At 41.4% G+C, this 117,386-nt stretch overlaps 3 protein-coding genes and 1 long non-coding RNA gene across 4 annotated transcripts; all 4 read right to left on the minus strand.

The window, feature by feature from the left end:
* Positions 1–1,283: 1,283 nt before the first annotated feature.
* Positions 1,284–27,164, minus strand: LOC136051481 (ankyrin repeat domain-containing protein 26-like). Its single transcript, XM_065740921.1, has 24 exons — positions 26,959–27,164; positions 25,142–25,256; positions 24,728–24,901; positions 24,506–24,612; positions 23,952–24,089; positions 23,059–23,195; positions 20,636–20,669; positions 20,483–20,552; positions 15,607–15,709; positions 14,785–14,870; positions 12,382–13,136; positions 11,867–11,876; positions 11,473–11,707; positions 10,623–10,758; positions 9,971–10,004; positions 9,626–9,764; positions 8,509–8,722; positions 6,342–6,525; positions 5,112–5,258; positions 4,446–4,512; positions 3,865–3,869; positions 3,025–3,177; positions 2,163–2,444; positions 1,284–1,520 (listed from the first exon to the last, which is right to left on the minus strand). The coding sequence occupies exons 1-24, from the start codon at positions 27,162–27,164 to the stop codon at positions 1,284–1,286; spliced, it is 3,768 nt and encodes a 1,255-aa protein (XP_065596993.1).
* On the minus strand, positions 16,764–18,737 carry LOC136051861 (uncharacterized). Its single transcript, XR_010622504.1, has 3 exons — positions 18,708–18,737; positions 18,075–18,198; positions 16,764–16,813 (listed from the first exon to the last, which is right to left on the minus strand). It is a non-coding gene; the product is annotated as an uncharacterized LOC136051861 (long non-coding RNA).
* A 13,821-nt stretch (positions 27,165–40,985) lies between the features above and the next one.
* Positions 40,986–66,883, minus strand: LOC136051482 (ankyrin repeat domain-containing protein 26-like). Its single transcript, XM_065740922.1, has 26 exons — positions 66,678–66,883; positions 64,861–64,975; positions 64,447–64,620; positions 64,225–64,331; positions 63,674–63,811; positions 62,781–62,917; positions 60,361–60,394; positions 60,208–60,277; positions 57,778–57,901; positions 56,455–56,516; positions 55,310–55,412; positions 54,487–54,572; positions 52,084–52,838; positions 51,569–51,578; positions 51,175–51,409; positions 50,325–50,460; positions 49,673–49,706; positions 49,328–49,466; positions 48,212–48,425; positions 46,043–46,226; positions 44,813–44,959; positions 44,147–44,213; positions 43,566–43,570; positions 42,726–42,878; positions 41,865–42,146; positions 40,986–41,222 (listed from the first exon to the last, which is right to left on the minus strand). The coding sequence occupies exons 1-26, from the start codon at positions 66,881–66,883 to the stop codon at positions 40,986–40,988; spliced, it is 3,954 nt and encodes a 1,317-aa protein (XP_065596994.1).
* Positions 66,884–86,520: 19,637 nt separating this feature from the next.
* Positions 86,521–114,918, minus strand: LOC136051483 (ankyrin repeat domain-containing protein 26-like). Its single transcript, XM_065740923.1, is given in 29 exon segments — positions 86,521–86,757; positions 87,400–87,681; positions 88,262–88,414; positions 89,102–89,106; positions 89,680–89,746; positions 90,346–90,492; positions 91,579–91,762; positions 93,749–93,962; positions 94,865–95,003; positions 95,210–95,243; positions 95,862–95,997; positions 96,712–96,946; positions 97,106–97,115; positions 97,621–98,375; positions 100,025–100,110; positions 100,847–100,949; positions 101,992–102,053; positions 103,315–103,439; positions 103,937–104,102; positions 104,456–104,516; positions 105,745–105,817; positions 105,898–105,931; positions 108,303–108,353; positions 110,795–110,949; positions 111,706–111,843; positions 112,260–112,366; positions 112,482–112,655; positions 112,896–113,010; positions 114,713–114,918. Coding segments are annotated over 29 exon segments (4,254 nt in total).
* Positions 114,919–117,386: the final 2,468 nt, after the last annotated feature.

Consider the following 117,386-nt stretch of genomic DNA (forward strand, 5'->3'; position numbering starts at 1 on the left):
CAGCTTAAACGTCGGTAAAACTTTATCACTTAATCAGCACAAATATTCACATGATCAGAACTGAAACAGCTGGCAGAAAGCCAAACAATAACCTCCTGTGCATTAAAATAACACTAGAAACATTAACGCAAACAGTGAAAGGATTTAAACAGAGAAAAGGGAATGCTTTTGTTAAAACAAGGAACACAAGTGGAACAAAATAACACATCTATTGTAATCAAAAGCACTTAAGACAGTTCTCTCAAGTTCAAGAACCAACATTACTCAATCTGATAGTAAGAGAAAATAGATATGGTTCTTATCCTGAGAGCAAAACATATCAGCTGTACCTCAGTAATCAACAGGGAAGTGCAGAGTGCTATTTTTTAGTACATTCATAGGTTCATAGGTTCATAAGGTTGGAAAGGACCTACAAGATCATCTAGTCCAACCATCCTCCTATCACTATCCCTACCCAACTACTAAATCAAATCCCTTAGCACCTCATCTAAATGCTTCTTGAACAGCGCTAGGGACTGTGCCTCAACCACCTCCCTAGGCAGGCCATTCCAGTGCCTGACCACTCTTTCAGAAAAAAAAATGTTTCCTCAGGTCTAATCTAAATAGTAGTAGTTGGGTAGAGATAGTGATAGGAGGATGGTTGGACTAGATGATCTTATAGGTCCTTTCCAACCTTATGAACTTATGAACTTATGAACTAAATCTTCCCCGGCGCAACTTGTGGCCATTCCCTCTCGTCCTGTCATTATTTATCAGGGAGAAGAGGCCCACCCCCTCCTCACCACAACCCCCCTTCAGGAAGTGGTAGAGTGCAATAAGGTCTCCTCTGAGTCTCCTCTTCTCCAGACTAAACAATCCAAGCTCCCTCAGCCCCTCCTCATAAGACTTGTGCTCCAGACCCCTCACCAGTTTTGTTGCCCTTCTCTGAACACGCTCCAGGGCCTCAATGTCCTTCTTGTAGTGAGGGGCCCAAAACTGAACACAGTACTCGAGGTGCGGCCGTACCAGAGCTGAGTACAGGGGGATGATCACCTCCCTGCTCCTGCTGGCTACACTATTTCTAATACAGGCCAGGATGCTGTTGGCCTTCTGGGCCACCTGGGCACATTGCCGGATCATGTTAAGCCGAGCATCAACCAACACCCCCAGGTCCTTTTCCTCTCTACATTCTTCAAGCCATTCTGCCCCAAGCCTACAGCATTGCATGGGGTTATTGTGGCCAAAGTGCAGGACCCGGCACTTGGTCTTATTGAGAACTTATACTCAAAATGCAATAAAGATGTTTATTTCAGCTTATTTCCTAGGCATTTTCTAGCTTTCATTTCTTCCAGGTACTTTTCTTTGTATCTTCCTGCTTCTGCCTTTGTGGATTCTTGTTGAAAAACATTGTCTTGTTGAGTGTTCTTTATTCTGTCCAACTCATATTCGAGGCTTTCAATTCTGTGCTTTAGTTGGTTTGTCAGTGAGGCACGATGACTAGCTCTAATTTGTTCTAAATGGTCCTGGAAGGCTGCCTGGACCTGAAGCAGATAACACAATTTCAAGCACTGCAAAGAAAAAGTGAACTATCTTTCCCCCCCAGGGCACAGTTTTACACAGCTGAGGCAACTGTACCTACTCACTATCATCAGGAAATCAAGGCAGAAGCCCAGAACCAACACATTACATAACTGTTTTCATCTAAACAGAGATCTGCTCTTAGCAATATTACTTAGCCTTCTTTTAGAAGCTGCTCTGATATCTCTGTAGGACGAGGCACACAAAAAGGATTCTACAAAGAAATGATGAGAATTGCCCTCCCCTCTCTTCCTGCCCCATGGCAACTTCAGTGACTCATTCCCTGAGCATTTTATCCTGTACAGTGACCTGTATCTATGGCCAAACCATCTCTAGGTTGCAATATTCCCGTGCTGATGAGCAGCAATATCAAGATCACCAGTCTGCAATACCCTTTAAGAACTGCAAAACAGACGTCTGTCACAGGAATGCTATTATGTTGGAAACCTACAGGCACACTGCACACACAAAAGCACGTTCACCCAACAATTTTTCATTCTCCTGTACAGGAAAGACACACGCACAGCACTAAGCATCAAATAAAAAAATGAAAAAAATATATATGCATAATAAAAATGACAGACAGACTCAAGAAATTCATTTACCTGCAAAAAAACATTGACTTCTTGTAGTTTTTGTCTGACTTCTTGTGCGGCTCGTTCATCTATCTCTTTCTTATACTGTTCTATTTGGATGAGATTCACCGTATTAGTCTCCAAATGATGTCTGAGTTTTGCCACTTCTTCCTTAAGCTGGCGTTTGTTCTTCTCCAGTTTTTCATGGCTCTCATGCAGAGTATACAGCGCTTCTTTCAAACCCTGGTTTTGTGCTTCCAGATGGATGCATTTTTTAGACTCTAACTCCAGCTTCTGAGAAAGTTCAGTAACCTACAGACAGTAATAAAATGAACTCAGAGGGGTGTAAAATTATTCTTTAAAAATTCATAAAGGGGAATACCATCAGGACTGGAACTGTCATCTGCTGACTCAGTACCAAAGCCAAAGGAAAGTCAAGCTCATCTTTTAAAGGAAGAACAGCTTTTAAACTGTTGCCAATAGGATTCCTCGAGTTCCAGCCTTCCTCAGCTCTTCTGCAGCAAGTATTCCATATTCTGCACCAAATTCCAAATACAAATACCAAACTAGCAGAATTTAACTTGTGGGAATAGGCTGAAAGGTGCTAGGGCTGCTCTTCTGCTCAATGGAAATCAATGTCCCCTACTTGCAAAAGAAAATAGTTGTTTGTTTGGGTTTTTTTTTCATGATTCCAGTAACTCTTTTCTTGCACTACAAAGGAAGGAGGCCAGCTGGCAAAGATTTCAATGGCTTCATGAATTATGACGGGGTATCACTGCTAACCTTTTAACCTCTCTGCTACTCACATTCAGAACATAATTTTTCTCTTCTACACCAGAAACGGGGAAAAACACCCTCAGATTTATAGGTATGAGTTACAGTTTATCTGTACCTTGTTTTTCACCCTGTCCAATCCCTTTTGCAAGCGCAAATTGTCTTCCTCAAGATCACTGCGGTACCGTGTAGTAACTTCAAGTGATGCTTCTGACATAGACTGCTTCTTAAGAGCTTCAGCAAGCTCCTGCTGCAGCTGTCTGACCGTACACTGAAGAAACAGAAGAACATGAGGAAATGCATGACATATCACTTTACTTCTTTAAACTGTCTAGATTATATAATTCAGTCTTCAGAGTGAATTGAAAGGTAAGAAATTTTGTCTCCACCAGCAGGCACTTGCACACAGTAACCTTTATCACACAAGCACACTGCCATCACGTATTTTTTTTCCCCTAAGAAAACACAAAGAACTCTGCTGCAATGTTTGACTGCAGATGTAACTCCAATGATCAAAGGTGTGACCTTATATTAGACCATTCATTGTGCTTTTCTTTCACTATGCAGGCATAATTAAATCCACATGTGTTCCTGAATCTCCTCTGAAGCTTTAAGAAGATGCTGAATCACATCCTCTTAGAGCCTTCTTACTGAGTTCACTGTGGATTAATACATTCTTTATCTAGGAACTTCAAAAGGAGGGAGGAAGAATATAAAGCAATTCACAAGTTAAGACAACTGACAACTCTCTAAGAGTTATTTCCCTATGTTACCTTTAAAAATAAACAAAAATAAGGCGTCTATCTGACAGAAGAGTAATTTCAGCTCACTACTCAAATCGTTGGGGGACACAAACTTTATTATCAAGGTATCTAAAAACTGAATGTGATCATTTCCTATTCTCTAGAAAGGAAAGAAAGATTAACCAAAATGGTTAAGCCAACTTCTTAATCATTACCCTACCTGGAATCGAGAATACTTTACTTCTAAGAACATTCATAACGTATTCTCCCATTACCTACAGCTGTATAACTGCTCACAATCACAGAATTGCAGGCATTGGAAGGGACAATAAGAGATCATCTGAGTCCAACCCCTTTGCTGAAGAAGGTACAAGGAATTCCTTGCTCCTACCATCCCTGTTATGTTCCAGTCTTTCTCATTTTCTGTAATCTACATGCAGATATGGGAGCCATACTTGTTTCTTGCACATTCAAGACACCAAGTATGCTAGTAATCTGCATGGCAGCACATTTCATATTCATGCACTCTATCAGTTTTCGGGAGGAGATTTACTTAGTTCCTAATTAGTCTTTCTTCTGTCTGGCTAAACAGATTTCTGCAGAATCATAAAGAATGAACACATTTACATAAGCCTACACATCAGAAAATACGTAAGACTTCGATCAGTGTCTGAAATCAACATCTTGGAGGATTGGCACATGCCTCAGAACTCCTAAAACGCACACATAAATTAATAACGGCATAACACTAACACTTCAATTTTCTATCATCTTAAGAAGAAGTGGTTTTTTGTACAACAAAAATGATTTTTAAACTGATTTTTGTACAACAGATCCTTTTCTCTTTCACTAGTGTCAGATTCCTGAGTGATAAAGGACATGAATAAATAGTCACTTGGGAAATTGTGGTTTAACCTGGCAGGCAGCCAGGCACCACACAGTCATTTGCTCACTCCTCACCACTAAGTGGGATGAGGGAGAGATCTGGAAACAAAATTGAACTCATGGGTTGAGATAAAAATAATCAATACAGGCAAATGATGAAAAAAAATGGAAACAAAAATGTGGTGGTAGTATAATAATAAATTCAAAACCCAAGCAATGGGATCACAAACAGCCTCAACCAAGTTCTTTCCTAGTTAATCCCAAAATATCTGGGTGTTTCACAACTAAAAACCTTAAAAATGATGGTAACAACTACACAATGAGGAACAGCAGATAGCTTAAGAAACTGGGTAAACAGCATCTTATTTTCCAGTGGCTTCCTACTTCCACATGCAATTCAGGTATATATGGGATTGATGCTGCTATCCAGAGTTTTTTAAAGAAAGCAGTAACAAAACCAGGTCATAGTGATAAACTGTAGATAATCCACCAACAGGCACAAAGAGTTATTTTTCTTATGACTTTAGAATGAGCACAGTGAAATATAATCACATGCATTAGAAATGGAACTGCTTACCTCTGAATTTTTTTCCATAGTCTTCCTTGACTGTACTTCCAGATCCTTCTGCCTCTGCAGGTGGCTGTTCAAAATTCCTTCTTGTAGGGCTCTAGCACTCTTTTCCTGAGTGAGCTGCATCTGTATTTCATCACGCTCTTCTTCAGTCTACAGCAATATAATGAAACTTGTGAATCCTGAGCAAAATCACAATTAGCAATACCTTCCTGTTTCATTCTTTGCATTCTTACGTTCTATTAATTCTAATAAGAGCTGTTTATCATAAAATCATAGAACGGCCTGAACATCAATCTTCCATGTTTGCAAATAAACATGTTTAAGCACTGCATGTTAACTGGTTAAGCACTGGAATAGGCTCCTCCGGGAGGTGGTTGAGTCACCATCCCGGAATGTGTTTAAAACCCATCTGGATGTGGTGCTCAGGGACATGATTTAGCAGTGGGTTGTTAGAGCTAGGGTAGTATGGTTTGGTTGCTGTTGGACTTGATGATCTTGGAGGTCTTTTCCAACCTGTTGCAAAAAATTAGCGCTCTAAAGTTTTATACTTAACGAATCACTCTCTATAACAAAAGAAAAAGGTAAAACTACCTTTCTTGGAAATGTACAGAGTTTAAGCAGAAACCCAAGTTATCTTTCTAACGTACTATATATACACACTGAAAATAGAGATGTACACTTATATGCTTACAGGCAAAGACCTGCCTGTAAGAACAGCATAAAGTCAACAAGTAACATTTCCAAAAGCACGCTAATTCCATTAACTATATGCTACTGCAAGGACTTAAGCCTACATCTGTAACTCAGTGCTAACATTTAGAAATGCATCAGAACATGTCATTATATTTTCAGTTTACCAAAAGCTAGCAATACTGCTGTACAAATTGAGCTGTACGAGATTCACGAAGACTACTAATGAGGTGAGACCCAGAAGAGGACTGACCAACTGAACAAACAGACCAGGAGGCAAACTAATGCAAACCACACTGCCATTACATTCAGGCAAACTGAAAGAGGTGATGCTAACTATTTATTGCTCCTGCCAGAACAGTGTGGCCACTGAAGATCCCTAAGGACCATTTTCATGTGCTCTTACTATGTTTGTAATATGTCCTCAAAATGTACCAAGATAATTACCTAATGCCTGTTGCACAAACAAGGTACATTTTCAGTGGACATCCCAGAATACAGTATCAATTAAAAAGAAACAGAAAAACTGAATGTTTAATATACCTGCTTCAAGAGTTTTCTCAGCGATATTAACTCTGTTTCTAAATTCCTTGCATGCAATTCAAGTTGTTGTTTCTTCTCTGTCTCTCTATAATACTGATCTTCTTTCTTCCTCAGTTGTTCTTTCATTGTTTCATTTTGCATTTCAGCTTTAAGCCTCCTTTCCTCTTCTTGTTTCAAAGAAAATCTGGGATTTTAAAGAGAATATTTGAGGAATTAAAGCACGGACAAAAAATAAATATGCCACATTATGAGCTCGCAGAAACAAACTGTAAAAATGCCACATCTTTTAAATGCAATATTTTTGCTGTAATTCTAAACTTTTAAAATCCAATTTCAACCTATAAGTGGTGGAAGACATCTTGTACGTGAGCTGTACAAGACTGACAAATAAGCCATTAAGTGACGTATAAAATTCATCATGTGTTTTCCAGTTTATGTAGGCAGATATGAAGAATGTACACTTCTAAAATTTCTAAAAAAAAACCCCAAAACTTCACATTACAGGTGCACACTTCATTCAAAATTAGCTCACTGTCTCACCAGATCAAAATACCATAAACTTTTAGTATCAAAATAAACTGCTCTTAATGTAGTGATCATCATCTACATAGTGAGAACTCATGGAGACTGCAAGTAGTGCTAACAAAAGAGCACATCACTTAACCTAAGACAGATCCAAAAACTTTTAAGCAAGCCTCCTCTAAGACTACAACAACTGTTCACCACGTGTAGAGTAACCTTTTTATTTTTATTCTGAAAGAGTAAGGACAGTATTCCAAAAACAGATTTAGAAATGTTAAGCTCAGAATGATTGAAAAGCACAGTTCTAAAAGTCATTGGATCTACATGTAGGAGGAATATCAGCAACTTGATTTTCAATCTGATAAAAAAAGCCTTGGAGAATGTGAGGCTTTATTTTTTTTAATAACTGAAACCATCAGCAGTTTGATTGGTTAAAACTGTTCACTGATGTGGTTAAAACTGTTCACTGCGTGTCCACAGTAAGTAAACAAGAAAGTATGTTCGTATTTGGTAGTTATTTTGAATATTTTTCCAATATCTTTGTCAACAAATAAGAAAGCAACTATGAACATAAAGAGGTGCCCCAAAAAATCCGCTTTACTAAGTCTGGAAAATGAATCTGCTTCATTAGTAGTGACCACTAATAAATAGCTCAAAAGATTGGCTGTAACATTAGGATTTAAATGGCTTATAATTATTGCTTTAATTTCTCAAAAAGTACAGCTTTTACAAATGTATAGCTAATAGTTTTGAGATTTCATATAGAAAAAAAATTAATTCCTTGCAATTTATAGATGTTTGGGAATTTTGAAAAACATTCAGAATCAAATCCAGGCCAAATTAGGAACTGCTCTGTCTTACTCATAATCCCCTTCCAGACACTGGGAGACTTCTGACACACCTCCTCGACTTCTTCTCACAGAGAGAAGTGCTCCATGCTCTGTGATCGGCCTAGAATGCCTCCGCTGCACTCACACGTGCTGATTATGATCTCATGTATGGAGAGTCCAAAAGTTGGACTCGGTGCAGCAAAAAAGACCAACAAGAGCTATCACTCCCCTCAGCTTCTTGACGCTCTGCTCCTCTTAACAGAAGCCAGGATACTCTCGGCCTACAGGGCTGTGAGATCATTCTGCTTTTGTGGCACTTAAATCTGCCAAAGCCCCCAGGGCCTTCTCAGCAAAGCAGTTCACAAACCCGAGCATTTCCCTGGCTATCCTCACAAGGGATCCCTCCATCCCATGTGCACGGCTTGGAATTCGTTCTTGATGTATTTTGTATAATGCCTGCTGGCCACTCCCCTGAAATAGTGTAAACAGTAATTATAAACCATCTGCATCTAGCAGATGAGGACAAGGGAATGATCTCAAATTTGACCTTCAGTCAAACACACCCACTAAACTGCTTCAATTGGCAGTCTGTGGAGTTGCCACAGTTCCTAATTTTATTTAAAAACGGAAGGTACAAAGACAAAATCTGTGAAGCGCGACTCTTAAAAATACTTGTACTTCCCTATCCATAGAGGTACTTCAGAGATACATGGATGTAGCACTAGGGGACATGGCACGTTGTTGGTGGCTAGACCGTCAGCATCTTCTAAAACGTGATCAGGATAACACACATGATCAAATACAAGATTGCATACTTAAGGCTTTGGATGTCACTTTTGAATTCAACTTCTTGGTGAGCCAACATGGATTTCAAATCTTTAGTCTCTTCTGCTATTAATTGCAACTCCTCTTTTTCATTTTCCAATTTCCAGGCTTTGCTCTGGACAGCTGTATGGTGGTTTTTTTCACGACCTATCATCTGTTCATATTCAAGGAGTATGTTTTGAATTTTCAGCGGCACAGCAGAACCTATATGGAGGAAAAAAATACACGAGATTGCACGTACAATCTATTTAATTCATTGCTGTACTGGGGCTAGGTGACAAGGTTTTCAGGAAGTCTCTGTAAGACAGACAGAGAAGACCGTGCCAAATACAGACGAGTCCAACAGACCCACTGCAGGACACAGTTTAGCCTATCAGCCAAGCTCATGGTACCTCCCAGAAAGCATGTATTGGAAAGGGCAAAAAATACCACATAGACAGAGAAGGAGGAAAAAAAAAAGCGTAAATAATAGCAGTGGTAACGTAAAGGTAAGATGAAGGAGAGAGAGGAAGGAGGATGCACTCCAGGTGTGGAAGCAGATTCCTAATCAACCTGTGGAGAGGACCATAATGGAGCAGGTGTTTTCCTGCAGCCCGCACTACAGCCTGTAGAGGGACTTATGCTAGAGCAGGGGAAAAGCATGAAGAGGCTGAAGGAGCAAAATTAAGTGTGTGAAAGTGGTGGGTGGAAGGTGTTTCATTTATTTCTTTTTATCGTTCCCACTACCAAATTTAATTGGCAAACAATGAAATCAATTTTCCCCAAGTGGAGCCTGTTTTGCCCATGACAGCAATTAGTGATGGCCCTGCCTTTATGTCAGTTCTTGAACTTTTTAAATTCTATTTTCACCTCCTGTCCTGCTGAAGAATAGAAGTGAGAGGGCAGGTAATCCATATGTGCATTTTGAATTATTAGAAAAGATTAAGAAAATTAGTGCTGCTTATATTTATATCAAGCTATGTGTATACATGCAAGCATATTTGATTATATATATTTTTTTTTTGGCAAAGATATTTTGGGGAGCAATTTGTCATGACTTACTAAGAGGTACCAGCAGGAAAAAAGAGAGGAACTTGTAACAGAAAACAAAGTGATTTAGAAGTTTACCTGCATAAACCGCACTAAGCTGTTCTAACAGCAACATAGCTTTTTTGCAGTTTGAAGTTGTCCACTCAGCATCCCATGTAGTTGTGTCAGAGGACTGTGTTAAATCAAGGTCATCAGTAACAGCCACCTGTGTGCTGACCTACGGACAATACAGTGTGGTAAGTATACAACACTATATTATTGCAGATCATTATAAATGCAAGAACATTCATCCTCTCACTCAGAGATTTGGCTAAAACAGTACAAAGTTGCATACTAGCAGAAATCGTTTGCATCTTGAACTTGATGTAAAAGCTATTACCCTTTAAGTGATTAAAAGCTGATAAAAACGTAATTTTACAGTACCTTTTTCTTCTTGCTCCCTGTTCTTGTTGCACGTCTGGAAAACAGAAAGACACTTCAGTACTGGAATGCTTATACTGCATTACAAACAATAACTGAAATTGCTCTGAAAACTTAGTTTCAGAAGAAAATTAAACTACAGTTTAATAACAAAACTTTTTTACATGTAGTCGAAGGCAAAAAAAAAAAAAGAAACAACAAAAACACCTCTTTATGTGTACTGAATGGCTATGTTTTCTGCATGGTATTAGGAATTATAGAACAGTTCAGGTTGAAAGGGACCTTAAAGGGTCATTAGGCCCACGTGGGGAAAGGGAGCCTAAAGGAGACTATCTTGCACCCAGTCCAACTGTGTCCTGAAGATCTCCAATCACAGGAAATTCTATCATGTCACTGGGAAGACTGTTCCAGGAATTGACTGTTCTCCTTCAAAAACATCTTTTATACCAAGATGATACTTCTCCCAGTGCAGCCTGTACCCACTGTACCTTGTTTTCTCCACATGGCTGACATCCAGCTCGCCAACCACCTGTACCCCCAGGTCTTGTTTGGCATAGAACAATCCCTATGCATTCAGTTTATAAATCTTACCTTTCGTTTTCAGGCCAATTTTTGTAATTATTAAATTATTTATAATATTCCTTATATTTAGTACCTTTCTTCATCTTGAGATGTTTCACTGACAGTGCTATCATCCATTAATCCTTGAATCTTCTGCTTAGCCTTCTTCTTTGAAGACTGCCTTTTCTTCTTCTTTTTCTTCTTCCTTTTTGCATTCAGAACAGATTTACAGCATTGAACAGAAAGAAAAAAAATCACCAATTGCGTACATTATATAAAAAAAGAAACACTCTAGGAAAAAAAACAACACAACAAAAACAAGACCAAAGATGTCTGCGATAAAACACAGACTTGATTCCCAAGATCTTGGAAAACATTCAAGCTGTAACGCTTCTCTGTCCCAATCAGGGGATGCACATAGAGCACAGATTTTCCTCAAGAAGACACAGATAAAAAAATCCTGCCTAGAGTTATGCAAAAGCATCTGTGTCTTCTTCAAACTTTTTAGACCTGTTTGGTAATATTATCTTTCCCTTTTTCCTGACAAAGGGGATCTGAGTTTAATGAAAACAAGTACACGAGGAACACTAGCATCTCCTAGAAAAGGGAGAAAATAAATTAAGTTTCTGCTTTTCTGTTCTGAGTGGCTATTTATTAGGAAAATAGCTTCTTCTCAATCTCCAGCTAAGATTCTGAAGACCCCATTAGTGTCCGTTTTAAGGAAGAAATTCACAAGATCTCTATCTCCTCCAGTGAAATAAAATTGAACGTCCAATGTGCACTCAGTTCTTAGAAAAACATATTTTTAAAAGCTTGAGAATCATGGGACAACTCGGCATAGCTTTCACTGAGGAAAGTGCTTCAAACACAAGACCAGAAAAACCCTGAAGCTAAAACCCCTAAATATTACAAATAAAAATTACAGATTATTTTATTAGTTTACCTTTTTAGTGGCATTTCTGTTAATTTTAATCTCTCTTCAGATGAAGAATTCTCTGTGTGCATTTCTTCTTCTATCGTTCTTTCACTCTCAGTTTTTTCTTCATTCTTCCTTAGAGCAAACTTTTCTTTCACTGGTTGACTGGTAATATCGCCTGCTGGTGTACTGAATTTATCAAGATCTTGTTTCTCCATTGTTTGCTTTTTGAAATGTTTCTGCTTCCCTTCTTCCTTCTCAACCTACGAAGAGAAAGTTAAGCTTCATGTATTTTTTTGTTCCTAAAGGCGATAAAAACTGTATGTAAGACCAAAGAATCTAAGGCTGACTTCTGAAATAATGAAAAATAAAAGAAAAAACAAAAAATTGCTCCACAAAATGTATGAAGTCATTGAAAATACTCTGATTTCACTCATGATTTAAAGTATCACAAAAAAACACAGCCCTTAGGACAGAAACAATAAGTCATGACTGATGGATAAGGAATTAGATGGACTACACACCATTACTTGTAGAAACACAAAATAAAGAGCGCATGTATGACGGAGCACTTCCTTAATGACGAGGAAAAAGAAACCCCAAACTCACAAGCAGAAAGTTTCACAGCAATCAGGAGTTTTAGTGAAAGGCAATGAAGGCACACCATGCACAAATCACAGCAAACGAAGAGATTAGTCAAGACCCTGTTCAGAAGCTATTTTCATTCCTTGACTGAGAATCAAAATTGGTGTACTTGTATGCATTTCTTTTTACAGCAATGAGGTGATCACTACTTACACTGGAACTGACTGCCACCTATTGTTAAACTGAAACACTACATTTTGTTTTCCCCACAACGTAATTAGAAGGTTTTGAGAAAAGTACCACTCTAGTCTCTAGTTTTTTATTTCCATTCCTCCCATTTCCTTGATTTCACTAAGGCAGTCTCTGGAAATCCTTGTCAAATTTCCTCTCTCTTATCAAACCAAGTGTACTTTCATCATTTGTGGAAATCCGTCTTATTTTAGGGGGAATATTAGAAATGCCATCCAAAATATTTGTTTCTAGACAATGTCTCGGGGAATATTCAGGACTTACCTCTACATTCCTACTAATCCCATTCTCATTCTCTTCCATTTCCTCTCCTTTTGCTAGAGGTACTTCTGTATTATCTGTGCACTTAGCACAGTCTTCTTCGTCTGCACTCCAGATATTGTCCATGTTTGCATTTAAATTACTGTGATCAGGAAGGACGGCACAATTTGAAATGACAATTTCCAATTTGGGTTCTTCTAGGTCTGCGTTAAGTTTTGTATCTCCAAATTCACCTTTACTTCCTAACTTATTACTTGATTCTGTCACCCAAGATGAAACACAAAAATTCTCCAGTTCTTCCTTAAAGTCATCTTCTGCCACTTCTGCCGCAAGGGACGTAGATTTTTCAGATTCGTCAATTTCACCAAAACGCTGCTTCAGCTCTGCTGTAACCTTTTTAAAAATTGCTTTCAATTCCATTTTCTCATTTTCAACCCACATTCTTTCATATCTTTCTTCCCACGATTTTAGCTTGTCAGCACTGTGGGATTCCTTGTTTTTTGCTAGGGCTTCCTGAGGAGAAATTTCTGCTCTGTCAGTCTGCTTTTCATGTGCTGTCCTTTCTACCAAGTTGGTAGTTTCTAAAATGCATTTAACCTTAAATAAGCAGATAGAGACAGACAAATTACCAAGAAAAAGGAAATTACGGTTAAGCTAAGTGATGATGTTGCAGACTTATGCGATCATGCAACAAAAATAAAAACACTACCTTATTTATTTATTTATTTTAAGAAGGAAATAGAAGGATGTAGTTTAGAAACAATGGTTTTTCTTCGTTTAGATTTCTCTGATCACAAGGTTTGCTTTTACCAGTTATAGAGAGAAGGCAGGCTAAAAGGACTTTATGTTTTAGTACACTACTTAAGAAAACAAAACAACAACAACAAAAAAACCCGACCAAACAGAAACCAACAAAACTATCAACAACAATGTAGAACACAACTGCCTTAAATTCCCCATCCTCCATCACTTTCTACTATCTGGCACTCTACAACACCCTGCGAGCTGTGTTAACACAGTGTGAGTGATTAACAAGCTTTTTACTACCCACCACAAGGAGAACTGGCTACATTACAATCATTTGTGCTCCCCGGAGTCAGAATTATTAAATTCCATTCCAAGCTTCCAAGAAAAATATTTACTAGGAAAACCTGTTGGTTCCTGCCCTCAGCCCAAAAATCAAAAAGCAAAACATCTACCAAAGCTGTACCACGCCTCAAACCCACCAACTGCATCCTCTCTGCAGTCTCCTCGTAGCTCTGACTTCACACTCTATTCCTCAATGGTGCTGACTGCTCATATCACGTGTCACAGTCCCTGCAACATGCTCCTTGGTTTGTGTTCCCTTCAGAATTAGGCCTGCAGCCTTGGTGTCCCAAGGGGCCAAGACCATTGATCTTCTCACACTGGTTATACAGGCCCTTTTCTCCCTCCACATCCTAACTCTGCAAAAATCTTTCACAATGGAGAGGAGCATCTCAGTCAGCCAACGCTTGTACCAGCCATTCTGCTCCCAGGCTCCACTCTTTTTGCACGTCTACTACCTTCTTTCAGTACTTAAGTTCTGTTCTCTACCTCTTGAAATTCACATCCCTCTTCCACGGTGCCTGGGCATGTGGTTGAAAATACTTGCTCCACTGTCCCTTGAGGTATTACAGAAGACTCTAGACACTCACTGGAGATCCCTACCCCGTCCTGTCCTGTATGCCCAATACAAACGGAATGCCTGCTTTATATTCCTCCATAATGGCCTCCAAAAATTATTTTCAAACACTTTTTAACTTGATCACACAAGGCTACCTTTTGCAGAAGCAGAGAAAGCATTGACAGATCATCATATTTCAGGTTTTTGCTTGATCTTTCTCTTACAAAGAGGAAAATATGGCATATTTTATCAAAGAAACAATCAGATAATAGAAAAATCTTGCTCCCAATTGAATACATATTTTGGATAGGAAAAAAAAAATCACAACTGCACTGTTTCTCAGCTCTGCACACAAAGAAAAACACTGCAGTGTTTAAGCAAACCAGCTGGAAACATATCAGGACGATGTCAAGTATCCATCGCAGCAGCAAGCATTTTACACAACTCTAAGAAGATAGTATCTAACTTCAGATGATAAAATCCTCATGTACAAGACTCTCTTTTCAGAACTATTTACTGAGAGGTAAGCTTTCTTTTACCTAAATGCATAACACAGTTCACTAATTCAGACTATAACTCATAATATCTGTTTTCACATACCTGCTCCCCACAGCTTTCAATGGCATCCTTGACAATCTCTTCTTCAGATGATGATGGCGCATGAAAGACAGAATCGGAGCACTCATCTACAGTGAAGAAATCACATTTTTGTAATGAACATGACTTATTACAACTTACTACAACAACAAAAAAACATCAAGATTTGATTTTAGTTCACTTGGTGGTCAAGTAACACAGATGTACCATAGAAAGATCACCATAATCACCTCTTCCCCCTTTCCATACTGATTTCAAACTTAACTTAGCTGAATCATATGAAGCAGACTTTCAAGACAATTGAAAAGCTGATTTAGAGCTCCCAGAAGCTTGCAAAGATCTGGTTCCAGCCTACTAAGCTAAAATTGGATTAGCCTTTTCAGTTATGTCGTTGTACCCATATTATAAGCTGGACTGCCAAATCATTTTTAAAAAGAGACAAGTTTTATTCCGATAACAAAACTTTCCTGCTCTCTCATGCTCAATCAGGATGGTCATAAGGTAAATGCCACAAGCTGCAGGCAGAAACCCTCAGCAACAAAACCTGAATTTATCCTCAAGTTTAACTCAACCAGACACCACTCTTACCACGTTGAGCAGCAAATTAAAGCAAAAAAAAAACATACATGTCCAGACAACACACACAACACACGCGAGAACTTCCAGGCCAGCAAGAGCAGTGTTAACTGGTGTTAATTAACAAGAGCCCAGCATTTCTTCACTGCTAAAGCACACACCCAGAACACAACAGGGCTCCTATGGAAAACACTAGAAAAAGTTCACTTGTCTATAAACACAGACAAATCCAATCTATGAGAAAGTTACCATTGTTGTGCTCCCCTGAATTATTCAGCAAGCACGCTCCATGTTCATCTGCAGCTGGGAGCAACACACCAGGTGATACTTTTCTCAGGCTTTCGGAATCCGACTGTACAATGTAAAACACATGCATGAGAATTGGTACAAACTTGTTTTTTCTGTAATGTAATTTAATCTTCAATCTTTAATTTAACCTTTGTATCAAAGGTTTTTATATCTCTAATAAAAGGGAAAAAACATCCTCACGTCTCATCTGAACTATTCTCTCATGTTGATCAAGCTTGGCAAACCAGACAGCCACAAAAGAAATTAACATGGGAAATCAAGATGTTGATAATAAACAAGGAGCTTATGCTCGAGGGGCTTGTACCCCACAGTGGTGAGAGAATGCACCAATCACTCCATTGCAAAAAGAAAACAAGTGTGATTTGTGTTGATTAAAGGCTATTAAAGGCTAACAAGGCAAAGCTAACAGAGATTAAGGCTACCTTGAAAATCTTAGTCTTGTATTTTTAAGAAAGGGGTAGGGGATGAGTTTGTTTTTCCTCACAAAAAAGCAAAAACAACAACAAGAAAAGAACAACCAAGAGGAGGGCTAGCTACAGACCCTGCTCACTTTTGTCTTGTTACTTATCTCAGACAGAACGGATAAAAACAGCCAACACACTCGGTATTTGTTGAACACTTTTGAAAAATGGATTAAGTGTATCTACAAAAGATAGAAGTTCTATACAGAAAAATCTAAATGTCTGTGCTGCTCACTCGGGAGACAACCATTTAATTCCAACTGCATTGGCAGAATAGAGCTGGACAGTGAGAAAAACAATCCTCACACAAGCTCCCCTGAGCAGCTAACAAGTTTTTATGTGCAGTAAACCATGTTGTATCAACATCATGCTAGAAAACCAACTCCAAAGCCAGTAGCTAGGAGGCCCACGTAAGCAGTTTGACCTAACTTTGTCCCACCACTAACTGAACGCACAATCTACCGTGTAAGAACTTCAAAGACCCCCAGTTACAGACATAGAGCAGCAACAACACGAGGTAAACAAGCCTCATCAGGGGCAGGGCTCAATTCAAAGGGAAGCTCTCAAGTAGCTCTCATCTGACTCTCCCCTACACTGAGGAGATACACATTTCACAGGAAGTACCTCAGAATCCAAGGGAGACTCAGACTCTTGCTCTTTTTCTGCTCCTACTGCTGGCAGGGCACCTACAAAGGATGGACAAAGAGAGACATTGAGAGTTCACTGCACCCCACTTTTATCACCCATCAGTCAAACCCAGGATCTGAAAGAAGAGTAACGGTTCTACAGCAGAGGACAAACCAACCAAGAAATGAGTTATATTCATGGGTATCTTCACACGCAGTCACATCACAGTGTTCCTCTACTCCTCTTATCTCTTTTCCAACAAAAGATGCCTGAGGATGACAGCTGATATGGCCATATTCCTCACATTTGGATAATGTTCAGGAAAACACTCCAGCATGCTGCAGTCTCAGCATACACAGAGCTCGAGTCATCTTCCCTCTAGCCTACCTCCAGCATTTGGCATTTATGATCACTTCCCGGTGTACAGGACATGCCATACAAGCATCATGCAAAAAACTGTCACACTAAGAGGAAGCTGCCACCACACACAGCTCCTTGTTAAATGCTATCAAGCAAGTCCTCCCCTGACTAAGATTCCAAGAAGGTAGATACTTAAGGACTGCCATTTAAAAATGGAGTAGGAGCTCACCGTTCCAGTACTTAGCCCACACAACTGCAAGCATTTTTCAGTTTAGCAATTACCAGTCTAGTCTCTTCTCTGCCAGCAGAGCATAATGTTGAGTGTCACTACCAAACTCCTGGCCAGAACAGACCACCTTCATTTCTCTGTTTTAAGCTACATCTTTATGTTAAATAAACTCAGGATTCATTCACACAGAAATGCATGGAACATTTGCAGGAAAGAGGCAGAGAGTAGTGATGGTCTCCACTCTGGGAAACTATAATTGTTAATTCCAGCCCGGGTGCTGACTACTTATCGTTTGCCAAATGCTTGCTTAGGGGAAAATGCACAAAGACAGAAGAGCACGTACCTCGAGTGCTTCTGCCAGACCCTCTGTGCAGCATCTGACCAATAGATAGCTACACATGCTCTGAAAACATATACTGCTGCCGCAAGCTCTGCTCTGGAGACAGACTATGGAAACGGTATCTTCCCCTGCTCTGAGACCCTGAGGGGAGTACCAAAGTACCCATACTCTCAGCTGCTCAAGCACACAGAGGAGTAGCACTGGAGGGACCTTCTACATCTTAAAACTGAACAAGATGAAGCACCTCTTCAAATCACCTCTACCCCTGCTGGCTAGGGTTCACTGGTAACAGCAGCATTTATCATCTTTGAGGATAATGACCATTTTAATTCCTTAATGGAGCAACTATACTTATAGAGGAATAATCGGGATCAGTATTTAATTAACTCACTTCTCACATGAGCAGCATCTTGGACTTGACGGGTATTACTACAAACAGAGTTTTCCACACCCATAAGAACTGCAGTAAGCAGCTCTTCACCAGTGTCTTCCTTCTCCTGTTTTGACTTTTCTTCCTGAAAGAGATTGACCAAAACAGTTGGAAAGGACAGAAACAAATATGTTCTTCACCATTCATCAACAACTTGGAAAACACTTTTCACGAGTAAGACTAAAATGAAGCAAAGCTCAACTAAGTTTCTAAAGGCCTTCAATTACATGAATCTGTATGATTAAACAGCAATGCCTCATGCTGTAAACTTCATCCCTGGTTAGGCAAAGCCCTGAAGCACTTCCTTGTGGCAGCCTAATTCCAGCTTCACTTATATTACTCAGGACCACAGTTTCCAGAAAAAATGAACTTCTTCATCTTTGTCCTTGTAATCGCATATTAAAAATATTGAAAATGATGTCTGATACTATTCTTATGAATAAGAAATGTCTTTGGCTACGAGTAAGATATTTTTAGTATCAAAATAGGAAAGTATGCATACATGGCAAAGTATTAACAGGAACACTGTTTACTGTTGCTTATCTGTATTGCCCTTAATAAACCCTTGCACTTGAATCATCGCAGTACACTTACTTTTGTGCTCGAGGTAAATGCTGCCCTTGGATTTAGACACAAGTTTTCACTTCCTTGTTTCAGCACTTCATGGAATTTATTATCTACTTGTTTACACTGCTCTTCTTCAGCATCTTCATCATCCATGACAGGAAAAAGGAGTATGAATCAAATGAGTTATACAAATAGCAACAGGCATTTTACCCATTTAAAACACAGGAGAGGACTCCTCTGGGACAGTATGGACAAGAAGCCAGGTAAGGGCAGGGTGGGGGAAATACTTATCACAGACAAAAGATTAGGAGGGGACTCAGTATCTTCATTTTCATTATCTGACTTATTTTACCCTGAAATGACTATTTGTTCTGTTCTCATAATACTACCTTCTTCGTTTACTATAGCCAAGTGGAAAAAAAACCCAACAAAAACAACCACACAAAATGAAATTACTTAGCAAGCTTTCATTTGTATGTCATTCTATCATGAAGTCTTTTCCAAATAACTTACTATTATTCTGGAACTTTGGGGAAACATTCATTAACACTGCCAAGTTTGGCTTCTGTGGCTTCTGCAAATGAAAATACATTTTAAAATAATTATTTGATCTATTTTTTATTAGCTTGTTTGTTTTTAAACAAATCTTTTACCTACATCAAATCTTGAACAGTAAATAAAAGGCTGACTCCTTTTGAAAGTACTTATATGCTTTCTAGATCCTTCAATTTTAATTACACAAACATTCTTCATGTATACAAGTCAGTGACTATTTTACTTCAAAACTATCTGTAGGTGCATAACAATCCCAAGAAAAATGTTTTGTTTTTTTTTTTACACATAAGTAAAATACATCTACACTTGGGATTGCAGTCTGGTTGCTTACTTGTATGTGAACACAACTCACGTAACTTAAGTGTTCCTTAAGCTTGAAGCATAAATAGGTTATATTTAAACTCCACTCAGTGACAGATCTGTAAATTTCAAAACAACGCTTGAAATATGCATCACTTCAATTTAAATCAATGTAAGCAAACGGAATGATGTTTAAAGTACACATGCTTCCATCTCCAGCATTGCAGAGTGTGTTGAACTACCAAATCCTAATCATTGCAGAATCCCAGTGCAACTGACTACATACTCCAGACATCACAGAAAAAAACGTCAATCCTTCAGAACATCAATAAGAACAGTAGGAGTGAGCAGATGTAGCTTATAAAAAGAGTAAAATCAAAGTATCCAAAACCAAAGAAAATAATGCAGCGTGAGATTATGTACAAGCACGGAATGTCATCCCACAGAGAAAGGAAAAAAGAAAAAGATCCTTATTTGAGCAGCTCAAGCATTAAGCACTCAAGGAACCTAGTGAGAAAGAAAAGAGAACCAGGTGATGAACAGTTTGACTAGATTTTGATAAATAAATATTCTTTTTGATTATCAGTTAGCATTCTACCATGTAAACTAGGGGAAACCATAGCAAAGTTTGAAAGAGAACAAAATAGGTTATTAACTTACCAACCCCTAAAGTCTGCAAATCTGACTCAATGAACAGCTACAAAAATCTGTTTTTTTATCTTGGTATCTACTGCGTTTTTGCCCCAGACCATAAATCTACTGCATGTTCTGCCAAAGGTACATCTCTTTTTGGAAAAACTCAGAGCTGAAGAAAGTTTGACAGACCAGAGACTCCTTTTAAGGAGAAAAAATTGAATTGTCTGGAAAAGCAGTTTACTGCAATCTAATAGAGAACTGCCTTAAAATAACTTACTTGACATAGCCATTTTCCTACAAAGGCACTGTACCTTGGGGGTAAAATCCAGTTCTTCTTCGTCAGAAGTATGCCGACGGTCATTATCGTCCTCTTTTTCAGAACTTCTTAGAAAACAAAGCAAAATAAATACTGGTTCTCTCAAATCATTTCTCAAGTAAGTGTTTGGTATTTTTAGAAGTCTCACCTTATTGAACCTCCTCCGGAAATGTCATCTATTGCTGTTCAGATATAAATGGAAAAGTGGAAATTAGATTTTGCATAGTAAAAATTAATCAGTACCAACACTGAACATGGAAAAACGGTTCATAATAGTATGGAAGCTGGAGTGGCCAATTCAATAAAAACACCACGAAGGAAAGCATCTACAAAACAGTGCTTTTTCAAACTATATTGTAAAAATAAAATGATAAAAACAGAGATAAAATGAGAGATATTTGCATTTTATTTGCTGCTCTTCCAAGCTATGGATTATTCTGAAAAACGTAAAGAAAATCAAAAAGCATACTTGAGAGCTAAAGGCTGTCCTTAGATAGAAGAATCACCAGCAGTTCTCCACAGTGAATCATCAAAGGATATACAAGAGACAAAAGGAGCATTACCCGGGCATGCTATACTACACTGCAAGTTTTCATCAGTCCAGTGGAGGTAGTAATTCACACCTAAGATCATACGGTAAGTCGCGTCAGAAGGGATCTCCAGAAGTCTATCAGCCAACTACTTAAAGCCAGCTCAGCTTTCAGGTCAGGAAAAGTTGGTTAGGGCTTTATTCAGTGTAGTCTTGAACACTTCCAAGAAGAGAAACGGTCCAACCTCTCTCTTTTGCCATCCTTATCATGGCAACACTTTTCATTTCCAGTTAGAAACTTTCTTGCTACCATTTCCACGTGGCTCTTGCACTTCCACCTCCTGCCAGGTATCACAGGGAAGCACCCGGCTTTGTCTTTTGATCCGCATTAGAAGCCACTGTTAGGACCTTTCAAAGCTCCCTCTTCTTCAGGCTGAGTAAGCCCATTTTCTCAGCCCCCTCTCACGGGGCAAATACTCCTTCACAAAAATGATGGCTCCCTAGAGAATTAGCTCACTGCTGAACCATCAACCTCTGGGGCATTCAAGGTTCAAGGCATCCACAGCCTCACTGGGCAACCTGGACCAGCGTCTCACCACCCTCACAGTAAACAATTCCATCCTAATATTTAGTCTACCTTCTACTCAGAATAAGAATCCTTCATATTTTAAAGTGATCCAGGCCTGTCAGCCCTTACTGTGGAGAAAAAGAGAAACTATCTACATGCACAGAAGGTAGCAACTGAGTGGGTTTGGGATGAAAACAGGATTTTGATGATTAAACCAACTGTATCAAGCCCCACCGAAGAGCAAGCAAACAAATCTGCAAAACCAACCTACGAGAAACTTTTCCAACCAATGTCGATTTCAAAGCAACTGCTCCTAAGTCAAAGACAACATCACTTGGGTCTAAAATCTATTATATCTGTGAAGAGTCTGGGAAGAAAAAATATGCCGTGTATTCTTTGTTTATACTTCCCAACGCCTTACAATAATAATAATAATAAATTTTGAGCAAGTGTAATAGATAATGAATTGTGTTTGACATAATTCTGACACAAAGCCCTTAAAATAAGGAATAAATAAAATCTCCTATGTTAGGGGGGCCTGAAATGTAAATGGCAAGGTAAACATTTCCTTTATACTAAAACAGTGGTTTTCTAAGATTCCTTTGGGGCAATATGAGCATATAAACGCTGCCTGGATTTTAAAGGAGTTCCCTTCCTTTAATTACAAAGCAACGAGGCAAAGCTATAGTATTTCTGGATCACAAAGTCCTGTGGTCTTCCTTAAATAAAACCGATTGGAGCTGAAGAAAAGCATCACTTTTATCATAAACCAAACCATGTCCAAAAAGATGCAGTATACACAAACACTGTACCATTGTTGCTGATGAAGTTAACTGTCCAAGACAATTTTTGTTAATGTCTCCACAGCACAAAAACAACTGTAATTGAAGGTGAGAAGTTATGTGACTTTCTACAAGGAGCTTAGTACGGGTGAAACTATCACAATTAATATAATAATTAAAACAAAGTGACAGAAATCCTGTGGAACTCAACAAAACATGCATCTTCTTGCAAGTCATCTGCTGCTTCACTGCTACAAAAGATAAAACAATTCAGGACAAAACTACAGCTGTTGCAATCTGATCTTCTGAGCAAGGATCTGAAAGAGCATCTCTAAGAAAAACTGCACACCTGAATAAACAAGGTCACTCTAACCTAGTTTGTTCCCCGTCTTCCCTTCTCCTCCTTGCCAAAAGGAAAACTCAAATAAAGGAGCAACTTGATGGGTGCTGAAGGTGACAACTGTATGAGTGGATAGATGTAATGAACACAAATCACAACTGTCCTCACAATCTGTTGAGATGCATTTCAAAGTAGCCGCAAGCAAGCACATTCATAAAACTTCTTGCAACAGTCGAACTGATGCTTCCACCAAAATCAATACTAAGCGCCGTAAACTAAAAAGATACAAACCAACCTAAGGAAGAAACCATCATGATTTTCTCATTAGCTCTACCACAGTTAAAAATCCTACCTCGGTCCATAGCAGGTGCACCCAAGGTAAAGCCAGTAGCACTAGACTTGTCAGGAGTCATAGGTACTGCGATGTCTTGGCTATCACGTGCAGAAGCTTCCCCTGTGTTCTCCCCGTCTGCCAGTTGTTTACTAAAACTATAGAAAGAGAGGAAATGCATTTGAGAAAAATAATCCCATACCTGCACACAACACTTAATGGAATAGTAAGAGCCTCCTACTATCCACTCTAGACACATCCATAGCCAAAATGATTGATATATTCAGTCAGGGTAACATAGTCTACTTATTGCCTGACTGTAACATGCTAAAGTATTCCAGACATGACCATTCTATACATGCACATCCATATCTATGAAGTTATTTACTTCTGCTTGGCACATTTTTGCAGTCCAGTTTTTACAAATACAACCACACTCTTAGGAACGAATGCCATGGGTTAAACGCTCACGCATAAGAGTAAGTAAAACTGCTCAGTAATTTAACAAAAGAAATAACAGCTAGATCTTTTCTGAAACAGAAGGTAGATGGTTACTGAGCAGGGGAAGTGAAGACGGTAATAGCAATGGTCCTGTTTGTAAACTCTTCTCAAAACATTTCAGTTTTTCAAGTTCCATCTCAATAACTGTGGGCTACAGACACTTTAATAAAGAGTGAATACTAGGCAGATATGAGCTTAGCAACAAACACATGAAATCTTCTAGAGAATTTTGAGCAGAAGCCCTCTTCAACTTTCAAATCAACACCAGACACATGAACAGTACATGTCAGAAGATGTCCCTGAATACATCTTCAAGAGGGGTCTCAACACACAATTAAACCTTGGTCCTGTTATTACATAGGTCCAAATCCAACACCGATAACTGAAAACTTAGCAATAAATTTAAAGCTTACCTAGAATGTCCGTGAATAATAGCATAATCCTCAGCTGTCCATCCATTAGTGTCTTTATGGGAAAGATCAGCACCATAGCAAAGAAGAAGTTTTATCAACTTAAGCTCCCCACCAGCCGCAGCAGTCATAAGAGGGGTTCTGAAGCATCAAAAAGACAAAATATATAACTTTACTCAGACATTGTAATTATTTTAATCCCCATTTGCTCACTTTCAAAGAAAAATAAAATCACTTTATGAACAGAAGAGCTTCTACATTGACAACGCTTGAGTACAAGCTATGTGACAATCTGAAAAACCCTCTAGGGCATAAATGCAATGCTGCTGGCACGACAGCACTTTCCTGCCACAGAGGCTACTGCAACTTTTCTTGCAGTTCTCAATGCAGAAAACATGCAGTAATGCATGACACCAGCTTTCAGACCTGCTTTCACCAATCACTCAGGGAACTTCTTCTCTGTGTGCCTTTCTGCTTCAACACTCAATCCCATACTTCTCATCAGTCCAACTTGAAGACAATTTAGGTGACCCACAGAGTTTAGATCACCTCCTCACCTTTCACCTTTATCTCGAGCGTGAACATCAGCTCCTTTTTTAAGGAGGAGCTCTACCATCTCTTCATGATGTTCAGAGACAGCGAGAATAAGGGGAGTACATCCCTCCTGAGAGGACAGAAATAACTCAAGTTAAAAATCAAAAGAAACAAACGAAGAAGCTTCAATAAAAATCCTGATGCAACTTTTTGGAAGATCTTCCCTACCGAATCTCAAAATGTACCTTATTCTTAGCATCAATATGGGCACTGTGCTCAATTAACATCCTTGCTAGAGATGTGTTAGGAGCTACAGCAGCCATGTGAAGGGCAGTGTTGCCGCTAGCATCGGCCAGGTTTGGATCAGCACCGTGCTCCAGCAGGACTGTCGCACATTTTTCTTGCTGGCACTGTACTGCCTGGAAACAACACACACAAAAAAAGGCAAAATTTCCAGCAGTCATATTTCACCGTGTCACGACTACTACAACTTCTCAATCCTGGAATATAAAATCATTTTCCAAGATGAGCTAGCCCACGCCAATTACAGCTTGCATGTTTCTAAACAGACTTACATAAAGAATCTGGTAAGACATCCATCTTTTAAAACACAATCAATAATTCCTACTTGCATACGGAGCATAACATGTTCTACCTACCTTCATCAGCGGTGATCTGTTATCTGTGTCAGGAAGATTGAGCTTACAGTTGTTTTCTACTAGAAACGTAACGACATCCGCATGTCCATTTGCACAAGCAAGATGCAGTGCTGTCCTGAAAATTAAATGTGTAAATTGAAACTGGTAGCTAAATAAATCATTTCAGTCTGTGGTACACAAATAGGGCAAATTTAATTTCTCCATCCCAATCACCTCCCAAAATGTTAAACACAATAAAATTAAAAATCCCAAGCTCGTTCCATTACGAGTAACAGAAGTTGTACACCCAAAGCCTGAGGAGGGCTAGGAACAACCTTCCATAGCATCTGCTGAATGAGACAACATTTTCTCCACTGGAAAACTGAACTTTCACAAAGATTCCTGTGTCAAGGCACTGGCTGCTGCCTTTGACAGAAAGTTGCTTGTGGTACAGTAAGGGAGACTAAAGCTTGGGAATCTGAGAGCTGTGGTGGCATGTAAAATTCTAGGTTCTCCCAGGATCATTCACGCAGCAGACTCATATCATAGATGCAGGAGATGGGTTTTATAGGAAAAATATTCATGCACTAGCTTGGTTATTACTGCAACCAGTTTGGTGCAAAAGTGTTCTACATCTGACAACGTCTGGCAGAGCAGATGGCAGAACACTGGTATTCTGACTAAAACAAATAATACCTGACCTTCCTGGTGCTTACAGCTATGATATAAACGCGTTATCACAGAGGAAGTCCCCTTCTGAGAGGGAAAGCTGTGTTTCCAATACGCATGAGAAAATTAAACTTCTTTTCTTCAGGTTAAAGACAGAAAGAAAGGGGCTTTTTCAAACTGCTAAGGGTCTGACGACAACTACTCAGTGTGCTTGTATCCAAAGCTGCAGTCATCCGAACAGTACCTGCAGGAGTTTCACCGAATCACAGAACTGTAGGGGCTGGAAGAGACCTCTTTGAGTCCAACCCCCTGCCAAAGCAGCTCCCTAGCCTAGGTTGCACACGTGGGTGTCCAGGTGGGTTTTGAACGTCTCTAGAGAAGGAGACTCCACCGCCTCTCTGTGCAGCCTGTGCCAGTGCTCCGGCACTGCACTGCGAAGAATATCCCACACACATTTGCGCAGAACTTCCTATGCTTCAGTTTGTGGCCATTACCCCTATTCCTATCACCACACACTGCAGAGAAGAGTACAGCCTCATCCCTTTGCCTCCCATTCCTTAGATACTTATAGACATGGCTCAGATCCCCCCTGAATCTTCTTTTATGAAGGCTGAACAGATGCATTTTCCCCCCTAAAAACACAGGGCAAGGCAGCACAAACAGAAGGCACAGTTCCTCCTGCATGGGACACCTGCTCCAGCAGAGCAGCAGATGAGCAAGAAAGCAGTCAGCATCTTTCTCCCTCCAAGGTCACGTGAAATCCTGCAACTCGTCAAGAATTTATAGGGAGTGTTTTTCTTTTTCACACAATCATTAAAGGTTGGAAAAGGCCTCCAAGATATCCAGTCCACCTGTCCACCTATCACCAACGCTGCGCACTAAACCGTGTCCCTTAGTATCACTCCTACACATTTCTTAGGGACGGTGACTTCACCGCCCCCCTGGTCAGCACGTGCCAGTGCACAACCGCTTTTTTGAACAAAAAGTTGACTTCAACATCCAACCTGAACCTCCCCTGGCACAATCTGAGGCCGTTCCCTCCCGCCCTAGCAGATCCCATCACAGGCAGGCTGATGAGCCTCCTCCACAAGATCAGTTCCTCCAAGGCAGATCACCCAAAAGCTCCTTGCTACAGCCGCGCCCGTCCCATCCCGTCCCGCCGCCCTCACCGCTGCTCCTTGTCGCGTCCATCGATGCTGTACTTCTTCAGTGCCTGCCGCACCTGGACCAGCACTCCTGCAGCGGCTGCTCGGTGCAGCTTGCTCAGCTCCTTCGGCCGGAGCTCGTACGCACCGGTGGGGCACGGAGAAGTGGCACTGCAGGACGGCGGCGACTCCCGTTTCTTCTTCTTTCTAAAGGTGAATATCTTCTTCATGTCGTCTCAGGAGGCTACCGGGACGAGGAGCCCAGAGCACAACGCGAAACCCTGGTGCACGAACATCAACCCGCAGCCAAATGAGCGGTTGGGCGTCCGGGCGACCCTTGATCCCCATGGCAACGCTGCGAGCACAAAATAGAGGCGGGAGGCGGAGCTACGCGGTTCCAGTGGGCACGCGCCCACAGATAGCAGGAGAGTATGCGCATGCGCAGACTCAGTCGCGTCAGGAGCTGAGTGGACGTTTCTGTCCTGGTTTTGCTGCTTGGTTTTAAGATGCAACACCCCTACTATAGGTAGGGTTGCCACCCACCAGATCAGGTTTCCCAGGGTCCCATCAACCTGACCTGTAATGCCTCCAGGGGTGGGGCATCCTCAGCTTCTCCGGGCAGCCTGTTCCAGTACCTCACCACCCTCTGAGCAAAGAATTTCCACCTAACATCTAACCTATATCTACCCTCTTTTAGTTTACAACCATTCCCCCTTGTTCAATCTCTACCGGAACACATAAAATGTCATTCATTCTTTGGCTTGTAAGCTCCCTTCAAGTACTTGAAGGATACAATGAGGTATAAAATTTTTCTTCTCCAGGCTGAACAAGCCCAGCTCCCTCAGCCTTTCTTCAGAGGAGAGATGTTCCGGACCTCTGATCAATTTTATGTCCCTCCTCTAGACCCAGTCCAACTGCTCTGGTATTTCCAGTGTTTTGGGCCCAAGGCTTGATGCCGTGTTCCACCTGGGGCCTCATGAGAGCAGTGTAGAGAATGATCTCTTTCCTCTCCCTGTTGGTCACTCCTCTTTTGAAGCAGCGTAAGTTGGACTTTTGGGCTGCAAGCACACAATTCTTGCTCATGGCCAGCTTTTTTGTCCATCAACATCCTCAAGTCCTTCTCTACAGGGCTGTTCCCAATGATTTCTTCTCCCTGTCTGCATACACATACCTCAGATTGCCCCATCCCGAATGCAGAACTAAGCACTTGACCTTGCTGAATGTCATTAGGTTCTTGTGGGCCCACTTTTCAAATGCATCCAGGTCCCTCTGGATTTCATCCCTTCCTTCTGTTGTGTCAACTACACCACTCTGCTTGGTGCCACCACTTGTTGAGGGAACACTCAATCCCACTGTCGATGTCATTGGTAAAGATCTTGAAGACCAGTCCCAAGACAGACCCCTGAAAGACAGCCCTCAGTACTGTATTCCACCTGGACATATAACTATGGACCACAATCCTCTGGATGTGACCATTTGTTTTAGTCCTTTTGTTTATAACTAATTAAAGTTTTTAATCACGCTTTATCATATTTTTCTACATTATAGATGCAATGACAGTAGTGAAGTTTTCCGTGTACAGTGAGATTTGGACTTTGAAAAGAACAATGTTTGTTCTATACTAAATTTTATTTAAATACTTAATGTGGTATTTGTAAAGTCTTCGGATTTCTCAATATAGCAGTCAGGTTTTCAGCCTACAGACCCACCCCCAGTATAAGACCAGTACAGAAGGAATTTGCTCTTAGCTCCATAGGCAGAGCCTGGTAAGCTAACGTTTACCAGCTAAGGGAGTTTTGCCTTGATGCCTCCATAGTCGGCAAATAAGGCTGGATCCTTTCAGGAAAAGTTTCAGGGCAGGTGTCTATCATAAATGTTCTGAGACATCTTGCAAAATTCATCTCTTGTCATTTACTGTAGATGGAACCCAGGGAAAGACTGAATAAAAATAGAGATGTTTAACTTGCTAATATGCAGTTTCCTATTTATTATGTCATTTCAGAAAAACTGGGGGCAGTTGAAGACAAGGCTGGTTTTACCCTGCTGTAATGAGCTAATCAGGCCCTTTTGGGGAGAGACTGTTTGCTTGGTTGGTAAGGCAGCAAAGGTCAGGTTTACAGATTGCCCTTGTTAGTTAAGGAAAGAAATGATGTAGTCCATTCAAGTAGACAAAAAAGATTGACTGACTAGGGAAGTTACTGAAAGCTACCAATTAGAAAGCCAGTCTGGAAGAAAACTCACATCCTTGTAGCTGTAGCAGGCAGGAAATACTTTTCCAGAAGGTATGTGTTTTCTCGTGGTGGTTGTTTGATCATAACTTTAGAGACTGTTGAAATAGTCTTTGTGAGTTTTGCATTATGAAGGAGGTTTAAATTTTATTCTTTAAAAACCAGCCCAGCTGGATAACTATTAATGACATCTTGGCACCTATCTATCTACCTATCATCTATCTATCTATCTTTTTTTTTTTTCCTGGAAACCAAAGATTTGGAGGCATCAAGTGCTTGCTAATTATTTAATTGTTTACTTACATACTTATTTACTTCATGAATTCAACTTGCTTTCATACAAATAGGTTCTCTTGCATGGTTACTCACTTTATATGACTGCTTATAGTTTCAAATTTGGCTAATACTTTCCTGAGGTACACGTTTCTGTTTCCTTTTTATTTTTTTAACTTGTATTCTGTGTCCTAGAGGAAACAGCAAAACCTGGAATTCACATGTAAGCTTTACATCTTTTTAATTAAGTGTTCCTACGAAGTTTGATAATGTTTCTTTAAATTTGCATTCTCTTGCCCAAATTACAGTTCTCATCCGATATTTTGGTCTTCCCCATTCTTCTAGGCAAAGAATGAAGTTGAAAAACTATTGACTACGCTATACAGTAAATCCTGACGTATTTAGCAAAAGGTAGCAGAAACTAATCAATAGAGAGTAGAAAAGAAAATATGTTTTGGGGGGCTAGTAAGCTATTGTTCGTGAATTAACAATGAATGGTGAATTTAGAAAGCCGAGATTTTTTTCTTGCCCTATACATCCTTATGAGCAAATGAGAGTTCTGACTGCTCAGGCATTTATTTATTAAAGGATAATGTACTCTGTATGTACTTTGATCCTGGAACTGTTCTTGTTAAAGAAAATCTATGCACTATTAAGCTTCCGATTATTTTAAATGAGTTTAATACTTCTAATACTATATAGAAAACAAACATAATTGAAATTCCAAAAAATAAATATTTTATTATATTAAATATAATAAATGCATATTATTTTGGAAAGTTTTTTAGTCTTTTTAGCGTGTTCCTGTTGCTACCATACCATAAGACCTAGGATTTAGAGGAGAAAAAAATAAATAAGGTTTTAAATTATTGTATAATCACATGTGCCTGCTAAATCTGACAGATTTAGTTTGTTCCCCTAGAGTTAGCTCTTCTAAGTTTATGGCTCATATCAGCTACCGGGGCCAATGCAAACATGAGAAGAACGTTGTAGTTTCATGACTCAGGAAGGTTTCCAATTAAAATGACTTAAGTATGACAAAAGCTTCCATTGTCTATGCCATCCACATACCAAGAGACCAGAGGATGTAAAATTTGAGATTAAGGTAATTTGTTTACGGAAATAAGTTAATAGTTTCACATGGTGAGTTTGTGAGCAGGCTTCATAAGAGACACTATTAAATGGTACAACTCTATTATAAAATCTCAGCCATAAAGTACAGAGCGAAAATAGTGCTGGATAAAAAACTGGCTGGATGGTTAGTCCCAAATGGTCACTGCTATTGGATATAAATCCAGTTGATGACTGGTTACAAGAGATGTTTCCCAGAAGTCTCTTTCTTGCTGGAGGGAAAAGTCCTCAGCAAAGAAGAACAATTCCCTTCTCAGGCTTGAAGGTGCTCTCAGTGAGTACTGAGTGCTGGTCTTAGAGTGTCACGTGGTTCCTCAGGGTACGTTGAGAGCCCTACCGAAATACAAAGGTGTCAGTTCACGGTGTTCTTGAAAGCTGGCTTTTCCTGCCAAGAGCTGAAATCAGAATGATAAATACCAAGTACTTGAGTAAAAATCAGTGTGTCCTTGCAGATTAGCAAACTGATTTTACAAAAATGAGCAGGGCAGAGAAAGGTGATGCTGAGGATAAAAGGAAGTAACACTGAATTGGAGGTAATTGTCATAATCCGTTAGGTTTCCTGCGTTGCCTGACGTTGGTCACTTCCTCCTTTTGTTTATTTAAAAGACATCTTGGAGTTAAAGGACAAATCTGGGAAAGGATGTCTCCCATGAAGTGACTGAGCTGGCTTATAAAAAGGTGTGTTGAATTCATTTGGTGTGTATGGAGCAAAACAGTAGCTGTCTTTGTGGTCAAGGAGCACCTTCCCTACTTGCAATCCGTGTGTGGTGCCTCCATGTCCACGTACCTGCAACATTCTTCAAACATTCCATGGTGTATTGGCAGATTCCTGGGTTCAAAGAGCATGGATTCTGTTTTGAGGCCTCACTGCTGAGGGAGGCTTTCTGTCCAGCTCCTCGCTATCAACTATGGCCCGTTATCCTTAGGCCTTGGACTTTGTGCGTTCTGTAAATAAAGTAACTAAGACGTGTATCAGACACACTGAGCTAGATCTGGAGATAGGACGGGTTGTGTGATGTACCTGGTACAATTCCATCAGCGTGCTGCTTTCCCAGTGAACATACCAGTTCTGTAGGTGTGAAAAGCCTCTGCTGGGTGAAGCTGTGCTCCACTGAGAGCTTTACTTTGCATGTTCACGTGGAAATGATCCTAAATACCCGGTGGGCATTCTCAGTGCCTTGCAGAAAGAGGGCTTAGGCAATTGCACAGCTGACAGTTGGTGTTTGTCGTGTTCCTTTAGGAATTAAATGGCAGTGACCGTGAAGGTGCTTCTCAGCACGGGAAAAGCCTTTCAGAAGAGACTGGGAAACTCCAGATATGAGTAATGCCTATTCCTGGAAACATTTGCCTGTTGTGCATCGTTCAGGCTGTGGGTTTAAGGAGCCACAGTGCCAACCAAAGGAAGCGTGAGCCGAGGAGCCACACAGCAGTAGCTCTGCCTCCGTGTCAGACAGCAGTGTGTGCAACCTGTTTGCATCGTTTTCATTCCTGCTTTCCAGTTGTGTGCATACAACCATGGGAAAATAAAAATGCATGAGCTTATTTTGAGTGGAAGAGGGTTCCTCAGTTTCAGTTGCTGTCACATCCATCAGCCTCAGCTGTCCCTTGCTTAAAGGCACACTTTGTGTACTGGGTATTCACAGGCAAAGCATCCATGAGAGCTGTATGTGTCAGAAGGCGGTATCTGTACGGACCAAGAGCTGAGGTAGGGGGAACTTACACCGGGTTTAGTTTAACTCCATGTGTCAGGAGGCAGTAGTAAGTCAGGTGTTTGCCTTGAAAATCCCGTACCTGCATGAGATACAATTTTTTTTCAGTAATTTTTAAAGTAATGACAAAAATTAAAGGCCAACAGCATCCTGGCCTGTATTAGAAATAGTGTAGCCAGCAGGAGCAGGGAGGTGATCATCCCCCGGTACTCAGCTCTGGTACGGCCGCACCTCAAGTACTGTGTTCAGTTTTGGGCCCCTCACTACAAGAAGGACATTGAGGCCCTGGAGCGTGTTCAGAGAAGGGCAACAAAACTGGTGAGGGGTCTGGAGCACAAGTCTTATGAGGAGCGGCTGAGGGAGCTGGGATTGTTTAGTCTGGAGAAGAGGAGGCTCAGAGGAGACCTTATTGCACTCTACCACTTCCTGAAGGGAGGTTGTGGTGAGGAGGGGGTGGGCCTCTTCTCCCTGATAAATAATGACAGGACGAGAGGGAATGGCCACAAGTTGCGCCGGGGAAGATTTAGATTAGACCTGAGGAAACATTTTTTTTCTGAAAGAGTGGTCAGGCACTGGAATGGCCTGCCTAGGGAGGTGGTTGAGGCACCGTCCCTAGCGCTGTTCAAGAAGCGTTTAGATGAGGTGCTAAGGGATTTGATTTCGTAGTAGTTGGGTAGGGATAGTGATAGGAGGATGGTTGCACTAGATGATCTTGTAGGTCCTTTCCAACCTTATGAACCTATGAACCTATAAATGGTGATATTCCTTCCAGTAGTAGCATCTTCCCTGAAGAAAATCAAAGCTCCGTTGACGAAGGTAGTGAGCAAAGGTGAAAACAATAGCATTCAGACTTCTGCCAACAGCCACTTGCCTGCACTGCAAGCCTGACCTTATCCAGGCGGTGATATCTTCCTTCCTGGAGCTCGCAGCACGTTCCAGGAACTCGGGGACTTGTGCTGAACAACGTGTGGCTGCTGTTACTCTGACATCAGTAATGCTGCTCCTGAATGGCTGCCAAGAAGTGTCACTCCACACTGAACTCCTCGCCCGACGCTTGCACTTTGACATAAACCCTGTTTGTTACTTCCCCCACCTCCTCCTCATTGTCATTTTGTTTTCTACTCTTGATTTATCTTTTCCTGACATCAGTGTACATTTTGCCAGTAGTGATGATTGCAGTCCATGACGTGGAAACTGCAATGGAAATTGTACAGGTGGGAAAAACAGAAACAGAAGTTCTGTATAATTTCAAACTTCAGCTCAGCTTATGATGCGGATAGAAACGTGCATGCAGATAAACACTGCAACGTTTCTGCTAACAAACCAACCAGAGATTCTGCGGGGTTATGGTGAGCTTCTGCACTGATGCAACGTGTGGATGACGTAATGTCCTCAGCAACAGGTGCCCAGAATTGCTTTAAAAGCAATATGAGGGCGAAAGACCAGCAAAAACGCGCACCTACATGTAGTTCCCATTTCTGTTTCTTGTAATTAAAATCTCTTCTAACCCACTGCAACACAAACACCATTTTATCTATCCTGCTGCTCTGACACACAGCCCATGGGAGCACTGTTCTGCAGCCAGGCACACTGCGGCGCTGAGCAGAAGCCAAGGAGGAAGTGATTATGGCTGAGGAGCTGATGCTGATTGAAAACGTGTGATGCTACGGAGGAAATGTCGCACGATGGAACCTCATTTAGTTTGGAACTGGATTTCAAATACACGGGCACACAAAGATATGAACAGTCAATAGGAGCGGGTCCTGCCTTGCTGCAAACAATCAGCTCATTAGTGCCAAAAGCACAGCGAATGATTCCCATGATTAAACCGCAAGTGCTAAGCATGCACTCATCAAATACACAGAAACTGCCTTCTTGCTTCTCACCATGTTTCTTCTACAGCTTGTTCCTTCTCATCCTGCATGCATGTCAGGTACACATGCACTCTTCACTTTTCACTTCACTCTTGTAATTAGTGATAGGATGAGAGGGAATGGCCTCAAGTTGCTCCAGGGGAAATTCAGACTGGATGTCAGGAAATACTTCTCTGAAAGAATGGTTTGGCACTGGAATGGGCACTCGGTGAGGTGGTGGAGTCACCTACCCTGGAGGTATTTAAAGAACATGTAGACATTGTGTTGAGGAACATGGTTTAGTGAGAACTATCGGTGATAGGTGGACGGTTGGACTAGATGATCTTGTAGGTCTTTTCCAACCTTGGTGATTCTATGATTCCATGATTAAGCTCAGGAGCTGGAAATGCTCAAGGGCTTTGAAAAGGCAGCTATATGATTCTTTCGATTCAAATTGTTAGGATGAGAGTGGAAACAGTCTTTCATGTGAAATGAAATAAAATGGTTGAAGGAGTCCACTACTGTTATGATTTAAGTGTTGTTTGTCATGTGGGTACAGGGGACAGCTTCCTGTTTTGTCCAGAGACTGTTTAACATCCCACATAGTTCACAACATTGGTCAAGTCATTTGAATTTTATGCTCCAACTTCCAACATTTATAAAAGTTTCTGTTGCGTTCTGCCATGGGCCTCCTGACCTTTAGTAACTGAGGAAGCCAGGAAGTTCTAAGATGACTCTTCTGCAGTACCAAGAAAGACTTGTTCAGTGAAGATAATCTGGGCATAAAGTACAGAAAAGGTGCAAGAGCCAATCGCAGCACTACAGGATTTGGAAGGGACCTCAAGAGATCCCTGAGTCCAAGCCCATTGCTAAAGCGGGTACCCTACAATGGATCACATGGGTAGGTGTACTTAGGGTCTTGAATGCTTCCATAGAAGGAGATTCTACAACCTCTCTGGGCAACCTGTTCCAGGACTCTTGTCACCCTTACCACAAAGATCTTCCACATGTTTTTACGGAGCTTTCTGTGTTCAAGTTTTAGACCATTGCTCTTTGTCTACAATCTCCTCACTGCACACAAAAGGGTGAGCCTGGCCTCATCCGTTTGCCTTCCATCTCCCTTTAGATATTTATAAACATTAATCTGATTCCTCCTCAGTCCTCTTTTCCCAAGGCTGAACAGACTTCGGTTACTCAGCCTTTTCTCACACTGGAGATGCTCCAGGCCCTTTATCATCTTCATGGCCCTCCGCTGGACTCCTAGGAGATCCCTGTCTTTTTTGAACTGGGAAGCCCAGAACTGGACACAGAATTCTAAACGTGGCCACAGCAGAGCAGAGGAGAGGGGGCATCCCAAGGTGCCACTGGCCTTCTTGTCTACCAGGGCACACTGCTGGTTCATGGCCAGCCTGTTGTCTTCCAGAACCTCCTTTTCCTTCTCTGCAGAGCTCCTTTCCAGCAGGTCATCCCCCAGCCTGTACTGGTGCATGTGGTTATTCCTCTCCAGTTGCAAGACACTACACTTGGAAGCAAAGAAGGCATTCAGTATCTCCACCTTCTCAGCATCCCTGTTACCAGAATGCCCATCTCATTTAGTAGGGGACCCACATTTTCCTGATTCTTTCTTTTACTGTTGACATACCTAAAAAAACCTTTCTTGTTATCCTCTCCCTCCCTTGCAAGTTCCAGAGGGTTTTAGCATTCTCTGTTGCATCGTCACAGACCTTGACAACATTCCTGTATTCTTCCCAAGCGGACAGGCCATTTTCCACATTTCATGGACCTTCTCCTTTCCTTTTTAATCATCTACGAGGTCCTTGCTCAGCCTCACAGGCCTCCTGCCAACTTTCCCAGATTTCTTACTCTTAGGGGTGCACCGACCTTGAGCTCAGAAGTGGCCCAGCTCTCATGGGCCCCCCTACCTTCTAACACTCTTAGCCCATGAGTTGCCTTCAAGTAAGTCTTTGAAGAGGTCAAAGCTGGTTCTTGTGAAGGCCAGGGTAGCAGTCCTACTTTTCTTCTTCCGCACAAGATCTGGAACTCCACCAACTCAAGATCACTGCATCTCAAACTGCCTCCAACCTTCACATCCCCAAGCAGCCCTTCCTTGTTAGTAAGAACAAGGTGAAATAGCACACCTCTCCGCATTGTCTCCTCCACCACCTGGGTCAGAAACCTGTCTTGAATGTGTTGCAGGAACCTCCTGGACCACGTGTGCCTGGCTGTGTTGCTTATCCAACAAATATCAGAATGATTGAAGTCCCCCATAAAACCAGGACTGCGCATTGCGGGACTACTTCCAGCTGTTTGTGGAAGGCCTCATCAGCTTCCTCCTCCTCATCAGGTCTGTAGAGTGCGCACACACAGCAGTGTCACCTATCTTGTGGTCTGCCCCTTTGTTCCTACCCACAGGCTCTCTGCTTGTTCAGCACTCACCACTGGTAGAGCTCCGGGCAGACCTCAGTGCAGCCTGTCAGTAGTGGAGAAGAGCTTGTAAACAGGAGGGGGACCAACTTTTTACAGTTTGATAGTGGTAGGACAAGGGAGAATGGCTTTAAAGTACACAAGGGGGAATTTAGTTCATCTGGAAGAAATTCTTTACTCACAAGGTAGTGAGGCCCTGGCACAATCTGCCCAGAGAAGCCGTGCACGCCCGGGCCCTGGGGGTGCTCAAGGCCAGGCTGGATGGGGCCTGGGCAGCCTGAGCTGGTGAAAGGTGACCCTGCCCGAGGCAGGGGGTTGGAACAGCATGGGATTTAAGGTGCATTCCAACCCAAGCCCTTCTATGATTCATTCTATGAGTGAGGAAGGTGCTCACCAAGCCCATCTCCATGGGCAGGGGTGGAGAGGGAAGCACACAAGCCTGCTCCCTGATGCCAATGCAGTGGCTGGAACTGCTGAAAGCTGCCAGAGGAAGGACCCAGGGGCTTTGGCCCACTGATGAACCCCAAGGTTGCCCCTCTCAATGAGGTCTGAGTGTCCTCCAGGTACAGTGAACTCCATTGCAGTATTCTTCCACCTGATTCCTGTCCTGTACCAGCTGGAGAGAGCACAAAGAGCCACCAGAGGTTGTTTCAGGAAGGGATGGCCAACATGAAAAAGAGGCCCCAGAGATCCCCAAGCACGACCAGATTTACAACAGAGACTTTACCCGTGGTTTCCTATTAATTTATCACCACTGAAGACCAGAAAGTGGTTCAGCACACCCCCTGAAATCACACCTCTCCACATTCGTTTCAAGCATAGACTCTCCAGTTTCTATGATGACAAACCTTATGACATCAAAGCCATTGAGATCATACTAGTGACTGATTACCCCACTGGAGCTGCTCTCAGCTCCTGCTATGCTAGATGCCAACAATGAGTTTCTCTGCTGCTTTTCCTCTAGACAGTAACCTTCCCCTTTCACTGACAACCAACAGCACAGAAGCGTATCAGGAAATAAACAGGTCACAGCCGAGTTTGCTAAAATAACCACATGAAGTGAAGGCCGTGACTTTCTGCACCTGCCTTCTTTGTGGAGAGATGCTAAAATGTACCACAATGTGAGCTCCTCTTTGATCACCGTGGTGCAGGCCAGAGAAAATTCTTGGCACCTTTGCCCTTGGTAGGCTCCAAACTGATCAGCTCCCCATCTGATCCGATGCTGAGGGGTTTGCTAGCCCTTCATGACTACCAGGAGCTCACCCACCACCTCCTGCTCAGACCACTGAAAAGCATTAAAGTGATCGCTAGCAATACGTCTACTCTAGTCCCTGAATTTAGTGCAATCATGCTTCAAGTACCTCGGGAGGAAAAGGACACAGACGCATGCTGTCCCATTTACATGCTCTCAGGACAGGCTGCAGGCACCAGAAGCAGAGATGAAGTGAGCAGAGGAGAGCTGTAGCAAGTCAGAGTGGCAAGGAATGAAGGAATGCAGTGGGAAGCAAGAAGTCAAGAAGGTCAGCAGAATAAAACAAAGACATATAGGTATCACAGTTTATTAAATGCCAACTTGCAACAGAAAATCTGAAATTAAATACAGTGTATTAGTGCCACAAAATTGTTTTCACAATAAAAAGGAGTTGCAGCAACATTCACTGCTTCTCCTCACTGCTGTTAACTCAAGTTACTGAATTAGTGGGTACAAATATTTTTTACAGTTTCCATTTGCCTCAGTATAACCATTCTAACATCTCTGTAACATTGACTTCTTTTGTTGTACAATATTCTAGCAAATTTGGTAGACAAGGAATGAGTGCTGCAGATCTTCAGTAACACATAACTTCCTGAACCCAGCAAAACTGCTAGTCTTAGAGACACAAAGTCCCTTGGCATTACCTTCCACCTGAGTTGCAGTTTCTGCATTGCCAGCTGTTGGCAGCAACAAAAAGTCGTCCTGTCACACAGCAGTGTTGAGTACCGACAGAACTCAAGGTCGAAATACTGCTTTTCTATCTTCCCAGCATTAACTCCTTCAGGTTCATCAGTTGATCTAGCAGCTGTGAATGCCTACAGTTGAATCGAATTCTAATACAAAGTCCAACATGGTGCAAGAGACTAATATTTTATACCATTGCCTCAAAGTTTGCTGATGAACATGTCCGAACATGTCCAAGCAAGTCCTGGGCAAGGGTTGTGAAATCCTTTGTCTAAGGGACAAGCAGATGGGCGTGTCCTGGGGCAACGAAAGAGAGATAAGCTGCAGCTCAATGGCAGCTGAACACTCTTTTGTGTGGTACTCATCTCCGTGGGGAGATAGCCATTACTGAAGATGCTTACCTGGCATGCTAGCACGGGATTTGCCACATAGGCAAGAGAAATGGAGCATAAAAGAGGGATCGACCACCATGAGATTGCTGTTGGTTAGTGTTCTTCCATCGGAAACCTCATGAGCTGATCCCTGCTGCTGAACTCCAACCTGGGCATTCTGCCTGAGACATGCTGCTTTCTCCTGGACCTCGCCGCTCCTCTGAGGTGTTCTACCATCTGAACCCTCACGAGCTGATCACTGTTCGCTGCTTCTCCAGTGCTGACTGATGCTGTTCCTGGACTTTCCCCACGCTGCTTCTCCTGTGCTGACCCGGTGCCGCTTCTCCAGGACAGCTGCTTGCTGCTCAGGGCTGCCCGTCGCTGCTGCTGTTCTCCCCGCTTCTGCCACCCCTGCTCTTCTGCCTCGGACCATCGGAGCCGCTTGCAACCGGACTGCCCCTGGGATCCTGGCTGGTGACTTTCCCTGCGTTGTACAAACCCTTGCTTCCTTCCTATCTTTCCTATCGCTCGCCTTCCCTTCCCCATCACCCTAACAGTGTCCGCCTTCCCCATCTCCCTGGTCAATATTGGTAATGAACTGGTCGGACAAACCTCTGAACCGTTGTTTCTTAATCTCACACTGGGTATATACATAATCTAAGAACCTTCGTCGCCCTCCTTTATATTGGAGCATGACACATGGATACCAAATCAAACATGTCAAAGAGATCACATTAAAGCTTTCTTGGCACGGCTACACACTCACAGTACTTTTAGACCCAAGGTGTGTAAAAGTGACACATGTAAAAAAAAGTGACAAATGTAAAGTGCACTGTTTTCCAGCTTAAACGTCGGTAAAACTTTATCACTTAATCAGCACAAATATTCACATTATCAGAACTGAAACAGCTGGCAGAAAGCCAAACAATAACCTCCTGTGCATTAAAATAACACTAGAAACATTAACGCAAACAGTGAAAGGATTTAAACAGAGAAAAGGGAATGCTTTTGTTAAAACAAGGAACACAAGTGGAACAAAATAACACATCTATTGTAATCAAAAGCACTTAAGACAGTTCTCTCAAGTTCAAGAACCAACATTACTCAATCTGATAGTAAGAGAAAATAGATATGGTTCTTATCCTGAGAGCAAAACATATCAGCTGTACCTCAGTAATCAACAGGGAAGTGCAGAGTGCTATTTTTTAGTACATTCATAGGTTCATAGGTTCATAAGGTTGGAAAGGACCTACAAGATCATCTAGTCCAACCATCCTCCTATCACTATCCCTACCCAACTACTAAATCAAATCCCTTAGCACCTCATCTAAATGCTTCTTGAACAGCGCTAGGGACTGTGCCTCAACCACCTCCCTAGGCAGGCCATTCCAGTGCCTGACCACTCTTTCAGAAAAAAAAATGTTTCCTCAGGTCTAATCTAAATAGTAGTAGTTGGGTAGAGATAGTGATAGGAGGATGGTTGGACTAGATGATCTTATATGTCCTTTCCAACCTTATGAACTTATGAACTTATGAACTAAATCTTCCCCGGCGCAACTTGTGGCCATTCCCTCTCGTCCTGTCATTATTTATCAGGGAGAAGAGGCCCACCCCCTCCTCACCACAACCCCCCTTCAGGAAGTGGTAGAGTGCAATAAGGTCTCCTCTGAGTCTCCTCTTCTCCAGACTAAACAATCCCAGCTCCCTCAGCCCCTCCTCATAAGACTTGTGCTCCAGACCCCTCACCAGTTTTGTTGCCCTTCTCTGAACACGCTCCAGGGCCTCAATGTCCTTCTTGTAGTGAGGGGCCCAAAACTGAACACAGTACTCGAGGTGCGGCCGTACCAGAGCTGAGTACAGGGGGATGATCACCTCCCTGCTCCTGCTGGCTACACTATTTCTAATACAGGCCAGGATGCTGTTGGCCTTCTGGGCCACCTGGGCACATTGCCGGATCATGTTAAGCCGAGCATCAACCAACACCCCCAGGTCCTTTTCCTCTCTACATTCTTCAAGCCATTCTGCCCCAAGCCTACAGCATTGCATGGGGTTATTGTTGCCAAAGTGCAGGACCCGGCACTTGGTCTTATTGAGAACTTATACTCAAAATGCAATAAAGATGTTTATTTCAGCTTATTTCCTAGGCATTTTCTAGCTTTCATTTCTTCCAGGTACTTTTCTTTGTATCTTCCTGCTTCTGCCTTTGTGGATTCTTGTTGAAAAACATTGTCTTGTTGAGTGTTCTTTATTCTGTCCAACTCATATTCGAGGCTTTCAATTCTGTGCTTTAGTTGGTTTGTCAGTGAGGCACGATGACTAGCTCTAATTTGTTCTAAATGGTCCTGGAAGGCTGCCTGGACCTGAAGCAGATAACACAATTTCAAGCACTGCAAAGAAAAAGTGAACTATCTTTCCCCCCCAGGGCACAGTTTTACAGAGCTGAGGCAACTGTACCTACTCACTACCATCAGGAAATCAAGGCAGAAGCCCAGAACCAACACATTACATAACTGTTTTCATCTAAACAGAGATCTGCTCTTAGCAATATTACTTAGCCTTCTTTTAGAAGCTGCTCTGATATCTCTGTAGGACGAGGCACACAAAAAGGATTCTACAAAGAAATGATGAGAATTGCCCTCCCCTCTCTTCCTGCCCCATGGCAACTTCAGTGACTCATTCCCTGAGCATTTTATCCTGTACAGTGACCTGTATCTATGGCCAAACCATCTCTAGGTTGCAATATTCCCGTGCTGATGAGCAGCAATATCAAGATCACCAGTCTGCAATACCCTTTAAGAACTGCAAAACAGACGTCTGTCACAGGAATGCTATTATGTTGGAAACCTACAGGCACACTGCACACACAAAAGCACGTTCACCCAACAATTTTTCATTCTCCTGTACAGGAAAGACACACGCACAGCACTAAGCATCAAATAAAAAAATGAAAAAAATATATATGCATAATAAAAATGACAGACAGACTCAAGAAATTCATTTACCTGCAAAAAAACATTGACTTCTTGTAGTTTTTGTCTGACTTCTTGTGCGGCTCGTTCATCTATCTCTTTCTTATACTGTTCTATTTGGATGAGATTCACCGTATTAGTCTCCAAATGATGTCTGAGTTTTGCCACTTCTTCCTTAAGCTGGCGTTTGTTCTTCTCCAGTTTTTCATGGCTCTCATGCAGAGTATACAGCGCTTCTTTCAAACCCTGGTTTTGTGCTTCCAGATGGATGCATTTTTTAGACTCTAACTCCAGCTTCTGAGAAAGTTCAGTAACCTACAGACAGTAATAAAATGAACTCAGAGGGGTGTAAAATTATTCTTTAAAAATTCATAAAGGGGAATACCATCAGGACTGGAACTGTCATCTGCTGACTCAGTACCAAAGCCAAAGGAAAGTCAAGCTCATCTTTTAAAGGAAGAACAGCTTTTAAACTGTTGCCAATAGGATTCCTCGAGTTCCAGCCTTCCTCAGCTCTTCTGCAGCAAGTATTCCATATTCTGCACCAAATTCCAAATACAAATACCAAACTAGCAGAATTTAACTTGTGGGAATAGGCTGAAAGGTGCTAGGGCTGCTCTTCTGCTCAATGGAAATCAATGTCCCCTACTTGCAAAAGAAAATAGTTGTTTGTTTGGGTTTTTTTTCATGATTCCAGTAACTCTTTTCTTGCACTACAAAGGAAGGAGGCCAGCTGGCAAAGATTTCAATGGCTTCATGAATTATGACGAGGTATCACTGCTAACCTTTTAACCTCTCTGCTACTCACATTCAGAACATAATTTTTCTCTTCTACACCAGAAACGGGGAAAAACACCCTCAGATTTATAGGTATGAGTTACAGTTTATCTGTACCTTGTTTTTCACCCTGTCCAATCCCTTTTGCAAGCGCAAATTGTCTTCCTCAAGATCACTGCGGTACCGTGTAGTAACTTCAAGTGATGCTTCTGACATAGACTGCTTCTTAAGAGCTTCAGCAAGCTCCTGCTGCAGCTGTCTGACCGTACACTGAAGAAACAGAAGAACATGAGGAAATGCATGACATATCACTTTACTTCTTTAAACTGTCTAGATTATATAATTCAGTCTTCAGAGTGAATTGAAAGGTAAGAAATTTTGTCTCCACCAGCAGGCACTTGCACACAGTAACCTTTATCACACAAGCACACTGCCATCACGTATTTTTTTTCCCCTAAGAAAACACAAAGAACTCTGCTGCAATGTTTGACTGCAGATGTAACTCCAATGATCAAAGGTGTGACCTTATATTAGACCATTCATTGTGCTTTTCTTTCACTATGCAGGCATAATTAAATCCACATGTGTTCCTGAATCTCCTCTGAAGCTTTAAGAAGATGCTGAATCACATCCTCTTAGAGCCTTCTTACTGAGTTCACTGTGGATTAATACATTCTTTATCTAGGAACTTCAAAAGGAGGGAGGAAGAATATAAAGCAATTCACAAGTTAAGACAACTGACAACTCTCTAAGAGTTATTTCCCTATGTTACCTTTAAAAATAAACAAAAATAAGGCGTCTATCTGACAGAAGAGTAATTTCAGCTCACTACTCAAATCGTTGGGGGACACAAACTTTATTATCAAGGTATCTAAAAACTGAATGTGATCATTTCCTATTCTCTAGAAAGGAAAGAAAGATTAACCAAAATGGTTAAGCCAACTTCTTAATCATTACCCTACCTGGAATCGAGAATACTTTACTTCTAAGAACATTCATAACGTATTCTCCCATTACCTACAGCTGTATAACTGCTCACAATCACAGAATTGCAGGCATTGGAAGGGACAATAAGAGATCATCTGAGTCCAACCCCTTTGCTGAAGAAGGTACAAGGAATTCCTTGCTCCTACCATCCCTGTTATGTTCCAGTCTTTCTCATTTTCTGTAATCTACATGCAGATATGGGAGCCATACTTGTTTCTTGCACATTCAAGACACCAAGTATGCTAGTAATCTGCATGGCAGCACATTTCATATTCATGCACTCTATCAGTTTTCGGGAGGAGATTTACTTAGTTCCTAATTAGTCTTTCTTCTGTCTGGCTAAACAGATTTCTGCAGAATCATAAAGAATGAACACATTTACATAAGCCTACACATCAGAAAATACGTAAGACTTCGATCAGTGTCTGAAATCAACATCTTGGAGGATTGGCACATGCCTCAGAACTCCTAAAACGCACACATAAATTAATAACGGCATAACACTAACACTTCAATTTTCTATCATCTTAAGAAGAAGTGGTTTTTTGTACAACAAAAATGATTTTTAAACTGATTTTTGTACAACAGATCCTTTTCTCTTTCACTAGTGTCAGATTCCTGAGTGATAAAGGACATGAATAAATAGTCACTTGGGAAATTGTGGTTTAACCTGGCAGGCAGCCAGGCACCACACAGTCATTTGCTCACTCCTCACCACTAAGTGGGATGAGGGAGAGATCTGGAAACAAAATTGAACTCATGGGTTGAGATAAAAATAATCAATACAGGCAAATGATGAAAAAAAATGGAAACAAAAATGTGGTGGTAGTATAATAATAAATTCAAAACCCAAGCAATGGGATCACAAACAGCCTCAACCAAGTTCTTTCCTAGTTAATCCCAAAATATCTGGGTGTTTCACAACTAAAAACCTTAAAAATGATGGTAACAACTACACAATGAGGAACAGCAGATAGCTTAAGAAACTGGGTAAACAGCATCTTATTTTCCAGTGGCTTCCTACTTCCACATGCAATTCAGGTATATATGGGATTGATGCTGCTATCCAGAGTTTTTTAAAGAAAGCAGTAACAAAACCAGGTCATAGTGATAAACTGTAGATAATCCACCAACAGGCACAAAGAGTTATTTTTCTTATGACTTTAGAATGAGCACAGTGAAATATAATCACATGCATTAGAAATGGAACTGCTTACCTCTGAATTTTTTTCCATAGTCTTCCTTGACTGTACTTCCAGATCCTTCTGCCTCTGCAGGTGGCTGTTCAAAATTCCTTCTTGTAGGGCTCTAGCACTCTTTTCCTGAGTGAGCTGCATCTGTATTTCATCACGCTCTTCTTCAGTCTACAGCAATATAATGAAACTTGTGAATCCTGAGCAAAATCACAATTAGCAATACCTTCCTGTTTCATTCTTTGCATTCTTACGTTCTATTAATTCTAATAAGAGCTGTTTATCATAAAATCATAGAACGGCCTGAACATCAATCTTCCATGTTTGCAAATAAACGTGTTTAAGCACTGCATGTTAACTGGTTAAGCACTGGAATAGGCTCCTCTGGGAGGTGGTTGAGTCACCATCCCGGAATGTGTTTAAAACCCATCTGGATGTGGTGCTCAGGGACATGATTTAGCAGTGGGTTGTTAGAGCTAGGGTAGTATGGTTTGGTTGCTGTTGGACTTGATGATCTTGGAGGTCTTTTCCAACCTGTTGCAAAAAATTAGCGCTCTAAAGTTTTATACTTAACGAATCACTCTCTATAACAAAAGAAAAAGGTAAAACTACCTTTCTTGGAAATGTACAGAGTTTAAGCAGAAACCCAAGTTATCTTTCTAACGTACTATATATACACACTGAAAATAGAGATGTACACTTATATGCTTACAGGCAAAGACCTGCCTGTAAGAACAGCATAAAGCCAACAAGTAACATTTCCAAAAGCACGCTAATTCCATTAACTATATGCTACTGCAAGGACTTAAGCCTACATCTGTAACTCAGTGCTAACATTTAGAAATGCATCAGAACATGTCATTATATTTTCAGTTTACCAAAAGCTAGCAATACTGCTGTACAAATTGAGCTGTATGAGATTCACGAAGACTACTAATGAGGTGAGACCCAGAAGAGGACTGACCAACTGAACAAACAGACCAGGAGGCAAACTAATGCAAACCACACTGCCATTACATTCAGGCAAACTGAAAGAGGTGATGCTAACTATTTATTGCTCCTGCCAGAACAGTGTGGCCACTGAAGATCCCTAAGGACCATTTTCATGTGCTCTTACTATGTTTGTAATATGTCCTCAAAATGTACCAAGATAATTACCTAATGCCTGTTGCACAAACAAGGTACATTTTCAGTGGACATCCCAGAATACAGTATCAATTAAAAAGAAACAGAAAAACTGAATGTTTAATATACCTGCTTCAAGAGTTTTCTCAGCGATATTAACTCTGTTTCTAAATTCCTTGCATGCAATTCAAGTTGTTGTTTCTTCTCTGTCTCTCTATAATACTGATCTTCTTTCTTCCTCAGTTGTTCTTTCATTGTTTCATTTTGCATTTCAGCTTTAAGCCTCCTTTCCTCTTCTTGTTTCAAAGAAAATCTGGGATTTTAAAGAGAATATTTGAGGAATTAAAGCACGGACAAAAAATAAATATGCCACATTATGAGCTCGCAGAAACAAACTGTAAAAATGCCACATCTTTTCAAATGCAATATTTTTGCTGTAATTCTAAACTTTTAAAATCCAATTTCAACCTATAAGTGGTGGAAGACATCTTGTACGTGAGCTGTACAAGACTGACAAATAAGCCATTAAGTGACGTATAAAATTCATCATGTGTTTTCCAGTTTATGTAGGCAGATATGAAGAATGTACACTTCTAAAATTTCTAAAAAAAACCCCCAAAACTTCACATTACAGGTGCACACTTCATTCAAAATTAGCTCACTGTCTCACCAGATCAAAATACCATAAACTTTTAGTATCAAAATAAACTGCTCTTAATGTAGTGATCATCATCTACATAGTGAGAACTCATGGAGACTGCAAGTAGTGCTAACAAAAGAGCACATCACTTAACCTAAGACAGATCCAAAAACTTTTAAGCAAGCCTCCTCTAAGACTACAACAACTGTTCACCACGTGTAGAGTAACCTTTTTATTTTTATTCTGAAAGAGTAAGGACAGTATTCCAAAAACAGATTTAGAAATGTTAAGCTCAGAATGATTGAAAAGCACAGTTCTAAAAGTCATTGGATCTACATGTAGGAGGAATATCAGCAACTTGATTTTCAATCTGATAAAAAAAGCCTTGGAGAATGTGAGGCTTTATTTTTTTTAATAACTGAAACCATCAGCAGTTTGATTGGTTAAAACTGTTCACTGATGTGGTTAAAACTGTTCACTGCGTGTCCACAGTAAGTAAACAAGAAAGTATGTTCGTATTTGGTAGTTATTTTGAATATTTTTCCAATATCTTTGTCAACAAATAAGAAAGCAACTATGAACATAAAGAGGTGCCCCAAAAAATCCGCTTTACTAAGTCTGGAAAATGAATCTGCTTCATTAGTAGTGACCACTAATAAATAGCTCAAAAGATTGGCTGTAACATTAGGATTTAAATGGCTTATAATTATTGCTTTAATTTCTCAAAAAGTACAGCTTTTACAAATGTATAGCTAATAGTTTTGAGATTTCATATAGAAAAAAAATTAATTCCTTGCAATTTATAGATGTTTGGGAATTTTGAAAAACATTCAGAATCAAATCCAGGCCAAATTAGGAACTGCTCTGTCTTACTCATAATCCCCTTCCAGACACTGGGAGACTTCTGACACACCTCCTCGACTTCTTCTCACAGAGAGAAGTGCTTCGTGCTCTGTGATCGGCCTAGAATGCCTCCGCTGCACTCACACGTGCTGATTATGATCTCATGTATGGAGAGTCCAAAAGTTGGACTCGGTGCAGCAAAAAAGACCAACAAGAGCTATCACTCCCCTCAGCTTCTTGACGCTCTGCTCCTCTTAACAGAAGCCAGGATACTCTCGGCCTACAGGGCTGTGAGATCATTCTGGCTTTTGTGGCACTTAAATCTGCCAAAGCCCCCAGGGCCTTCTCAGCAAAGCAGTTCACAAACCCGAGCATTTCCCTGGCTATCCTCACAAGGGATCCCTCCATCCCATGTGCAGGGCTTGGAATTCGTTCTTGATGTATTTTGTATAATGCCTGCTAACCACTCCCCTGAAATAGTGTAAACAGTAATTATAAACCATCTGCATCTAGCAGATGAGGACAAGGGAATGATCTCAAATTTGACCTTCAGTCAAACACACCCACTGAACTGCTTCAATTGGCAGTCTGTGGAGTTGCCACAGTTCCTAATTTTATTTAAAAACGGAAGGTACAAAGACAAAATCTGTGAAGCGCGACTCTTAAAAATACTTGTACTTCCCTATCCATAGAGGTACTTCAGAGATACATGGATGTAGCACTAGGGGACATGGCACGTTGTTGGTGGCTAGACCGTCAGCATCTTCTAAAACGTGATCAGGATAACACACATGATCAAATACAAGATTGCATACTTAAGGCTTTGGATGTCACTTTTGAATTCAACTTCTTGGTGAGCCAACATGGATTTCAAATCTTTAGTCTCTTCTGCTATTAATTGCAACTCCTCTTTTTCATTTTCCAATTTCCAGGCTTTGCTCTGGACAGCTGTATGGTGGTTTTTTTCACGACCTATCATCTGTTCATATTCAAGGAGTATGTTTTGAATTTTCAGCGGCACAGCAGAACCTATATGGAGGAAAAAAATACACGAGATTGCACGTACAATCTATTTAATTCATTGCTGTACTGGGGCTAGGTGGCAAGGTTTTCAGGAAGTCTCTGTAAGACAGACAGAGAAGACCGTGCCAAATACAGACGAGTCCAACAGACCCACTGCAGGACACAGTTTAGCCTATCAGCCAAGCTCATGGTACCTCCCAGAAAGCATGTATTGGAAAGGGCAAAAAATACCACATAGACAGAGAAGGAGGAAAAAAAAAGCGTAAATAATAGCAGTGGTAACGTAAAGGTAAGATGAAGGAGAGAGAGGAAGGAGGATGCACTCCAGGTGTGGAAGCAGATTCCTAATCAACCTGTGGAGAGGACCATAATGGAGCAGGTGTTTTCCTGCAGCCCGCACTACAGCCTGTAGAGGGACTTATGCTAGAGCAGGGGAAAAGCATGAAGAGGCTGAAGGAGCAAAATTAAGTGTGTGAAAGTGGTGGGTGGAAGGTGTTTCATTTATTTCTTTTTATCGTTCCCACTACCAAATTTAATTGGCAAACAATGAAATCAATTTTCCCCAAGTGGAGCCTGTTTTGCCCATGACAGCAATTAGTGATGGCCCTGCCTTTATGTCAGTTCTTGAACTTTTTAAATTCTATTTTCACCTCCTGTCCTGCTGAAGAATAGAAGTGAGAGGGCAGGTAATCCATATGTGCATTTTGAATTATTAGAAAAGATTAAGAAAATTAGTGCTGCTTATATTTATATCAAGCTATGTGTATACATGCAAGCATATTTGATTATATATATATTTTTTTTGGCAAAGATATTTTGGGGAGCAATTTGTCATGACTTACTAAGAGGTACCAGCAGGAAAAAAGAGAGGAACTTGTAACAGAAAACAAAGTGATTTAGAAGTTTACCTGCATAAACCGCACTAAGCTGTTCTAACAGCAACATAGCTTTTTTGCAGTTTGAAGTTGTCCACTCAGCATCCCATGTAGTTGTGTCAGAGGACTGTGTTAAATCAAGGTCATCAGTAACAGCCACCTGTGTGCTGACCTACAGACAATACAGTGTGGTAAGTATACAACACTATATTATTGCAGATCATTATAAATGCAAGAACATTCATCCTCTCACTCAGAGATTTGGCTAAAACAGTACAAAGTTGCATACTAGCAGAAATCGTTTGCATCTTGAACTTGATGTAAAAGCTATTACCCTTTAAGTGATTAAAAGCTGATAAAAACGTAATTTTACAGTACCTTTTTCTTCTTGCTCCCTGTTCTTGTTGCACGTCTGGAAAACAGAAAGACACTTCAGTACTGGAATGCTTATACTGCATTACAAACAATAACTGAAATTGCTCTGAAAACTTAGTTTCAGAAGAAAATTAAACTACAGTTTAATAACAAAACTTTTTTACATGTAGTCGAAGGCAAAAAAAAAAAAAGAAACAACAAAAACACCTCTTTATGTGTACTGAATGGCTATGTTTTCTGCATGGTATTAGGAATTATAGAACAGTTCAGGTTGAAAGGGACCTTAAAGGGTCATTAGGCCCACGTGGGGAAAGGGAGCCTAAAGGAGACTATCTTGCACCCAGTCCAACTGTGTCCTGAAGATCTCCAATCACAGGAAATTCTATCATGTCACTGGGAAGACTGTTCCAGGAATTGACTGTTCTCCTTCAAAAACATCTTTTATACCAAGATGATACTTCTCCCAGTGCAGCCTGTACCCACTGTACCTTGTTTTCTCCACATGGCTGACATCCAGCTCGCCAACCACCTGTACCCCCAGGTCTTGTTTGGCATAGAACAATCCCTATGCATTCAGTTTATAAATCTTACCTTTCGTTTTCAGGCCAATTTTTGTAATTATTAAATTATTTATAATATTCCTTATATTTAGTACCTTTCTTCATCTTGAGATGTTTCACTGACAGTGCTATCATCCATTAATCCTTGAATCTTCTGCTTAGCCTTCTTCTTTGAAGACTGCCTTTTCTTCTTCTTTTTCTTCTTCCTTTTTGCATTCAGAACAGATTTACAGCATTGAACAGAAAGAAAAAAAATCACCAATTGCGTACATTACATAAAAAAAGAAACACTCTAGGAAAAAAAACAACACAACAAAAACAAGACTAAAGATGTCTGCGATAAAACACAGACTTGATTCCCAAGATCTTGGAAAACATTCAAGCTGTAACGCTTCTCTGTCCCAATCAGGGGATGCACATAGAGCACAGATTTTCCTCAAGAAGACACAGATAAAAAAATCCTGCCTAGAGTTATGCAAAAGCATCTGTGTCTTCTTCAAACTTTTTAGACCTGTTTGGTAATATTATCTTTCCCTTTTTCCTGACAAAGGGGATCTGAGTTTAATGAAAACAAGTACACGAGGAACACTAGCATCTCCTAGAAAAGGGAGAAAATAAATTAAGTTTCTGCTTTTCTGTTCTGAGTGGCTATTTATTAGGAAAATAGCTTCTTCTCAATCTCCAGCTAAGATTCTGAAGACCCCATTAGTGTCCGTTTTAAGGAAGAAATTCACAAGATCTCTATCTCCTCCAGTGAAATAAAATTGAACGTCCAATGTGCACTCAGTTCTTAGAAAAACATATTTTTAAAAGCTTGAGAATCATGGGACAACTCGGCATAGCTTTCACTGAGGAAAGTGCTTCAAACACAAGACCAGAAAAACCCTGAAGCTAGAACCCCTAAATATTACAAATAAAAATTACAGGTTATTTTATTAGTTTACCTTTTTAGTGGCATTTCTGTTAATTTTAATCTCTCTTCAGATGAAGAATTCTCTGTGTGCATTTCTTCTTCTATCGTTCTTTCACTCTCAGTTTTTTCTTCATTCTTCCTTAGAGCAAACTTTTCTTTCACTGGTTGACTGGTAATATCGCCTGCTGGTGTACTGAATTTATCAAGATCTTGTTTCTCCATTGTTTGCTTTTTGAAATGTTTCTGCTTCCCTTCTTCCTTCTCAACCTACGAAGAGAAAGTTAAGCTTCATGTATTTTTTTGTTCCTAAAGGCGATAAAAACTGTATGTAAGACCAAAGAATCTAAGGCTGACTTCTGAAATAATGAAAAATAAAAGAAAAAACAAAAAATTGCTCCACAAAATGTATGAAGTCATTGAAAATACTCTGATTTCACTCATGATTTAAAGTATCACAAAAAAACACAGCCCTTAGGACAGAAACAATAAGTCATGACTGATGGATAAGGAATTAGATGGACTACACACCATTACTTGTAGAAACACAAAATAAAGAGCGCATGTATGACGGAGCACTTCCTTAATGACGAGGAAAAAGAAACCCCAAACTCACAAGCAGAAAGTTTCACAGCAATCAGGAGTTTTAGTGAAAGGCAATGAAGGCACACCATGCACAAATCACAGCAAACGAAGAGATTAGTCAAGACCCTGTTCAGAAGCTATTTTCATTCCTTGACTGAGAATCAAAATTGGTGTACTTGTATGCATTTCTTTTTACAGCAATGAGGTGATCACTACTTACACTGGAACTGACTGCCACCTATTGTTAAACTGAAACACTACATTTTGTTTTCCCCACAACGTAATTAGAAGGTTTTGAGAAAAGTACCACTCTAGTCTCTAGTTTTTTATTTCCATTCCTCCCATTTCCTTGATTTCACTAAGGCAGTCTCTGGAAATCCTTGTCAAATTTCCTCTCTCTTATCAAACCAAGTGTACTTTCATCATTTGTGGAAATCCGTCTTATTTTAGGGGGAATATTAGAAATGCCATCCAAAATATTTGTTTCTAGACAATGTCTCGGGGAATATTCAGGACTTACCTCTACATTCCTACTAATCCCATTCTCATTCTCTTCCATTTCCTCTCCTTTTGCTAGAGGTACTTCTGTATTATCTGTGCACTTAGCACAGTCTTCTTCGTCTGCACTCCAGATATTGTCCATGTTTGCATTTAAATTACTGTGATCAGGAAGGACGGCACAATTTGAAATGACAATTTCCAATTTGGGTTCTTCTAGGTCTGCGTTAAGTTTTGTATCTCCAAATTCACCTTTACTTCCTAACTTATTACTTGATTCTGTCACCCAAGATGAAACACAAAAATTCTCCAGTTCTTCCTTAAAGTCATCTTCTGCCACTTCTGCCGCAAGGGACGTAGATTTTTCAGATTCGTCAATTTCACCAAAACGCTGCTTCAGCTCTGCTGTAACCTTTTTAAAAATTGCTTTCAATTCCATTTTCTCATTTTCAACCCACATTCTTTCATATCTTTCTTCCCACGATTTTAGCTTGTCAGCACTGTGGGATTCCTTGTTTTTTGCTAGGGCTTCCTGAGGAGAAATTTCTGCTCTGTCAGTCTGCTTTTCATGTGCTGTCCTTTCTACCAAGTTGGTAGTTTCTAAAATGCATTTAACCTTAAATAAGCAGATAGAGACAGACAAATTACCAAGAAAAAGGAAATTACGGTTAAGCTAAGTGATGATGTTGCAGACTTATGCGATCATGCAACAAAAATAAAAACACTACCTTATTTATTTATTTATTTTAAGAAGGAAATAGAAGGATGTAGTTTAGAAACAATGGTTTTTCTTCCTTTAGATTTCTCTGATCACGAGCATTGCTTTTACCAGTTATAGAGAGAAGGCAGGCTAAAAGGACTTTATGTTTTAGTACACTACTTAAGAAAACAAAACAACAACAACAAAAAAACCCGACCAAACAGAAACCAACAAAACTATCAACAACAATGTAGAACACAACTGCCTTAAATTCCCCATCCTCCATCACTTTCTACTATCTGGCACTCTACAACACCCTGCGAGCTGTGTTAACACAGTGTGAGTGATTAACAAGCTTTTTACTACCCACCACAAGGAGAACTGGCTACATTACAATCATTTGTGCTCCCCGGAGTCAGAATTATTAAATTCCATTCCAAGCTTCCAAGAAAAATATTTACTAGGAAAACCTGTTGGTTCCTGCCCTCAGCCCAAAAATCAAAAAGCAAAACATCTACCAAAGCTGTACCATGCCTCAAACCCACCAACTGCATCCTCTCTGCAGTCTCCTCGTAGCTCTGACTTCACACTCTATTCCTCAATGGTGCTGACTGCTCATATCACGTGTCACAGTCCCTGCAACATGCTCCTTGGTTTGTGTTCCCTTCAGAATTAGGCCTGCAGCCTTGGTGTCCCAAGGGGCCAAGACCATTGATCTTCTCACACTGGTTATACAGGCCCTTTTCTCCCTCCACATCCTAACTCTGCAAAAATCTTTCACAATGGAGAGGAGCATCTCAGTCAGCCAACGCTTGTACCAGCCATTCTGCTCCCAGGCTCCACTCTTTTTGCACGTCTACTACCTTCTTTCAGTACTTAAGTTCTGTTCTCTACCTCTTGAAATTCACATCCCTCTTCCACGGTGCCTGGGCATGTGGTTGAAAATACTTGCTCCACTGTCCCTTGAGGTATTACAGAAGACTCTAGACACTCACTGGAGATCCCTACCCCGTCCTGTCCTGTATGCCCAATACAAACGGAATGCCTGCTTTATATTCCTCCATAATGGCCTCCAAAAATTATTTTCAAACACTTTTTAACTTGATCACACAAGGCTACCTTTTGCAGAAGCAGAGAAAGCATTGACAGATCATCATATTTCAGGTTTTTGCTTGATCTTTCTCTTACAAAGAGGAAAATATGGCATATTTTATCAAAGAAACAATCAGATAATAGAAAAATCTTGCTCCCAGTTGAATACATATTTTGGATAGGAAAAAAAAAATCACAACTGCACTGTTTCTCAGCTCTGCACACAAAGAAAAACACTGCAGTGTTTAAGCAAACCAGCTGGAAACATATCAGGACGATGTCAAGTATCCATCGCAGCAGCAAGCATTTTACACAACTCTAAGAAGATAGTATCTAACTTCAGATGATAAAATCCTCATGTACAAGACTCTCTTTTCAGAACTATTTACTGAGAGGTAAGCTTTCTTTTACCTAAATGCATAACACAGTTCACTAATTCAGACTATAACTCATAATATCTGTTTTCACATACCTGCTCCCCACAGCTTTCAATGGCTTCCATGACAATCTCTTCTTCAGATGATGATGGCGCATGAAAGACAGAATCGGAGCACTCATCTACAGTGAAGAAATCACATTTTTGTAATGAACATGACTTATTACAACTTACTACAACAACAAAAAAACATCAAGATTTGATTTTAGTTCACTTGGTGGTCAAGTAACACAGATGTACCATAGAAAGATCACCATAATCACCTCTTCCCCCTTTCCATACTGATTTCAAACTTAACTTAGCTGAATCATATGAAGCAGACTTTCAAGACAATTGAAAAGCTGATTTAGAGCTCCCAGAAGCTTGCAAAGATCTGGTTCCAGCCTACTAAGCTAAAATTGGATTAGCCTTTTCAGTTATGTCGTTGTACCCATATTATAAGCTGGACTGCCAAATCATTTTTAAAAAGAGACAAGTTTTATTCCGATAACAAAACTTTCCTGCTCTCTCATGCTCAATCAGGATGGTCATAAGGTAAATGCCACAAGCTGCAGGCAGAAACCCTCAGCAACAAAACCTGAATTTATCCTCAAGTTTAACTCAACCAGACACCACTCTTACCACGTTGAGCAGCAAATTAAAGCAAAAAAAAAAACATACATGTCCAGACAACACACACAACACACGCGAGAACTTCCAGGCCAGCAAGAGCAGTGTTAACTGGTGTTAATTAACAAGAGCCCAGCATTTCTTCACTGCTAAAGCACACACCCAGAACACAACAGGGCTCCTATGGAAAACACTAGAAAAAGTTCACTTGTCTATAAACACAGACAAATCCAATCTATGAGAAAGTTACCATTGTTGTGCTCCCCTGAATTATTCAGCAAGCATGCTCCATGTTCATCTGCAGCTGGGAGCAACACACCAGGTGATACTTTTCTCAGGCTTTCGGAATCCGACTGTACAATGTAAAACACATGCATGAGAATTGGTACAAACTTGTTTTTTCTGTAATGTAATTTAATCTTCAATCTTTAATTTAATCTTTGTATCAAAGGTTTTTGTATCTCTAATAAAAGGGAAAAAACATCCTCACGTCTCATCTGAACTATTCTCTCATGTTGATCAAGCTTGGCAAACCAGACAGCCACAAAAGAAATTAACATGGGAAATCAAGATGTTGATAATAAACAAGGAGCTTATGCTCGAGGGGCTTGTACCCCACAGTGGTGAGAGAATGCACCAATCACTCCATTGCAAAAAGAAAACAAGTGTGATTTGTGTTGATTAAAGGCTATTAAAGGCTAACAAGGCAAAGCTAACAGAGATTAAGGCTACCTTGAAAATCTTAGTCTTGTATTTTTAAGAAAGGGGTAGGGGATGAGTTTGTTTTTCCTCACAAAAAAGCAAAAACAACAACAAGAAAAGAACAACCAAGAGGAGGGCTAGCTACAGACCCTGCTCACTTTTGTCTTGTTACTTATCTCAGACAGAACGGATAAAAACAGCCAACACACTCGGTATTTGTTGAACACTTTTGAAAAATGGATTAAGTGTATCTACAAAAGATAGAAGTTCTATACAGAAAAATCTAAATGTCTGTGCTGCTCACTCGGGAGACAACCATTTAATTCCAACTGCATTGGCAGAATAGAGCTGGACAGTGAGAAAAACAATCCTCACACAAGCTCCCCTGAGCAGCTAACAAGTTTTTATGTGCAGTAAACCATGCTGTATCAACATCATGCTAGAAAACCAACTCCAAAGCCAGTAGCTAGGAGGCCCACGTAAGCAGTTTGACCTAACTTTGTCCCACCACTAACTGAACACACAATCTACCGTGTAAGAACTTCAAAGACCCCCAGTTACAGACATAGAGCAGCAACAACACGAGGTAAACAAGCCTCATCAGGGGCAGGGCTCAATTCAAAGGGAAGCTCTCAAGTAGCTCTCATCTGACTCTCCCCTACACTGAGGAGATACACATTTCACAGGAAGTACCTCAGAATCCAAGGGAGACTCAGACTCTTGCTCTTTTTCTGCTCCTACTGCTGGCAGGGCACCTACAAAGGATGGACAAAGAGAGACATTGAGAGTTCACTGCACCCCACTTTTATCACCCATCAGTCAAACCCAGGATCTGAAAGAAGAGTAACGGTTCTACAGCAGAGGACAAACCAACCAAGAAATGAGTTATATTCATGGGTATCTTCACACGCAGTCACATCACAGTGTTCCTCTACTCCTCTTATCTCTTTTCCAACAAAAGATGCCTGAGGATGACAGCTGATATGGCCATATTCCTCACATTTGGATAATGTTCAGGAAAACACTCCAGCATGCTGCAGTCTCAGCATACACAGAGCTCGAGTCATCTTCCCTCTAGCCTACCTCCAGCATTTGGCATTTATGATCACTTCCCGGTGTACAGGACATGCCATACAAGCATCATGCAAAAAACTGTCACACTAAGAGGAAGCTGCCACCACACACAGCTCCTTGTTAAATGCTATCAAGCAAGTCCTCCCCTGACTAAGATTCCAAGAAGGTAGATACTTAAGGACTGCCATTTAAAAATGGAGTAGGAGCTCACCGTTCCAGTACTTAGCCCACACAACTGCAAGCATTTTTCAGTTTAGCAATTACCAGTCTAGTCTCTTCTCTGCCAGCAGAGCATAATGTTGAGTGTCACTACCAAACTCCTGGCCAGAACAGACCACCTTCATTTCTCTGTTTTAAGCTACATCTTTATGTTAAATAAACTCAGGATTCATTCACACAGAAATGCATGGAACATTTGCAGGAAAGAGGCAGAGAGTAGTGATGGTCTCCACTCTGGGAAACTATAATTGTTAATTCCAGCCCGGGTGCTGACTACTTATCGTTTGCCAAATGCTTGCTTAGGGGAAAATGCGCAAAGACAGAAGAGCACGTACCTCGAGTGCTTCTGCCAGACCCTCTGTGCAGCATCTGACCAATAGATAGCTACACATGCTCTGAAAACATATACTGCTGCCGCAAGCTCTGCTCTGGAGACAGACTATGGAAACGGTATCTTCCCCTGCTCTGAGACCCTGAGGGGAGTACCAAAGTACCCATACTCTCAGCTGCTCAAGCACACAGAGGAGTAGCACTGGAGGGACCTTCTACATCTTAAAACTGAACAAGATGAAGCACCTCTTCAAATCACCTCTACCCCTGCTGGCTAGGGTTCACTGGTAACAGCAGCATTTATCATCTTTGAGGATAATGACCATTTTAATTCCTTAATGGAGCAACTATACTTATAGAGGAATAATCGGGATCAGTATTTAATTAACTCACTTCTCACATGAGCAGCATCTTGGACTTGACGGGTATTACTACAAACAGAGTTTTCCACACCCATAAGAACTGCAGTAAGCAGCTCTTCACCAGTGTCTTCCTTCTCCTGTTTTGACTTTTCTTCCTGAAAGAGATTGACCAAAACAGTTGGAAAGGACAGAAACAAATATGTTCTTCACCATTCATCAACAACTTGGAAAACACTTTTCACGAGTAAGACTAAAATGAAGCAAAGCTCAACTAAGTTTCTAAAGGCCTTCAATTACATGAATCTGTATGATTAAACAGCAATGCCTCATGCTGTACACTTCATCCCTGGTTAGGCAAAGCCCTGAAGCACTTCCTTGTGGCAGCCTAATTCCAGCTTCACTTATATTACTCAGGACCACAGTTTCCAGAAAAAATGAACTTCTCCATCTTTGTCCTTGTAATCACATATTAAAAATATTGAAAATGATGTCTGATACTATTCTTATGTATAAGAAATGTCTTTGGCTACGAGTAAGATATTTTTAGTATCAAAATAGGATGACTGAAGTATGCATACATGGCAAAGTATTAACAGGAACACTGTTTACTGTTGCTTATCTGTATTGCCCTTAATAAACCCTTGCACTTGAATCATCGCAGTACACTTACTTTTGTGCTCGAGGTAAATGCTGCCCTTGGATTTTCTTCACATCTATTTAGACACAAGTTTTCACTTCCTTGTTTCAGCACTTCATGGAATTTATTATCTACTTGTTTACACTGCTCTTCTTCAGCATCTTCATCATCCATGACAGGAAAAAGGAGTATGAATCAAATGAGTTATACAAATAGCAACAGGCATTTTACCCATTTAAAACACAGGAGAGGACTCCTCTGGGACAGTATGGACAAGAAGCCAGGTAAGGGCAGGGTGGGGGAAATACTTATCACAGACAAAAGATTAGGAGGGGACTCAGTATCTTCATTTTCATTATCTGACTTATTTTACCCTGAAATGACTATTTGTTCTGTTCTCATAATACTACCTTCTTCGTTTACTATAGCCAAGTGGAAAAAAAACCCAACAAAAAACAACCACACAAAATGAAATTACTTAGCAAGCTTTCATTTGTATGTCATTCTATCATGAAGTCTTTTCCAAATAACTTACTATTATTCTGGAACTTTGGGGAAACATTCATTAACACTGCCAAGTTTGGCTTCTGTGGCTTCTGCAAATGAAAATACATTTTAAAATAATTATTTGATCTATTTTTTATTAGCTTGTTTGTTTTTAAACAAATCTTTTACCTACATCAAATCTTGAACAGTAAATAAAAGGCTGACTCCTTTTGAAAGTACTTATATGCTTTCTAGATCCTTCAATTTTAATTACACAAACATTCTTCATGTATACAAGTCAGTGACTATTTTACTTCAAAACTATCTGTAGGTGCATAACAATCCCAAGAAAAATGTTTTGTTTTTTTTTTTACACATAAGTAAAATACATCTACACTTGGGATTGCAGTCTGGTTGCTTACTTGTATGTGAACACAACTCACGTAACTTAAGTGTTCCTTAAGCTTGAAGCATAAATAGGTTATATTTAAACTCCACTCAGTGACAGATCTGTAAATTTCAAAACAACGCTTGAAATATGCATCACTTCAATTTAAATCAATGTAAGCAAATGGAATGATGTTTAAAGTACACATGCTTCCATCTCCAGCATTGCAGAGTGTGTTGAACTACCAAATCCTAATCATTGCAGAATCCCAGTGCAACTGACTACATACTCCAGACATCACTGAAAAAAACGTCAATCCTTCAGAACATCAATAAGAACAGTAGGAGTGAGCAGATGTAGCTTATAAAAAGAGTAAAATCAAAGTATCCAAAACCAAAGAAAATAATGCAGCGTGAGATTATGTACAAGCACGGAATGTCATCCCACAGAGAAAGGAAAAAAGAAAAAGATCCTTATTTGAGCAGCTCAAGCATTAAGCACTCAAGGAACCTAGTGAGAAAGAAAAGAGAACCAGGTGATGAACAGTTTGACTAGATTTTGATAAATAAATATTCTTTTTGATTATCAGTTAGCATTCTACCATGTAAACTAGGGGAAACCATAGCAAAGTTTGAAAGAGAACAAAATAGGTTATTAACTTACCAACCCCTAAAGTCTGCAAATCTGACTCAAGGAACAGCTACAAAAATCTGTTTTTTTATCTTGGTATCTACTGCGTTTTTGCCCCAGACCATAAATCTACTGCATGTTCTGCCAAAGGTACATCTCTTTTTGGAAAAACTCAGAGCTGAAGAAAGGTTGACAGACCAGAGACTCCTTTTAAGGAGAAAAAAATGAATTGTCTGGAAAAGCAGTTTACTGCAATCTAATAGAGAACTGCCTTAAAATAACTTACTTGACATAGCCATTTTCCTACAAAGGCACTGTACCTTGGGGGTAAAATCCAGTTCTTCTTCGTCAGAAGTATGCCGACGGTCATTATCGTCCTCTTTTTCAGAACTTCTTAGAAAACAAAGCAAAATAAATACTGGTTCTCTCAAATCATTTCTCAAGTAAGTGTTTGGTATTTTTAGAAGTCTCACCTTATTGAACCTCCTCCGGAAATGTCATCTATTGCTGTTCAAATATAAATGGAAAAGTGGAAATTAGATTTTGCATAGTAAAAATTAATCAGTACCAACACTGAACATGGAAAAACGGTTCATAATAGTATGGAAGCTGGAGTGGCCAATTCAATAAAAACACCACGAAGGAAAGCATCTACAAAACAGTGCTTTTTCAAACTATATTGTAAAAATAAAATGATAAAAACAGAGATAAAATGAGAGATATTTGCATTTTATTTGCTGCTCTTCCAAGCTATGGATTATTCTGAAAAACGTAAAGAAAATCAAAAAGCATACTTGAGAGCTAAAGGCTGTCCTTAGATAGAAGAATCACCAGCAGTTCTCCACAGTGAATCATCGAAGGATATACAAGAGACAAAAGGAGCATTACCCGGGCATGCTATACTACACTGCAGGTTTTCATCAGTCCAGTGGAGGTAGTAATTCACACCTAAGATCATACGATAAGTCGCGTCAGAAGGGATCTCCAGAAGTCTATCAGCCAACTACTTAAAGCCAGCTCAGCTTTCAGGTCAGGAAAAGTTGGTTAGGGCTTTATTCAGTGTAGTCTTGAACACCTCCAAGAAGAGAAACGGTCCAACCTCTCTCTTTTGCCATCCTTATCATGGCAACACTTTTCATTTCCAGTTAGAAACTTTCTTGCTACCATTTCCACGTGGCTCTTGCACTTCCACCTCCTGCCAGGTATCACAGGGAAGCACCCGGCTTTGTCTTTTGATCCGCATTAGAAGCCACTGTTAGGACCTTTCAAAGCTCCCTCTTCTTCAGGCTGAGTAAGCCCATTTTCTCAGCCCCCTCTCACGGGGCAAATACTCCTTCACAAAAATGATGGCTCCCTAGAGAATTAGCTCACTGCTGAACCATCAACCTCTGGGGCATTCAAGGTTCAAGGCATCCACAGCCTCACTGGGCAACCTGGACCAGCGTCTCACCACCCTCACAGTAAACAATTCCATCCTAATATTTAGTCTACCTTCTACTCAGAATAAGAATCCTTCATATTTTAAAGTGATCCAGGCCTGTCAGCCCTTACTGTGGAGAAAAAGAGAAACTATCTACATGCACAGAAGGTAGCAACTGAGTGGGTTTGGGATGAAAACAGGATTTTGATGATTAAACCAACTGTATCAAGCCCCACCGAAGAGCAAGCAAACAAATCTGCAAAACCAACCTACGAGAAACTTTTCCAACCAATGTCGATTTCAAAGCAACTGCTCCTAAGTCAAAGACAACATCACTTGGGTCTAAAATCTATTATATCTGTGAAGAGTCTGGGAAGAAAAAATATGCCGTGTATTCTTTGTTTATACTTCCCAACGCCTTACAATAATAATAATAAATTTTGAGCAAGTGTAATAGATAATGAATTGTGTTTGACATAATTCTGACACAAAGCCCTTAAAATAAGGAATAAATAAAATCTCCTATGTTAGGGGGGCCTGAAATGTAAATGGCAAGGTAAACATTTCCTTTATACTAAAACAGTGGTTTTCTAAGATTCCTTTGGGGCAATATGAGCATATAAACGCTGCCTGGATTTTAAAGGAGTTCCCTTCCTTTAATTACAAAGCAACGAGGCAAAGCTATAGTATTTCTGGATCACAAAGTCCTGTGGTCTTCCTTAAATAAAACCGATTGGAGCTGAAGAAAAGCATCACTTTTATCATAAACCAAACCATGTCCAAAAAGATGCAGTATACACAAACACTGTACCATTGTTGCTGATGAAGTTACCTGTCCAAGACAATTTTTGTTAATGTCTCCACAGCACAAAAACAACTGTAATTGAAGGTGAGAAGTTATGTGACTTTCTACAAGGAGCTTAGTACGGGTGAAACTATCACAATTAATATAATAATTAAAACAAAGTGACAGAAATCCTGTGGAACTCAACAAAACATGCATCTTCTTGCAAGTCATCTGCTGCTTCACTGCTACAAAAGATAAAACAATTCAGGACAAAACTACAGCTGTTGCAATCTGATCTTCTGAGCAAGGATCTGAAAGAGCATCTCTAAGAAAAACTGCACACCTGAATAAACAAGGTCACTCTAACCTAGTTTGTTCCCCGTCTTCCCTTCTCCTCCTTGCCAAAAGGAAAACTCAAATAAAGGAGCAACTTGATGGGTGCTGAAGGTGACAACTGTATGAGTGGATAGATGTAATGAACACAAATCACAACTGTCCTCACAATCTGTTGAGATGCATTTCAAAGTAGCCGCAAGCAAGCACATTCATAAAACTTCTTGCAACAGTCGAACTGATGCTTCCACCAAAATCAATACTAAGCGCCGTAAACTAAAAAGATACAAACCAACCTAAGGAAGAAACCATCATGATTTTCTCATTAGCTCTACCACAGTTAAAAATCCTACCTCGGTCCATAGCAGGTGCACCCAAGGTAAAGCCAGTAGCACTAGACTTGTCAGGAGTCATAGGTACTGCGATGTCTTGGCTATCACGTGCAGAAGCTTCCCCTGTGTTCTCCCCGTCTGCCAGTTGTTTACTAAAACTATAGAAAGAGAGGAAATGCATTTGAGAAAAATAATCCCATACCTGCACACAACACTTAATGGAATAGTAAGAGCCTCCTACTATCCACTCTAGACACATCCATAGCCAAAATGATTGATATATTCAGTCAGGGTAACATAGTCTACTTATTGCCTGACTGTAACATGCTAAAGTATTCCAGACATGACCATTCTATACATGCACATCCATATCTATGAAGTTATTTACTTCTGCTTGGCACATTTTTGCAGTCCAGTTTTTACAAATACAACCACACTCTTAGGAACGAATGCCATGGGTTAAACGCTCACGCATAAGAGTAAGTAAAACTGCTCAGTAATTTAACAAAAGAAATAACAGCTAGATCTTTTCTGAAACAGAAGGTAGATGGTTACTGAGCAGGGGAAGTGAAGACGGTAATAGCAATGGTTCTGTTTGTAAACTCTTCTCAAAACATTTCAGTTTTTCAAGTTCCATCTCAATAACTGCGGGCTACAGACACTTTAATAAAGAGTGAATACTAGGCAGATATGAGCTTAGCAACAAACACATGAAATCTTCTAGAGAATTTTGAGCAGAAGCCCTCTTCAACTTTCAAATCAACACCAGACACATGAACAGTACATGTCAGAAGATGTCCCTGAATACATCTTCAAGAGGGGTCTCAACACACAATTAAACCTTGGTCCTGTTATTACATAGGTCCAAATCCAACACCGATAACTGAAAACTTAGCAATAAATTTAAAGCTTACCTAGAATGTCCGTGAATAATAGCATAATCCTCAGCTGTCCATCCATTAGTGTCTTTATGGGAAAGATCAGCACCATAGCAAAGAAGAAGTTTTATCAACTTAAGCTCCCCACCAGCCGCAGCAGTCATAAGAGGGGTTCTGAAGCATCAAAAAGACAAAATATATAACTTTACTCAGACATTGTAATTATTTTAATCCCCATTTGCTCTCTTTCAAAGAAAAATAAAATCACTTTATGAACAGAAGAGCTTCTACATTGACAACGCTTGAGTACAAGCTATGTGACAATCTGAAAAACCCTCTAGGGCATAAATGCAATGCTGCTGGCACGACAGCACTTTCCTGCCACAGTGGCTACTGCAACTTTTCTTGCAGTTCTCAATGCAGAAAACATGCAGTAATGCATGACACCAGCTTTCAGACCTGCTTTCACCAGTCACTCAGGGAACTTCTCTGTGTGCCTTTCTGCTTCAACACTCAATCCCATACTTCTCATCAGTCCAACTTGAAGACAATTTAGGTGACCCACAGAGTTTAGATCACCTCCTCACCTTTCACCTTCATCTCGAGCATGAACATCAGCTCCTTTTTTAAGGAGGAGCTCTACCATCTCTTCATGATGTTCAGAGACAGCGAGAATAAGGGGAGTACATCCCTCCTGAGAGGACAGAAATAACTCAAGTTAAAAATCAAAAGAAACAAACGAAGAAGCTTCAATAAAAATCCTGATGCAACTTTTTGAAAGATCTTCCCTACCAAATCTCAAAATGTACCTTATTCTTAGCATCAATATGGGCACTGTGCTCAATTAACATCCTTGCTAGAGATGTGTTAGGAGCTACAGCAGCCAGGTGAAGGACAGTGTTGCCGCTAGCATCGGCCAGGTTTGGATCAGCACCGTGCTCCAGCAGGACTGTCGCACATTTTTCTTGCTGGCACTGTACTGCCTGGAAACAACACACACAAAAAAAGGCAAAATTTCCAGCAGTCATATTTCACCATGTCACGACTACTACAACTTCTCAATCCTGGAATATAAAATCATTTTCCAAGATGAGCTAGCCCACGCCAATTACAGCTTGCATGTTTCTAAACAGACTTACATAAAGAATCTGGTAAGACATCCATCTTTTAAAACACAATCAATAATTCCTACTTGCATACGGAGCATAACATGTTCTACCTACCTTCATCAGCGGTGATCTGTTATCTGTGTCAGGAAGATTGAGCTTACAGTTGTTTTCTACTAGAAACGTAACGACATCCGCATGTCCATTTGCACAAGCAAGATGCAGTGCTGTCCTGAAAATTAAATGTGTAAATTGAAACTGGTAGCTAAATAAATCATTTCAGTCTGTGGTACACAAATAGGGCAAATTTAATTTCTCCATCCCAATCACCTCCCAAAATGTTAAACACAATAAAATTAAAAATCCCAAGCTCGTTCCATTACGAGTAACAGAAGTTGTACACCCAAAGCCTGAGGAGGGCTAGGAACAACCTTCCATAGCATCTGCTGAATGAGACAACATTTTCTCCACTGGAAAACTGAACTTTCACAAAGATTCCTGTGTCAAGGCACTGGCTGCTGCCTTTGACAGAAAGTTGCTTGTGGTACAGTAAGGGAGACTAAAGCTTGGGAATCTGAGAGCTGTGGTGGCATGTAAAATTCTAGGTTCTCCCAGGATCATTCACGCAGCAGACTCATATCATAGATGCAGGAGATGGGTTTTATAGGAAAAATATTCATGCACTAGCTTGGTTATTACTGCAACCAGTTTGGTGCAAAAGTGTTCTACATCTGACAACGTCTGGCAGAGCAGATGGCAGAACACTGGTATTCTGACTAAAACAAATAATACCTGACCTTCCTGGTGCTTACAGCTATGATATAAACGCGTTATCACAGAGGAAGTCCCCTTCTGAGAGGGAAAGCTGTGTTTCCAATACGCATGAGAAAATTAAACTTCTTTTCTTCAGGTTAAAGACAGAAAGAAAGGGGCTTTTTCAAACTGCTAAGGGTCTGACGACAACTACTCAGTGTGCTTGTATCCAAAGCTGCAGTCATCCAAACAGTACCTGCAGGAGTTTCACCGAATCACAGAACTGTAGGGGCTGGAAGAGACCTCTTTGAGTCCAACTCCCTGCCAAAGCAGCTCCCTAGCCTAGGTTGCACACGTGGGTGTCCAGGTGGGTTTTGAACGTCTCCAGAGAAGGAGACTTCACCGCCTCTCTGTGCAGCCTGTGCCAGTGCTCCGGCACTGCACTGCGAAGAATATCCCACACACATTTGCGCAGAACTTCCTATGCTTCAGTTTGTGGCCATTACCCCTATTCCTATCACCACACACTGCAGAGAAGAGTACAGCCTCATCCCTTTGCCTCCCATTCCTTAGATACTTATAGACATGGCTCAGATCCCCCCTGAAGCTTCTTTTATGAAGGCTGAACAGATGCATTTTCCCCCCTAAAAACACAGGGCAAGGCAGCACAAACAGAAGGCACAGTTCCTCCTGCATGGGACACCTGCTCCAGCAGAGCAGCAGATGAGCTAGAAAGCAGTCAGCATCTTTCTCCCTCCAAGGTCACGTGAAATCCTGCAACTCGTCAAGAATTTATAGGGAGTGTTTTTCTTTTTCACACAATCATTAAAGGTTGGAAAAGGCCTCCAAGATATCCAGTCCACCTGTCCACCTATCACCAACGCTGCGCACTAAACCGTGTCCCTTAGTATCACTCCTACACATTTCTTAGGGACGGTGACTTCACCGCCCCCCTGGTCAGCACGTGCCAGTGCACAACCGCTCTTCTGAACAAAAAGTTGACTTCAACATCCAACCTGAACCTCCCCTGGCACAATCTGAGGCCGTTCCCTCCCGCCCTAGCAGATCCCATCACAGGCAGGCTGATGAGCCTCCTCCACAAGATCAGTTCCTCCAAGGCAGATCACCCAAAAGCTCCTTGCTACAGCCGCGCCCATCCCATCCCGTCCCGTCGCCCTCACCGCTGCTCCTTGTCGCGTCCATCGATGCTGTACTTCTTCAGTGCCTGCCGCACCTGGACCAGCACTCCTGCAGCGGCTGCTCGGTGCAGCTTGCTCAGCTCCTTCGGCCGGAGCTCGTACGCACCGGTGGGGCACGGAGAAGTGGCACTGCAGGACGGCGGCGACTCCCGTTTCTTCTTCTTTCTAAAGGTGAATATCTTCTTCATGTCGTCTCAGGAGGCTACCGGGACGAGGAGCCCAGAGCACAACGCGAAACCCTGGTGCACGAACATCAACCCGCAGCCAAATGAGCGGTTGGGCGTCCGGGCGACCCTTGATCCCCATGGCAACGCTGCGAGCACAAAATAGAGGCGGGAGGCGGAGCTACGCGGTTCCAGTGGGCACGCGCCCACAGATAGCAGGAGAGTATGCGCATGCGCAGACTCAGTCGCGTCAGGAGCTGAGTGGACGTTTCTGTCCTGGTTTTGCTGCTTGGTTTTAAGATGCAACACCCCTACTATAGGTAGGGTTGCCACCCACCAGATCAGGTTTCCCAGGGTCCCATCAACCTGACCTGTAATGCCTCCAGGGGTGGGGCATCCTCAGCTTCTCCGGGCAGCCTGTTCCAGTACCTCACCACCCTCTGAGCAAAGAATTTCCACCTAACATCTAACCTATATCTACCCTCTTTTAGTTTACAACCATTCCCCCTTGTTCAATCTCTACCGGAACACATAAAATGTCATTCATTCTTTGGCTTGTAAGCTCCCTTCAAGTACTTGAAGGATACAATGAGGTATAAAATTTTTCTTCTCCAGGCTGAACAAGCCCAGCTCCCTCAGCCTTTCTTCAGAGGAGAGATGTTCCGGACCTCTGATCAATTTTATGTCCCTCCTCTAGACCCAGTCCAACTGCTCTGGTATTTCCAGTGTTTTGGGCCCAAGGCTTGATGCCGTGTTCCACCTGGGGCCTCATGAGAGCAGTGTAGAGAATGATCTCTTTCCTCTCCCTGTTGGTCACTCCTCTTTTGAAGCAGCGTAAGTTGGACTTTTGGGCTGCAAGCACACAATTCTTGCTCATGGCCAGCTTTTTTGTCCATCAACATCCTCAAGTCCTTCTCTACAGGGCTGTTCCCAATGATTTCTTCTCCCTGTCTGCATACACATACCTCAGATTGCCCCATCCCGAATGCAGAACTAAGCACTTGACCTTGCTGAATGTCATTAGGTTCTTGTGGGCCCACTTTTCAAATGCATCCAGGTCCCTCTGGATTTCATCCCTTCCTTCTGTTGTGTCAACTACACCACTCTGCTTGGTGCCACCACTTGTTGAGGGAACACTCAATCCCACTGTCGATGTCATTGGTAAAGATCTTGAAGACCAGTCCCAAGACAGACCCCTGAAAGACAGCCCTCAGTACTGTATTCCACCTGGACATATAACTATGGACCACAATCCTCTGGATGTGACCATTTGTTTTAGTCCTTTTGTTTATAACTAATTAAAGTTTTTAATCACGCTTTATCATATTTTTCTACATTATAGATGCAATGACAGTAGTGAAGTTTTCCGTGTACAGTGAGATTTGGACTTTGAAAAGAACAATGTTTGTTCTATACTAAATTTTATTTAAATACTTAATGTGGTATTTGTAAAGTCTTCGGATTTCTCAATATAGCAGTCAGCTTTTCAGCCTACAGACCCACCCCCAGTATAAGACCAGTACAGAAGGAATTTGCTCTTAGCTCCATAGGCAGAGCCTGGTAAGCTAACGTTTACCAGCTAAGGGAGTTTTGCCTTGATGCCTCCATAGTCGGCAAATAAGGCTGGATCCTTTCAGGAAAAGTTTCAGGGCAGGTGTCTATCATAAATGTTCTGAGACATCTTGCAAAATTCATCTCTTGTCATTTACTGTAGATGGAACCCAGGGAAAGACTGAATAAAAATAGAGATGTTTAACTTGCTAATATGCAGTTTCCTATTTATTATGTCATTTCAGAAAAACTGGGGGCAGTTGAAGACAAGGCTGGTTTTACCCTGCTGTAATGAGCTAATCAGGCCCTTTTGGGGAGAGACTGTTTGCTTGGTTGGTAAGGCAGCAAAGGTCAGGTTTACAGTTTGCCCTTGTTAGTTAAGGAAAGAAATGATGTAGTCCATTCAAGTAGACAAAAAAGATTGACTGACTAGGGAAGTTACTGAAAGCTACCAATTAGAAAGCCAGTCTGGAAGAAAACTCACATCCTTGTAGCTGTAGCAGGCAGGAAATACTTTTCCAGAAGGTATGTGTTTTCTCGTGGTGGTTGTTTGATCATAACTTTAGAGACTGTTGAAATAGTCTTTGTGAGTTTTGCATTATGAAGGAGGTTTAAATTTTATTCTTTAAAAACAAGCCCAGCTGGATAACTATTAATGACATCTAGGCACCTATCTATCTACCTATCATCTATCTTTTTTTTTTTTTTTTCCTGGAAACCAAAGATTTGGAGGCATCAAGTGCTTGCTAATTATTTAATTGCTTACTTACATACTTAATTACTTCATGAATTCAACTTGCTTTCATACAAATAGGTTCTCTTGCATGGTTATTCACTTTATATGACTGCTTATAGTTTCAAATTTGGCTAATACTTTCCTGAGGTACACGTTTCTGTTTCCTTTTTATTTTTTTAACTTGTATTCTGTGTCCTATAGGAAACAGCAAAACCTGGAATTCACATGTAAGCTTTACATCTTTTTAATTAAGTGTTCCTACGAAGTTTGATAATGTTTCTTTAAATTTGCATTCTCTTGCCCAAATTACAGTTCTCATCCGATATTTTGGTCTTCCCCATTCTTCTAGGCAAAGAATGAAGTTGAAAAACTATTGACTACGCTATACAGTAAATCCTGACGTATTTAGCAAAAGGTAGCAGAAACTAATCAATAGAGAGTAGAAAAGAAAATATGTTTTGGGGGGCTAGTAAGCTATTGTTCGTGAATTAACAATGAATGGTGAATTTAGAAAGCCGAGATTTTTTTCTTGCCCTATACATCTTTATGAGCAAATGAGAGTTCTGACTGCTCAGGCATTTATTTATTAAAGGACAGTGTACTCTGTATGTACTTTGATCCTGGAACTGTTCTTGTTAAAGAAAATCTATGCACTATCAAGCTTCCGATTATTTTAAATGAGTTTAATACTTCTAACACTATATAGAAAACAAACATAATTGAAATTCCAAAAAATAAATATTTTTATTATATTAAATATAATAAATGCATATTATTTTGGAAAGTTTTTTAGTCTTTTTAGCGTGTTCCTGTTGCTACCATACCATAAGACCTAGGATTTAGAGGAGAAAAAAAATAAATAAGGTTTTAAATTATTGTATAATCACATGTGCCTGCTAAATCTGACAGATTTAGTTTGTTCCCCTAGAGTTAGCTCTTCTAAGTTTATGGCTCATATCAGCTACCGGGGCCAATGCAAACATGAGAAGAACGTTGTAGTTTCATGACTCAGGAAGGTTTCCAATTAAAATGACTTAAGTATGACAAAAGCTTCCATTGTCTATGCCATCCACATACCAAGAGACCAGAGGATGTAAAATTTGAGATTAAGGTAATTTGTTTACGGAAATAAGTTAATAGTTTCACATGGTGAGTTTGTGAGCAGGCTTCATAAGAGACACTATTAAATGGTACAACTCTATTATAAAATCTCAGCCATAAAGTACAGAGCTAAAATAGTGCTGGATAGAAAACTGGCTGGATGGTTAGTCCCAAATGGTCACTGCTATTGGATATAAATCCAGTTGATGACTGGTTACAAGAGATGTTTCCCAGAAGTCTCTTTCTTGCTGGAGGGAAAAGTCCTCAGCAAAGAAGAACAATTCCCTTCTCAGGCTTGAAGGTGCTCTCAGTGAGTACTGAGTGCTGGTCTTAGGGTGTCACGTGGTTCCTCAGGGTACGTGGAGAGCCCTACCGAAATACAAAGGTGTCAGTTCACGGTGTTCTTGAAAGCTGGCTTTTCCTGCCAAGAGCTGAAATCAGAATGATAAATACCAAGTACTTGAGTAAAAATCAGTGTGTCCTTGCAGATTAGCAAACTGATTTTACAAAAATGAGCAGGGCAGAGAAAGGTGATGCTGAGGATAAAAGGAAGTAACACTGAATTGGAGGTAATTGTCATAATCCGTTAGGTTTCCTGCGTTGCCTGACGTTGGTCACTTCCTCCTTTTGTTTATTTAAAAGACATCTTGGAGTTAAAGGACAAATCTGGGAAAGGATGTCTCCCATGAAGTGACTGAGCTGGCTTATAAAAAGGTGTGTTGAATTCATTTGGTGTGTATGGAGCAAAACAGTAGCTGTCTTTGTGGTCAAGGAGCACCTTCCCTACCTGCAATCCGTGTGTGGTGCCTCCATGTCCACGTACCTGCAACATTCTTCAAACATTCCATGGTGTATTGGCAGATTCCTGGATTCAAAGAGCATGGATTCTGTTTTGAGGCCTCACTGCTGAGGGAGGCTTTCTGTCCAGCTCCTCGCTATCAACTATGGCCCGTTATCCTTAGGCCTTGGACTTTGTGCGTTCTGTAAATAAAGTAACTAAGACGTGTATCAGACACACTGAGCTAGATCTGGAGATAGGACGGGTTGTGTGATGTACCTGGTACAATTCCATCAGCGTGCTGCTTTCCCAGTGAACATACCAGTTCTGTAGGTGTGAAAAGCCTCTGCTGGGTGAAGCTGTGCTCCACTGAGAGCTTTACTTTGCATGTTCACGTGGAAATGATCCTAAATACCCGGTGGGCATTCTCAGTGCCTTGCAGAAAGAGGGCTTAGGCAATTGCACAGCTGACAGTTGGTGTTTGTCGTGTTCCTTTAGGAATTAAATGGCAGTGACCGTGAAGGTGCTTCTCAGCACAGGAAAAGCCTTTCAGAAGAGACTGGGAAACTCCAGATATGAGTAATGCCTATTCCTGGAAACATTTGCCTGTTGTGCATCGTTCAGGCTGTGGGTTTAAGGAGCCACAGTGCCAACCAAAGGAAGCGTGAGCCGAGGAGCCACACAGCAGTAGCTCTGCCTCCGTGTCAGACAGCAGTGTGTGCAACCTGTTTGCATCGTTTTCATTCCTGCTTTCCAGTTGTGTGCATACAACCATGGGAAAATAAAAATGCATGAGCTTATTTTGAGTGGAAGAGGGTTCCTCAGTTTCAGTTGCTGTCACATCCATCAGCCTCAGCTGTCCCTTGCTTAAAGGCACACTTTGTGTACTGGGTATTCACAGGCAAAGCATCCATGAGAGCTGTATGTGTCAGAAGGCGGTATCTGTACAGACCAAGAGCTGAGGTAGGGGGAACTTACACCGGGTTTAGTTTAACTCCATGTGTCAGGAGGCAGTAGTAAGTCAGGTGTTTGCCTTGAAAATCCCGTACCTGCATGAGATACAAATTTTTTTTCAGTAATTTTTAAAGTAATGACAAAAATTAAAGGCCAACAGCATCCTGGCCTGTATTAGAAATAGTGTAGCCAGCAGGAGCAGGGAGGTGATCATCCCCCTGTACTCAGCTCTGGTACGGCCGCACCTCGAGTACTGTGTTCAGTTTTGGGCCCCTCACTACAAGAAGGACATTGAGGCCCTGGAGCGTGTTCAGAGAAGGGCAACAAAACTGGTGAGGGGTCTGGAGCACAAGTCTTATGAGGAGTGGCTGAGGGAGCTGGGATTGTTTAGTCTGGAGAAGAGGAGGCTCAGAGGAGACCTTATTGCACTCTACCACTTCCTGAAGGGAGGTTGTGGTGAGGAGGGGGTGGGCCTCTTCTCCCTGATAAATAATGACAGGACGAGAGGGAATGGCCACAAGTTGCACCAGGGAAGATTTAGATTAGACCTGAGGAAACATTTTTTTTCTGAAAGAGTGGTCAGGCACTGGAATGGCCTGCCTAGGGAGGTGGTTGAGGCACCGTCCCTAGCGCTGTTCAAGAAGCGTTTAGATGAGGTGCTAAGGGATTTGATTTCGTAGTAGTTGGGTAGGGATAGTGATAGGAGGATGGTTGCACTAGATGATCTTGTAGGTCCTTTCCAACCTTATGAACCTATGAACCTATAAATGGTGATATTCCTTCCAGTAGTAGCATCTTCCCTGAAGAAAATCAAAGCTCCGTTGACGAAGGTAGTGAGCAAAGTTGAAAACAATAGCATTCAGACTTCTGCCAACAGCCACTTGCCTGCACTGCAAGCCTGACCTTATCCAGGCGGTGATATCTTCCTTCCTGGAGCTCGCAGCACGTTCCAGGAACTCAGGGACTTGTGTTGAACAACGTGTGGCTGCTGTTACTCTGACATCAGTAATGCTGCTCCTGAATGGCTGCCAAGAAGTGTCACTCCACACTGAACTCCTCGCCCGCCGCTTGCACTTTGACATAAACCCTGTTTGTTACTTCCCCCACCTCCTCCTCATTGTCATTTTGTTTTCTACTCTTGATTTATCTTTTCCTGACATCAGTGTACATTTTGCCAGTAGTGATGATTGCAGTGCATGACGTGGAAACTGCAATGGAAATTGTACAGGTGGGAAAAACAGAAACAGAAGTTCTGTATAATTTCAAACTTCAGCTCAGCTTATGATGCAGATAGAAACGTGCATGCAGATAAACACTGCAACGTTTCTGCTAACAAACCAACCAGAGATTCTGCGGGGTTATGGTGAGCTTCTGCACTGATGCAACGTGTGGATGTGTCATGGTTTTATGATTTTTGGTACTGGTATTCCACATCATAACATCATGTAGTGCATTTAGAGTTAAAGAGTTAATGCTCCAGCTCCGTGGATCATCGATAGTTCCAGGTATACCTGTTCCAGAAGAGAAGAAGAACTCCATTCCCCAGAGGACTTTGCGATGCTTTGCGTTCTTACGTGTTTACGCTCAGAGGGAAAGATAAAAACTGTCTGCGGTCACGGGACACTCTCTTTCCTTTGGGATCGACTCAGCAGTGGGTGCTCGCTGCCGTCCGCCTTCAGCGTTAGCGTAAGGCCTTCGGTTTATCGGACACTCTCTCTCTTGCTCATTTTATATGATTTATTAGCTTTAATTCCAATTATACTGTATTATATTGTGTTATTTTGCTTTCCGATATCTTATTTAGTAAATTAGCTTTCCTCCTCAGATCGTTGCCGCTGTTTTGTTTCTAGGCCCATCTCCCTTTTCCCTTTTCCCTTTCCCCCTTCCCCTTTCCTGGGGCGTGGGTCCGTGGGTCCCCCGCACCAATCGTCACGGAACCGGGCTGAACCTGCCCGTAAACCGTTGTCATTTTTGGCGCCCAACGTGGGGCAAAACCAGCTGCCTTAGCCGAGCAGAGACATACTTTTAGAGTGAATCTCTGTCTCTCGTTAGCAGGCTTATCTGTACTGCAGGTGCTGTACAGCAAAACACGACCTTGAAGTCTGGGCGTACTGCCAGTTGTCCTGGGATATTTGTAAACTTTTTGGGTACTGCCAGCTAGTTTTAGAAAAGAAAAAAAAAATGCTTTCTCTTTTTAAACTGGTCTTAAAGGGACTGCATTTCATCGGTTTTTCCCTTGTAATGCTCAGAACGTACTGGGACTTAATTAAGTTTGCCAGTCTGATCCATGGAGCTTGGTCTCTGTATGATAAACTAAAAACACTGATGGAAATACCTACCTGGCTTTTGTATATGATGTGGCATTCAGTTCCAGAGGGAGTAACTCCAGATGAAGTTGCTAACTCTATGGAACTTGTGATTTTTAAACAGACTCCTGGCCTCTCCTTTGAATTCATTATGCGTTTTCTGAACGCCCATCCAATGCTTGTTATGATTGTGGTGTCAGTCTCCCTGAATGTACTTTTACTCAGTATTTGTATTTATAATATTTTGAGAAAACCCTCCCCAGAGCCAGAGAATACTGACTGGCAGGGAGTTTGGAGGGACTTAGGAGAGACTTTAGAGAAATGGGCATCACCGGTGTCATGGAACTTTTCTCCTGAACACCTGCAAGATCCTGAGAACTTAAGCAGATATTTGAATCAGGGATGTTGCGGCTCAAACAGATCTGAGGAGGCCCAAATTATTTGGGGTCTGGCTTATGCTTACCAGGCCTTATTCAATACTATCCCAGAGAGGCATAGAGTTTCTGAAATAGAGTGAGAGAGTCTCTGAGCCGAAAGGGACAGTCTCCTGATCCAGAAAGAGAGTCTTTTAACTGACAATCAGACTCTCCAGTCCAATCGAGACGCCCTCCAGACCGAGAAAAACACCCTCCAGACTGAGAGAGACACCCTCCAATCTGAGAGAGACGCCCTCCAGACTGAGAGAGATACCCTCCAGTCTCAACAAGAAGCTATCCAATCCAGCGTGGATGCCCTCCAATCCGAGAGAGATGCCCTCCAGACTGAGAAAGACACCCTCCAGTCTCAACAAGAAGCCCTCCAGACCGAGAGAGGCGCCCTCCAACCTGAAAGAGACACCCTCCAGTTTGAGCGAGACACCCTCCTGTCTGAACGGTACTCCTTCAGAACTGAGCGAGGTACCTACCAGCCACAATAGCCCCTGCCCCCCAGCCAGGTGGGGGAAAGGAATAATAGAGTGTATTGAACTGTGTGGATTCGATGGCCTGGCACATCAAAACCACAAAAATATAAGGCAGTGGTGGACACTGGTGCACAGTGCACTCTAATGCCCTCGAGTCACCAAGGGACAGACTTAATCTATATTTCTGGGGTGACTGGGGGTTCCCAAGAGTTAACCATGTTGGAGGCTGAAATAAGCCTCACTGGTAAAGACTGGCAAAAACATCCTATTGTGACTGGCCCAGGGGCTCCATGTATACTTGGTATTGATTACCTCAAAAGGGGATATTTTAAGGATCCCAAAGGGTATCGATGGGCCTTTGGAATAGCTGCTGTGGACGCAGACAACGTTAAGCAGCTGTCTGCTTTGCCTGGCCTATCAGAAGATCCGTCTGTTGTGGGGTTGCTCCAAGTGGAGGAGCAACAGGTACCGATTGCTACAAAAACGGTGCACAGACGGCAGTACCGAACCAACAGGGATTCCTTGCTCCCCATTCATAACCTGATTCGTCAGCTAGAGAGCCAGGGAGTGATCAGCAAAACTCACTCACCTTTTAACAGCCCCATATGGCCGGTGCGTAAAGCCAGTGGAGAATGGAGGCTGATGGTAGATTACCGTGGCCTGAATGAAATCACACCCCCACTGAGTGCTGCTGTGCCGGACATGCTACAACTCCAGTACGAACTGGAGTCAAAAGCAGCCAAGTGGTATGCCACCATTGACATTGCTAATGCCTTCTTCTCAATTCCATTGGCCACAGAATGCAGGCCACAGTTTGCTTTCACCTGGAGGGGCGTTCAATACACCTGGAACCGTTTGCCCCAGGGGTGGAAGCACAGCCCAACCATTTGTCATGGATTGGTCCAAACTGCATTGGAACAGGGCGGTGCTCCTGAGCACTTACAATACATTGATGATATCATTGTGTGGGGCAATACAGCAGGAGAAGTTTTTGAGAAAGGAGAGAGAATAATCCAGATCCTTCTGCAAGCTGGCTTTGCTATCAAGCGAAGCGAAGTGAAAGGGCCTGCACAGGAAATTCAGTTCCTAGGTATAAAGTGGCAAGATGGACGTCGTCACATCCCTACAGATGTGATTAACAAAATCACTGCCATGTCTCCACCCACTAGTAAGACGGAGACCCAAGCTTTTCTGGGTGTAGTGGGCTTTTGGAGAATGCATGTTCCAAACTACAGTCTCATTGTGAGCCCTCTCTATCGGGTGACGTGGAAGAAGAATGATTTTGTGTGGGGCCCTGAGCAGCAGCAGGCTTTTGAGCAAATTAAGCAGGAGATAGCCTGTGCCGTGGCCCTGGGGCCAGTGCGGACGGGACAGGATGTAAAGAACATCCTCTACACTGCTGCTGGAAAGGAAGGTCCCACTTGGAGTTTGTGGCAAAGAGCTCCTGGAGAGACCCGAGGCCGACCCCTTGGATTCTGGAGTCGGGCGTACAGGGGGTCTGAGGAGCGTTACACTCCAACTGAGAAGGAGATCTTAGCCGTGTACGAGGGGGTTCGAGCTGCTTCTGAAGTAATCGGTACTGAAACGCAGCTCCTTCTGGCACCTCGATTGCCAGTGCTGAACTGGATGTTCAAAGGAAAGGTTCCCTCTACCCATCGTGCTACTGATGCCACTTGGAGTAAGTGGATTGCGCTGATTACACAGCGAGCTCGGATGGGGAACCTCAGTCATCCAGGAATCCTAGAAGTGATCATGGACTGGCCTGAAGGTAAAAAGTTTGGAACAACACCAGCAGAGGAGGTATCACGTGCCAAAGAGGCCCCACCATATAATGAACTACCAGACAATGAAAAGAGATATGCCCTGTTCACAGATGGATCCTGTCGCATTGTGGGTAAGCACCGCAGATGGAAATCTGCTGTGTGGAGCCCCACACGACGAGTTGCTGAGGCCACTGAAGGAAAAGGAGAATCAAGTCAATTTGCAGAGGTAAAGGCTGTCCAGCTGGCCTTAGATATTGCTGAACGAGAGAGGTGGCCAGTGCTTTATCTTTACACTGACTCATGGATGGTGGCAAATGCTTTATGGGGGTGGTTACAGCAATGGGAACAAAATGGTTGGGAACGGAGGGGTAAACCTATTTGGGCTGCTGAACTGTGGAGAGACATTGCTGCCCGAATAAAGAATATGGTTGTAAAGGTGCGCCATGTAGATGCTCATGTTCCTAAGAGCCGGGCAACTGAGGAACAACAAAATAACCATCAGGTAGATCGAGCTGCCAAAGTTAAGGTGGCTCAAGCAGACTTGGACTGGCAACACAAGAGTGAATTATTTTCAGCTCGATGGGCCCATGAGACCTCTGGCCATCAAGGAAGAGATGCAACATATAAATGGGCTGGAGACCGAGGGGTGGACTTAACTATGGATGCTATTGCACAGGTTATCCATGACTGTGATACATGCGCCACAATTAAACAAGCCAAGAGAATGAAACCTCTTTGGGGGGAAGGGCGATGGCAAAAGTATAAATATGGGGAGGCGTGGCAGGTTGATTATATCACCTTGCCATGATCTCACAGTGGTAAGCGTTATGTGCTCACCATGGTGGAAGCAACCACTGGGTGGCTTGAAACATATGCAGTACCCCATGCTACCGCCCGAAACACCATCTTAGGGCTCGAGAAACAAGTGCTATGGTGACATGGCACTCCAGAGAGAATTGAGTCCGATAATGGGACTCATTTCAAAAATTCTCTTGTAAATACTTGGGCCAAAGATCATGGCATTGAATGGATTTATCATATCCCCTATCACGCACCAGCTTCTGGTAAAATTGAAAGGTACAATGGGTTGTTAAAAACCATGTTGAAAGCAATGGGTGGCGGAACTTTTAAGCACTGGGAGAAGCATTTGGCAGAAGCCACCTGGTTGGTCAACACTCGAGGATCCATCAATCGCGATGGTCCTGCCCAATCCAGATCTCTACCTACTGTAGAGGGAGATAAGGTCCCTGTAGTACATGTAAAGAACATGTTGGGAAAAGCAATTTGGGTCCTTCCAGCTTCTGGAGAGGGCAAACCTCTCCGTGGAACTGTTTTTGCTCAGGGACCTGGGTCCACTTGGTGGGTGATGCAGAAGAATGGGGATGTTCAATGTGTACCACAAGGGAATTTAATGTTGGGGGAGTGCAGTCGGTAATTCCATGTATATACATATATGTGTTGTGTGTGTACTTAATGCATGTTAATCATTGTTCTTCTATACATATATATCAAACATGATGTAGTGATGTGGAATAAGGGGTGGAATGTCATGGTTTTATGATTTTTGGTACTGGTATTCCACATCATAACATCATGTAGTGCATTTAGAGTTAAAGAGTTAATGCTCCAGCTCCGTGGATCATCGATAGTTCCAGGTATACCTGTCTCAGAAGAGAAGAAGAACTCCATTCCCCAGAGGACTTTGCGATGCTTTGCGTTCTTACGTGTTTACGCTCAGAGGGAAAGATAAAAACTGTCTGCGGTCACGGGACACTCTCTTTCCTTTGGGATCGACTCAGCAGTGGGTGCTCGCTGCCGTCCGCCTTCAGCGTTAGCGTAAGGCCTTCGGTTTATCGGACACTCTCTCTCTTGCTCATTTTATATGATTTATTAGCTTTAATTCTAATTATACTGTATTATATTGTGTTATTTTGCTTTCTGATATCTTATTTAGTAAATTAGCTTTCCTCCTCAGATCGTTGCCGCTGTTTTGTTTCTAGGCCCATCTCCCTTTTCCCTTTTCCCTTTCCCCCTTCCACTTTCCTGGGGCGTGGGTCCGTGGGTCCCCCGCACCAATCGTCACGGAACCGGGCCGAACCTGCCCGTAAACCCTTGACAGGATGACGTAATGTCCTCAGCAACAGGTGCCCAGAATTGCTTTAAAAGCAATATGAGGGCGAAAGACCAGCAAAAACGCGCACCTACACGTAGTTCCCATTTCTGTTTCTTGTAATTAAAATCTCTTCTAACCCACTGCAACACAAACACCATTTTATCTATCCTGCTGCTCTGACACACAGCCCATGGGAGCACTGTTCTGCAGCCAGGCACACTGCGGTGCTGAGCAGAAGCCAAGGAGGAAGTGATTATGGCTGAGGAGCTGATGCTGATTGAAAACGTGTGATGCTACGGAGGAAATGTCGCATGATGGAACCTCATTTAGTTTGGAACTGGATTTCAAATACACGGGCACACGAAGATATGAACAGTCAATAGGAGCGGGTCCTGCCTTGCTGCAAACAATCAGCTCATTAGTGCCAAAAGCACAGCGAATGATTCCCATGATTAAACCGCAAGTGCTAAGCATGCACTCATCAAATACACAGAAACTGCCTTCTTGCTTCTCACCATGTTTCTTCTACAGCTTGTTCCTTCTCATCCTGCATGCATGTCAGGTACACATGCACTCTTCACTTTTCACTTCACTCTTGTAATTAGTGATAGGATGAGAGGGAATGGCCTCAAGTTGCTCCAGGGGAAATTCAGACTGGATGTCAGGAAATACTTCTCTGAAAGAATGGTTAGGCACTGGAATTTCTTTTCTGAAAGAGTGGTCAGGCACTGGAATGGCCTGCCTAGGGAGGTGGTTGAGGCACCATCCCTAGCGCTGTTCAAGAAGCGTTTAGATGAGGTGCTAAAGGACTTAATTTAGTAGTTGGGTAGAGATAGTGATAGGAGGATGGTTGGACTAGATGATCTTATAGGTCCTTTCCAACCTTATGAACTTATGAACTTATGAACTTATGAACTTATGAATGGGCACTCGGTGAGGTGGTGGAGTCACCTACCCTGGAGGTATTTAAAGAACATGTAGACATTGTGTTGAGGAACATGGTTTAGTGAGAACTATCGGTGATAGGTGGACGGTTGGACTAGATGATCTTGTAGGTCTTTTCCAACCTTGGTGATTCTATGATTCCATGATTAAGCTCAGGAGCTGGAATTGCTCAAGGGCTTTGAAAAGGCAGCTATATGATTCTTTCGATTCAAATTGTTAGGATGAGAGTGGAAACAGTCTTTCATGTGAAATGAAATAAAATGGTTGAAGGAGTCCACTACTGTTATGATTTAAGTGTTGTTTGTCATGTGGGTACAGGGGACAGCTTCCTGTTTTGTCCAGAGACTGTTTAACATCCCACATAGTTCACAACATTGGTCAAGTCATTTGAATTTTATGCTCCAACTTCCAACATTTATAAAAGTCTCTGTTGCGTTCTGCCATGGGCCTCCTGACCCTTAGTAACTGAGGAAGCCAGGAAGTTCTAAGATGACTCTTCTGCAGTACCAAGAAAGACTTGTTCAGTGAAGATAATCTGGGCATAAAGTACAGAAAAGGTGCAAGAGCCAATCGCAGCACTACAGGATTTGGAAGGGACCTCAAGAGATCCCTGAGTCCAAGCCCATTGCTAAAGCGGGTACCCTACAATGGATCACATGGGTAGGTGTACTTAGGGTCTTGAATGCTTCCATAGAAGGAGATTCTACAACCTCTCTGGGCAACCTGTTCCAGGACTCTTGTCACCCTTACCACAAAGATCTTCCACATGTTTTTACGGAGCTTTCTGTGTTCAAGTTTTAGACCATTGCTCTTTGTCTACAATCTCCTCACTGCACACAAAAGGGTGAGCCTGGCCTCATCCGTTTGCCTTCCATCTCCCTTTAGATATTTATAAACATTAATCTGATTCCTCCTCAGTCCTCTTTTCCCAAGGCTGAACAGACTTCGGTTACTCAGCCTTTTCTCACACTGGAGATGCTCCAGGCCCTTTATCATCTTCATGGCCCTCCGCTGGACTCCTAGGAGATCCCTGTCTTTTTTGAACTGGGAAGCCCAGAACTGGACACAGAATTCTAAACGTGGCCACAGCAGAGCAGAGGAGAGGGGGCATCCCAAGGTGCCACTGGCCTTCTTGTCTACCAGGGCACACTGCTGGTTCATGGCCAGCCTGTTGTCTTCCAGAACCTCCTTTTCCTTCTCTGCAGAGCTCCTTTCCAGCAGGTCATCCCCCAGCCTGTACTGGTGCATGTGGTTATTCCTCTCCAGTTGCAAGACACTACACTTGGAAGCAAAGAAGGCATTCAGTATCTCCACCTTCTCAGCATCCCTGTTACCAGAATGCCCATCTCATTTAGTAGGGGACCCACATTTTCCTGATTCTTTCTTTTACTGTTGACATACCTAAAAAAACCTTTCTTGTTATCCTCTCCCTCCTTTGCAAGTTCCAGAGGGTTTTAGCATTCTCTGTTGCATCGTCACAGACCTTGACAACATTCCTGTACTCTTCCGAAGCGGACAGGCCATTTTCCACATTTCATGGACCTTCTCCTTTCCTTTTTAATCATCTACGAGGTCCTTGCTCAGCCTCACAGGCCTCCTGCCAACTTTCCCAGATTTCTTACTCTTAGGGGTGCACCGACCTTGAGCTCAGAAGTGGCCCAGCTCTCATGGGCCCCCCTACCTTCTAACACTCTTAGCCCATGAGATGCCTTCAAGTAAGTCTTTGAAGAGGTCAAAGCTGGTTCTTGTGAAGGCCAGGGTAGCAGTCCTACTTTTCTTCTTCCGCACAAGATCTGGAACTCCACCAACTCAAGATCACTGCATCTCAAACTGCCTCCAACCTTCACATCCCCAAGCAGCCCTTCCTTGTTAGTAAGAACAAGGTGAAATAGCACACCTCTCCGCATTGTCTCCTCCACCACCTGGGTCAGAAACCTGTCTTGAATGTGTTGCAGGAACCTCCTGGACCACGTGTGCCTGGCTGTGTTGCTTATCCAACAAATATCAGAATGATTGAAGTCCCCCATAAAACCAGGACTGCGCATTGCGGGACTACTTCCAGCTGTTTGTGGAAGGCCTCATCAGCTTCCTCCTCCTCATCAGGTCTGTAGAGTGCGCACACACAGCAGTGTCACCTATCTTGTGGTCTGCCCCTTTGTTCCTACCCACAGGCTCTCTGCTTGTTCAGCACTCACCACAGGTAGAGCTCCGGGCAGACCTCAGTGCAGCCTGTCAGTAGTGGAGAAGAGCTTGTAAACAGGAGGGGGACCAACTTTTTACAGTTTGATAGTGGTAGGACAAGGGAGAATGGCTTTAAAGTACACAAGGGGGAATTTAGTTCATCTGGAAGAAATTCTTTACTCACAAGGTAGTGAGGCCCTGGCACAATCTGCCCAGAGAAGCCGTGCACGCCCGGGCCCTGGGGGTGCTCAAGGCCAGGCTGGATGGGGCCTGGGCAGCCTGAGCTGGTGAAAGGTGACCCTGCCCGAGGCAGGGGGTTGGAACAGCATGGGATTTAAGGTGCATTCCAACCCAAGCCCTTCTATGATTCATTCTGAGTGAGGAAGGTGCTCACCAAGCCCATCTCCATGGGCAGGGGTGGAGAGGGAAGCACACAAGCCTGCTCCCTGATGCCAATGCAGTGGCTGGACCTGCTGAAAGCTGCCAGAGGAAGGACCCAGGGGCTTTGGCCCACTGATGAACTCCAAGGTTGCCCCTCTCAATGAGGCCTGAGTGTCCTCCAGGTACAGTGAACTCCATTGCAGTATTCTTCCACCTGATTCCTGTCCTGTACCAGCTGGAGAGAGCACAAAGAGCCACCAGAGGTTGTTTCAGGAAGGGATGGTCAACGTGCAAAAGAGGCCCCAGAGATCCCCAAGCACGGCCAGATTTACAACAGAGACTTTACCCGTGGTTTCCTATTAATTTATCACCACTGAAGACCAGAAAGTGGTTCAGCACACCCACTGAAATCACACCTCTCCACATTCGTTTCAAGCATAGACAATCCAAATTCTATGATGACAAACCTTATGACATCAAAGCCATTGAGATCATACTAGTGACTGATTGCTCCACTGGAGTTGCTCTCAGCTCCTGCTATGCTAGATGCCAACAATGAGTTTCTCTGCTGCTTTTCCTCTAGACAGTTACCTTCCTCTTTCACTGACAACCAACAGCACAGAAGCGTATCAGGAAATAAACAGGTCACAGCCGAGTTCGCTAAGATAACCACATGAAGTGAAGGCCGTGACTTTCTGCACCTGCCTTCTTTGTGGAGAGATGCTAAAATGTACCACAATGTGAGCTCCTCTTTGATCACCGTGGTGCAGGCCAGAGAAAATTCTTGGCACCTTTGCCCTTGGTAGGCTCCTAACTGATCAGCTCCCCATCTGATCCAATGCTGAGGGGTTTGCTAGCCCTTCATGACTACCAGGAGCTCACCCACCACCTCCTGCTCAGACCACTGAAAGCATTAAGTGATCGCTAGCAATACGTCTACTCTAGTCCCTGATCTTTAGTGCAATCATGCTTCAAGTACCTCGGGAGGAAAAGGACACAGACGCATGCTGTCCCATTTACATGCTCTCAGGACAGGCTGCAGGCACCAGAAGCAGAGATGAAGTGAGCAGAGGAGAGCTGTAGCAAGTCAGAGTGGCAAGGAATGAAGGAATGCAGTGGGAAGCAAGAAGTCAAGAAGGTCAGCAGAATAAAAAAAAGACATATAGGTATCAAAGTTTATTAAATACCAACTTGCAACAGAAAATCTGAAATTAAATACAGTGTATTAGTGCCACAAAATTGTTTTCACAATAAAAAGGAGTTGCAGCAACATTCACTGCTTCTCCTCACTGCTGTTAACTCAAGTTGCTGAATTAGTGGGTACAAATGTTTTTTACAGTTTCCATTTGCCTCAGTATAACCATTCTAACATCTCTGTAACATTGACTTCTTTTGTTGTACAATATTCTAGCAAATTTGGTAGACAAGGAATGAGTGCTGCAGATCTTCAGTAACACATAACTTCCTGAACCCAGCAAAACTGCTAGTCTTAGAGACACAAAATCCCATGGCATTACCTTCCACCTGAGCTGCAGTTTCTGCATTGCCAGCTGTTGGCAGCAACAAAAAGTTGTCCTGTCGCACAGCAGTGTTAAGTACCGACAGAACTCAAGGTAGAAATACTGCTTTTCCATCTTCCCAGCATTAACTGCTTCAGGTTCATCAGTTGATCTAGCAGCTGTGAATGCCTACAGTTGAATCGAATTCTAATACAAAGTCCAACATGGTGTAAGAGACTAATATTTTATACCATTGCCTCAAAGTTTGCTGATGAACATGTCCGAACATGTCCAAGCAAGTCCTGGGCAAGGGTTGTGAAATCCTTTGTCTAAGGGACAAGCAGATGGGCGTGTCCTGGGGCAACGAAAGAGAGATAAGCTGCAGCTCAATGGCAGCTGAACACTCTTTTGTGTGGTACTCATCTCCGTGGGGAGATAGCCATTACTGAAGATGCTTACCTGGCATGCTAGCACGGGATTTGCCACATAGGCAAGAGAAATGGAGCATAAAAGAGGGATCGACCACCATGAGATTGCTGTTGGTTAGTGTTCTTCCATCGGAAACCTCATGAGCTGATCCCTGCTGCTGAATTCCCTCCTGGGCCTGCTGCCTGAGACATGCTGCTTTCTCCTGGACCTCGCCGCTCCTCCGAGGTGTTCTACCATCTGAACCCTCACGAGCTGATCACTGTTCGCTGCTTCTCCAGTGCTGACTGATGCTGTTCCTGGACTTTCCCCACGCTGCTTCTCCTGTGCTGACCCGGTGCCGCTTCTCCAGGACAACTGCTTGCTGCTCAGGGCTGCCCGTCGCTGCTGCTGTTCTCCCCGCTTCTGCCACCCCTGCTCTTCTGCCTCGGACCGTCGGAGCCGCTTGCAACCGGACCGCCCCTGGGATCCTGGCTGGTGACTTTCCCTGCGTTGTACAAACCCTTGCTTCCTTCCTATCTTTCCTATCGCTCGCCTTCCCTTCCCCATCACCCTAACAGTGTCCGCCTTCCCCATCTCCCTGGTCAATATTGGTAATGAACTGGTCGGACAAACCTCTGAACCGTTGTTTCTTAATCTCACACTGGGTATATACATAATCTAAGAACCTTCGTCGCCCTCCTTTATATTGGAGCGTGACACATGGATACCAAATCAAACATGTCAAAGAGATCACATTAAAGCTTTCTTGGCACGGCTACACACTCACAGTACTTTTAGACCCAAGGTGTGTAAAAGTGACACATGTAAAAAAAAGTGACAAATGTAAAGTGCACTGTTTTCCAGCTTAAACGTCGGTAAAACTTTATCACTTAATCAGCACAAATATTCACATTATCAGAACTGAAACAGCTGGCAGAAAGCCAAACAATAACCTCCTGTGCATTGAAATAACACTAGAAACATTAATGCAAACAGTGAAAGGATTTAAACAGAGAAAAGGGAATGCTTTTGTTAAAACAAGGAACACAAGTGGAACAAAATAACAAATCTATTGTAATCAAAAGCACTTAAGACAGTTCTCTCAAGTTCAAGAACCAACATTACTCAATCTGATAGTAAGAAAAAATAGATATGGTTCTTATCCTGAGAGCAAAACATATCAGCTGTACCTCAGTAATCAACAGGGAAGTGCAGAGTGCTATTTTTTAGTACATTCATAGGTTCATAGGTTCATAAGGTTGGAAAGGACCTACAAGATCATCTAGTGCAACCATCCTCCTATCACTATCCCTACCCAACTACTAAATCAAATCCCTTAGCACCTCATCTAAATGCTTCTTGAACAGCGCTAGGGACGGTGCCTCAACCACCTCCCTAGGCAGGCCATTCCAGTGCCTGACCACTCTTTCAGAAAAAAAAATGTTTCCTCAGGTCTAATCTAAATCTTCCCCGGTGCAACTTGTGGCCATTCCCTCTCGTCCTGTCATTATTTATCAGGGAGAAGAGGCCCACCCCTCCTCACCACAACCTCCCTTCAGGAAGTGGTAGAGTGCAATAAGGTCTCCTCTGAGTCTCCTCTTCTCCAGACTAAACAATCCCAGCTCCCTCAGCCCCTCCTCATAAGACTTGTGCTCCAGACCCCTCACCAGTTTTGTTGCCCTTCTCTGAACACGCTCCAGGGCCTCAATGTCCTTCTTGTAGTGAGGGGCCCAAAACTGAACACAGTACTCGAGGTGCGGCCGTACCAGAGCTGAGTACAGGGGGATGATCACCTCCCTGCTCCTGCTGGCTACACTATTTCTAATACAGGCCAGGATGCTTTTGGCCTTCTTGGCCACCTGGGCACATTGCCGGATCATGTTAAGCCGAGCATCAACCAACACCCCCAGGTCCTTTTCCTCTCTACATTCTTCAAGCCATTCTGCCCCAAGCCTACAGCATTGCATGGGGTTATTGTGGCCAAAGTGCAGGACCCGGCACTTGGTCTTATTGAGAACTTATACTCAAAATGCAATAAAGATGTTTATTTCAGCTTATTTCCTAGGCATTTTCTAGCTTTCATTTCTTCCAGGTACTTTTCTTTGTATCTTCCTGCTTCTGCCTTTGTGGATTCTTGTTGAAAAACATTGTCTTGTTGAGTGTTCTTTATTCTGTCCAACTCATATTCGAGACTTTCAATTCTGTGCTTTAGTTGGTTTGTCAGTGAGGCACGATGACTGGCTCTAATTTGTTCTAAATGGTCCTGGAAGGCTGCCTGGACCTGAAGCAGATAACACAATTTCAAGCACTGCAAAGAAAAAGTGAACTATCTTTCCCCCCCAGGGCACAGTTTTACACAGCTGAGGCAACTGTACCTACTCACTACCATCAGGAAATCAAGGCAGAAGCCCAGAACCAACACATTACATAACTGTTTTCATCTAAACAGAGATCTGCTCTTAGCAATATTACTTAGCCTTCTTTTAGAAGCTGCTCTGATATCTCTGTAGGACGGGGCACACAAAAAGGATTCTACAAAGAAATGATGAGAATTGCCCTCCCCACTCTTCCTGCCCCATGGCAACTTCAGTGACTCATTCCCTGAGCATTTTATCCTGTACAGTGACCTGTATCTATGGCCAAACCATCTCTAGGTTGCAATATTCCCGTGCTGATGAGCAGCAATATCAAGATCACCAGTCTGCAATATCCTTTAAGAACTGCAAAACAGAAGTCTGTCACAGGAATGCTATTATGTTGGAAACCTACAGGCACACTGCACACACAAAAGCACGTTCACCCAACAATTTTTCATTCTCCTGTACAGGAAAGACACACGCACAGCACTAAGCATCAAATAAAAAAATGAAAAAAATATATATGCTTAATAAAAATGACAGACAGACTCAAGAAATTCATTTACCTGCAAAAAAACATTGACTTCTTGTAGTTTTTGTCTGACTTCTTGTGCGGCTCGTTCATCTATCTCTTTCTTATACTGTTCTATTTGGATGAGATTCACCGTATTAGTCTCCAAATGATGTCTGAGTTTTGCCACTTCTTCCTTAAGCTGGCGTTTGTTCTTCTCCAGTTTTTCATGGCTCTCATGCAGAGTATACAGCGCTTCTTTCAAACCCTGGTTTTGTGCTTCCAGATGGATGCATTTTTTAGACTCTAACTCCAGCTTCTGAGAAAGTTCAGTAACCTACAGACAGTAATAAAATGAACTCAGAGGGGTGTAAAATTATTCTTTAAAAATTCATAAAGGGGAATACCATCAGGACTGGAACTGTCATCTGCTGACTCAGTACCAAAGCCAAAGGAAAGTCAAGCTCATCTTTTAAAGGAAGAACAGCTTTTAAACTGTTGCCAATAGGATTCCTCGAGTTCCAGCCTTCCTCAGCTCTTCTGCAGCAAGTATTCCATATTCTGCACCAAATTCCAAATACAAATACCAAACTAGCAGAATTTAACTTGTGGGAATAGGCTGAAAGGTGCTAGGGCTGCTCTTCTGCTCAATGGAAATCAATGTCCCCTACTTGCAAAAGAAAATAGTTGTTTGTTTGGGTTTTTTTTTCATGATTCCAGTAACTCTTTTCTTGCACTACAAAGGAAGGAGGCCAGCTGGCAAAGATTTCAATGGCTTCATGAATTATGACGGGGTATCACTGCTAACCTCTTAACCTCTCTGCTACTCACATTCAGAACATAATTTTTCTCTTCTACACCAGAAACGGGGAAAAACTCCCTCGGATTTATAGGTATGAGTTACAGTTTATCTGTACCTTGTTTTTCATCCTGTCCAATCCCTTTTGCAAGCGCAAATTGTCTTCCTCAAGATCACTTGAGTACCGTGTAGTAACTTCAAGTGATGCTTCTGACATAGACTGCTTCTTAAGAGCTTCAGCAAGCTCCTGCTGCAGCTGTCTGACCGTACACTGAAGAAACAGAAGAACAGGAGGAAATGCATGACATATCACTTTACTTCTTTAAACTGTCTAGATTATATAATTCAGTCTTCAGAGTGAATTGAAAGGTAAGAAATTTTGTCTCCACCAGCAGGCACTTGCACACAGTAACCTTTATCACACAAGCACACTGCCATCACGTATTTTTTTTCCCCTAAGAAAACACAAAGAACTCTGCTGCAATGTTTGACTGCAGATGTAACTCCAATGATCAAAGGTGTGACCTTATATTAGACCATTCATTGTGCTTTTCTTTCACTATGCAGGCATAATTAAATCCACATGTGTTCCTGAATCTCCTCTGAAGCTTTAAGAAGATGCTGAATCACATCCTCTTAGAGCCTTCTTACTGAGTTCACTGTGGATTAATACATTCTTTATCTAGGAACTTCAAAAGGAGGGAGGAAGAATATAAAGCAATTCACAAGTTAAGACAACTGACAACTCTCTAAGAGTTATTTCCCTATGTTACCTTTAAAAATAAACAAAAATAAGGCGTCTATCTGACAGAAGAGTAATTTCAGCTCACTACTCAAATCGTTGGGGGACACAAACTTTATTATCAAGGTATCTAAAAACTGAATGTGATCATTTCCTATTCTCTAGAAAGGAAAGAAAGATTAACCAAAATGGTTAAGCCAACTTCTTAATCATTACCCTACCTGGAATCGAGAATACTTTACTTCTAAGAACATTCATAACGTATTCTCCCATTACCTACAGCTGTATAACTGCTCACAATCACAGAATTGCAGGCATTGGAAGGGACAATAAGAGATCATCTGAGTCCAACCCCTTTGCTGAAGAAGGTACAAGGAATTCCTTGCTCCTACCATCCCTGTTATGTTCCAGTCTTTCTCATTTTCTGTAATCTACATGCAGATATGGGAGCAATACTTGTTCCTTGCACATTCAAGACACCAAGAATGCTAGTAATCTGCATGGCAGCACATTTCATATTCATGCGCTCTATCAATTTTCGGGAGGAGATTTACTTAGTTCCTAATAAGTCTTTCTTCTGTCTGGCTAAACAGATTTTTGCAGAATCATAAAGAATGAACACATTTACATAAGTCTACCCATCAGAAAATACGTAAGACTTCAATCAGTGTCTGAAATCAACTTCTTGGAGGATTGGCACATGCCTCAGAACTCCTAAAACACACACATAAATTAATAACTGCATAACACTAACACTTCAATTTTCTATCATCTTAAGAAGTGGTTTTTTGTACAACAAAAATGATTTTTAAACTGATTTTTGTACAACAGATCCTTTTCTCTTTCACTAGTGTCAGATTCCTGAGTGATAAAGGACATGAATAAATAGTCACTTGGGAAATTGTGGTTTAACCTGGCAGGCAGCCAGGCACCACACAGTCATTTGCTCACTCCTCACCACTAAGTGGGATGAGGGAGAGATCTGGAAACAAAATTGAACTCATGGGTTGAGATAAAAATAATCAATACAGGCAAATGATGAAAAAAAATGGAAACAAAAATGTGGTGGTAGTATAATAATAAATTCAAAACCCAAGCAATGGGATCACAAACAGCCTCAACCAAGTTCTTTCCTAGTTAATCCCAAAATATCTGGGTGTTTCACAACTAAAAACCTTAAAAATGATGGTAACAACTACACAATGAAGAACAGCAGATAGCTTAAGAAACTGGGTAAACAGCATCTTATTTTCCAGTGGCTTCCTACTTCCACATGCAATTCAGGTATATATGGGATTGATGCTGCTATCCAGAGTTTTTTAAAGAAAGCAGTAACAAAACCAGGTCATAGTGATAAACTGTAGATAATCCACCAACAGGCACAAAGAGTTATTTTTCTTATGACTTTAGAATGAGCACAGTGAAATATAATCACATGCATTAGAAATGGAACTGCTTACCTCTGAATTTTTTTCCATAGTCTTCCTTGACTGTACTTCCAGATCCTTCTGCCTCTGCAGGTGGCTGTTCAAAATTCCTTCTTGTAGGGCTCTAGCACTCTTTTCCTGAGTGAGCTGCATCTGTATTTCATCACGCTCTTCTTCAGTCTACAGCAATATAATGAAACTTGTGAATCCTGAGCAAAATCACAATTAGCAATACCTTCCTGTTTCATTCTTTGCATTCTTACGTTCTATTAATTCTAATAAGAGCTGTTTATCATAAAATCATAGAACGGCCTGAACATCAATCTTCCATGTTTGCAAATAAACATGTTTAAGCACTGCATGTTAACTGGTTAAGCACTGGAATAGGCTCCTCCGGGAGGTGGTTGAGTCACCATCCCGGAATGTGTTTAAAACCCATCTGGATGTGGTGCTCAGGGACATGATTTAGCAGTGGGTTGTTAGAGTTAGGGTAGTATGGTTTGGTTGCTGTTGGACTTGATGATCTTGGAGGTCTTTTCCAACCTGTTGCAAAAAATTAGCGCTCTAAAGTTTTATACTTAACGAATCACACTCTATAACAAAAGAAAAAGGTAAAACTACCTTTCTTGGAAATGTACAGAGTTTAAGCAGAAACCCAAGTTATCTTTCTAACGTACTATATATACACACTGAAAATAGAGATGTACACTTATATGCTTACAGGCAAAGATCTGCCTGTAAGAACAGCATAAAGCCAACAAGTAACATTTCCAAAAGCACGCTAATTCCATTAACTATATGCTACTGCAAGGACTTAAGCCTACATCTGTAACTCAGTGCTAACATTTAGAAATGCATCAGAACATGTCATTATATTTTCAGTTTACCAAAAGCTAGCAATACTGCTGTACAAATTGAGCTGTATGAGATTCACGAAGACTACTAATGAGGTGAGACCCAGAAGAGGACTGACCAACTGAACAAACAGACCAGGAGGCAAACTAATGCAAACCACACTGCCATTACATTCAGGCAAACTGAAAGAGGTGATGCTAACTATTTATTGCTCCTGCCAGAACAGTGTGGCCACTGAAGATCCCTAAGGACCATTTTCATGTGCTCTTACTATGTTTGTAATATGTCCTCAAAATGTACCAAGATAATTACCTAATGCCTGTTGCACAAACAAGGTACATTTTCAGTGGACATCCCAGAATACAGTATCAATTAGTATCAAGAAACAGAAAAACTGAATGTTTAATATACCTGCTTCAAGAGTTTTCTCAGCGATATTAACTCTGTTTCTAAATTCCTTGCATGCAATTCAAGTTGTTGTTTCTTCTCTGTCTCTCTATAATACTGATCTTCTTTCTTCCTCAGTTGTTCTTTCATTGTTTCATTTTGCATTTCAGCTTTAAGCCTCCTTTCCTCTTCTTGTTTCAAAGAAAATCTGGGATTTGAAAGAGAATATTTGAGGAATTAAAGCACTGACAAAAAAGTAAATATGCCACATTATGAGCTCGCAGAAACAAACTGTAAAAATGCCACATCTTTTCAAATGCAATATTTTTGCTGTAATTCTAAACTTTTAAAATCCAATTTCAACCTATAAGTGGTGGAAGACATCTTGTACGTGAGCTGTACAAGACTGACAAATAAGCCATTAAGTGACGTATAAAATTCATCATGTATTTTCCAGTTTATGTAGGCAGATATGAAGAATGTACACTTCTAAAATTTCTAAAAAAAAACCCCAAAACTTCACATTACAGGTGCACACTTCATTCAAAATTAGCTCACTGTCTCACCAGATCAAAATACCATAAACTTTTAGTATCAAAATAAACTGCTCTTAATGTAGTGATCATCATCTACATAGTGAGAACTCATGGAGACTGCAAGTAGTGCTAACAAAAGAGCACATCACTTAACCTAAGACAGATCCAAAAACTTTTAAGCAAGCCTCCTCTAAGACTGCAACAACTGTTCACCACGTGTAGAGTAACCTTTTTATTTTTATTTTGAAAGAGTAAGGACAGTATTCCAAAAACAGATTTAGAAATGTTAAGCTCAGAATGATTGAAAAGCACAGTTCTAAAAGTCATTGGATCTACATGTAGGAGGAATATCAGCAACTTGATTTTCAATCTGATAAAAAAAGCCTTGGAGAATGTGAGGCTTTATTTTTTTTAATAACTGAAACCATCAGCAGTTTGATTGGTTAAAACTGTTCACTGATGTGGTTAAAACTGTTCACTGCGTGTCCACAGTAAGTAAACAAGAAAGTATGTTCGTATTTGGTAGTTATTTTGAATATTTTTCCAATATCTTTGTCAACAAATAAGAAAGCAACTATGAACATAAAGAGGTGCCCCAAAAAATCCGCTTTACTAAGTCTGGAAAATGAATCTGCTTCATTAGTAGTGACCACTAATAAATAGCTCAAAAGATTGGCTGTAACATTAGGATTTAAATGGCTTATAATTATTGCTTTAATTTCTCAAAAAGTACAGCTTTTACAAATGTATAGCTAATAGTTTTGAGATTTCATATAGAAAAAAAATTAATTCCTTGCAATTTATAGATGTTTGGGAATTTTGAAAAACATTCAGAATCAAATCCAGGCCAAATTAGGAACTGCTCTGTCTTACTCATAATCCCCTTCCAGACACTGGGAGACTTCTGACACACCTCCTCGACTTCTTCTCACAGAGAGAAGTGCTCCATGCTCTGTGATCGGCCTAGAATGCCTCCGCTGCACTCACACGTGCTGATTATGATCTCATGTATGGAGAGTCCAAAAGTTGGACTCGGTGCAGCAAAAAAGACCAACAAGAGCTATCACTCCCCTCAGCTTCTTGACGCTCTGCTCCTCTTAACAGAAGCCAGGATACTCTCGGCCTACAGGGCTGTGAGATCATTCTGGCTTTTGTGGCACTTAAATCTGCCAAAGCCCCCAGGGCCTTCTCAGCAAAGCAGTTCACAAACCCGAGCATTTCCCTGGCTATCCTCACAAGGGATCCCTCCATCCCATGTGCAGGGCTTGGAATTCGTTCTTGATGTATTTTGTATAATGCCTGCTAACCACTCCCCTGAAATAGTGTAAACAGTAATTATAAACCATCTGCATCTAGCAGATGAGGACAAGGGAATGATCTCAAATTTGACCTTCAGTCAAACACACCCACTGAACTGCTTCAATTGGCAGTCTGTGGAGTTGCCACAGTTCCTAATTTTATTTAAAAACGGAAGGTACAAAGACAAAATCTGTGAAGCGCGACTCTTAAAAATACTTGTACTTCCCTATCCATAGAGGTACTTCAGAGATACATGGATGTAGCACTAGGGGACATGGCACGTTGTTGGTGGCTAGACCGTCAGCATCTTCTAAAACGTGATCAGGATAACACACATGATCAAATACAAGATTGCATACTTAAGGCTTTGGATGTCACTTTTGAATTCAACTTCTTGGTGAGCCAACATGGATTTCAAATCTTTAGTCTCTTCTGCTATTAATTGCAACTCCTCTTTTTCATTTTCCAATTTCCAGGCTTTGCTCTGGACAGCTGTATGGTGGTTTTTTTCACGACCTATCATCTGTTCATATTCAAGGAGTATGTTTTGAATTTTCAGCGGCACAGCAGAACCTATATGGAGGAAAAAAATACACGAGATTGCACGTACAATCTATTTAATTCATTGCTGTACTGGGGCTAGGTGGCAAGGTTTTCAGGAAGTCTCTGTAAGACAGACAGAGAAGACCGTGCCAAATACAGACGAGTCCAACAGACCCACTGCAGGACACAGTTTAGCCTATCAGCCAAGCTCATGGTACCTCCAAGAAAGCATGTATTGGAAAGGGCAAAAAATACCACATAGACAGAGAAGGAGGAAAAAAAAAGCGTAAATAATAGCAGTGGTAACGTAAAGGTAAGATGAAGGAGAGAGAGGAAGGAGGATGCACTCCAGGTGTGGAAGCAGATTCCTAATCAACCTGTGGAGAGGACCATAATGGAGCAGGTGTTTTCCTGCAGCCCACACTACAGCCTGTAGAGGGACTTATGCTAGAGCAGGGGAAAAGCATGAAGAGGCTGAAGGAGCAAAATTAAGTGTGTGAAAGTGGTGGGTGGAAGGTGTTTCATTTATTTCTTTTTATCGTTCCCACTACCAAATTTAATTGGCAAACAATGAAATCAATTTTCCCCAAGTGGAGCCTGTTTTGCCCATGACAGCAATTAGTGATGGCCCTGCCTTTATGTCAGTTCTTGAACTTTTTAAATTCTATTTTCACCTCCTGTCCTGCTGAAGAATAGAAGTGAGAGGGCAGGTAATCCATATGTGCATTTTGAATTATTAGAAAAGATTAAGAAAATTAGTGCTGCTTATATTTATATCAAGCTATGTGTATACATGCAAGCATATTTGATTATATATATATTTTTTTTGGCAAAGATATTTTGGGGAGCAATTTGTCATGACTTACTAAGAGGTACCAGCAGGAAAAAAGAGAGGAACTTGTAACAGAAAACAAAGTGATTTAGAAGTTTACCTGCATAAACCGCACTAAGCTGTTCTAACAGCAACATAGCTTTTTTGCAGTTTGAAGTTGTCCACTCAGCATCCCATGTAGTTGTGTCAGAGGACTGTGTTAAATCAAGGTCATCAGTAACAGCCACCTGTGTGCTGACCTACAGACAATACAGTGTGGTAAGTATACAACACTATATTATTGCAGATCATTATAAATGCAAGAACATTCATCCTCTCACTCAGAGATTTGGCTAAAACAGTACAAAGTTGCATACTAGCAGAAATCGTTTGCATCTTGAACTTGATGTAAAAGCTATTACCCTTTAAGTGATTAAAAGCTGATAAAAACGTAATTTTACAGTACCTTTTTCTTCTTGCTCCCTGTTCTTGTTGCACGTCTGGAAAACAGAAAGACACTTCAGTACTGGAATGCTTATACTGCATTACAAACAATAACTGAAATTGCTCTGAAAACTTAGTTTCAGAAGAAAATTAAACTACAGTTTAATAACAAAACTTTTTTACATGTAGTCGAAGGCAAAAAAAAAAAAAGAAACAACAAAAACACCTCTTTATGTGTACTGAATGGCTATGTTTTCTGCATGGTATTAGGAATTATAGAACAGTTCAGGTTGAAAGGGACCTTAAAGGGTCATTAGGCCCACGTGGGGAAAGGGAGCCTAAAGGAGACTATCTTGCACCCAGTCCAACTGTGTCCTGAAGATCTCCAATCACAGGAAATTCTATCATGTCACTGGGAAGACTGTTCCAGGAATTGACTGTTCTCCTTCAAAAACATCTTTTATACCAAGATGATACTTCTCCCAGTGCAGCCTGTACCCACTGTACCTTGTTTTCTCCACATGGCTCACATCCAGCTCGCCAACCACCTGTACCCCCAGGTCTTGTTTGGCATAGAACAATCCCTATGCATTCAGTTTATAAATCTTACCTTTCGTTTTCAGGCCAATTTTTGTAATTATTAAATTATTTATAATATTCCTTATATTTAGTACCTTTCTTCATCTTGAGATGTTTCACTGACAGTGCTATCATCCATTAATCCTTGAATCTTCTGCTTAGCCTTCTTCTTTGAAGACTGCCTTTTCTTCTTCTTTTTCTTCTTCCTTTTTGCATTCAGAACAGATTTACAGCATTGAACAGAAAGAAAAAAAATCACCAATTGCGTACATTACATAAAAAAAGAAACAGTCTAGGAAAAAAAACAACACAACAAAGACAAGACTAAAGATGTCTGCGATAAAACACAGACTTGATTCCCAAGATCTTGGAAAACATTCAAGCTGTAACGCTTCTCTGTCCCAATCAGGGGATGCTCATAGAGCACAGATTTTCCTCAAGAAGACACAGATAAAAAAATCCTGCCTAGAGTTATGCAAAAGCATCTGTGTCTTCTTCAAACTTTTTAGACCTGTTTGGTAATATTATCTTTCCCTTTTTCCTGACAAAGGGGATCTGAGTTTAATGAAAACAAGTACACGAGGAACACTAGCATCTCCTAGAAAAGGGAGAAAATAAATTAAGTTTCTGCTTTTCTGTTCTGAGTGGCTATTTATTAGGAAAATAGCTTCTTCTCAATCTCCAGCTAAGATTCTGAAGACCCCATTAGTGTCTGTTTTAAGGAAGAAATTCACAAGATCTCTATCTCCTCCAGTGAAATAAAATTGAACGTCCAATGTGCACTCAGTTCTTAGAAAAACATATTTTTAAAAGCTTGAGAATCATGGGACAACTCGGCATAGCTTTCACTGAGGAAAGTGATTCAAACACAAGACCAGAAAAACCCTGAAGCTAGAACCCCTAAATATTACAAATAAAAATTACAGATTATTTTATTAGTTTACCTTTTTAGTGGCATTTCTGTTAATTTTAATCTCTCTTCAGATGAAGAATTCTCTGTGTGCATTTCTTCTTCTATCGTTCTTTCACTCTCAGTTTTTTCTTCATTCTTCCTTAGAGCAAACTTTTCTTTCACTGGTTGACTGGTAATATCGCCTGCTGGTGTACTGAATTTATCAAGATCTTGTTTCTCCATTGTTTGCTTTTTGAAATGTTTCTGCTTCCCTTCTTCCTTCTCAACCTACGAAGAGAAAGTTAAGCTTCATGTATTTTTTTGTTCCTAAAGGCGATAAAAACTGTATGTAAGACCAAAGAATCTAAGGCTGACTTCTGAAATAATGAAAAATAAAACAAAAAACAAAAAATTGCTCCACAAAATGTATGAAGTCATTGAAAATACTCTGATTTCACTCATGATTTAAAGTATCACAAAAAAACACAGCCCTTAGGACAGAAACAATAAGTCATGACTGATGGATAAGGAATTAGATGGACTACACACCATTACTTGTAGAAACACAAAATAAAGAGCGCATGTATGACGGAGCACTTCCTTAATGACGAGGAAAAAGAAACCCCAAACTCACAAGCAGAAAGTTTCACAGCAATCAGGAGTTTTAGTGAAAGGCAATGAAGGCACACCATGCACAAATCACAGCAAACGAAGAGATTAGTCAAGACCCTGTTCAGAAGCTATTTTCATTCCTTGACTGAGAATCAAAATTGGTGTACTTGTATGCATTTCTTTTTACAGCAATGAGGTGATCACTACTTACACTGGAACTGACTGCCACCTATTGTTAAACTGAAACACTACATTTTGTTTTCCCCACAACGTAAATAGAAGGTTTTGAGAAAAGTACCACTCTAGTCTCTAGTTTTTTATTTCCATTCCTCCCATTTCCTTGATTTCACTAAGGCAGTCTCTGGAAATCCTTGTCAAATTTCCTCTCTCTTATCAAACCAAGTGTACTTTCATCATTTGTGGAAATCCGTCTTATTTTAGGGGGAATATTAGAAATGCCATCCAAAATATTTGTTTCTAGACAATGTCTCGGGGAATATTCAGGACTTACCTCTACATTCCTACTAATCCCATTCTCATTCTCTTCCATTTCCTCTCCTTTTGCTAGAGGTACTTCTGTATTATCTGTGCACTTAGCACAGTCTTCTTCGTCTGCACTCCAGATATTGTCCATGTTTGCATTTAAATTACTGTGATCAGGAAGGACGGCACAATTTGAAATGACAATTTCCAATTTGGGTTCTTCTAGGTCTGCGTTAAGTTTTGTATCTCCAAATTCACCTTTACTTCCTAACTTATTACTTGATTCTGTCACCCAAGATGAAACACAAAAATTCTCCAGTTCTTCCTTAAAGTCATCTTCTGCCACTTCTGCCGCAAGGGACGTAGATTTTTCAGATTCGTCAATTTCACCAAAACGCTGCTTCAGCTCTGCTGTAACCTTTTTAAAAATTGCTTTCAATTCCATTTTCTCATTTTCAACCCACATTCTTTCATATCTTTCTTCCCACGATTTTAGCTTGTCAGCACTGTGGGATTCCTTGTTTTTTGTTAGGGCTTCCTGAGGAGAAATTTCTGCTCTGTCAGTCTGCTTTTCATGTGCTGTCCTTTCTACCAAGTTGGTAGTTTCTAAAATGCATTTAACCTTAAATAAGCAGATAGAGACAGACAAATTACCAAGAAAAAGGAAATTACGGTTAAGCCAAGTGATGATGTTGCAGACTTATGCGATCATGCAACAAAAATAAAAACACTACCTTATTTATTTATTTATTTTAAGAAGGAAATAGAAGGATGTAGTTTAGAAACAATGGTTTTTCTTCGTTTAGATTTCTCTGATCACAAGGTTTGCTTTTACCAGTTATAGAGAGAAGGCAGGCTAAAAGGACTTTATGTTTTAGTACACTACTTAAGAAAACAAAACAACAACAACAAAAAAACCCGACCAAACAGAAACCAACAAAACTATCAACAACAATGTAGAACACAACTGCCTTAAATTCCCCATCCTCCATCACTTTCTACTATCTGGCACTCTACAACACCCTGCGAGCTGTGTTAACACAGTGTGAGTGATTAACAAGCTTTTTACTACCCACCACAAGGAGAACTGGCTACATTACAATCATTTGTGCTCCCCGGAGTCAGAATTATTAAATTCCATTCCAAGCTTCCAAGAAAAATATTTACTAGGAAAACCTGTTGGTTCCTGCCCTCAGCCCAAAAATCAAAAAGCAAAACATCTACCAAAGCTGTACCATGCCTCAAACCCACCAACTGCATCCTCTCTGCAGTCTCCTCGTAGCTCTGACTTCACACTCTATTCCTCAATGGTGCTGACTGCTCATATCACGTGTCACAGTCCCTGCAACATGCTCCTTGGTTTGTGTTCCCTTCAGAATTAGGCCTGCAGCCTTGGTGTCCCAAGGGGCCAAGACCATTGATCTTCTCACACTGGTTATACAGGCCCTTTTCTCCCTCCACATCCTAACTCTGCAAAAATCTTTCACAATGGAGAGGAGCATCTCAGTCAGCCAACGCTTGTACCAGCCATTCTGCTCCCAGGCTCCACTCTTTTTGCACGTCTACTACCTTCTTTCAGTACTTAAGTTCTGTTCTCTACCTCTTGAAATTCACATCCCTCTTCCACGGTGCCTGGGCATGTGGTTGAAAATACTTGCTCCACTGTCCCTTGAGGTATTACAGAAGACTCTAGACACTCACTGGAGATCCCTACCCCGTCCTGTCCTGTATGCCCAATACAAACGGAATGCCTGCTTTATATTCCTCCATAATGGCCTCCAAAAATTATTTTCAAACACTTTTTAACTTGATCACACAAGGCTACCTTTTGCAGAAGCAGAGAAAGCATTGACAGATCATCATATTTCAGGTTTTTGCTTGATCTTTCTCTTACAAAGAGGAAAATATGGCATATTTTATCAAAGAAACAATCAGATAATAGAAAAATCTTGCTCCCAATTGAATACATATTTTGGATAGGAAAAAAAAAAATCACAACTGCACTGTTTCTCAGCTCTGCACACAAAGAAAAACACTGCAGTGTTTAAGCAAACCAGCTGGAAACATATCAGGACGATGTCAAGTATCCATCGCAGCAGCAAGCATTTTACACAACTCTAAGAAGATAGTATCTAACTTCAGATGATAAAATCCTCATGTACAAGACTCTCTTTTCAGAACTATTTACTGAGAGGTAAGCTTTCTTTTACCTAAATGCATAACACAGTTCACTAATTCAGACTATAACTCATAATATCTGTTTTCACATACCTGCTCCCCACAGCTTTCAATGGCATCCTTGACAATCTCTTCTTCAGATGATGATGGCGCATGAAAGACAGAATCGGAGCACTCATCTACAGTGAAGAAATCACATTTTTGTAATGAACATGACTTATTACAACTTACTACAACAACAAAAAAACATCAAGATTTGATTTTAGTTCACTTGGTGGTCAAGTAACACAGATGTACCATAGAAAGATCACCATAATCACCTCTTCCCCCTTTCCATACTGATTTCAAACTTAACTTAGCTGAATCATATGAAGCAGACTTTCAAGACAATTGAAAAGCTGATTTAGAGCTCCCAGAAGCTTGCAAAGATCTGGTTCCAGCCTACTAAGCTAAAATTGGATTAGCCTTTTCAGTTATGTCGTTGTACCCATATTATAAGCTGGACTGCCAAATCATTTTTAAAAAGAGACAAGTTTTATTCCGACAACAAAACTTTCCTGCTCTCTCATGCTCAATCAGGATGGTCATAAGGTAAATGCCACAAGCTGCAGGCAGAAACCCTCAGCAACAAAACCTGAATTTATCCTCAAGTTTAACTCAACCAGACACCACTCTTACCACGTTGAGCAGCAAATTAAAGCAAAAAAAAAACATACATGTCCAGACAACACACACAACACACGCGAGAACTTCCAGGCCAGCAAGAGCAGTGTTAACTGGTGTTAATTAACAAGAGCCCAGCATTTCTTCACTGCTAAAGCACACACCCAGAACACAACAGGGCTCCTATGGAAAACACTAGAAAAAGTTCACTTGTCTATAAACACAGACAAATCCAATCTATGAGAAAGTTACCATTGTTGTGCTCCCCTGAATTATTCAGCAAGCACGCTCCATGTTCATCTGCAGCTGGGAGCAACACACCAGGTGATACTTTTCTCAGGCTTTCGGAATCCGACTGTACAATGTAAAACACATGCATGAGAATTGGTACAAACTTGTTTTTTCTGTAATGTAATTTAATCTTCAATCTTTAATTTAATCTTTGTATCAAAGGTTTTTGTATCTCTAATAAAAGGGAAAAAACATCCTCACGTCTCATCTGAACTATTCTCTCATGTTGATCAAGCTTGGCAAACCAGACAGCCACAAAAGAAATTAACATGGGAAATCAAGATGTTGATAATAAACAAGGAGCTTATGCTCGAGGGGCTTGTACCCCACAGTGGTGAGAGAATGCACCAATCACTCCATTGCAAAAAGAAAACAAGTGTGATTTGTGTTGATTAAAGGCTATTAAAGGCTAACAAGGCAAAGCTAACAGAGATTAAGGCTACCTTGAAAATCTTAGTCTTGTATTTTTAAGAAAGGGGTAGGGGATGAGTTTGTTTTTCCTCACAAAAAAGCAAAAACAACAACAAGAAAAGAACAACCAAGAGGAGGGCTAGCTACAGACCCTGCTCACTTTTGTCTTGTTACTTATCTCAGACAGAACGGATAAAAACAGCCAACACACTCGGTATTTGTTGAACACTTTTGAAAAATGGATTAAGTGTATCTACAAAAGATAGAAGTTCTATACAGAAAAATCTAAATGTCTGTGCTGCTCACTCGGGAGACAACCATTTAATTCCAACTGCATTGGCAGAATAGAGCTGGACAGTGAGAAAAACAATCCTCACACAAGCTCCCCTGAGCAGCTAACAAGTTTTTATGTGCAGTAAACCATGCTGTATCAACATCATGCTAGAAAACCAACTCCAAAGCCAGTAGCTAGGAGGCCCACGTAAGCAGTTTGACCTAACTTTGTCCCACCACTAACTGAACACACAATCTACCGTGTAAGAACTTCAAAGACCCCCAGTTACAGACATAGAGCAGCAACAACACGAGGTAAACAAGCCTCATCAGGGGCAGGGCTCAATTCAAAGGGAAGCTCTCAAGTAGCTCTCATCTGACTCTCCCCTACACTGAGGAGATACACATTTCACAGGAAGTACCTCAGAATCCAAGGGAGACTCAGACTCTTGCTCTTTTTCTGCTCCTACTGCTGGCAGGGCACCTACAAAGGATGGACAAAGAGAGACATTGAGAGTTCACTGCACCCCACTTTTATCACCCATCAGTCAAACCCAGGATCTGAAAGAAGAGTAACGGTTCTACAGCAGAGGACAAACCAACCAAGAAATGAGTTATATTCATGGGTATCTTCACACGCAGTCACATCACAGTGTTCCTCTACTCCTCTTATCTCTTTTCCAACAAAAGATGCCTGAGGATGACAGCTGATATGGCCATATTCCTCACATTTGGATAATGTTCAGGAAAACACTCCAGCATGCTGCAGTCTCAGCATACACAGAGCTCGAGTCATCTTCCCTCTAGCCTACCTCCAGCATTTGGCATTTATGATCACTTCCCGGTGTACAGGACATGCCATACAAGCATCATGCAAAAAACTGTCACACTAAGAGGAAGCTGCCACCACACACAGCTCCTTGTTAAATGCTATCAAGCAAGTCCTCCCCTGACTAAGATTCCAAGAAGGTAGATACTTAAGGACTGCCATTTAAAAATGGAGTAGGAGCTCACCGTTCCAGTACTTAGCCCACACAACTGCAAGCATTTTTCAGTTTAGCAATTACCAGTCTAGTCTCTTCTCTGCCAGCAGAGCATAATGTTGAGTGTCACTACCAAACTCCTGGCCAGAACAGACCACCTTCATTTCTCTGTTTTAAGCTACATCTTTATGTTAAATAAACTCAGGATTCATTCACACAGAAATGCATGGAACATTTGCAGGAAAGAGGCAGAGAGTAGTGATGGTCTCCACTCTGGGAAACTATAATTGTTAATTCCAGCCCGGGTGCTGACTACTTATCGTTTGCCAAATGCTTGCTTAGGGGAAAATGCGCAAAGACAGAAGAGCACGTACCTCGAGTGCTTCTGCCAGACCCTCTGTGCAGCATCTGACCAATAGATAGCTACACATGCTCTGAAAACATATACTGCTGCCGCAAGCTCTGCTCTGGAGACAGACTATGGAAACGGTATCTTCCCCTGCTCTGAGACCCTGAGGGGAGTACCAAAGTACCCATACTCTCAGCTGCTCAAGCACACAGAGGAGTAGCACTGGAGGGACCTTCTACATCTTAAAACTGAACAAGATGAAGCACCTCTTCAAATCACCTCTACCCCTGCTGGCTAGGGTTCACTGGTAACAGCAGCATTTATCATCTTTGAGGATAATGACCATTTTAATTCCTTAATGGAGCAACTATACTTATAGAGGAATAATCGGGATCAGTATTTAATTAACTCACTTCTCACATGAGCAGCATCTTGGACTTGACGGGTATTACTACAAACAGAGTTTTCCACACCCATAAGAACTGCAGTAAGCAGCTCTTCACCAGTGTCTTCCTTCTCCTGTTTTGACTTTTCTTCCTGAAAGAGATTGACCAAAACAGTTGGAAAGGACAGAAACAAATATGTTCTTCACCATTCATCAACAACTTGGAAAACACTTTTCACGAGTAAGACTAAAATGAAGCAAAGCTCAACTAAGTTTCTAAAGGCCTTCAATTACATGAATCTGTATGATTAAACAGCAATGCCTCATGCTGTACACTTCATCCCTGGTTAGGCAAAGCCCTGAAGCACTTCCTTGTGGCAGCCTAATTCCAGCTTCACTTATATTACTCAGGACCACAGTTTCCAGAAAAAATGAACTTCTCCATCTTTGTCCTTGTAATCACATATTAAAAATATTGAAAATGATGTCTGATACTATTCTTATGTATAAGAAATGTCTTTGGCTACGAGTAAGATATTTTTAGTATCAAAATAGGATGACTGAAGTATGCATACATGGCAAAGTATTAACAGGAACACTGTTTACTGTTGCTTATCTGTATTGCCCTTAATAAACCCTTGCACTTGAATCATCGCAGTACACTTACTTTTGTGCTCGAGGTAAATGCTGCCCTTGGATTTTCTTCACATCTATTTAGACACAAGTTTTCACTTCCTTGTTTCAGCACTTCATGGAATTTATTATCTACTTGTTTACACTGCTCTTCTTCAGCATCTTCATCATCCATGACAGGAAAAAGGAGTATGAATCAAATGAGTTATACAAATAGCAACAGGCATTTTACCCATTTAAAACACAGGAGAGGACTCCTCTGGGACAGTATGGACAAGAAGCCAGGTAAGGGCAGGGTGGGGGAAATACTTATCACAGACAAAAGATTAGGAGGGGACTCAGTATCTTCATTTTCATTATCTGACTTATTTTACCCTGAAATGACTATTTGTTCTGTTCTCATAATACTACCTTCTTCGTTTACTATAGCCAAGTGGAAAAAAAACCCAACAAAAAACAACCACACAAAATGAAATTACTTAGCAAGCTTTCATTTGTATGTCATTCTATCATGAAGTCTTTTCCAAATAACTTACTATTATTCTGGAACTTTGGGGAAACATTCATTAACACTGCCAAGTTTGGCTTCTGTGGCTTCTGCAAATGAAAATACATTTTAAAATAATTATTTGATCTATTTTTTATTAGCTTGTTTGTTTTTAAACAAATCTTTTACCTACATCAAATCTTGAACAGTAAATAAAAGGCTGACTCCTTTTGAAAGTACTTATATGCTTTCTAGATCCTTCAATTTTAATTACACAAACATTCTTCATGTATACAAGTCAGTGACTATTTTACTTCAAAACTATCTGTAGGTGCATAACAATCCCAAGAAAAATGTTTTGTTTTTTTTTTTACACATAAGTAAAATACATCTACACTTGGGATTGCAGTCTGGTTGCTTACTTGTATGTGAACACAACTCACGTAACTTAAGTGTTCCTTAAGCTTGAAGCATAAATAGGTTATATTTAAACTCCACTCAGTGACAGATCTGTAAATTTCAAAACAACGCTTGAAATATGCATCACTTCAATTTAAATCAATGTAAGCAAATGGAATGATGTTTAAAGTACACATGCTTCCATCTCCAGCATTGCAGAGTGTGTTGAACTACCAAATCCTAATCATTGCAGAATCCCAGTGCAACTGACTACATACTCCAGACATCACTGAAAAAAACGTCAATCCTTCAGAACATCAATAAGAACAGTAGGAGTGAGCAGATGTAGCTTATAAAAAGAGTAAAATCAAAGTATCCAAAACCAAAGAAAATAATGCAGCGTGAGATTATGTACAAGCACGGAATGTCATCCCACAGAGAAAGGAAAAAAGAAAAAGATCCTTATTTGAGCAGCTCAAGCATTAAGCACTCAAGGAACCTAGTGAGAAAGAAAAGAGAACCAGGTGATGAACAGTTTGACTAGATTTTGATAAATAAATATTCTTTTTGATTATCAGTTAGCATTCTACCATGTAAACTAGGGGAAACCATAGCAAAGTTTGAAAGAGAACAAAATAGGTTATTAACTTACCAACCCCTAAAGTCTGCAAATCTGACTCAAGGAACAGCTACAAAAATCTGTTTTTTTATCTTGGTATCTACTGCGTTTTTGCCCCAGACCATAAATCTACTGCATGTTCTGCCAAAGGTACATCTCTTTTTGGAAAAACTCAGAGCTGAAGAAAGTTTGACAGACCAGAGACTCCTTTTAAGGAGAAAAAATTGAATTGTCTGGAAAAGCAGTTTACTGCAATCTAATAGAGAACTGCCTTAAAATAACTTACTTGACATAGCCATTTTCCTACAAAGGCACTGTACCTTGGGGGTAAAATCCAGTTCTTCTTCGTCAGAAGTATGCCGACGGTCATTATCGTCCTCTTTTTCAGAACTTCTTAGAAAACAAAGCAAAATAAATACTGGTTCTCTCAAATCATTTCTCAAGTAAGTGTTTGGTATTTTTAGAAGTCTCACCTTATTGAACCTCCTCCGGAAATGTCATCTATTGCTGTTCAAATATAAATGGAAAAGTGGAAATTAGATTTTGCATAGTAAAAATTAATCAGTACCAACACTGAACATGGAAAAACGGTTCATAATAGTATGGAAGCTGGAGTGGCCAATTCAATAAAAACACCACGAAGGAAAGCATCTACAAAACAGTGCTTTTTCAAACTATATTGTAAAAATAAAATGATAAAAACAGAGATAAAATGAGAGATATTTGCATTTTATTTGCTGCTCTTCCAAGCTATGGATTATTCTGAAAAACGTAAAGAAAATCAAAAAGCATACTTGAGAGCTAAAGGCTGTCCTTAGATAGAAGAATCACCAGCAGTTCTCCACAGTGAATCATCGAAGGATATACAAGAGACAAAAGGAGCATTACTCGGGCATGCTATACTACACTGCAGGTTTTCATCAGTCCAGTGGAGGTAGTAATTCACACCTAAGATCATACGGTAAGTCGCGTCAGAAGGGATCTCCAGAAGTCTATCAGCCAACTACTTAAAGCCAGCTCAGCTTTCAGGTCAGGAAAAGTTGGTTAGGGCTTTATTCAGTGTAGTCTTGAACACCTCCAAGAAGAGAAACGGTCCAACCTCTCTCTTTTGCCATCCTTATCATGGCAACACTTTTCATTTCCAGTTAGAAACTTTCTTGCTACCATTTCCACGTGGCTCTTGCACTTCCACCTCCTGCCAGGTATCACAGGGAAGCACCTCGCTGTGTCTTTTGATCCGCATTAGAAGCCACTGTTAGGACCTTTCAAAGCTCCCTCTTCTTCAGGCTGAGTAAGCCCATTTTCTCAGCCCCCTCTCATGGGGCAAATACTCCTTCACAAAAACGATGGCTCCCTAGAGAATTAGCTCACTGCTGAACCATCAACCTCTCCTGTAGCAGGAACTCAGAACTACAACCAAGGATCAAGGCACAGTCTAGTGAGTGCCAAATAGGGGCAGACAATCACGTTTCTCATCTCCTGGATTTCCTGCTCTTAAAACAGCCCAGGCTGCAGCTCTTAGCTGCCACAGCACCCTGCTGGCTCATGCTCAGCTCGCCCTCTGCCAGGTCTCTGTCCTTTCTGCCACCCTGTCACACAGTCCCACCATGTTTTATAGGAAGGGATTGTTCCTCACCATGAGGGTCTTGGTATTTGCCTTTGATGGATTTCTTACAGTGTCTGCCAAATCCACTTCACCAATTGGCCAAAGTCCCTCTGAATGCCAGCTCTGTGCTGAAGCATATCCAACCATCTCCCTAATATCAGATCATTTGCAAACTTTATGAAAGTGCCTTTAAGTAGATATATCCTTCGGGTCATTGATGTACTGATGAAAACTGCACGGTAGGAAAACAACTTTTGTCCTCTTAACAACCAAGACAAAATAGAAGGACTTTGATTCCCAGCAAACAAGGAAAAACAAACGTATCTGACCTCCACATAGAAGTCAGCATTCCCAAAGTTCTTGAACTAATTGTTAACGATCATTAACAAAATGAAGGGCAAATGAGAGTACAAATTCTGTATTTCCTAAACATAGAGATTAGCTGAGAATATTCCCTGATCTGAACATCTGAAGATGCAATACAGTATACACATTCAGTGAAATCTCATGTAGAGAGATTCACCAAGAAGCTGAAACTTCCAATGTTAATGTTCTAACGTTAAATGGATTAAATGCTTACAGTCTGATTTTTGATGTTTTCCTCTACAGACAAACACAGAACATTCTTAAACGCCAACAGAATACTGCAGTACATATAACTAACTAACTCAGTACTAAGACTCTATCTGCTAACTTTACACACACAACAGAAAATTGCTGCTGTGTAGAACAGTTAAACACTGGACAGGTGACTTCAGTTACAACTTCAGTAAGTATCGCTAGAATTAATCAAAACAGCTCATTAACTTATCTGAACTTTTGCTTTCAACATATAATACATAGAACCAATGATCAAAACCAGGTCACACTATCCTTTTCAAGGCAGGACAAGAATTTCACGAGATAGCTTTCAGCTAGACCAAAGTCACAGCCATGATGCATTGACACAGAAATGAGATCTAGTCCCTAGGGATTGCCTGTTTCCACTTTATTTGAATCCCGTCCCCATTTCTGAGCAACAGAAGAACAGACTACCAAGCAAACAAACATACAACCCAAAAAACAAAACGCTATCACAAGCGACAAAAGCAAACGCTGAATTCAGTAATAATGAACTCATGCAAAACATGCAAACAAATAAATCTGCCCCAAATTCACTCTAACTTATAGATCTTAAACCACCAAGATATGGATCTGCAAGATAATAAACCTATGATGTGTTTGTGCATCACAAGACATGTTTCATATTTAAAATACTGCTGTGCATAATACCTTTCCTTCATTCTCCTTTTCTTGATGTCTGCTTAGGAGATTGTTGCATTCCTATATCCACTAAGGGAAAGGCATGGAAAGCACAGACGAAACAATGACATCAGAATAAATTTAAAATCTTAGAAGACTGGAAAACACAAAAAGCACACAGACAAAGCTACAGCACTGGGAGAAAGCACTGTGACTATGATGTGCATTTGTGTGCATATATACATCCGTGTTTCAAAAGAGAAGTAATGGAACCGTATCCCTTCATCAAATTCTTTCACAACAAAGCTGTCACTTTTCTCTGGAGCAGAAGGTCGTCCTGTTTATATTGATTTTATCACAATACATGCAATAATGTGGAAAAACAGCTATTATCAGAAACATACATTTATGAAACAGATAAAAAGGATCACAGAATGGGCTTGGGTTGAAAAGATCTCAAGATGGTTTCTCATCCTTTCTGTTTTCCTCTGTTTCCTCAGCGGGGGAATATAGGAAAAGTTTTATCTGACCTCAGGAGATATAAATCACACAGGAGTGCTGATGTACTTTTCGAAGAGCTTTACAATGCCGAGACTAATTCTCTAACAACTTGGGGAAACAGTGAAGGAACGGCACACTAGTACGTGCTACAGTGGCTAAAAACAGTCACTGAAGACATAACTCAAAATAAGAACTGCACCATTATTATTTTTCTTAAAAATAAACTCCTACTTAAAATCCAAGAGGTCGGCCACTCAATACGTTAGTTCTGGAAATCAATTTGCCTGTGATTAATAAAAAGGTTCATGTTCTGATATTCAAATAATCATGAGCGAACTTCTTAAAGATGCTGACCTGTTCAACATTCTTCACAGTCGTCTAACTAGAAAGTACAAATGTAGCAGAAAGAATAAGGTCAACGTTTTAAATGGCAGAAAAATAACAGAGAAAAGCAAAAAAAAAAAAAAGAAAATAATTCCAAAGTGGGCGTTTCTCTGGTCTCTGCCTTGGAATCCCAGCTTCTCCTCTAACGAACACTTTGAGGACTGTTACTGTGGCATATTAAAAGGAATCGCATGATGCAGAGTGTGGATGCAAGCCAGAGACTGCAAAATTAATTCCAATATTGTTCCTACTATGCTACTGAAGTTTCCCTCTGTGCCCTCCAGTTCACCTGCTGGGTCACCTCTAAGAGTCTGTTGGAAAAGACCGTTAAGATTTAAACTGAGTTCCAACCCCCCTGCTTTAGGCACAGGCACCTCCCTCTAGACCAGGCTGCTCCATCCAGCCTGGCCTTGAATGCCTCTGGGGCATTCAAGGTTCAAGGCATCCACAGCCTCACTGGGCAACCTGGACCAGCGTCTCACCACCCTCACAGTAAACAATTCCATCCTAATATTTAGTCTACCTTCTACTCAGAATAAGAATCCTTCATATTGTAAAGTGATCCAGGCCTGTCAGCCCTTACTGTGGAGAAAAAGAGAAACTATCTACATGCACAGAAGGTAGCAACTGAGTGGGTTTGGGATGAAAACAGGATTTTGATGATTAAACCAACTGTATCAAGCCCCACCGAAGAGCAAGCAAACAAATCTGCAAAACCAACCTATGAGAAACTTTTCCAACCAATGTCGATTTCAAAGCAACTGCTCCTAAGTCAAAGACAACATCACTTGGGTCTAAAATCTATTATATCTGTGAAGAGTCTGGGAAGAAAAAATATGCCATGTATTCTTTGTTTATACTTCCCAACACTTTACAATAATAATAATAAATGATGAGCAAGTGTAATAGATAATGAATTGTGTTTGACATAACTCTGACACAAAGCCCTTAAAAATAAGGAATAAATAAAATCTCCTATGTTAGCGGGGCCTGAAATGTAAATGGCAAGGTAAACATTTCCTTTATACTAAAACAGTGGTTTTCTAAGATTCCTTTGGGGCAATATGAGCATATAAACGCTGCCTGGATTTTAAAGGAGTTCCCTTCCTTTAATTACAAAGCAACGAGGCAAGGCTATAGTATTTCTGGATCACAAAGTCCTGTGGTCTTCCTTAAATAAAACCGATTGGAGCTGAAGAAAAGCATCACTTTTATCATAAACCAAACCATGTCCAAAAAGATGCAGTATACACAAACACTGTACCATTGTTGCTGATGAAGTTACCTGTCCAAGACAATTTTTGTTAATGTCTCCACAGCACAAAAACAACTGTAATTGAAGGTGAGAAGTTATGTGACTTTCTACAAGGAGCTTAGTACGGGTGAGACTATCACAATTAAAACAAAGTGACAGAAATCCTGTGGAACTCAACAAAACATGCATCTTCTTGCAAGTCACAACTGTCCTCACAATCTGTTGAGATGCATTTCAAAGTAGCCGCAAGCAAGCACATTCATAAAACTTCTTGCAACAGTCGAACTGATGCTTCCACCAAAATCAATACTAAGCACAGTAAACTAAAAAGATACAAACCAACCTAAGGAAGAAACCATCATGATTTTCTCATTAGCTCTACCACAGTTAAAAATCCTACCTCGGTCCATAGCAGGTGCACCCAAGGTAAAGCCAGTAGCACTAGACTTGTCAGGAGTCATAGGTACTGCGATGTCTTGGCTATCACGTGCAGAAGCTTCCCCTGTGTTCTCCCCGTCTGCCAGTTGTTTACTAAGACTATAGAAAGAGAGGAAATGCATTTGAGAAAAATAATCCCATACCTGCACACAACACTTAATGGAATAGTAAGAGCCTCCTACTATCCACTCTAGACACATCCATAGCCAAAATGATTGATATATTCAGTCAGGGTAACACAGTCTACTTATTGCCTGACTGTAACATGCTAAAGTATTCCAGACATGACCATTCTATACATGCACATCCATATCTATGAAGTTATTTACTTCTGCTTGGCACATTTTTGCAGTCCAGTTTTTACAAATACAACCACACACTTAGGAACAAATGCCATGTGTTAAACGCTCACGCATAAGAGTAAGTAAAACTGCTCAGTAATTTAACAAAAGAAATAACAGCTAGATCTTTTCTGAAACAGAAGGTAGATGGTTACTGGGCAGGGGAAGTGGAGACAGTGATAGCAATGGTTCTGTTTGTAAACTCTTCTCAAAACATTTCAGTTTTTCAAGTTCCATCTCAATAACTGTGGGCTACAGACACTTTAATAAAGAGTGAATACTAGGCAGATATGAGCTTAGCAACAAACACATGAAATCTTCTAGAGAATTTTGAGCAGAAGCCCTCTTCAACTTTCAAATCAACACCAGACACATGAACAGTACATGTCAGAAGATGTCCCTGAATACATCTTCAAGAGGGGTCTCAACACACAATTAAACCTTGGTCCTGTTATTACATAGGTCCAAATCCAACACCGATAACTGAAAACTTAGCAATAAATTTAAAGCTTACCTAGAATGTCCGTGAATAATAGCATAATCCTCAGCTGTCCATCCATTAGTGTCTTTATGGGAAAGATCAGCACCATAGCAAAGAAGAAGTTTTATCAACTTAAGCTCCCCACCAGCCGCAGCAGTCATAAGAGGGGTTCTGAAGCATCAAAAAGACAAAATATATAACTTTACTCAGACATTGTAACTATTTTAATCCCCATTTGCTCACTTTCAAAGAAAAATAAAATCACTTTATGAACAGAAGAGCTTCTACATTGACAACGCTTGAGTACAAGCTATGTGACAATCTGAAAAACCCTCTAGGGCATAAATGCAATGCTGCTGGCACGACAGCACTTTCCTGCCACAGTGGCTACTGCAACTTTTCTTGCAGTTCTCAATGCAGAAAACATGCAGTAATGCATGACACCAGCTTTCAGACCTGCTTTCACCAGTCACTCAGGGAACTTCTTCTCTGTGTGCCTTTCTGCTTCAACACTCAATCCCATACTTCTCATCAGTCCAACTTGAAGACAATTTAGGTGACCCACAGAGTTTAGATCACCTCCTCACCTTTCACCTTTATCTCGAGCGTGAACATCAGCTCCTTTTTTAAGGAGGAGCTCTACCATCTCTTCATGATGTTCAGAGACAGCGAGAATAAGGGGAGTACATCCCTCCTGAGAGGACAGAAATAACTCAAGTTAAAAATCAAAAGAAACAAACGAAGAAGCTTCAATAAAAATCCTGATGCAACTTTTTGGAAGATCTTCCCTACCGAATCTCAAAATGTACCTTATTCTTAGCATCAATATGGGCACTGTGCTCAATTAACATCCTTGCTAGAGATGTGTTAGGAGCTACAGCAGCCATGTGAAGGGCAGTGTTGCCGCTAGCATCGGCCAGGTTTGGATCAGCACCGTGCTCCAGCAGGACTGTCGCACATTTTTCTTGCTGGCACTGTACTGCCTGGAAACAACACACACAAAAAAAGGCAAAATTTCCAGCAGTCATATTTCACCGTGTCACGACTACTACAACTTCTCAATCCTGGAATATAAAATCATTTTCCAAGATGAGCTAGCCCACGCCAATTACAGCTTGCATGTTTCTAAGCAGACTTACATAAAGAATCTGGTAAGACATCCATCTTTTAAAACACAATCAATAATTCCTACTTGCATACGGAGCATAACATGTTCTACCTACCTTCATCAGCGGTGATCTGTTATCTGTGTCAGGAAGATTGAGCTTACAGTTGTTTTCTACTAGAAACGTAACGACATCCGCATGTCCATTTGCACAAGCAAGATGCAGTGCTGTCCTGAAAATTAAATGTGTAAATTGAAACTGATAGCTAAATAAATCATTTCAGTCTGTGGTACACAAATAGGGCAAATTTAATTTCTCCATCCCAATCACCTCCCAAAATGTTAAACACAATAAAATTAAAAATCCCAAGCTCGTTCCATTACGAGTAACAGAAGTTGTACACCCAAAGCCTGAGGAGGGCTAGGAACAACCTTCCATAGCATCTGCTGAATGAGACAACATTTTCTCCACTGGAAAACTGAACTTTCACAAAGATTCCTGTGTCAAGGCACTGGCTGCTGCCTTTGACAGAAAGTTGCTTGTGGTACAGTAAGGGAGACTAAAGCTTGGGAATCTGAGAGCTGTGGTGGCATGTAAAATTCTAGGTTCTCCCAGGATCATTCACGCAGCAGACTCATATCATAGATGCAGGAGATGGGTTTTATAGGAAAAATATTCATGCACTAGCTTGGTTATTACTGCAACCAGTTTGGTGCAAAAGTGTTCTACATCTGACAACGTCTGGCAGAGCAGATGGCAGAACACTGGTATTCTGACTAAAACAAATAATACCTGACCTTCCTGGTGCTTACAGCTATGATATAAACGCGATATCACAGAGGAAGTCCCCTTCTGAGAGGGAAAGCTGTGTTTCCAATACGCATGAGAAAATTAAACTTCTTTTCTTCAGGTTAAAGACAGAAAGAAAGGGGCTTTTTCAAACTGCTAAGGGTCTGACGACAACTACTCAGTGTGCTTGTATCCAAAGCTGCAGTCATCCGAACAGTACCTGCAGGAGTTTCACCGAATCACAGAACTGTAGGGGCTGGAAGAGACCTCTTTGAGTCCAACCCCCTGCCAAAGCAGCTCCCTAGCCTAGGTTGCACACGTGGGTGTCCAGGTGGGTTTTGAACGTCTCTAGAGAAGGAGACTCCACCGCCTCTCTGTGCAGCCTGTGCCAGTGCTCCGGCACTGCACTGCAAAGAATATCCCACACACATTTGCGCAGAACTTCCTATGCTTCAGTTTGTGGCCATTACCCCTATTTCTATCACCACACACTGCAGAGAAGAGTACAGCCTCATCCCTTTGCCTCCCATTCCTTAGATACTTATAGACATGGCTCAGATCCCCCCTGAATCTTCTTTTCTGAAGGCTGAACAGATGCATTTTCCCCCCTAAAAACACAGGGCAAGGCAGCACAAACAGAAGGCACAGTTCCTCCTGCATGGGACACCTGCTCCAGCAGAGCAGCAGATGAGCTAGAAAGCAGTCAGCATCTTTCTCCCTCCAAGGTCACGTGAAATCCTGCAACTCGTCAAGAATTTATAGGGAGTGTTTTTCTTTTTCACACAATCATTAAAGGTTGGAAAAGGCCTCCAAGATATCCAGTCCACCTGTCCACCTATCACCAACGCTGCGCATTAAACCGTGTCCCTTAGTATCACTCCTACACAATTCTTAGGGACGGTGACTTCACCGCCCCCCTGGTCAGCACGTGCCAGTGCACAACCGCTTTTCTGAACAAAAAGTTGACTTCAACATCCAACCTGAACCTCCCCTGGCACAATCTGAGGCCGTTCCCTCCCGCCCTAACAGATCCCATCACAGGCAGGCTGATGAGCCTCCTCCACAAGATCAGTTCCTCCAAGGCAGATCACCCAAAAGCTCCTTGCTACAGCCGCGCCCGTCCCATCCCGTCCCGCCGCCCTCACCGCTGCTCCTTGTCGCGTCCATCGATGCTGTACTTCTTCAGTGCCTGCCGCACCTGGACCAGCACTCCTGCAGCGGCTGCTCGGTGCAGCTTGCTCAGCTCCTTCGGCCGGAGCTCGTACGCACCGGTGGGGCACGGAGAAGTGGCACTGCAGGACGGCGGCGACTCCCGTTTCTTCTTCTTTCTAAAGGTGAATATCTTCTTCATGTCGTCTCAGGAGGCTACCGGGACGAGGAGCCCAGAGCACAACGCGAAACCCTGCTGCACGAACATCAACCCGCAGCCAAATGAGCGGTTGGTCGTCCGGGCGACCCTTGATCCCCATGGCAACGCTGCGAGCACAAAATAGAGGCGGGAGGCGGAGCTACGCGGTTCCAGTGGGCACGCGCCCACAGATAGCAGGAGAGTATGCGCATGCGCAGACTCAGTCGCGTCAGGAGCTGAGTGGACGTTTCTGTCCTGGTTTTGCTGCTTCGTTTTAAGATGCAACACCCCTACTATAGGTAGGGTTGCCACCCACCAGATCAGGTTTCCCAGGGTCCCATCAACCTGACCTGTAATGCCTCCAGGGGTGGGGCATCCTCAGCTTCTCCGGGCAGCCTGTTCCAGTACCTCACCACCCTCTGAGCAAAGAATTTCCACCTAACATCTAACCTATATCTACCCTCTTTTAGTTTACAACCATTCCCCCTTGTTCAATCTCTACCGGAACACATAAAATGTCATTCATTCTTTGGCTTGTAAGCTCCCTTCAAGTACTTGAAGGATACAATGAGGTATAAAATTTTTCTTCTCCAGGCTGAACAAGCCCAGCTCCCTCAGCCTTTCTTCAGAGGAGAGATGTTCCGGACCTCTGATCAATTTTATGTCCCTCCTCTAGACCCAGTCCAACTGCTCTGGTATTTCCAGTGTTTTGGGCCCAAGGCTTGATGCCGTGTTCCACCTGGGGCCTCATGAGAGCAGTGTAGAGAATGATCTCTTTCCTCTCCCTGTTGGTCACTCCTCTTTTGAAGCAGTGTAAGTTGGACTTTTGGGCTGCAAGCACACAATTCTTGCTCATGGCCAGCTTTTTTGTCCATCAACATCCTCAAGTCCTTCTCTACAGGGCTGTTCCCAATGATTTCTTCTCCCTGTCTGCATACACATACCTCAGATTGCCCCATCCCGAATGCAGAACTAAGCACTTGACCTTGCTGAATGTCATTAGGTTCTTGTGGGCCCACTTTTCAAACGCATCCAGGTCCCTCTGGATTTCATCCCTTCCTTCTGTTGTGTCAACTACACCACTCTGCTTGGTGCCACCACTTGTTGAGGGAACACTCAATCCCACTGTCGATGTCATTGGTAAAGATCTTGAAGACCAGTCCCAAGACAGACCCCTGAAAGACAGCCCTCAGTACTGTATTCCACCTGGACATATAACTATGGACCACAATCCTCTGGATGTGACCATTTGTTTTAGTCCTTTTGTTTATAACTAATTAAAGTTTTTAATCACGCTTTATCATATTTTTCTACATTATAGATGCAATGACAGTAGTGAAGTTTTCCGTGTACAGTGAGATTTGGACTTTGAAAAGAACAATGTTTGTTCTATACTAAATTTTATTTAAATACTTAATGTGGTATTTGTAAAGTCTTCGGATTTCTCAATATAGCAGTCAGCTTTTCAGCCTACAGACTCACCCCCAGTATAAGACCAGTACAGAAGGAATTTGCTCTTAGCTCCATAGGCAGAGCCTGGTAAGCTAACGTTTACCAGCTAAGGGAGTTTTGCCTTGATGCCTCCATAGTCGGCAAATAAGGCTGGATCCTTTCAGGAAAAGTTTCAGGGCAGGTGTCTATCATAAATGTTCTGAGACATCTTGCAAAATTCATCTCTTGTCATTTACTGTAGATGGAACCCAGGGAAAGACTGAATAAAAATAGAGATGTTTAACTTGCTAATATGCAGTTTCCTATTTATTATGTCATTTCAGAAAAACTGGGGGCAGTTGAAGACAAGGCTGGTTTTACCCTGCTGTAATGAGCTAATCAGGCCCTTTTGGGGAGAGACTGTTTGCTTGGTTGGTAAGGCAGCAAAGGTCAGGTTTACAGATTGCCCTTGTTAGTTAAGGAAAGAAATGATGTAGTCCATTCAAGTAGACAAAAAAGATTGACTGACTAGGGAAGTTACTGAAAGCTACCAATTAGAAAGCCAGTCTGGAAGAAAACTCACATCCTTGTAGCTGTAGCAGGCAGGAAATACTTTTCCAGAAGGTATGTGTTTTCTCGTGGTGGTTGTTTGATCATAACTTTAGAGACTGTTGAAATAGTCTTTGTGAGTTTTGCATTATGAAGGAGGTTTAAATTTTATTCTTTAAAAACCAGCCCAGCTGGATAACTATTAATGACATCTTGGCACCTATCTATCTACCTATCATCTATCTATCTATCTTTTTTTTTTTTCCTGGAAACCAAAGATTTGGAGGCATCAAGTGCTTGCTAATTATTTAATTGTTTACTTACATACTTATTTACTTCATGAATTCAACTTGCTTTCATACAAATAGGTTCTCTTGCATGGTTACTCACTTTATATGACTGCTTATAGTTTCAAATTTGGCTAATACTTTCCTGAGGTACACGTTTCTGTTTCCTTTTTATTTTTTTAACTTGTATTCTGTGTCCTAGAG

This window comes from Cyrtonyx montezumae, unplaced genomic scaffold, assembly GCF_038088225.1.
Source record: "Cyrtonyx montezumae isolate F1298 unplaced genomic scaffold, pur_monq_1.0 scaffold_3, whole genome shotgun sequence".
Taxonomy (NCBI): domain Eukaryota; kingdom Metazoa; phylum Chordata; class Aves; order Galliformes; family Odontophoridae; genus Cyrtonyx; species Cyrtonyx montezumae.

Excerpts from the sequence above, each read along its gene's own strand:
- LOC136051481 (XM_065740921.1), bottom strand. The coding sequence starts at position 27,164 with ATGAAGAAGATATTCACCTTTAGAAAGAAGAAGAAACGGGAGTCGCCG. Across the intron at positions 20,553-20,635 it reads TCCGGAGGAGGTTCAATAAG|TTCTGAAAAAGAGGACGATA; the intron begins GTGAGACTTCTA and ends TTTTCTAAGAAG. Across the intron at positions 13,137-14,784 it reads TTGAAAGCTGTGGGGAGCAG|GTTAAATGCATTTTAGAAAC; the intron begins GTATGTGAAAAC and ends TGCTTATTTAAG.
- LOC136051482 (XM_065740922.1), bottom strand. The coding sequence starts at position 66,883 with ATGAAGAAGATATTCACCTTTAGAAAGAAGAAGAAACGGGAGTCGCCG. Across the intron at positions 46,227-48,211 it reads AGTGACATCCAAAGCCTTAA|ATTTTCTTTGAAACAAGAAG; the intron begins GTATGCAATCTT and ends TTAAAATCCCAG. Across the intron at positions 42,147-42,725 it reads TGGACAGGGTGAAAAACAAG|GTTACTGAACTTTCTCAGAA; the intron begins GTACAGATAAAC and ends TACTGTCTGTAG.